The sequence below is a fragment of the Phodopus roborovskii genome, unplaced genomic scaffold (genome assembly GCF_943737965.1).
Source record: "Phodopus roborovskii unplaced genomic scaffold, PHOROB, whole genome shotgun sequence".
NCBI lineage: Eukaryota > Metazoa > Chordata > Mammalia > Rodentia > Cricetidae > Phodopus > Phodopus roborovskii.
In genome coordinates, this window is record NW_026125391.1 from 13,825,736 (window position 1) to 13,969,914 (window position 144,179).

Here is a 144,179-nt window from a genome sequence, read left to right on the forward strand (position 1 = left end):
AGAAAAACATTTTATTTTAAAAACTTTCATGTAAACTAATGTTTGATAGGAAGTTTCACTTTTTCTCTTTCCTCTCAAGATACAATTTAGTAAGGACTCAAAGTATGTAGATTCTTAGTTGTGTGTACAGCATATTAGCAGGGAGGTTACAGGCATACCCTGATATTCTACATGAAGCCAGTGGCCAACTTTATCCAAGAAAAAATTATTAAATATTTTGATGTCCCTGTTCTAGGAAGTTTACCTCAGTCCTTGTGTACAGCACATCTTATAATAGGTAACCCATAGAAGTTTAAGTGAGACTTCTCTACTTGGGATGACTGTCAGCCACAGCTTGTTCTCTGAATCCTTATTCCTATCAACTCTTACAAGGGCTTCAAAGTGATTTTGAAATAGAAATGTGACCAGCTTGCTCCTTTGCATAAAGCTCCTAGCACAGGCCACAAGGCTTGTCTTCATCTGCCTCTCCTCAGCTTCAATTCACATGGGGCATTATTCACCCTACTCACTTCACTCTAGCCATGTGCTCTTTCTGTCCTTGGTCCTCCACATTGGGATCTTTATAAATATTCTTGTTGTTTCTTGGATGTTCTCCTTCCCTTATTTCCTTGAAGCCTAACCTAACTAGGAAGGTCTTATTTCTTTAAGCTCTGTTTTTTTCTGTCTTAGATTCTTTATTCCATTGGCACTGTTTACTTGCTTATATTATGGGAGACTCCAATGCCCCTATTAAGAGTCTTCAAAGAATTTAGAAAGAAGTACAAAAAATAGTAACACACACTATTTTTTTTTTTTTTTTTTTTTACTAAGGCAATAACAAGTCCTGGCTAAGAAATCACAGGCTCTCTATGTGGTTGCTAGTATTCTGTCTACTCTACATTTTTGTGTGAAGTACTGAAATGATAGTAATATGTTGTAGCAGAAAAAGTGTATTTCCCCCCAGGGACACACAGAGAATGTAAGTATATTCCCAACGTTTAGCAGCAACTCCAAAGTCCTACATTAGGTGTGATAAACCTGGTATGAGACACAGATACAATATTACATCATCTTGCTATTTTTCTTGTACAACTTACATGAACATAACCCTAATTTAAGAAACATTGTATCTTCTGGAGAGAAGGCTTCCTACAAATGATAGCTGTGGAAAGGCTTCAACTTATTTTGTTTTCATTGCCAATGACAATAGCCTACATTTGAGTTTATTGCCTTACTACAAATGTCTATGTACATAGCCAATGAACTGTTCAGGATCTTTGCCCTTGATTCCCATCACCAAGAGAATAAAACAGATATACATAAGTCTTGGCTGTAGCTGACTGCTTTACCCATATCATAGCATAAATAAATATATTTTATTATTCCTCTAATACATGATAACAGTCATCAAGTTTTATGTTTAAAGATTTCTGGTATCATGTTCCTAAAGTCTTCAAAGTTGTATTTAAGGGACACAGCTTATATCTTAATAATTTATTTTCGCATACTTTTAGTATAGCAAGACATAGTTTCTACATTTTGAACTGTTGGATTTCCTCATAATGCATTTTCATGTATCTATATTTCAAATTCTTCCAATAGATTTTTAAATTGTATTTTGAATATATTCCCAAATAGTTTTTGAGGTTAGGTGTAGTGGTATATACTCCTATACTATCAATGTTTCAAAGGCAGAAAAAGAAAAATCATGAAATTAAATCCAGCCTGGGATATTTAGTTAGTTTGTGTCTCAAAAATATTAAATTCATACTGGAGATGTGGTTTATGTTTAAGAACATATATGCCAACAGTGAGACATACATATGCACATATACATAAGTAAAATCATTTGAAAATTATAGAATAGTATTTCTAATATTTAAAAAATCTGTATATATTTACCAAGGAGTAACAATGTTTTTTATTAAATTTACCTTTACTGTTTGTTTTTGTCTGTAAAGCATTTACATTGGAATGATCCTGCAAGATCACCATTTGTGTCTTTTTTGACTATCGTCACAGTAAGGAAGGTTTGTTGAGTGTCTCATGCATGTTGTGCCCCTTTAAGAACTTTCACTTACAGAAAGGGAACATTGTGAATGATGGAACTTTACACTAGAAAAATTTGAATACTGTGAGACGAGATGGCAGTAATGTATTGTGAATGCATGCTACCACGTTTCTTTTAATAATACACATCAATGACCTTAATTTACTAGAAATTCTCTCAAAGTTGTTTAAATGGAAGGGAAATAAACCATGAGTGTTATTAGATTTCAACATAGGTCCAAGAGTGACCCATCCAGTTCAACAAAGTTCTTGCTGTCTTCAGAACACTGGAGAACTACAAGCCGTGATTTGGTCTTTGAAATCATCATGACACTATTGCCTCCAATGAGAGAGTTTATAAATAACTCATTGCCTATGTCCTTTCTCTTTGAAGCAGCAGGTTTTCTAAGAGTTGGTGATATAATTTCAAGGACTGTCAAGCCTCTGTCAAAGTTTAGTGGTCCCCTGGGGGACCCTGTTTTTCAACATTCTCTTCCTATGACAAGACTTCTCCAGAAAGTGCTGAGCATAGTGATAGTTTCAAGCACAGGAGATTTTGTAATTTGAAGTGGCAGTTAATCTGAAAAATAACATTAGCAAATCTGCATATAGTTGTCCTTTCATCTTCTCCCCACTACCCTCTTTCTTTGCCTCTTCTTTAGTTAAATGAGGAAAGAAAACTCATGGAGGCATGGGGGGTATGAACATTTAGTAAATAAATATTTAATCTAAGTAAGTCAGTATCTAGAATTTGAGTGAATAAATAATAATTAACTAATACATAAAACACCAATCTTGTAAGTTCACTGATGAATCCAGCATCTACAGATGAAATTACTATGTCTCCTTAATCAATATCAGGAGACAAAATCAAAGAAAATATTCCATGCTCCTTCCATAAGGCCAGAATTAGTCTAATGCCCAAGCAAAGATATTATAAGAACTGAAAACCACAAATCAGTATTTCTTGTAAACATAGATATTACAGTTCTACAAAACAACAAACAAGCAGAAAACTATTCATCCAAGGTATTCAGGACTTTCTCAATATTAGAAAATTAATTAATATTATCTCTGTTATCAACAGATTGTAAAAGAAATTTTCCAGGATTGTATCATTAGATGCAGTAAACATATTGGACCAAAATACAATTTGAGAAATCATGAGTCATTCTTGACAAAATTCTCAATAAACTAGAAATAAAGAGAAACTTCAGTTTGATAAAGAAGTGTATTTAAAACACACACACACGTGTGTGTGTGTGCATGTATATAATTATTATGAATAATCAGAAATGGTAGCCTTCTTGATGAACTATGTGAGTCAATAGAAAAGGGAGATAAAAAATTCTGTGAAGAGTTTAAATTTTAAGTATATGTGTATGATATGTCTGCATTAGTTTAAGTGATACGTCTGTGTAGATGTGTGAGTGTCATGTGCACATACGGAGACCAAAAGAGGATGATGGGGACACTACGCTGTCACTCTCTGCCTTATTCCCTTGGGACAAAGTCTCCCACTGAACATGGAGCTAAGCTGGTGACCACCAAGGCCCCCCAGTCCACCTATCTCAACCGTTCATGGCTGGTTTGATGCAGTGGTGTTCATCTGCATACATGGATGCAGGCTTTCAAATTCAGGCTCTCATGCTTGCTTGGCAAGCTCTTTGTAAAAAGTGCTTTATTATCTCCCTAGCCACAAGAATTTAAATGTTGATTATACAGGAAAATAACATGTCCCTTTGTCCCTTTAATATGTTAAAAAAAAAAAAAAAAAAAGACAAATTTAAAACCGGTCTGGGGATTTAAGTAATTATCTTTCAAATTTATCTGTCCTAATCTCTTGTTTTCTCTTTCTTTCTGTTTATGTTCTGGCTGGCTGGCTGTAGTTCTGGTTTTTTCTGACTTTTCATTTAGCCATAGATCACACATTTTTTTTTACACTTGAATATTTAGATTTTAAGAGCAAATGTTAATACAAAAGAACATTAGAGTCTTTCAGGTCATAACCTCTGTTAATCTTCTGCACACATAAGGTTTTCCTCTAGAGAAAGTGGAGCTTACAATTATCTCCAACCAGTACTTTGTGTTCTAATGCATGATGTGCACATTACAATTGTCCACCCTTCCAGCAACTCTACCTTGTGGTACTCTACATCGAAGTCCTTTGTAAAGTGTCAACTTGGTAACGCTGAACCGCACTTTCCCAGAATATCCCTTTTTATTTGTTTCTACTTAGCACTGGCCACATAAGGCCATGTTGTCCCCTTGGTTTTGGTTGACAAGCTACCAATCTTTAGACCACTAAGTGAAGCTTGCCTGGGTCATCAAGGCTACAGCCAACAGCTTGAGAAGCTCCCAGAGAATAGCAGGAGTCTCCAAGCAACTGGCAGTGTCATGCCCGAGCTAAGTAAATGACTTTGGAGCCAAAAAGTATACAATGTCTGTTTTATAGATATAAAAAGAATGCACCGAAATAAAGGGAGAGGATGAACAGAGCTATTGATTGGGATTCTACTATTTGGCAAAAATAGTTATTAAATTCCTTAGTCTCTGGATATATATATATATATATATATATATATATATATATATATATATTGACTTTGGGCCAAACTGCATAGTGCCAAATGAAATTCCAAGGGTAAAGAAAGGGTCTATGGAAGGAAATCTGATATAAAATGGTTTTATACTGTTTCTTAATTAGCTTAGTGATCATGTGTTTTCGTGTGAAATGTTTCTCCGCATGAAAAGTCACACTCAAATTTTTTTCAAAGATGCTATAAAATTCAATTTGTGATTTACCTATGATAAGAAATATTTATGTTTAATTGGTAAATGTGTAATATTCAAACATAACACATTTGGTCAAATCACTTACAAACTTAGCAAGGCACCATCCTGCAGTCTCTGCTATTGAACATTCTCTTGATATCTATGCTTCAATTTCTTTATATTTCCCCTGTGCTGTCATGTGGATTAGGCTCTCCATGGTGTGCCCCATCAGCTTGCTGCAGCACGTGAGCTGGAGCATCTGTTCTGTGATAGAAGCTTTAGGAATATGGTTGACTGAAAGCAGAACTACTCTGACCTGAGGGGCCAGCGCTTCTACCCAGAGCCAAAATGTCATCCTAGCCCAAGCTGCTTCTAGAGCCATGTCAGGGTCCATGGTCCAGCTACAGCTAGGGACTGGGTTGAATCTGTGGTCTGTGTCATCTCTGAGAACCATGCTGAGTAGGCTCTGTTCTTTGCTGGCCCAGAGAAAGCTGACCTTGACTCTCACTGAACACTTTGGCAAGAGAGCTGGCCCTGACCCTCACAGGAGAGCTGGCTCGTGCTCTCAGGAGACTTGGCCCCACCCCTCACCACAGACTAGGGAGAACTGACCCTGATGGCATAGGCATAGGGGAGCTGACTCTTCCTCTCACCTGAGGCAGGTGGCCCCATGTGCCTGGACTGATCAGATAAGTTACCACTTAGGCCCATAGCTGGGGCTTGAGTTCGCCCACCCTAAAATCCTCCCCTTCTAGGTCCTTCTGGAGCTCTTGAAGAAACTGGCCCTGTGGAGAAATACCCATGGAATTTCAGAGCCTTGACAGGATATCCTAGAGGAGTTTCAGCAAGATGAAGTGATCCTTGAGCCAGATCAGTGACATTTTGCAATGAACATTTGCTAGTTAAACTGATTAGACAAAGGGGTTATACTATATGACACATCGAGTACCCCAATGCCACCAGGACAAACGAAGAGGTGTTGAAGAGGCAGGGAGATGGAGAGCCAAAGAGAATTTTTGTTTTCTTTTGTTTTATTCTTATTTGTGGAGGGCACTGTGAGGATGAGGGGAGGATATGGGGAAATAGAGAAGGGAGAGCAATTGGAGTTCATGATGTGAAAATCCCAAAGAATCAATAAAGAAGTTAAATTTAAATATATATATATATATATATATATATATAATTGAAACAGAGGAAAATAAATGAAAAGACACATTTAGAAATTGTCTTGATATATTTTTATTTTTTTTATACAACCACAGTTTTAGAGTTCTCACTATGGACATGGCATAATAGATGCTAAAATATTTTCTAATGTGTTGAAACTTGATGACAAACAGGAATGCATGTGCTTAACTGAAACTCCAATTTTACATGGGAAATTTATGTCTAAATTTTACAAAGCATCAGTTCATACTAGTATTACCAAATAAAGCAGTTGCTTAATATGTGTTATATTGAATTAGTATTTTTTTCACGTCATGAATGCATGGACTGAAGAGATGTCATTAAAGTGCTAGCTGTGAAAGCATGAGAACATGGATTCAGATCCCAGCAATGACCCGTTACAGAAGTGATTGTTTTCACCCCAGTGCAGGGCATGGACAGCAAGGTCTCTGAAACTCAAAGGACAGCCAGTGTAACCAATCAGTGAGCTCCAGATTCAGTGAAAGACCCTACCTAAAAACACAAGGTGCAGAGTGATAGAAAAAGCCTCCTGACACTAACTTGTGACCTCTACACATGTGTACATACATGTGCACAAGCACCCATAAATACACATGTATACCCCACACACACACTGAATACTGTGAAGACACACCCTGAATACTGTGAAGCAATTGCATTTGTCTAGCTGATTTGACATAGTGTAAGTTGTTGTTGTTGTTTTAAGAATTTGGCATAACTCTGTAGTGGTGAAGTGCTTTTAAAGACTCAATACTCATTGCAATACCACAGAGTACTCATTAGGATGGATCTGATATAGTTAGCAAATTACCCCAATGACTCTCAGGGTTGAAATTAAAATGAGAAAAGCAGAATGTCTTATAAAAATGAAAAGAAATTTGAAGAATGATATTTTCTTTAATTTATGGCAGATGTGTATGTTAACTATATAAAATAAAACTTAATAAGTGTAGACCCAAGTCCTTAACAAATTTTTGTATGATCACATATACTTTTGCAAAAAGCTTTAAGACAGACATCATTGTCATGTTTAAGTCTCAAAGGAGTAACTGTCAACAGTAACAAATAAATTGAGCATAGATGTTAGTTTTGAAAATATAATAGTAGACTTGATTTGAAGGACATCTGAGAAGCGTGATTAAAATTAGTCTTGTGTGGTCTAGAGGAAAGAAAGTCTCTGAAGAATCTAGTCATTTGTCAGGGGTGAACCTTGAATTTCATAAATACCTCATTAATTTCTTCTTAACACAGTATCACACTGAAGTGTAAAGGAACCATATGATAAGATTTAAATATCTGGACTCTGAGTTCCTGCGGGCAAGATCCTGGACCCCCAAATCCGAGCCTCTGCTAAAGAAAGAGGCCTCAGCTGGAGAGTTCCAGTTTCCAGGGAGATACAACTATCCTGCAAAACCGTCTCAAGTCCCAGTTCAGCCCTTGTCCTCTTCTGCCAGCTATTGGCCAGAGGTGAGTCTGGGCCCAATTGGGGATGCCTATCCCCTACAACCTATTTCCCCCCTTCCTCCGAAGGAACTCCCTGAGTTGGCCCCTGATCCTGCTGCTCCTGTCTCCGGTCCACATCAAGAGCACCCTTGGAGCTCTGATACACCCCCACCCATCCTTACCACCAGCCTACCCCTCCTACCCTGTGCCCTACCCTACCCAGGGTCCTGCTGCTCTGGTTGAGCACTGGGACAGAGGGTGGAGCCAAAGGTCCAGCCTACATCGGAAACATCTCAGAGCAACTCTGAACAAAGGAGACCTGCCTACCCACACGGGACCACCCGAAATTTCCATCTGCTTGGTCTCTGACCCCACCTCCAGTCCTCTGCTGGAGTCCTGGGCCGCTCCCAGAGGTCCGCCTATCTCTGCGAGACCACTGTGAGTACCTGCTGGCATCTTCTACTGGATCCTCATCCTTGACCCCATCCCTGGGTCCATGTCTGCAGAGAAACATCCTAGAGAGCTTGGACCACACAGAGCTACAGATATTGAATCTCAGACCCACATAAGCCCATCGGGGAAGTACCATAGAGAGAGGGGGAGACCCCACCAACACCTACTGGAAGAAGCTATGGGAAGACAGCAATACAAGAGAACACCTAACAACAGAAAGACAAGCATGACACCACCAGAATCTAGGGAATTTACACCAACTAGAATGGAAGACAAAAACAAAGCAGAGGAAGCAGAAGGGTGAGACTTAAAAATTACCATCATAAAAATGATAGAGGCCCTCAAAGAAGATGTGAGAAAATCCCTTAAAGAAATGGAGGAAAAAACAAACAAAAAAGTGGAAAAAATGAACAAATTCCTTAAGGAAAGCACAGAAAGACAAGAAAAAATAATTAAGCAGGTGAAGGAAACAGTTCAAGACTTGAAAACTGAAAAAGAGAAAATAAAGGCAAACAAACTGAAGGAATGCTGGAAATAGAAAAGCTGGGTGAAAAGTGGGCAACTACAGGCACAAGCATAACCAATAGAATTCAAGAGATGGAAGAGAGAATTTCAGGCACAGAAGATAAACTAGAAGAAATAGATTCATCAACCAAATAAAATCATAAATCCAACAAATCCTTAACACAAAACATCCAGGAAATGTGGGACACCATGAAAAGGCCAAACCAAAGAATAATAGACATAGAGGAAGGTGAGGAAGCCCAGCTCAAAGGTGCCGAAACACATTCAACAAAATCATCGAGGAAAACTTCCCAAATCTGAAGAAGGACATGCCCATGAAAGTACAAGAAGCATACCGAACCCCAAATAGGCTGGACCAAAGAAAAAAGATCCTCGACATATAATAATCAACATACCTAGTATAGAGAATAAAGAAAGAATATTAAGAGAAGCAAAGGAAAAGGGACAGGTAATATATAAACTCGGACATATTAAAATTACACCTGACTTCTCCATGGAAACCCTCAAGGCCAAAAGGTCCTGGATAGATGTTCTAAAAGTATTAAGAGAACATGGATGCCAGCCTAGGCTACTATTACCATCAAAACCCTCAATCACTATAGATGGAGAGAACAAGATATTTAATGACAAAACAAGATTTCCCCAATGCGTATCTACAAATCCAGCTCTACAGAAAGTATTGGAAGGAAAACTCCAACACAAGGAAGGACACTATGCCCACAAAAATGTAGGCAAGAGATAATCCAACTACACCAGAAACCAAGGGTAAAGCAGAACTAATATATTCACAATACCACTGCCAACAACAAACCTAAATCAAACAAGCATCAACAATCAATGATCCTTACTCACCCTCAACATTAATGGTCTTAACTCACCTATAAAAAGACACAGGCTAACAGAATGGATATGAAGACAGAATCCATCCTTCTGCTGCACACAAGAAACACATCTAAGCTTCAAAGATAGACATTATCTCAGCTAAAGGGTTGGGAAAAGATTTTCCGAACAAATGGAAATAAGAAGCAACAAGGCGTAGCTATCCTAATATCTAACAAGTTAGACTTCAAACCAAAATTAATCAAAAGAGATGAAGACGGTCATTTCATATTCATCGCAGGAGAAATCCATCAACACAAAGTCTCAGTTCTGAACATCTATGCCCCTAATACAAAGGCACCCACATTTGTAAAAGAAATGCTACTAAAACTGAAAGCTCATATAAAACCTCACACATTTATAGTGGGAGACTTCAACACACCACTCTCAACACTAGACAGGACCACAAATCAGAAACTCAACAAAGAAACAAAAGAATTAACAGAAGTTATGTCTCAACTGGGGATAACAGACATCTATAGAACATTCCATCCAAAGACAAAAGAATATACCTTCTTCTCAGCTCCACGTGGAACCTTCTCTAAAATCAACCACATTCTAGGTGACATAACAAACCTCAACAGATTCAAGAGAATAGGAATAGTCCCCTGTATCTTATCAGTCCACCAGGCTTTAAAATTGGAATTCAACAACAACACAAATAGCAGAAAACCGGCAAACTCATGGAAACTGAACAATGTGCAATTGCACCACTCCTGGGTCAAAGAAGAAATAAAGAAAGAAATTAAGGACTTTCTAATATTCAACGAGAATGAGGATACAACATACCCTTGCTTATGGGACACCTTAAAATCAGTGCTACAAGGGAAGTTCATTGCACTAAGTGCTCATATGAAGAAAATAGAGGATAGTCACATAAGAGAATTAACAGACCAACTGAAAGCCTTAGAACAGAGAGAAGCAAACTTACCCCTTAGGAGTAGACGCCAGGAAATAATCAACTTGAGGGCTGAAATCAACAAAATAGAAACAAGGAAAACAATACAAAAAATCAAGGCAACGAAGAGTTGGTTTTTTGAGAAAATCAACAAGATAGAAAAACCTTTATCCAAATTAACGCAAAAGCACAGAGAGTACATGCAAATTAACAAAATCAGAAACAAAAAGGGGAACATAACAACAGGAATAGAGGAAATCCAGACAATTTTCAGGTCATACTTTGAAAATCTATATTCCACAAAAAATGAAAATTCAAAGGAAATGGACAAATTTCTGGATAACTATCACTTACCAAAATTAAATCAAGAACAGACAAACAACTTAAATAGATCTATAACCTGCAATGAAATAGAAGCAGTCATCAAAAGCCTTCCAATCAAAAAAAGTCCAGGGCCAGATGGATTCAGCACTGATTTCTACCAGACATTCAAGGAAGAATTAATACCACTACTCCTCAAACTGTTCCACAAGATAGAAACAGAAGGTTCATTGCCAAACTCTTTTTATGAGGCCACAAAAACTCTGGTACCCAAGCCTCACAAAGACACTACTAAGAAAGAAAACTACAGACCAATATCCCTGATGTACATCGATGCAAAAATACTCACTAAAATACTGGCAAACCGAATTCAAGAAAACATCAGAGAAATCATCCACCATGACCAAGTAGGTAGGCTTCAATACCTGGATTGCAGGGATGGTTTAACATACAAAAATCTATCAACGTGATCCACCATATAAACCATATAGATGCAGAAAAAGCCTTCAACAAAGTTCAACACCCTTTCATGATAAAGGTCTTGTAGAGGTCAGGGATAACAGGAACATACCTAAACATAATAAGAGCAATATACAGCAAACCAACTGCCAACATCAAACTGAATGGAGAGAAACTTAAGACAATTCCTCTAAAATCAGGAACAAGACAAGGCTGCCCTCTCTCTCCATAGCTCTTCAATATTGTACTAGAAGTGCTAGCTAATGCTATAAGACAACAAAAGGAGATCAAGGGGATCCAAATTGGAAAGGAAGAAGTCAAACTGTCTCTATTTGCAGATGATATGATAGTTTACATAAGAGCCCCAATAAACTCTACCAGGGAACTCCTACAGCTGCTAAACACCTTCAGCAAACTAGCAGGATACAAGATAAACTCAAAAAAATCAGTAGCCCAACTTTTTTCAGACAACAAAGAGACAGAGAAAGAAATCAGAGAAATATCACCCTTACAATAGCCACAAGCAACATAAAGTATCTTGGTGTAATGCTTACCAAACAAGTAAAAGACCTATATAATAAGAACTTTGTGGCTCTAAATAAAGAAATTAAAGAAGATACCAGAAAATGGAAAGATCTCCCATGCTCTTGGATAGGTAGTATAAACATAGTAAAAATGGCAATCTTGCCAAAAGCAATCTACAGATTCAATGCAATCCCCATTAAAATTCCACCACAATTCTTCACCGACCTTGAAAGGACAATAATCAAGTTTATATGGAAAAACAAAAGACCCAGGATAGCCAAAACAACCCTATTCAATAAAACAACTTCAGGAGGCATCACCATTCCTGACTTTAAGCTCTACTACAGAGCTACAGTTCTGAAAACAGCCTGGTATTGGCATAAAAATAGACAGGTAGACCAATGGAATCGAATTGAAAATCCTGATATTAACCCACACTCCTATGAACACCTGATTTTAGACAAAACTGCTAAAATTATACAATGGGACAATGATGGCATCTTCAACAAATGGTGCTGGCATAATTGGATGAGGGTGTGTAGAAGAGTGCAGATAGAACCATGTCTGTAGCCATACACAAAACTGAAGTCCAAATGGGTCAAAGATCTCAACATCAATCCAACCACAATGAACCTCTTAGAAGAGAAAGTAGGAGGTACCCTTGAAGAAATTGGTATAGGAGACTGCTTCCTGAACATAACTCCAGGGGCACAGACACTGAGAGAAACAATTAATAAATGGGACCTCTTCAAACTTAGAAGTTTCTGTAAGGCAAAGGACACAGTGGACAAGACCCAACGGCAGCCCACAGACTGGGAAAAGATATTCACCAATCCTATATCCGACAAAGGGTGGATCTCCAAAATATACAAATAACTCAAGAAACTAGTCAACAAAACACCAAATAATGCTATTAAAAATGGGGTACAGAACTGAAGAATTCTCAATAGAGGAAATCAAAAAGGCTGAAAGACACTTAAGAAAATGCTCCACATGCTTAGCTATTAGGGAAATGCAAATCTAAACAACTTTGAGACACCATCTTACCCCTGCCAGAATGGCTAAAATTAGAAACACCAATGATGACTTATGTTGGAGAGGATGTGGAGAAAGGGGAACACTCCTCCACTGCTGGTGGGAGTGCAAACTCATACAGCCATGTTGAAGATCAGTATGGCGGCTCCTCAGGAAAATGGGAATTAGTTTACCACAGGACTCGACAATCCCCCTCTTAGGCATATACCCAAAGGATTCACATCCATACAACAAAGACATCTGTTCAGCTATGTTCATAGCAGCATTATTTGTAATAGCAAGAACCTCGAAGCAACCTAGATGCCCCTCAATTGAAGAATGGTTAATGAAGATGTGGCACATCTACACAATGGAATACTACTCTGCAGAAAAAAATAATGGTATCTTGAAATTCGCAGCAAGTGGATGGCACTTGAAGAAACCATCCTGAATGAGGTAACCCAGTCACAAAAAGAGGAACACAGTATGTACTCACTCATATAGGGATTTTAGACATAGATCAAAGGATCACCAGCCTATAATTCACACCAGCAGACAAACTAGGATACAAATTGTGTTCTAAGAGATTCATATAAAGTCCCTCCCAGAACTGGGAAGGGACAAGTCCCCCAGAGCTCAGGGGCAGCAAAGGAGAGAGAAGTAGAAGAAAATGAGGAGGAGGAAAGGAAAACATGTGCAACCAGGAAGATTGAGCCTGATTAGGAATAGAAGACAGGAAAGAGAGAGAGAGACAGAAACAGAGAGAGAGAGAGAACATAAAAGAAGGAGCCAATTTTCGTTTGGAGATAAAATTGAACACAAAGAAAGGTCTAGAGAACTACAAGACTGTTCCCAACTAACAATTTGAGCTTCTGTGGAAATGCTATCATAAATCCCTTCCCGGAGAGTGAGATCAACAACTAAGTTATCCATGGAGCCCTCAAATAATGCCTGTTAGAAACAGGAGCAAACACCCATATATAAACACTGAGTGGAACTAGAATCCATATGCAGATGGAGAGGACAAGACCATGTGGCAGAAACACATAGAGACAGCTTACCTGAACAAGGAGGAGCTAAGGGCCACTACACTGATAGCTGGGAAGCCAGCATGGGACTGACTCAGGCCCCCCTGAATATGGGTCTCAGCCAGAAGGACTGAGCAGTCTAAGAGACCTCAGACAGTGGAGCCAGGATGTATCCCTTGTGCACAAAATGACTTGGCAAACACATCCCCCATGGAGGGATAATTGCCTTAATCTAGAGACAGGAGACAAGCCCTAGTCCCTACTTCACATGACCTGTCAGATCTACATGACCCCAACTGGATGGCATTCCCCTACATATGGAATTGGGTTTGGGTGATGGGAAGGGAGGGTGGTTAGAGTGCATATGAGAGGGCAGAGAGGGTAAAAGGGAGGGAAGGAGTGAGGGAGAGAAGGAGGGAGGAAGGGAGGAAAGGAGGGAGGAAGGGAGGAAAGGAGGGAGGGAGAGGGAACTGGGGTTGACATATAAAATAATAAATTAAATTAAAAAAAAATGCTTTGACTCCAAAATTTAAGTTGAAGAACAAGTTACTGGGGAAAAGGATTTCTATTTTTGTTTCCACAGAAAATGAAAAGATGTGGATTCCTTCCAGACTAATGTAGTTTGATCAAGCCAGACTGCCTGAAACAGAGTACGAGGTGATCCTACATTCAAAACAGCTGGACAAAGCAGCCTTACAGACTACAGCCAGGATTTCTGCATCTTCTTCGAATCCCCCATGACAGCGCTCCTTACCAGCCGGAAGTAGTTTGGAAAGAACAACGCCCAAATTTCCAAATATTGTCTATAAATGTTTGTTTTCATTTAAATGGACTTTGTTATATAAAATAAATTAAAAAAAAGAAGAAAAAAAAGATGTAAATATCTGTAAGAGTATCACTTAGAATTTAGCAGACCATTAATACTCCAATGCAGTTTCCTAAGTCTGCCCAACCATTATTTTATCCCTTATGTACTCAAGAAGGGAAAAAGCACTTGGGTCTTTCTTGTCTGCATTCAGTCCAAAATTAAATGGTTAAATATGGGAAAGGGCATTTTCTGTATATCTGTAGATGAGCTAACCTCTATGATGAATCAAATGTAATTTCTGAATCACACACACATTTATTGTAGAGAATGCTGAATTAGACATAATTGTGCCTACTCTATGTACAAGGTAGAACTAGAGTGTGTCCAGGTAACAGACTGAGCATATCTCTGCTTTTCTTTTTGTCTGGAATATTATTCTTAGTCCCAAAACTTCCACAGAGAATGTTTGTTATCTAGAGTTGAAATATACTGTCCTTGTATGATTTACATGTTTCTCAGGATTCCTTTTAATCCTTTTAATTTTATTAACTGAAGTGAATATACCTTGGTATCAGAATTTTTGCAGGTTTTTTCATATCCCAACTCCCCAATAATAATTAAATACCTAGGAGGTCAGGCCACATTGTCACCTAATAAATAAGAAAAGCTTCTGAAGTCCTTAGCATCTGAAGGCATTAGTTGCCATTAAATCAGGACTAATTACGTTATCCCTGGAAAAACAAATTAAAACCCAAGGTTATTCTACTTTCCCATTATAAACATAGCTTCCCAGGGCTGCTAAAGAAGTCTACTCGCCAAAAATGTTGAATCTTTCATTTGTTTAGAAAAGTTGTTTGTTGTTTTTTTTTTTCAGACAAATAAGCTCAATGGCAGAAAAAAGAGACAATGCCAGAATATGAAGCACTGGCAAGACTTAGGTCTTTGTCTCTGCAGTAAATTAATGTCTCTGCTAAGGAAAGAGTTAGGGGCTAAGAAGCTCAGCAAACCGCAGAGAGAATAAGCACTCCTGTTTCACATACAGCCCTCAACAAAACTTTAACTTGTAAAAAATAACTGTAAAACATACTCTGGAACACTAAGAACTAGGGAAATTTAAATATGTGGTGGGAAGGAATTAGATGATGCTAAGAAAAATTAATACTAATTTTGTTGTATTTTATAAAACTATTGTGATACTTTACTTTATCTACCAGCTTTTCTGGCTCTGGGCTACCAGGTTAGCTGAAAATTGTTAGTTCTGAGTATTCCTGTGAAGCTGTTTCCAGAAGAGAGTAGCATTTGACTCTAGGGATCCTTTTCATAAGGATGTGTCAAATCTGATTTAATGAAAGCCTGACTGGATGACAAAGGGAGTAGAAGTCAGCTTTAGTCTATCTAGTTGGCACCTATCTAACCCTGTCTTTGAACATAAACATTCTTGATTTTGAGGCTTTCAGACTTCATTGCTGTGTATCTTGACTCAGTCTTGGACTTAGGAAGGCCTCTGGTTGAATGAGAATAGGCTTTACATAACATCTAGAAAGTACACATTTACTATCACTTGCTTTATGGTTTGCAAATCTGCTTTCCAACAAAAGAGAAGTGAGGTCCTGAACGAAATCACTTTCTCACCCTCAGCTCAGGGTTTAGTCAGGGCTTTCCAATCCTAGTTAAAATAAGAGCAGCAATCCCTGTTGCCCTACCATGTCAAGGGCGCGTTACGATGATGAATGTGCTTCAGAAATAGATTCGGCCTGCTGATGTATTTGTAGCCCATATGGCTGCATCACCCTTTGACTTCTCTAAGAAAAATGGAAAATAGCTACATTTAGTATGCCACAAATTAAATTTCTGTCAAGTTTAGCTTTAAAACTTACTCTCTAAGAAATGCAGGTTTTCATTGGCTCGAACAGAATAGTCATAAACTCCAAAGTGGAGAAGTCAGCTGTTACACTTGCAGTAGTGATGTTATGAAAGCTGAAATAAAACTTTAAGAAAATTTATTTAAAGCGTAATAGATATTAAACTGTACATGTTGAACATACACAAGTTGACACATGTGAACACATATCTATGTATTCAGAACCATATTATTGGTCAAATTATTAAACAACCCCACTTCCTGAGGCTTCCTTTGCTCCTTTTCAAATGCATTTTACTTGAATAATCTTTAAGAGTTGGTGTTGTGTATATTGCAACAACAAAAATATTTAGTATAGAACAAGTATTTTTAATATTGGTAATATCAAAGTAGCCTTACATGAACAGGTAAAATGTTATAATATATTATGACTTGGTTGTTATACTTTTTTGGTTCCCATATGAGAAAGGTTTTGAAAACTTTGTGTTATAGTAGTTAGTTATATGGCTATTCTTGGTTGTCAACACACACACACACACACACACACACACACACACACACACTTATTCTGTAACTTCTGTTTCTCTAGAAAACCCTGAATAATACAATAGTGAAGATTTATTCAGAATGTTTGAATAACAAATATGTCACATTCTTCATGCATGGTATATTTCTTCTGTGCATCAGGTGGCATTGTTTATATGAGTCCATATTGTTTGACTTTTGGAATTCATATGTTTTTCTGTTATAGACAAATGATTCTCATGTTACTTACTGTCATTATAAGGAAAAATCTAGGATGCCTATTTAGACTCATGAGACAAGACTGTCTAAACTTAAAATTTAGATACAAGTTTGGAGTACATCAAAGTTGGGGATAGCATCCAGAATAAAATGTAACATAGGAACTGGAAAAAGTAACTTTGGTATACAAAGAAAATTAATAAAAAAGATAGATTTTGTTTTGTGCAAAAAAATGAAGAGTTTACAACTGAGATCAAATCACCAACGTTAGTTAGAAAACAAATCTAGAAGAGACAGGACTTTACAGACAGTTGTGGCCATACCCATTGTCAAGAAGAGAGAAGTTTAGAGGCTAATAGTGCCCAGATACCAGGACAGAACATTGTCTTCACTGAACTTGGCTATAGCACAATTGGTAAATTCCCCAAGGCCTTGAAGATAGTCTTAAGGAAAGGCAGAGTGGCACATTCCTTTAATCACAATATTATGGACACAGAGGCTGGGGAGGTCAGTTTGATGTAAAGAATGAGTTCAGGCCAGCCAGCAATACATAGTGAGATATTCTCTCTCTCTCTCTCTCTCTCTCTCTCTCTCTCTCTCTCTCTCTCTCTCTCTCTCTCTCTCTCTCCCTCCCTCTCTCTCTCTCTTTTTCTCTCTCTCTGTCTCTAAATTAATTTTTATAAATCTATTTTACACACCAATACACACCAATCCCAGTTCCCTCTCCCTCCCATCTTCCCCTCTCCTTCCATCAAAACCTCATCTCTTCTCCCATCTACTCAAGGAGAGTGAGGCCTTAAATGGGGAATCATCAAAGTCTGTCACATCATTTGGGGCAGGACCTAGGTCCTACCCCATGTATCTAGACTGACCATAGGGAATGAACTCCCAGAGCCCATTCATGAACTAGGGTTAAATACTGATTTCACTGCCAGAGGCCCCATAGTCTGCCCAGAACTCCTTCCAACTGACATCAATGTTCAGGGGGCCTAGTTTTGTCTTATGCTGTCAGACTGGGGTCCATGAGCTTCCACTTGCTTAGGTCAGCTGTTTCTGTGAGTTACCCCAGCATGGTTTTGACCCCTTTGCTCATCAAATCTGCCTCTCTAAAACTGGATTTCAGGTGTTTATCACATTGCTTAGCTGAGAATCTCTGCTCCTCTTTCCACCAGCTACTGGATGAAGGCTCTATGAAGACATTTAAGGTAGTCATCAATTTCACTATAGGAGAAGTGCACTGAAGATATCCTCTCCACTATTGCTTAGATTCTTAGTTGGAGTCATCCTTGTGGACCCCTGGAGATTTCTCTAGTGCCAGATTCCCCTAGTGCCAGATTTCTTGTTAAGCCCATAGTAGCTCCCTCAATTAAGTTATCTCTTTCCTTGTTCTCCTTCTCTGTTCTCCCAACTTACCCTTCCTGATCCCTCATTTTCTCTTCTTGCCTCCCTCTCTCCCCTCCTCTTTCTCTTTTTACCCTCTCCTTCCCACTATGTACCCAATTTACACATTGTCCCTTTCTTGGGGGACCATGTATGTATCTCTTAGGGTTCTCCATATTTTCTAGCTTCTCTGGGGTTGTGGATTGTAGGCTGGTTATCCTTTGCGCTATATCTAATATCGACTTATGAGTGAATAATACATACCATGTTTTTCTTTCTGTGTCTGTGTTACCTCATTCATCAGGATTTTTTGTTTGTTTTTTTCTAGTTCCATCCATTTGCCTTCAAATTTCAAGATATCATTGTTTTTCTTTCTGCTGAGTAGTACTCAATTGTGTAAATGTACCACATTTTCTTTATCCATTTTTCGGGTGAGGGGTATCTAGGTTGCTTCCAGGTTCTGGCTATTACAAATAATTCTAAGAGAGGAATTGCTGGATCTTGAGGTAAACTGATTCCCATTTTCCTGAGAAACTGTCATAGTGATTTCCAAAGTGGATGTACAAGTTTTCATTCCCACCAGCAATGGAGGAATGTTCCCCTTTCTCCACATCCTCTCCAGCATAAACTGTTATTGGTATTTTTTATTTTAGCCATTCATTCTGACAGGAGTAAGATGGTATCTCAGAGTTGTTTTAATTTGCATTTCCCTGATGGCTAAAGATGTTGAGCACTTTCTTAAGTGCCTTTCAGCCATTTGAGATTCCTCTATTGAGAATTCTCTTAGTTCTGTACCCAATTTTTTTGAATTGGTGACTAGCATCTTGAGTTCCTGTATCAACCCTCTGTCAGATGGGTGATTGGTGAAGACCTTTTCCCATTCTGTGGGCTGCCATTTTGTCTTATTGACTGTGTCCTTTGCCTTACAGAAGCTTCTCGGGAGATCTCACTTGTTAATTGTTGATCTCAGTATCTGTGGTACTGGTGTTATTATGTTCAGGAAGCGGTCTCTGGTACCAGCTTGTTCAAGGGTACATTCCACTTTGTCTTCTAAAAGGTTCAGTGTGGCTGCATTTATGTTGTCTTTGATCCATTTGGACTCGATTTTTGTGCATGGTGATAGATATGGATCTATCTGCAATATTCTACATGTCAGCATCCAATTATGTCAGCACTATTTGTTGAAGATGATTTCTTTATTCCATTGCATGATTTTGCTTCTTTGTCAAAAACCAGTTGTTCATTGCTGTGTGGATTAAGATCAAGATCTTCTATTAGATTCCATTGGTTTACCTGTCTGTATTGAGGCCAATACCAAGCCTTTTTCAGGACTAGAGCTCTATAGTAGAGCTTGAATTCAGGAAGGGTGATGCCTCTGGAAGTTCCTTTATTGTACAGGGTTGTTTTCGCATCCTGAGTTGTTTGTTTTTCCATATGAAGTTGAGTATTGTTCTTTCAAGGTCTGTGAAGAATTGTGCTGGGATTTTGATGGTGATTGTATTGAATCTGTAGATTACTTTTGGTAAGATTGCCATTTTTACCATGTTGATCCTACCTAACCAAGAGCATGGGAAACTGTAAGAGGAAACTATCAATCTATCATCTAGTTTATCTGGCCCTATACACATACACACATTCATACATACACACACACACACACTGTGTTTCTATTGCTCTGAAGAGATTTGTCTACAGCAGTTCTTATGAAGGAAAACATTTAATTGAGGTGGTAGCTTACAGTTTCAGTGGTTTAGTCCATTATCATCATGGCAGAGAGCAGGCAGACATGGTGCTAGAGAAGGAGATGCTACCTGTTGATAAGCAGGCAACAGGAAGTAGGATGTCTCACTGGGCATGACTTGAGCAAATATGAAACCTCAAAGTCAACCTGCACAGTGACACACTATTAAATAAGACCACACCCACTTCAACAAGGCTACACCACCTAATAGTGCCATTCATTTTGGGGACATTTTCATTCAAACGAACACATTCCACTATCTGGCCCCCAAAAGGCTTGCAGTCATACTATAGTAGAAAAATTCATTCACTTCAACTTCAAAAGTCTCCATAGCCTATAACAGCTGTAAACTTATTTAAAAGTCTAAAGTTCAAAGTCTCTTCTGAGATTAATTCAACCTCTTAATTGCAATCACCTATAAAATCAAATTAAAAAACCTGATCACATACTTCTAACATGTAATGGCATAGGATATACATTATCATTCCAAACTGTGAAGAAGAGAATGTAGTGAGGAAATACTGTGCAAAAAACAAGACCAAAGACCGGCAGGGCAAACTCCAAACTCTGCATCCCCATGTCTGGTGTCAAAATGCTCTTCTGACTTCTAACTCCTTTCATCTCTGTTGACTGAAACACACTTCCCTCTCTTGTGCTGGTTCCTCTCCCTATTGTTAGCAGCTCTGCATGGCAGGTATTCTATACTTCTGGTATCTTCAACATCTTGGGGTCTCCAAGGCAATCAGGCTTCAACTTCACATGTTAATGCAATAGCCTCTTTAGGCCTCCATTCAGGTACACCCCTGACATATGCCTAACCTTAGAAGTTTTCCTTGGTCATAAAGGGAAATTCCATAACCCCTTTTTTCTATCTTTAACTCTAAAACCAGAACCACATGACCAAACTTGCCAAGTTCTGCTACTTACTGTGACTGGAACATGACCACATCATTCAATTACATCTTCACCAGCTTTCTTTTTTCTGTTGTTTTATTTATGGCCTGAGCTTGACTGTCCTGGAACATGATCTGTAGACCAGGCTGGCCCAATTTTCGGTGCTGGTATTAATGTATGCACTACCACAATTGGCCATAAACTTTCTTTCATTCATTTTCACAAGTTGGAAACTTAGCTGGTGGCATATTCCTCTGAGGTCACCACTTCGTTTATTACAATTCTTAATCTGTTTATTCCTTTGAACAGAGTATTTAGCTCAATTCCACTTCCTAGTGCTCTTGTTTTCTTTAAGTTGTTCTACATCTTGTATTGTTTTCTTATTCAACCTGCTTCTTTCATTATTAATCTTCATTATTGCTACCACTAATAAGCACATGACAGGGTTTATAATAAGATGCTTTGAGATTTCTTCTGTCAATGGAGTTAATTCAAAGCTCCCCACTTTATATTCAGGCAAACTCTTCAGACATGGGCTAAAAATTGTCACATTCTTCACTAAAATATTACACAACCTATCTCTAGGCCATGTGCTTACATTCTTCTCCATTGGAACTTCTTGATCTAAGCATTAACAGTTCAAATCCATTCACCACCACTGTCTTCCATGCTCCTACTAGTATGGCCCAAGAAGCAGTACTTAAAGCATCCTACTGCTTTTCTAATCCATAGTGCCAAGGTCCATATTCCTTGAAACAAAAGCATCATAGGAACTATCACGGCAATAGCCCACTCCAGTTCTGTCTTAGTCAGACTTTCTATTACTTTGAAGAATTTAATTGAGTTAGTAGCTTACAGTATCAGAGATTTAGTCCATTATCATAATGGCAGAGAACATAGCAGAGTGTAGGCAGATGTGGAGAAGGAGATGCTACATGTGGATATTCGGGCAACATGAAGTAGACTGCTTCACTGGGCATGGCTTGAGCATATATGAGACCTCAAAGCCCATCTTCACAGTGACACACCTTCGCCAACAAAACCACAGGTATTCAACCAAAGCCACACCTCTTAACAGAGCCATTCCCTTTGGGGGACATTTTCTTTCAAAGTACCCCCCACATACACAATATAGCAGGAGACTATATTATCTTGCTTGATATAAGATAAGAAGCTTTACTAAATATCTGACATCATAATGCTCTGTTCTTCATACTTGCAATGATATTTGAACAACCAGAGTTTAAAAGGCACCTACATTCACACCCTTACACCATGCCACAGTGGTTTGAGTAGATTATCCCATGTACCCACAGTTTCAGAAAAGGAAAAATCAACATGTACAAAGCTAAAAATGATCAAATTCACAACAATAATAATAATTTCTATTGATAGCTATACATAAGAGAAATCAAAAAATTGATTATTTATGCAATTCCTAAATATACTATAGTGGCTTAATCTTGATTGGAACAAGTGTTTTTATGAAAATATACTGAATTATTTGAACATCTCCTAGTACAAAGAAACATATCAATAATAACCCTTAAATATACAATAGTGCTTACATTTTCATATACAAACAACAAGGATGAACTCAGATTAAAGCAATGAAAATCCAGTATTAAGTTGCTGTAAACAGGGGAGAATTTATTACATAACATTTAAATCTGGCTGTAAGCGCTCTAATGTTTGTTCATATGCACACCATTAGAAACTTTAATCCCACACTTTTCTTGATCTTTCACATATATTGACAAAATAGGATGGTGGAGTACTGAGATTTATGACCTACTTAAAATGTAAAGAAGTAATACAGGTGTTGTTCCAGCCATGCCCATTATGTAAATGTCAAAGGCTTCAAGAAGCAATGTCAGCAAACTTTGATTTATGTCTTCTGGGTTACAATGGAGTCACTAGGTCATTTATAGCTATTCAAGATAAGCTGGGTAACCAAACATATGACTGTGGGAAGAGAGACTCATACTTCTCTGCTAAGGGTTGAATATACCATTATTATTATGATTATAATCACATTCTGATATCCATGAAGGACAATGGGATGGAAAATATTTAATGGACAAGTGTGACCCCATCACAATATGTTCCAATATTTACGGATAGATAATAGATAGGTAGATAGCTATAGATTATAGATGATAGATAGATAGATGATAAATGATAAAAGGAATTAAAATGCTTTGGATAGTTTGTATAGTTTGAAAAATTAAAATGTATCATGTTTTTTGGATTTCTAAAACAAAAAAAAATAGTGTTTACTTGTATAACTACTGTCTCATGTAAAGAAGGATATGTGAAAACTACAAACAACCTTGAATTTGCCATGCTAGCAAAACAAAACAAACAAAAGGCAGAGAGGATTGCATACATGGCTTTGTGATTAAGGACTCTGGTTGTTCTTCCAGAGTATCCATATGTAACTCCAGTTACAGGGAATAAAATATACTTTTCTTGCCTCCATAGGCACCAGGCATGTCTATACACATATGCAGGCAAAACACTCATACATATAAAATACAAGAACAAAAAAAATCCTTTTTTAAAATCCCAATAAAGTACAATTAAAGAAACAACGGAGCAGTAATGAAAATACATGGAATTTTATCTACCATCTGCCACTAAGGGCATACATAGATGGCTCTGTGATTTGACAATTTCTGTCATCTCTTTATCCTTTGTTCTTTTAAAAAAAAAACTAAGACAGATACTTTATTATACAGTTCATATAAGTCCTCAAATAAGCAAAAACAACAAAACAAACAAACAAAAATACCCCCACATCATTCTCCATCACCTCTTCATGTGTCTGAGTGGCACTGGGTGGGGCTGTGTATCATGCAGTTTACCCTTTTGATCAAACAGCTTTTCTTGCAAATGTTCACTGTGTAGTGTATTGTTGGTCAGGTTCAAGGCCTCTGGTTTCTGCTACTCCATCATTGCTGGACTCCTACCAACATTCCTCTAGATATCCTGCTGTTGTCCTGATTCATGCCGATTCTGTGTCAATGGTTACACAGAGTCAGTCCCTTCATGCACTCTAGCAAGTCATAGGTTGGATAGATGTTAGGGAGTGCCAACTCAAAGGCCTGGATGTATACCTGGGTGGATGCTTGGTCGGTCAGTTCAGACTGCTGGGATCATTTCCCTTGGGTCAGGAATGGGGCCAGCTTTCCCAAGTGGAAAAGGGGTAGAAAGAGGTAGCTCTCCTATGAAGGACAGGACCAATGTGGGGGTGGCAGGGTGGGTCAGCTTTCCAGTGTGTGGAAGGCTGTACCAGTGAGGGTTGGGACCAATCAGCATGGCTCTCATATTTCAACACTTGGTTCAACACAGTTCAAATGGACTCCTGTGGCAACATAGGCACTGGACATCAACACAGACTTCAACTGCATCTGAACCATGGACCCAGACATGGCCAACAGTAGCATCTTGGGTCCAGTTGTTACCGTGGCTCTGGGTGGCAGTGCAGGTCTCTCATATTGACTTAGGCCCAGAAGTAGCATGGTCCTGGAATCTAACAATACCCCAGGTAGCAGCCTAGACCACTGTATCTGTACAGCTTTCAATGGTAACAGGAGCACAGTATCAACACAGACCCTGGCTACAGTAGAGCCATGGACATAGACATGCCCCCCTGGCTCCAGCTTGGGCCCAAACATCACTATGGCCCCGAAAGACAGTGCAGGCCACCCAAATCTATACAGCTCTGACAACATCCTGATCCTCAGGCACCAACATGGTCTCAGGTGGCAGCTCAGACTCTGGGTATCTGCATAGCCTTCTATGGCAACAAGAGTCACAGACATTGATGTAGTCCCTGGATGCAGTAGAGCCATGGACATAGATAGACATGGCATTTGGAAGAAGCTCAGGCCCAAATGACACCATTACCTTGGTATGTAGGCCACCCAGATCAGCATAACCACTTAGTGACACATCCCTTGAATACCAAAATGGCCGCAGGAGGCAGCACATAACCTGAGCATTCTGTGGCCTTTGGTGGGAGCACAGACCATGGACATCAACACAGACCCCAGCTGTGGAAGAACAATGGGCCCAGAAGTGACCCCAGACTGTGGCTCAGGCCTAGATGATACCATGGACCTGGGTGGCAGCACAGGGCACTAAGATTTAGATGGCCTGGGTAACAACATGACCCTCAGACACCAGCATCACCCCAGGTGTCACTCCAGAATCCTGGCATCTGCATGACCTATGTTGTTAACAGGAGCCATAGTCACCAACTCTGATCCTAGCTGTTTTAGGACCATGGACCCAGACATGGCCCTTGGCTGCAGCCCAGACTCAGATACCTCTTCAGGTGGTAGTCAGGCTATTAAAACTGGGATGGCCCCTGCAGTTGGTATTTGTTCTTAGTGATGCTTAATCTCTCAAGTCTGAATTAGCTTTTTAAAACTAATGATGCTGGTTCAACCATATTTATATGACATAAGCATTTTAAGTCAGGTGGTACATTGATCATTTATAACTAAGCTGGTTAAAACTAGAGAATGAACCAGAATTTTATGTTTATAATGTAAATGAAAAGAGACTACATTCAAATTATTATGGAACTTCAGCATATGGCTTTGAAATCATTTAAATAAGCTACACTGCATTTAGATTTTGGAAACATTCTTAAGTATAGCAAATTAGGAACTCTCAACTGAAATGGGAGAAGGTATTCTATATATATGCTAAGTACTGTTTGTTGTAAAATGCATTTATATTTGATGTTATGTTATGAAATACCTTTTGTGAAAGTAGAACTCAGATGAATATTAAGTATTTAGTTTGTGAAATATGGCCATATGATGGAAATATTAAATGATTGTCTTTCTAAACTATAAACTGAAAATATAGTAAATTTATGTTTAATAATATTCTTAGGTCTTACATATTCTTATAATGGTGTTTATAGCAACAAGTAAAAGAGATTATGTGAAATTATTTATTCATTAATTTTTATGATGTATTATTCTCCTCTTGTCTAACTAGCTTCCTATTGTTGAAAATAGTTAATTACATATTAAGAATAAAACTTCCCCAACTTCCCTCTCCCATTTTTCTATTCCTTTTGTGTATGTATCATATCTCTGTTTGTAGTGTGGGTCATAGTTAGGCATTTTTGACAGATAAATTACCAATATTCTCTGATATAAATTGAAAACAAAACAAAATAAGGAATAAACATAGGAGTTAGAAGACTGCACTTTTAAGACTCAAGGTAAAATCTGTGCCAATTTTATGAGTATTACTTTGTAGTTGTTTTACACAGTATATTCAAGTTCACTTCTTGAAGTTTTTAAGTTACTTTTAATCAAATTGGTAGTGAAAACAACCCTTTAGCAAAATCAAATGCAGCTTTTCAAATTATGGCTTTAAAATCATACAGTATAGCAACCAACTACAATCTTTAAAATACATCAACATTTTTGAGAAATATTTGGCACCTGGGAAGTTTTTTCTTTATTAAGCTTGCAGGTATAGTCAAGGTATTCATGTCAGAAAGATGTTTTCAATGAATGCTCCAGATGTTCAACAAGTGTGCTGTTTTTAGTCCTCTTTCTACAAATGCCTGTGTCTATTCTATTCTAGAATTTCTTTTAAGGAGAATAGGTAAGCATCACTGACAACTTCCATATAAATAATGTTGGATATAGGTCATTTATTTCTTTGTTTGTTTTCTCTATTCTTGATAGACACAGAAGTAGACATTTGAACTTCTTCCCTTCTTTCTTCATCCCATTCTTCCTTCTTCAAAAGATTATTTATATGGCTTGTTTTCATTATTCATATTTCTCAGCCTCCTCAGTTCTGGGATTGCAGACATGTACCACTGAATCTGGGTAGTATTCTTTTTTCCCAATATTATCCACCATTGAATCTGGATGGGAAGGAATGTTCCTACCTTAATTAAGTAGAAATTTTCTTTTGCTTGACTCCCCAGGTTCCATGGTTGTTATGAAAAAAATAAGTTTTTCCCCATCAAATTCATTGGCACCAGACCGAATAAGAAGTTGGTGATGAAGGGATTTCCAGGAGCTCCCCTCTGGGGTATTTTCAGAAGATATAGTTCCTAGAGGTCAAGCTTATGTTGTTGATGCTGGTAATTGAGACTCTGACTTCTACTATTAGTAATTCAAGCTGACTTAGGCAGCACTTGAAGGTAATTTCAGCTGGGATTTCACAAGACAGTTTTGAAAGGTCGTTGTCAGAGCTGCTACTGGTTTAATAACCTTGGGTTTGTAGGTCTTTTAAGTACTTGTGACTTTGAGAATATACTGTAAATAATGTTAATTGACTGCTTAACTTACCAAGATTCTATTTGCTATGATCAGTAATCTCCAAGTGTGCACTCCAGGCATGGTTTCTACTGGCTTCATGTAACACATGCAACACTGATGACAGACAGCTTCACAGGAAGGCAAGAGGCTCTGTTGGCCAACTGATGAACTTTAGACTTCATTTAAAAGCTTACAACAGACCACCACGCTCCTCCTGCACCAGATATCAGATTGATGTGTAGCCTAATATTTCTCAATCTTAACTAGATGACTCTTCTTTTTCTTTTAGGAAGTGTTTTCTTCATTGTGCCTTTATTATGTACTTTAATAATACTGTAATGGTCACTATCTTAAACCTAATGGCACCTGAAAGTCACCAAGGAGTTAAGACTGGGCATGTGCTAAGGAATTATCTAGATTAAGTTAATTGAGTTGGGAAGTCCTACCTTAATTATTGCTGACACCATTCCACAGGCTGATGACTAACGGAATGTGAACTGAGTATCAGCATCCATCTCTTTCCTTCTGCTGACTGTGGATGCAATGTGATCAGCTGCCTCAGGATCTTTCCACTAAGATCCTTTTGTGATTGACTATACCCTGAACTGTGAGTCAAAAGAATCTGCTTCTTCTGTAGGTACATTTTGTCTTAGCACTTAGCATCAAGACAAGAAATGGTCTTGTTTGGACAAGAAATTATGTTATTTATAATGTAATGATATTCTTGGGGTGAGGCTAATCATGAAACAATGTATGAAATGAAGTGTTTAAATATAAAAACTTAATCAATAGTTATCCATAAGGACTCTATTGACAATTTAATTTCTGCTTATATGATTAGTATTTATTTTTGAATGATTATATTTGCTTATATGTTTTCTGATTACAAAAGATTGTATAGTTTATAGTTTCACAGATTATGATTTAAATTGCTGTGGACATTCCTGAACAAGGAATCTCATGAATATGTCCTCATTTTCTTGGGTAAATACCTAGGATGTGCTTTATGATAAATGAGTTGGTGTAACTTGGAGTAAATGTGTATTAAAAGTCACATCAGAAACTGTTGACTTCTCCAAAGGAATTATGCAGCTTTTTATCTCTGTTAGCAATGCATTTACTTTACATCTGTTTTATCTTTTTTGTGCCTCCATTTGCATTGTTTGTTCTGTTGCATTTTGTTTTCTTAAAGGTATCCTTTCTTAGGTTAGTTTTAACTATGATTCTAGAAATTAGGATATAAATTCTTACCAAGTACCTTAAAATTACCTGATGACATTATCTAGTTTACAAGGTAAGAATCTCACTGGGTTGGATTACATTTGAACACTTTCTTATTTTGCTAATGTTTCCATATATTTGTTTCTTTGTGTCTCACAAGTCTTATAATATATTGCTATTATTTTTGTCTTACCTTAGGATGGAAATTTAGTGGTATCTAAGAAGTGGTGAAACCAGTCTTTAGATCAGCATGCCTAACCCCAAAAGTAGTCTACCACCATTTCCATTGGTTCTGATTTCCACCTGGCATCATTCTGTCTTAAGATTTATGTGAAAATATCATTAACCTTTTATGCAGATGGTGCCATTAATTTTTCTATATTTTTGTAGATGAAACACACACAGAAGAAGATGCACAACCTTAAGTGTATAACTTTGAGTCTAAAAATGGAAACATTCATATGAACAATTGCCTTTTCAAAGTATAGATTTCAAAACTTTCCCAAATTCATAAAATGTATCATTTGTTTTGTCCCTCTAACTCATCATGTTCCTAAGAGCCAGAGATTAGAGCTATCTTTTCCATCGTTGTTCAATATCTACCCCTGAGGGGACACTCAAGTTCATGTAGGGCTCACCTGGAGAGGTTTATCATTTTCAAGGTTGGTTTCTCTCTGGCTTATTCCTTATTTTCATTACTTTATGTACTTCAAAGAGTTTTTAATCTCAGCATTGTAGATAGAGCTCTGACAGTAGAATGCCTGCATACCATGGTGCAGTAGAATGAGCCCCAGAACCATACAAACCCAACATAGGAGTATTCCTCTTCATTTCCAACTGGAGGTAGAGACAGGAGGATCAGAACTTCTACCATTCTCATGCTACCCAGCAAGTGTAAAATCACCCTGAGATAATACAACTTGGCTTAAAGGGAAAAAACTATATTTAATAGACTGTTCATGGCTTACAATTATTATCTATTGAAGGATAAATTTGTTGCATTAGCAAAAACTATCAATCTTGAGCAATGGTTTTTATCTATATAGCTAAAAGATAAAATAAATGTATTGTAAGTAGGTATATTTGCATATCCTCAGGAATTGTTTTGAGGAATGAAAATATGCTATCAACACCATAGATTAGATGGCTAAAATCCAATCAGAACACACAGCCAGCAGATGTTTCTTAAGCTTTCCTTAAACAATTATTTTTAACACTTATAGACTTCTTTTTACTACTGACTATCCCTATAGTAATTGGTGTGTATACAAATCCTCAAATCTGAAGAAAATTGTTAATGTTGCAGAAAAACAAAAACACAAAACCAATCAGCTTTTCTCCTACTACCTTCTTCAACTTCTTTTTAGAGCATTTGGAATCGAGGACAAGGAAGCAGCTCTCAAAAAGCTCAGAAGGAATCCGGCACAGAAGAGTATGGCAAAGCAGAACTGCACACCTCTGAGAATTGTCTTCATGGTCACATCGGCCCCTGTTTAAGAACATTGGTTCATCCAACACATCTTCAAATTATCATTCTTCTATTTTCTTGTAGAATTTAAGTGTACAGAGAAGAAACTGAATCTATTTTGGCATCTCCCCCTCTTAGATTATTTTTCTTTTCTAAAGACTCCATAGACTGTCCTTGGTCCTGGTGTTAGTCACTGTTGCTGTGAAAAGACACCATGACAGAGGCAACTCCTCTTATAAAAGAAAGAATTTAATTGGGTGCTTGCACACAGTTTAGAAGAATAATCTGCTATCATCATGGCAGGGAATGTGGCAGCAATCGGCAGGCTTGGTGCTGGAGCAGTAGCTGAGAGCTTACATCATGATCTCTGCAGACAGCAAACCAACACACTGAGCCTGACACACACTGAACTTCTGAAACCTCAAAGCCCATTCATCCCCAGTGACACACCCTCCTCCAAAAGGCCACACCTGTAATATGAATTCTCTTTGGTCTTAATAACAAAAACTCAAGAGTCAGCTATCAGGGCATGAAAACTTAAAGATATAGAAGTAAAGTGGCCAGTCACTAGAGAGTTCATACCTCTACAATGCTCAGACCAAATGGGTGATTCTGTCCTCAGGCTGCCTTCTCAGACTGTGTCCTGAGATTGACTGCCTCAGACTGCACTGCTCCTCAGAATGCTGCCTTAGAGCGACTGCTTCAGAATGACTGCTGTTCAGACTGCCCTGAGCTCTGGTTTCCTCCACCTGATTTATATTCTTCTGTCTGCCTAGTCATATCACTCCTAACTCCACCTCCCTAGTGCTGGAATGAAATGTATGTTTCTCAAAGTGCTGGAATCATCTTTGTGTGAGCTGTTTCTCTTTTAGACTGCTCAATTTCGTGTAGCCTAGGGTGGCCTTAAAATAACAAGTCTGTCTGCCTCTGTCTCCTAAATGCAATGCTGGGATTAAAGGTGTGTACAGCCACTGCCTGGCCTCTATGGCCAACTAGTGTGCCTAGCTTTGCACTCTGATCTGGATCAGGTAAGCTTTATTTGTTAGATCATAAACAAATTATTACCACAGATATCTCTCAATCTTTCCAAACAGTTCATCAACTGGGGACTAAGCATAAACATATATGAGCTGTGGAAGTGGGATGTATTCTCATTCAAACGATTGCAGCCCTATTATTTATTATTTAAATATTGCTAAGTTGTGCTCATATGTTGATTACATATATATATATATATATATATATATATATATGGAAATGAAGGAAGAAAAGAATTAAGGCAGGGAAGAAGGAAGGAAAGATGGAAGGAAGGGAAGAAGGAAGGAAAGAAGGAAGGAAGGGAACCTGTCTGAATGCCCAATTTTTTTTTCATAATTTATTTATACTTTTAAATTTCATTTTACATTTCAACTGCAGCTCTCCCACTCCTCCTCCCACCCCCCTCGAATATCCCTCACCCCACCGTCCAGTCCATTCCACCTCAAGGACAAGGACTTCCATGGGGAGTCAACAAAGTCTGGCACAATGGGTTGGGCTAGGGTCAAACCCCTTTCCCATGCATTAAGGCTGAGCATGGCATTCCATTTTAAAAATCCAAATAGTTTTTTTTTTTTTTTTAAGATGGGAATTGAAGCTCAGTCCTCATACTTCTTAGACAAGGACTCTACTGCTGAGTCCTAGCACAGCTCTTCTTTGATTTGATTTTTAGGAACGGTCTAATTAAGTCGCCCTGGCTTGACTTGAACTTGCCTACGGCTTGAAACTTCAAGTTTAAATCTTCCCATCTTATCCTCTGGAATAGCTATCCTGTTGTTCAGCTAAAAATTATTTTAAGTTGGGTCTAAAATAATTTTACAAGTAAAACTAATTTCTCTAAAACTATCTCTGACTCTAGTCTTTGTCAACCTCTTGCAAACACTGTGGTATTCTTCTGTTGCTGTTTTTCTATGGAAATTTTATCATTTGTTCCATACTTTGTTGACTCAATATTTTCCTATTGATTGAAGCAATTTGGAGATTTTTGTTCAATTCACATGCCAGTTTTGTCCTTCAAATTTTAGTTTCTGAAATGATTAATCATTCATTGAGCCGCCACATGTTGTGGTATGTCAAGATGCTCTTAGCCATATTACTATTATTATGTGAGGTTCCTAGCCACTTTATTCTTTTATACACCATCGTTGAGAACAACAATCACCTCAAGAAAATGCGATATTTATTAGCTTTAAACAACCCTTAGAAACCAAGATTTGGGTATGAGTTAGTTTCTAATTGCATGTTTTATAATTTAAGTTCTTCACAAAAGCTCACACTCATAACTAATTATTCAAGCTCACTTATTGACTAATAGTGTTGATTTTGAGAACATTTTCATTTGTAAAAAAAGTTAATACAACACAACTGTTGAAAAGTTGTAATTTGGCCTTTGAAAATAGTATTTTCAAGAAATAGATTTGTTAATTTTAATTAAAAATTGTTTCATGGCGGGGCAGTGGTGGCCCATAACTTTAATCCCAGCAGTAGAGGTAGAGGTAGGTGGATCTCAGTGAGTTTCAGGCCAGCCTGATATACGAAGCAAGTTTCAGGACAGCAAGGACAGTCTCTCTCTCTCTCACACACACACAAAAAGACAGAACAACAACAACAAACAGTTTCATGATTGTTGGGAATGTGGGTGCAGGTGCACATGGGCACTGTGGAACATATTTGCAGATCAGAGAACAACCTTCCATCTTTACATTGGCTCCTGGTGTTGAACTCAGTCAGATCATCAAGCTTGTATTACCAGGTGAAAATGCCTTCATCTAGTGAGCAATCTTGCCAGCCCTAGATTAGATTCCAAATAACATTTTCTTTTATGTTATTTTCTTTTATGCATCTGTTTTCTGAGTCTCTAATTTCTATGTTCACCTTCATTTGCATTTTCTTTGAGTTGATCATATTGGTCTTTGATATATTTTAACATTTAATAGTTATCTTAAGTTCTTATTTTTTAGAGATTATTCTAAAAAACATAATCAAATATATATGACATTTATAAAGCATGTATAAAGCAATAGTCTTCATTTTGACAAGCTAAGGTGGTTTAACATTATTGTTGTATGGATGAGTACCATATGGATTGACTATTCCTGTCTTCTCATAGTAAGTACTTTAAACCAGAGTATAGAGGACATTTTAAGGTCTGAAGTCATTCCTACACACAGTGGTTTCAGAACCACCAAAATAAATAAATAAATAAATAAATACCATGTTGTACATTACATGATTATCTTTCTTAAATATAAGAGCAAAATGCCATTTGCGTTGTTTCTTAAATAGTGGTTCCTACATGCTGAGGTTTATTCTTCCATTCAAAATGTAGAGATTTCGAAAGCTGAGCAATTTACTCATGTTTTTGTTATGAAGGAGAGTATTATAAAACAGGGTGTCTATGAGGCAAGGAGACCTCAGTTAAAACTAAGACATAAACAGAATAAGGAAGAAAAAGAGATTCAAAGTAATAATTTGTAAGTTGAGAAGAACAATCTTTAGAGAAGACACTCAGGGCTCCCGTGTCCTGTCCCCATCGAGAGCACCCTTGGAGCTCTGATACACCCCCACCCAACCCCATTGCGAGCCTGCCCCCCCTTCCCTGTGCCCTAACCTGCCCACTGTACTGCCTATCTTGTTGAGCACTGGGACAGAGGGTGGAGTCAACAGTCCACCCTAATTCAGAGACTTCTCAGGGCAACTCTAAACAAAGGAGACCTGCTTATCCACTCAGGACCACCCATAATTTCCACCTGTTTGGTCTCTGACCCTACTACCTCCAGGCCCCTCCCATAGATCCGCCTATCTCTACAGGTTCACTCTGAGTTCCTGCCAGCAAGATCCTTGAAGACACACAACGCAGGGCCTCTGCTAAAGAAAGAGGCCTCAGCTGGAGGGTCCCAGTTTCCAGTGAGATCACACTATCCTGCAGAAACTTCCTAAATTTCAGCTAAGCCTTTCTCCTCTTCTGCCAGCCATTGACTAGAGCCACTGGCTAGTGGCATCTTCTACTGGATCCTCAGCCCTGACCCCATTCCTGGGTCCCTGTCAGCGGCGAGACCTCCCATAGAGCTTGTACCACCCAGAGCTACTGATATTGAATCTCGGACCCACATAAGCCCACTGGAGAAGTACCATAGAGAGAGGGGGAGACTCCACCAACACCTACTGGAAGAAGGTATGGGAAGACAGCAATACGAGAAAACACCTAACAACAGAAAGACAAGCATGACACCACCAGAATCTAGGGAATCTACACCAACTAGAATGGAACATAACAACAAAGCAGAGGAAGCAGAAGGGAACGACTTAAAAATTACTATCATAAAAATGATAGAGGCCCTCAAAGAAGATGTGAGAAAATCCCTTAAAGAAATGGAGAAAAAAAAACAAACAAAAAAGTGGAAGAAATGAACAAATTACTTAAGGAAAGCAAAGAAAGTAGAGAAAGCCAAGAAAAAAACATTTAAGCAGGTGAAAGAAACTGTTCAAGACTTGAAAACTGAAATAGAGAAGATAAAGGCAACACACACTGAGGGAATGCTGGAAATAGAAAAACTGGGCAAAAAATCGGTAACTACAGACACTAGCATAACCAACAGAATTCAAGAGATGGAAGAGAGAATTTCAGGCGCAGAAGATAAACTAGAAGAAATAGATTCATCGACCAAAGAAAACCATAAATCCAACAAATTCTTAACACAAAACATCCAGGAAATGAGGGATACCATGAAAAGGCCAAAACTAAGAATAATAGGCATAGAGGAAGGTGAGGAAGCCCAGTTCAAAGGTGCCGAAAACATATTCAACAAAATCATTGAGGAAAACTTTCCAAATCTGAAGAAGGACATGCCCATGAAGTACAAGAAGCATACCGAACCCCAAATAGGATGGACCAAAGAAAAAAGACCCCTCGACATATAATAATCAAAACACCTAGCATACAGAATAAAGAAAGAATATTAAGAGCAGCAAAGGAAAAAGGACAGGTAACATATAAAGGCAGAGCTATCAAAATTACACCTGACTTCTCCATGGAAACCCTCAAGGCCAAAAGGTCCTGGATAGATGTTCTAAAAGTATTAAGAAAACACTGATGCCAGCCTAGGCTACTATATCCATCAAAACTCTCAATCACTATAGACGGAGAGAGCAAGATATTTAATGACAAAACAAGATTTCCCCAATACATATCTACAAATCCAGCCCTACAGAAAGTATTGGAAGGAAAACTCCAACACAAGGAAGGTAACTACGCCCCAAAATATGTAGGCAACAGATAATCCAACTACACCAGAAACCAAGGGTACAACAGAAATAATTTATTCACAATACCACTGCCATCAACAAACCTAAATCAAACAAGCATCAACAATCAATGGTCCTTACTCACCCTCAACATTAATGGTCTTAACTCACCTATAAAAAGACACAGGCTAACAGAATGGAAACAAAGACAGAATCCATCCTTCAGCTGCATACAAGAAACACATCTAAGCTTCAAAGATAGACATTACCTCAGGGTAAAGGGTTGGGAAAGATTTCCCAAACAAATGGAAATAAGAAGCAACAAGGCGTAGCTATCCTAATATCTAACAAGTTAGACTTCAAACCAAAATTAATCAAAAGAGATGAAGACGGGCATTTCATTTTCATCGCAGGAGAAATCCATCAACACAAAGTCTCAGTTCTGAACATCTATGCCCCTAATACAAAGTCACCCACATTCGTAAAAGAAATGCTACTAAAACTGAAAGCTCATATAAAAACTCTCACACTTATAGTGGGAGACTTCAAAACACTAGTCTTAACACTAGACAGGACCACAAATCAGAAACTCAACAAAGAAACAAAAGAATTAACAGTTATGTCTCAACTGGGGTTAACAGACATCTATAGAACATTCCATCCAAAGACAAAAGAATATACTTTCTTCTTTGCTCCTCATGGAATCTTCTCTAAAATCAAACACCTACTAGGTGGCAGAACAACCCTCAACACATACAAGAGAATAGGAATAGCCCCCTGTATCTTATCAGTCCACCAGGCTTTAAAATTGGAATTCAACAACAACACAAATAGCAGAAAACCTGCAAACTCATGGAAACTGAACAATGTGCAATTGCATCATTCCTGGGTCAAAGAAGAAAAAAAGAAAGAAATTAAGGACTTTCTAATATTCATCTAGAGTGAGGACACAACATACCCAAACTATTGGGACACCTTGAAAGCAGTGCTACAAGGGAAGTTCATTGCACTAAGTACCCATATGAAGAAAATAGAGGATAGTCACATAAGAGAATTAACAGCCCAACTGAAAGCCTTAGAACAGAGAGAAGCAAACTCACCCCGTAGGAATAGAACACAGGAAATAATCAAATTGATGGCTGAAATCAACAAAATATAAACCAGGAAAACAATACAAAAAATCAAGGCAACGAAGAGTTGGTTTTTTGAGAAAATCAACAAGATAGACAAACCTTCATCCAAATTAATGAAAAAGCACAGAGAGAACATGCAAATTAACAAAATCAGAAACAAAAAGGGGAACATAACAATGGACACAGAGGAAATCCAGACAATTTTCAGGTCATACTTTGAAAATCTGTATTCCAAAAAAATTGAAAATTCAAAGGAAATGGACAAATTTCTGGATAACTATCACTTACCAAAATTAAATTAAGAACACACAAACAACTTAAAAGACCGATAACATGCAATGAAATAGAAGCAGTCAATGAAAGCCTTCCAACCAAAAAAAAAAAGTCCAGGATCAGATGGATTCAGTGCAGAATTCTACCAGACATTCAAGGATGAACTAATACCACTACTCCTCAATCTGTTCTACAAAATAGAAACACAAGGTTCATTGCCAAACTCTTTATATGAGTCCACAATAACCCTGGTACCCAACCTCACAAAGACACAACTAAAAAAGAAAACTACAGACCAATATCCCTGATGTACATCGATGCAAAAATACTCACTAAAATACTGGCAAACCAAATTCAAGAATACATCAGAGAAATCATCCACCATGTCCAAGTAGGCTTCATACCTGGAATGCAGGGATGGTTTAACATATGAAAATCAATCAACGTGATCCACCATATAAACAAACAGAAAAAAGAAAAACCATATGATTATCTCCCTAGATGCAGAAAAAGCCTTCAACAAAATTCAACACCGTTTCATGATAAAGGTCTTGGAGAGGTGAGGGATAACAGGAACATACCTAAACATAATCAGAGCAATATACAGCAAACCAACTGCCAACATCAAACTGAATGGAGAGAAACTTAAGACAATTCCTCTAAAATTAGGAACAAGACAAGGCTGCCCTCTCTCTCCATAGCTCTTCAATATTGTACTAGAAGTTCTAGCTAATGCTATAAGACAACAAAAGGAGATCAAGGGGATCCAAATTGGAAAGGAAGAAGTCAAACTGTCTCTATTTGCAGATATGATAGTTTACATAAGCAACCCAATAAACTCTACCAGGGAACTCCTACAGCTGATAAACACCTTCAGCAAACTAGCAGGATACAAGATAAACTCAAAAAAATCAGTAGCCCAACATTTTTCAGACGACAAAGAGACAGAGAAAGAAATCAGAGAAGCATCACCCTTTAGAATAGCCACAAGCAACATAAAGTATCTTGGTGTAACGCTTACCAAACAAATAAAAGACCTACATAACAAGAACTTTGTGACTCTAAAGAAAGAAATTAAAGAAGATACCAGAAAATGGAAAGATCTCCATGCTCTTGAATAGGTAGTATAAACATAGTAAAAATGGCAATCTTACCAAAAGCAATCTACCGATTCAATGCAATCCCCATTAAAATTCCACCACAATTCTTCACTGACCTTGAAAGTATAATAATCAAGTTTATATGGAAAAACAAAAGACCCAGGATAGCCAAAACAACCCTACACAATAAAACAACTTCAGGAGGCATTACCATTCCTGACTTTAAGCTCTACTACAGAGATATAGTTCTAAAAACAGCCTGGTTTTGGCATAAAAATAGACAGGTATACCAATGGAATTGAATTGAAAATCTTGATATTAACCCACACACATATGAACACCTGATTTTCGACAAAACAGCTAAAATTAAACAATGGGGCGAGGAGAGCATCTTCAACAAATGGTGCTGGCACAATTGTTGAGGATGTGTAGAAGACTGCAGATGGATCCATGTCTGTTGCCATGCACAAAACTCAAGTCCAAATGGATCAAAGACCTCAACATCAACCCAGCCACATTGAACCTCTTAGAAGGCAATGTATGAGGTACCGCTTCCTGAACATAACTCCAGGGGCACAGACACTGAGAGAAACAATAAATGGGACCTCTTCAAACTTAGCAGCTTCTGTAAGGCAAAAGACACAGTCGACAAGACCAAATGGCAGCCTACAGACTGGGAAAAGATTTTCACCAATCCTATATCCGACAAAGGGCTGATCTCCAAAATATACAAAGAACTCAAGAAACTAGTCAACAAAACACCAAATAACCCTATTAAAAAATGGGATACAGAACTGAAGAATTCTCAATAGAGGATATCAAAAAAGCTGAAAGAGGCTCAAGAAATTGTTCCACATCCTTAGCTATCAGGGAAATGCAAATCAAAACAACTTTGAGATACCATCTTACTCCTGCCAGAATGGCTAAAATTAGAAACACCAATGATGACTCATGTTGGAGAGGATGTGGAGAAATGGGAACACTCCTCCACTGCTGGTGGGAGTGCAAACTCATACAGCCATTTTGGAGATCAGTATGGCGGTTCCTCAGGAAAATGGGAATTAGTTTACCACAGGACTCGACAATTCCCCTCTTAGGCATATACCCAAAGGATCCATACCCATGCAACAAAGACATCTGTTCAGCTATGTTCATAGCAGCATTATTTGTAATAGCAAGAACCTGGAAGCAACCTAGATGCCCCTCAATTGAAGAATGGTTAATGAAGATGAGGCACATCTACACAATGTAATACTACTGTGCAGAAAAAAAATAATGGCATCTTGAAATTCGCAGGCAAGTGGATGGCACTTGAAGAAACCATCCTGAATGAGGTAACCCAGTCACAAAAAGAGGAACACAGTATGTACTCACTCATGTATGGATTTTAGATCTAGATCAAAGGATCACCTGCCTATAATTCACACCACCAGAGGAACTAGGATACAAGTTGTATTCTAAGAGATTCATATAAATTCCCTCACAAACCAGGAAGGGACAAGTCCCCCAGAGGGGGGGCAGCGAATGGAGAGAGAAATAGAAGAATACAAGGGGGAGGAAAGGAAAACATGTGCGACCAGGAAGATTTAGCCCGGTTAGGAATAGAAGATAGGAGAGAGAGAGAGAGAGAGAGAGAGAGAGAGAGAGAGAGAGAGAGAGAGAGAGAGAGGGGGGGGGGACATAAAAGAGGGAGCCAATATTAGTTTGAAGATAAAATTGAACACAAAGAAAGGTCTAGAGAACTACAAGACTGCTGCCAACTAACAATTTGAGCTTCCGTTGAAAGGCTACCATAAATGCCCTTCCCGGAGAGTGAGATCAAACACTAACTTATCCATGGAGCCCTCAACTAATGCCTGTTGGAAACAGGAGCAAACACCCATTCATAAACACTGAGTGGAACTAGAACCCATATGCAGATGGAGAGGACAAGACCAGGTGGCAGAAACACATAGAGACAGCTGACCTGAACATAGAGGAGCTAACGGGCCACCAGACTGATAGCTGGGAAGCCAGCATGGGACTGATTCAGGCCCTCCTGAATATGGGTCTCAGCCAGAAGGACTGAGCAGTCTAAGGGACCTCAGACAGTGGAGCTAGGATGTATCCCTGGTGCACAAAGGGGCCTAGCAAACACACCCGCCATGGAGGGATAACTGCCTTTACCTAGAGACAGGTGACAAGCCCGATTCCCTACTTCACATAACCTGTCAGATCTCCATGACCCCAACTGGATGGCATTCCCCTACATATGGAATTGGGTTGGGAGGATGGGTGGGGAGGGTTGTCAGGGTTCATGTGAGATGGCAGAGAGGGTAAAAAGGAGTGAAGGAGGGAGCGAGGAAGGGAGGGAGGGAGGGAGGGAGGGAGAGAGGAAGAGGGAACTGGGATCGACATGTAAAATAATAAATTAAATTAAAAAAATGCTTTGACTCCAAAATTTAAGTTCAAGGAAAAGTTACTGGGGAAAAGGATTTCTATTTTTGTTTCCACAGAAAATGAAAAGATGTGGATTTCTTCCAGACTAATGTGGTTTGATCAAACCAGATCACCTGAAACAGAGTAAGAGGTGATCCTACATTCAAAACAGCTGGACAAAGCAGCCTTACAGACTACAGCCAGGATTTCTGCATCTTCTTCAAATCCCCCATGACAGTACCCCTTACCAGCAGGAAGTAGTTTGGAATTCCTAAATATTGTCTATAAATGTTTGTTTTCATTTAAATATAATAAAAAAAATAAAAAAAGATGTCACTCAGATGACAACAGGGCTATACTTCCATGAAGGAAGCCTTAGTTTGACAAGGGAGAGAAAGAGGTATTTGTTGTAAAATAGGTACTTTAGATAATGAGAAATCACGAGTTAAATAATTAAGACCCTACACCAACTTCTTCCTTCTGGGTCTTTTCTGTAGGCACCCTTCTTCTCTCCCACAATCTCTTGCTCCCCATCCTTATTTCATTATACACACAAATTCTTGCCATTTGGAACAGTTTGTATGATGCTTGAGAGGTGAAAGGCACTCACAGCTGACTGGAATCCATTGATTGAGTTCTTGACAGCCCTGACTAGCTGATCCCAGCTTTATTCTGGATGTGGCTGTTCTGCCATGGTCTCAGCAGTGTAGATTCCGTCATGGTAACTGGTTGCAGATGAGAGCAGTGTATACTGTTGTCGGCTGTTAAGGAGTTAAGGCTCTAATATCACAACCACACTCCTACTTCCAATCTCCTCACTGCCCCAGGGTATCACTGCTGTCTCCACTCAGTGACAAGACGGTATCACAGCCAACTATCACCCTCAGAGAGTACTATCAGAGAGTATTAATGTTCTGGTGTTGATTACCAATTTTCTTATAAAACAAAAACACAAACCAACCAAACTCACAATATTTATTTAATTTCTGTGTTGTAAAATCCCCTTGTGTGGTTGGTTTCATGCCTGAACAGAATGTCTCTAATCAGGGAACACCAAGCATTGCTTGATTCAGGAGTATAAACTGGTTTTAACCTACTGCTAGATATCATCCAAAGTTAAAAGAAAATTCTGATTTTTTTCCAGACATGAGAACATATCCTGGAAATCTGAAGTTATGTTATGTCTCATTGATCAGGCTTACATCTCTTTAATACTTCTAGTCATTTTACCGTTAGGGGGATGGGAATGACCAAGACTTCTTATAAAGACTGACTTATATTTACCCTTCAAGGAATGGTTGCCCTTCATAAAAGCACAGAAGAATAAATATCTGGAAAAACTCAAATACTCCCACAAATAGGAAGTAAGTGGGAGTATCCAATGAGTGTGCAAATAATGGGCCCTGCCTAAGGGACAAACCAGGAACAATTATATTCCTATATACAAATAAGAGGGAAGGGATGTAGAAATGCAAGCATATCAATTTTTAGTCTATCTTCATTACTTTTTTATGAGTCAGCCAAAAAACCTATACACATCTGTTAGATATATCCTCTTTTTGTTTAAGCAGCTTCTAGAGACTGGACTAAGTGAAACAGCAAACTGGAAAGACATAATTAACTGAATTAGATGAGTGGGTTCAAAAAGAACTTCAGTGTGAATGGCAAGGAACGGCTAAGATTCTAAGGGAAGAAAAACACCATTGTTTTTATGAAACACCATAATTTTTATGGGTTTCCAAAGTATTTGTATGTGTGTGTGTCTGTATATGTGTCTCAGTGTGTATACTTCTGTGTGTGTGTGTCCATGTGTGTGTATGTCTGCATCTGTGTATGTGTCTATATTTGTGTGTATATCTGTGTCTGCATTAGTCTGTGTATGTCTATCAGTGTGAATTTAAGTTTAAGTGTATATGTCTGAATCTGTGTGTATGTGTCTGTATTTCTGTGTATATCTGTGTCTGTGTGAGTCTGCCTGCATGTATCTATCTGTGTGAGTTTGAGTGAGTGTGTGTGTCTGTATCTGTTTGTGTGTATGTGTCTCTGTGTGTGTATTTTTATGTATATCTGTGTCTGTGTGAGTCTCTCTCTGTGTGTGTGTGTGTGTGAGAGAGAGAGAGACAGAGAGACAGAGAGACACAGAGAGAGAGAATTTGCAGAGCTGGGATTAAGGTTACATCCCTGAACATGCTTGGAAGCTCTACCTGAGCTACCTCCAAGTCAATATAATTTCTCTGTGTATGGTACATGTATGGTGTATGTACAGGCAACAACCAGTTAGTATACTTTCTCTCTGTTTGGTATGTATATAATATATGTGCAGGTAAATTTAAGAAGGTCAGAGAAGAATATACATCCTGCTCTAGAACTCTATGATTTATTCCCTTCAGATAAGGGTTTTTAATGAATCTGGGACCAGACTGCTAGGCAGTGAACTCCAGTGATTCCCTTTCTCAGCTGTTCTCACAACATTGGGGTTACAGGTATAAAGTTTTACATGGATTATTAAGATTTTAATTCAGTCCCTGGCTCTTGCACAGAATATGGTGTGACCCACTGGGTTACCTCCCCAGCTCAGTTGGCATAAGTTTTAACACAAGCACTTTCTTATCAGATGTCCTAGAGTACCTTTCAGACAATGTCCAGCATTTTTATCAATCAAGAAATGTCATAACCTAGTAGTCTTACCTATAGACATATGCAGAACAAATTAATGACAGTAGCCAGAGATAGTTAAAAAAAAAAAAAGGACAAGGACCTAGCAAGACAAAAATAAGTGCCAATTTTTCCTAATGTATCATAAAGTATGTTTGTTCATTTAATTAATGGGAGGAAAACCAGTTCTTCCTATTGTACCTCTTTTTGTTTCCTTTTATGTGTTTTATATATCAATTCTTTTATAGTTAAAATTTTCATTTCCCATTGGTCACTTTTTCCTCTACATTTCTATGTACTCTACCTTCAAACACATACACGCCAGTTTGTGTGGATCTACAGGTAATGAGAAACTCCATTGACCTCACATACTCCCTGTCCTATGGCTCGGTCCTGGCTGATTAGTGATGCTGAGATGACAGAGCATCAGGGTTCTATGCTTCTCATGAGAACAGGACAGTAACCTGTTGTGGCCATGATCAAGGTAGTCAATCCAAGCTTTAGGAGGACCTCAGCAAGCAGATTCATCCTTAAAATGCATTAATGCAGCAAGCTCCCAATTCAGGAAGAAGTGTGTGACCACTGAAACAGGGAAGAGTCATGTTGCCAGGCAGATTAATTTAGTGACATGGGTGTCCTATGGGGTTTTAACAGTTGAACTTGTGCTGTGATTTGTAACTTAAGGTTAAAAATTCAGGCATTTAACTAGATTTTAATATAAGTTCTCTTTAATTTTGTCCTGTTAGTGGAAAACTACAAAAGTGAAGTAGACTTGGACTCCAAATGAAATCATGTTATCCATCCCCTGGGTCCAGGAACCAATTGCTTGAATGACAATAACAATTCATGAGTATTTACGGGGTTTCTTAAAGTTCTGATGCTATATGGCTGTGACAACTCAACACAAATTTGAGTCAGCCAGTACTAAGAAACTTCAGCTAAGGAAACCTCTCCATCAGACTGGCTTGTAGGCATGTCTATGAGGCATCATCTTGATTAATGACTGATGTAGAAGGGTCCATCTCACTGTGGGTTGTGCCACCCCTGGGCTGGTGGGTCTGGATTATTTAAGAACAAGCCAGTCAGTAGCATCCCTCCATGGTCTTCCATTTTTACTTCAATCTTCTGCCTTTGCTTCCCTCAGTGATGGACTATTAGTTTGAAATGTAATCTAAAACAAATCCCTCCACCACCAAGTTGCTTTTGCCTGTAGTGATTTATAGTAACAGTAAGCTAATGAGAGCAATCACCATTTTGAAAGATACCACTGTCTCTTACTGATCAATTGGTTGAGATTTCCATGTACATTTGTGTGAATTAAGTATTTATTCTTTACAGGTATAGATAATTTACCTGGTACCAAATTTAAAGAAATATGTTTTAAATATTTTGTCTATGCATCAGATCTGATCTTATTATATACTACTAAAAGCTATGGCTGTTCTATTCTTAAATATCAATTTAAAAAATCCAAGTTGATTTCCCTCAGTCGTTAAGACCCATGTTAATAAATGCAGATGATTATGCCATATGTTACTAGATGAGAGTGACCTTAGGGTTTAACTGCATGGTTGCCTTTTTCTACATTAACAGGTAAAATAAGTCAGCAAATGATTTAATCACCTCTTCAAAACATGAATATGTCTTGTTCTCTTTACAAGAACTATGGTTAGGGCCAGGGAAGATGGCTTAGTGAATAGTTTTGCCAGGAAAGAATGAAGACAGGTTCTTCTCATAATTCTCATGAGAATTAGCCAGGCAATATGGTGCAATATCTGCAACTCCAGCACTACTATAGAGGGGCTGGTAGAGAGACCCGTGATCCCTGAAACTCATGGGCAAGCCTCTGGCCAAACTGATGATGTCTAGGCTTGGTGAGAGACCTATTCAAAAAACAAGGTGGAGCACAGTTGGGAATAAAATTGATTTTGACCTCTGTCCTCTGAATGCACATACATACACAGGGTCATGTGCACCCATTACTACTTCCCTACAGCCACACATGCTTAAGCTTTACCTTTACCTGGAGCCTCATTGTGTCCTTCAGTCTTTACATTCCCCCACTGTCCTTCCAACTTAAATCTTTCCACCCACAGCAGACTCCTTCTAAACTTTCATTTCGCCTATGTCATACTGTCTCCCTACTCCTTTAAGGCATATTCCCTTGCAATGGCCATTTTCTAGTTTCCCAGCTTCTTCAACATATACTTAAACACAAATAACTGGAGATTCAAGCCAGGGCCTTTATTTGAGAGGAAACATGAAGTGTTTCTCTTTCTGGGCCTTGACAAGACTGGCCCTGTCAATAATGACATAGATGGTGGAGGATTCTGTGGGGTCCTATCCTCCTTCTTGACTACTGATTGATTTTCCAGAGGGAGAGTTGTGTTTGGTTGTGTGTCCACTGGTCGACACTAGTAGATTTGTAGAGGAAGGAGGATTGACAAGGGTGGGAGGGAGCTTAGAGACGGCATTGGGAGTAATCAGAATTCATTCTATACATGTATGAAATTTTCCAAGAACAAATTTAATCAACACAAATACCATAAAATGTTTAAAAAATTGTTTCTAGTATAGAAAAGTTCTACAGTTATGGGAAAATCACCAGCATAGTAAAGTTTACAGATAGCAAACTGTGTAAGAACTCTCTTGTTTGATGAATTTTCCCCATGAAATGCACCATATATTTAGGAAAGGAAGCCAAATATGTTTGAAATGGAAGTGTTTTATGCTGTTTTCCATCTTTACACTGAAAATATTGCTTATGTGCATGAAGTAATAGGTTAAAAGCTTTGCAGAAACATGGATATTAGAATTATTGCTTATCTACAGTTGTAAGTAGATATAATTAATTTAAAATTTCTAAGACATGATATTTATAACTTTAGCAAGGATGAACCCCCAAGAATATAAGTAAATATGATAAATTCCCACTAAATATTCTCTAATTTTTAAGGATTAAAAGAGACAAACTCTGGGTGCTAAGGAAACTGTGGTATAAAAGTCTTCTGTGGTCACATTAACAAACAGATAACAATAAAAGTCTCCTGAAAGAAGGACTCCAGAAGGATGCATACAGAGGATGACTGTCCCTTTGCCATCTGAGCAGATTGGCAGCACCAATGGGAAATGGAAATACCTGTTTCCCACAGCTGGGGATGCTACAGAGATACAGGAAACATATAGTACTTTGAATTTATTGAGAATAGTCACTCAAGAAACATCAGATCCCTTCTTCTCAAATTTAACAAAGCATCTGTATTGTATTGGAACATACATTGCATGTTAGTGCACATAATTATATATAGTATATATATCATATACTTAAGTAAACTATATATGTGCAGTTCTGGCATGAGGTAATCTTTAATAAAAATTTTTTATTGTGAAGTGAACATAATGCTACAGATTAATATCTTATGTGGGGAACTTTGGAACTTTAGGGAGGGTAGTAATACGATACAGGTGATATGAAGGAGAATCAGAAAAAGCTTTCATATTTCTTGCAATGAAATTGTTTATTAACTAGCTAAAGAAATAAAACTAAGAATAAGTTAAATAAGAGTTTGTAACATGTAAAACTGCACAGCAAAGAAAAAATGAGCAGGCTGAAGAGAGAACTTATAGAATGGTATAGAGTCTGTGCTAGCTGTTCATCTAGTAGAAAACTGACATTATAAATGAAGAAAGAACTCAAAATAGAAAACATCAAGGAATAAGAAAGCTAATCATTAAATGGGTAATGATCTAAAGGGTTTTTAAATTTTATATAAGGGCAATTTTCTGTAAATAAATAATGCTCTTTGAACACACTCCATATCAAGCCCTATAACTTCCCTTTTCTTCTTCCCATCTGCTCATTAGCTCCCTTTGTTATTCTAGACAGTTTCATTTTTATGATCTTGTCATATATTCATGATTCCATGTGTCTATGTAACATCAAGGAACTGCAAATGAACATGTGTGACGTTTGCCTTTCATAGACAAACTTTATCTACATAAGATGATGGTATGTACACTTCTCTTCATTTCCCTATAAACCACATACTTTTTTGTATAGCTGAAAACCATTCCACTGTGCATATATGCCACATTACCCATAATAAATAGCCACATGTATATTACATATTCCTGGGTTGATTCCATTACTTGGCTACTGTGAATAGTGCTGTGATTAGTATAGTGAAGAAGAACAGATGACTAGTGAATACATAAAAAATGTTTAACTTCACTGGTAACCAGGGAAATGCAAATAATATGTCAAAATATCACTTCATCCTAGACAAAATGGCTTTATAAAAACAAACAAACAGAACAAGCCAGGTGTTGATGGTGCACACCTTTAGTCCCAGCACTTGGTAGGCAGAGGCAGGCAGAACTCTGTGAGTTCAAGGCCAGCCTGGTCTACAAAGATAGCTCCAGAACAGGACAGGCTCCAAAATAATACAGAGAAACCCTGTCTCAAAAAACAAACAAACAAACAGAGCAAAATGCACACCACAATAATAACTACAGGAGAGTATATAGGTAAATATTAGTGAAACCACTATAGAAAACCATATGAAGTGTCAAAAAAGCCAAAAAAATGCTTTCATCCAGCTAGCCTACTTGAGAGTATCAGTTGAAATAATGTAATTTATAGAAAAAATGGGTGGGAGTGAAAGACATCCTATTAGATGAAATTATTCAGATATTTAAAGAAAAACATCATGCATTGTCTCTCATTTGTGAAAACTGAAAGAAAAAAAGCCTAAAATTGGGAACTTACTTTGAGCTTGAAGAGAAAAGGACTTCAGGGAGGAAGAGGTGGTGCACAAGGAGGGAGGATATAGTCAAAGCCATAAAATCATTTCTTTGCACAGTTAATATATTGAATAATTAGAATAAAAAGTGTGGTATGTACTATGTTGTAAGTCTCATGACATTCCAGCATTACAATGCAGTCAGTAACAATGCAAAGGGTAGAGGTATCTTACAGTACAGTGTACGATCTGATCAAGGTCTAACATCACAGGTGAGAAAAGAGGCAAATGTCATTAAACCTGTTATATAGAAATTTCAGAAGACATTGTTGCATCTGTTTGGCAAGAATTACATTAAATTAATTTATTAAAATTAAATGTAAAAAATTTTGTAATTTTTATAATAGTTTTTATTTGGTATTTAACAAATGTGGTATATATAAATATAACAAAAAATGTAAAAGTATTACATTTGACAATGGATAAGTTAATAATAATTTTAACCTTCTCTACCATTTTCTATTATTGTAATTACTTGGTGTTTTAAAAAGTATGTCCATGGTATTATAGTAAATTGTTTTAGAATGTCTTCACACATAATGGCTTATAACACTGCTTTTCTAGTTTAAATATGAATATAAAAGAACCATCAGTGAAACACACTAGGATTCAATAAAGGAACCACATGTTCTAAATCTCTGTTTATTTTTCTGTAAAAAGGAAGAAAGGGAGAAAGAAAGAAAGAAAGAAAGAAAGAAAGAAAGAAAGAAAGAAGGGAGGGATGGAGAAAGGGAAGGAAGGAAGGGAAGAAGGAAGAAAGAAAGCAAGCAAGAAAGAAAACCATTGAGCCAGAGGCCTGTCTAGCAGATAAAGGTGTTTGCAAGCTATGATGCTCACTACAATACACATATACACAGCTCAGAAAATTAATAAATGTAAGGCATCATTTAAAATATATGCTTAGTTTTTATATTCCTGTTTTAGCTTTACTTGAAAGAGCATTTCTTTCTAGTCTGTTTTGTTTTCTTTTCTATATTTAAATATTCCAAGTGGTTTAAGAAAGATGAAATAGGCCATGTGATAGTTGGATGAATTAAAGAGTCACACCAGAGGCTACCTATAGTTTTGTGCCCCATCCACCACATGGCCCCAGCTCTGTGCCCTACTTTTTCTGAATTTGTCATCAGTAATGGTCATCAGCTGCTTAAATCTTTAGTTTATAGAAATAAGGGAAGAGGCAGAAAAGTCACCACTACCAACATTTGCATTTAAAGATAAGAGAGTTGCTGGATGCATTGCGTGTTTTATTAATAAATCCAGCATGTATTGAGAGTTTGGTGCTTCTTAGACCACTATAGGCATTGAGAGAACATTAGCAAAACTAATCTGTCCTATGTGATGGTAATGATAAATGAGAAAAATTGCATTGTTTTACATTAGTTTAATTCAACAAATGTAAACACATGATGTTGAGGCTGTGGCTTGGTTCTGAAACAACCTCCAAATGCCCATTCCTTACCAGCCTGGAATAAGTGGTGCTACTGGGAGGTGAGGGAACATTTTAAAAGTGGCATCCAGTGAAAAGGAAGTATAACTGATGTTGTTCCCTCAAAATGTATGTACTCCTTCATTGGACACCTGTCTCTCACCCTCCCCATTGCTCTGTTTGCCTCCTGGCTGCCAGGGAGTCAGGAAGCTTGCTCCATTGTGCATTGCACAATGCATGATGTGCTCCCTCAGCACAAGTTCAAAGGCACTGTGGCCAAGTGACCATGGCCTGCAATCTTTAAGAGCGACCCCAAGTAAAACCCTCCTGCTTCTAAGAGTGATTATCTCAGCAATGATGTCACAGTGGTGAAAATCTGATGGAATTGGTATTAGCAGACTCTTCTGGACTCTTAGAAGCCATCTAAAAATCTATTTTATTCATTAAAAAAAGGCCACAGCAAGAGAGATAAAGATGTATATTCTGCAAGTTCATTTACTGTTTCATATAATCTAAATTTTCTCTAAATGAGCAGATCCTGCCTCCTGCATGGGATCCAGGAACCAGGACTCTCTGACTCTTCTTAAATTGGCTGTGCTGAGCTGAACGGTCTTCACTATGGGATGCCTCATGTGGCCTCGACTCTTTCGCCACCAGTCATCCCTCTGCTCATTTCATCCTATTTTAATGGGATGGGAGTTATTCACAGTTATCATGGGATGTGTCGTAAAAAAGACCGTGATGTTCTGGCATACTTTATTGACTCTCCTGTCTGTGAGTCTTTCCTGCTGCCTCTGAAGTCCTGTGTCTCACTCTTAAATGTATTTTGTTTTATGTGTTATGCTCTTGTGTTGTGCCCTCTGCAAGCACAGGTTCCAGTAAAATGGCAAGGGCAGTCAGTCATTCACCTCTTTCCAGTCCAGGGAAAGTCTAGAGCGAAGTGCACTGGAGAGGGTCAATAAACTTTCAGACTCCCCCAGAGTGTTATCTCAGGAAAAACTACAACTTTTGATTAATATCTCTATGTATCTAGAGATACATGTTTGAATGCTACTAAAAGTATGCAACTGAGTTCTCAGAGCAAACTGCATAGACAAGCAGCTCAGAGGCTGCATGCCTTCTGTATGTAGTGTAGATTGTACTTTGGTTTTCCTTCCAGGGTTTTTTGGAAGTCCAAAGTAATTTCTAAGTATTTTAAACATTGAGTCATTGCTAGCTTTCTTGGTGTTTACAAAAAGCTATTTTCTACTTAAATTTAATCTGTTTCATTTATTTTTTAAATGTAGCTTTCTCCCACTTTTTAATGGTCTAGATATGGCTTAGTGACTACATGATGCTTAAGGTGTTTGATGCCAATGGAGACTTCATAAAAAGAGGTCACTTAGAGTTCAAAGATGTTTAGAAAAGAGAATGAAACCTTCGCAAGTTTCTCATCAGGTTTAGCAATTTAGGTCTGTGGGCTGCTTGTAGTCAAGATGTTCTATGCCATGCTACTATTGTAAGGCGATGTGAGAAAAGGACAAAGGGAGCAAAGATGGATGGGGCACAGGGTTCAGATCCATGGGCTCTGGGCTATTTACAAAAGTGTATGTTTAAGGTCATGGCGTTTTAAACTGATGTACTTACTGAATTGGAAATGGAATGTTTTAAACTCCGTAGCTCTGCTTAAGGAGATTGTTTCCAATTGTGGGGCATTTGCAATAAAATACAAGTCAGAGAGTGAAGGTAATGAATCTCTATTCCCTTTTAGTTTGCCTTGCAGGGAAAACAGAATTTAAGATTGTTATTTACACATATAGCTGTTCTACTTCAAATATAGCCAGCTAGAGCAGGCATCGAGAGACAGAGACCTGCAGAAGTGACCGACAAGCAGCTCCTGGCCGGAGGAAACATTTACACAGAGCCCCTGGCTTCCCTTCAAGTGCAGCTTTTGGGAGGGATGCATAGGTCAGATAGCTGAGCAGCCTCAGCTTGTTGCCCACCATACCTCAACAAAGCTCGCTGTGTTTGTACAGCTGGTCTGGTAGCTGTGGGAGTCCCGAGAATCCCAGAAGCTTCCATCCCTTTACCTCCCCTTCACCATTTACCAGCACACAAATGCACACAGAGCAAAACTGTCCGACCAGCCCCTTACAGGCCACAGTTCCAGCCGTTTGTTTTCTTTCCTTGATTTCCTGCTGCTACAGTGAGTGAATGATATTTTCCCCCTTTCTTGCTTTCTTTCTTTCCTTTTCTTTTTTGTTTGTTTTTAAAAACCAATTTGTCTATCAGTGTCTGATAGACAATGAAGGAAATGCTAACATTTGACCATAGTTTGTGGAATTCACGTTGGTGATATTATTTTGTGTGCCTCTCCTCTTACCTAACCTTCCTAACTCCAGCTTATTTCTTTCTATTCCCATTCTTTTTCATATTTGGACTTGGGGGGATTTACCCAAAGGAAGGGAAGAAAAACATCCCAGGACTCTTCGAGTGTAACTTCACCCGGAGGAAGGGTGTTATTTTAATTACTACTGAACCCATTCTGAGGGGGAGGGAGGCTGTAAATGCTTGATGCAGCTTGGAGAGCACCAGTTAATATGCCTTTTGAATCAGGGCCACAAAGTACAAAGACTACCATCTGGGGAGGTATTACATTTGTAAGTAAAAAACAGTGGAGACTTTTCGTCAAATGAGCTTGTAAATTCCATTCAATCTTAGGTTCATTTCATTTTTTTCCCCAAATAAATCTTTCTGTGTTTATTTAAAATCATATTAATTAGCCAGACAAAGAAATGACAACTGTGGCACTCAAAGATTTCATTGAGGTGTTTACATATTGACCTCCTTCACCATCACTAAATTTCTTGAATTGGAAAACCACTGAACTTAGGAAGAATATTTTTTTCTACATAAATAATCCAGAATTTTTCTTCTTCAAAACAGCTTTAATTAGAATGCAAAAAAAATATATTATTTAATTTCTAGTGTTGGAAAGAACTGGCCACCCTCCTTTTCTTGTGCTTAGATGCTTTGGCAGATGGCACAGGAGAGACCATTGGAATTAAACAAAACAAAATTCAGGTCTCACAGTTTAAGTAGCACATTGTTCAAAGGCAAGGCATGCAAGCATTTGGACCCTTGGACTCTTCCATCTGGGGAATGGGGGGGGGAGCATTTCTTTGCCAGCCAGGGTTGTTGAGAGAGTCAAATGATATAATAGCCGTCAAAGTACTTTATACATTTTATATTGACATAAATCTTCAGTCATCTTATGTTGTCAAAGTTTTTAATTATTCTTGATATTTGGACTCTTTACTTCTTAAGGTCATATATTCATAGCCTTTAATTGCAAGGAAGTACAATTCCAAAATTTGAGGAGAATCCGAATTAGTAATAAGAAATTCCTCTGTGTGAAAGTTGTATTTACACTTGCCCTTAACCAAATATACAAATACTATTGTTGTCGATTCATTCTGATATTAAAAAAAGAGCACTCAAGATCTTATTTCAGAGCTCCCCAGGATGCTTACACATCACATTCTGTAGACACTTTAATCACTCTGCAGAAAACCTTCTAATGTTTATGTTTTCCTTTGTTGAAGCTCCCAGTTCAAAGATCCCAGGGAACTGCAAATCTACAGGCTCTGACTTGGCATAGAAAATATACAGTAGATTTCGAGTTACATCCTACTTCATACAACCCCCATACCACTAAAGACATTAGTTTTAAAATGCACTGAAAAGCAATTAAGGATAATCTGAAAGAATTTACCCAGGAATTTATCATTAAATACTTGGGTTTCCATGAGGAACATTTTTTTCAGTTGCTTCTCTCAGTGTTTTGTTCCTTCAATCATGAAACAATCCCTGCCAGTGGCATTTAGGAATGAGACATCCCTGTGGTAATGTGTTATTTCAGTGTCCATTTGTCCCATAAATACAGGCATCTATAACCACACCCCAGCTTTTATCTCTTAGTTCTTAGTAATGATATGTTCCTCACCTGATGCGTTTTACACACAAAATTATATTTTGATAATATCATTATTCTTTAGATAAAGACAAACAATGGCAAAGTAAGTCTGTTTTATCTTTTTTTGAAAATGTATTTGTGGTTTTATGTTTTCATTCTTTCTATTCTTTTCTACTCAGAAAGAGAAAAAGAATTAATACGAAGTCCTTACTAAAGAAATAAAACAGATCTATTTAAGTCTTTGTATTGTCTGTGCTGCAGTACTTCCTGGAGATAGAGTTGTTTTGAGCTTGGTAACCCCACACTATTGTACTGCTGTTCTTATGGGCACCTGCACAGTGGGAAAAACAACAGAGAACTAAGCAATCTCTGTTGGCTGGAATTACATGGATATTTTTTCATACTAGGCTTGTTTCCTTAAGTGCCCAGCAAGCATTGCCCATCAGCGGTCCTCTTTCTCTAATGGCACTAGAAAACTTATGAGTTTTCTAGCATAGGTGGGAAGAAGATACAACCAAGATGAACTTCCTTAGTGAAAAGTAGTTGACTATTGCATGGTATTAGAAGTTGAACAGCTGGCCACTGTTTAGGAAAACAGCCGGGGCTCGTATCCATAAGGCAGGAAAGAGAGTGGAAAGCCAAAGCCTCCTTTCAAGACACAGCTGGAAGACTTTCAGAGTTCAGAAAAAGATTTAACATCTCTTTTTTTTTTTTCTTACAGACATGGAAAGAAGAGACCATCTCAGAAATTTAAAAAAATACCTTTATTGATTCTTTAATTATTTTATAAACACATGTATAACTTTTGGAAATGAACTCTATCATATGAGAAGTTATCAGGAAACAGGTCAATGATTAAGCCACTAAATAAAAATAAGAAACAAATTAATATAAATGGAGAAAAAGAACAAAAACAAAACCAAGGATTATTTTCAGTTCTTCCATGTTTTATTGACTTTAAAAAATAATTTTTCAAGAAATAATATATTGAAGTTACAGTGAGCATCTTGCTAAGCCAATTATTTGGTAAGCATTTTCTTTATTATCTAATATATTCAGTGAGTATTATGTCCCAAAGTAATTACTCAAAAAAAGTTCTTTGGATTGGAAAGTTAGGAGAAAATAGACTGTGCTCTTTATTATTCTTATTCCTTTTTATTTCATTTTTCACTGACAAAATATGTTTTATTAAAAACCATGAATAATATCCAGAGTTACAAGATAACCAAGAAACAAATCGAGATTGGATACAACTTCACAGATGAACTTGCTTCCAGTGGGCAGTTGTGTGCAGGAAGTATCAAGTTACATTATTTTAACAGGTGACATAGTTCTTAAGAAAGAAAAATACTTGGCCCCTAGCAATGAATAAGAATTATTGTATTAATTATTTGTGATCTTTGTGACATTTGTAAGAGTTCCTAACTTCTAAATTACAACAACTCATATTTGTTTGGGGCAAAGGAGTTTAAATTTTTATACATTTTAAAATAATATTCCATATGTTACATGACGAAATGAAACTGTATGCTTAGCTCATTATTTTTTTAGGTAAGTTATACAAAAGAAATGATCAATTTGAAGAGAGCATGAGGTACCATGGATTTTAGCATTTCCATATGAGTTTAGATTTTCAAATATGTCAGATTATATTACCTGTTTTTAAATTTTAAGTTTTTCTTAAGTTGCTTATTTACACAGCAGTATTTGTCATTTGGCTTTAAACTAAAGTGCAGCTTTTTTTTTTAAGCTCTTATCTTTGAAAGATAGAAGTTTAAAAAAATTACTTACTTTTAAAAACAGAATTTCAGCAACCATGACTATTCTCATTTAATCAAGAACCAATAAAATCTGAACTAAGTAAAAACAAATGTGAGAACTCCATTTAACGTTAACAATATTTGATGAAGGTGTATGTCAGTACACACATGCTTTTATTTTTCTTGCCTTGAAAATCTACAACTTCGTCTTCTGTCCTTTCATCCCATTGTTGATAAAGGTCATGCCATCCACCTGATATGAAGAATTATATGTAGGAATTATGATACTAGTTGTAAATAGATTTTTTTTGTAATTCTGGGAAGTAGAATCCAGGGCCTTTTGTACACATACTATGCAAACACCCTTCCAGTGAGGTTGACTCTATTCTACAATCTACCCTAAGAAATTTACAGTTTTTCTTCATACTATTATTAAAGGTCATTGCATGAGGATGTAAATTCAAACTTACTAATGACAATGGAACTTTTTAATGTTCTGATAATAAAGAAAACTAAATATTACATACTTACAAAAATGCTTCCTAAAATACACATAAATTCTTTCAAAAATTAAGAATTTATCACATTTTAGTGTTGTTTGTATGTGTATGCACATACATAGGTATCTTCTGAACATAGTGTGAGTAAGAAGAGAGGGTTTGTAGCAGTATTTTTCAGTAATATATAGGTAAGGTGTCTTTTATTATAAAATTTTTGGAAATGATAAAGGTATATTGTGATTTCTATTCTTTGGGCAACTTATCTGTATCTGTAATTAACTAAACCCAAAAATGGAGGGCAAACCGGTGAGGAGTTTTTTTCTTAACTGAAGTAAAAAGACCTTGTTCTAATCCAGGTTTTGAGGTGTGAAGACATTAACCTGGGCCACACCTCCTGGAAGCCTGCACAAGTCTGTGGACAATGGAATATGGGATAGGGAAAATGGAAGCTTTTGCTCTTTGCCTGCTTGCTGTCTCCTTGCTGGCAACTTTATTCCTTAACGAGCATTCCTTCTGTGGAATTCCAGTGAATACCGAAGACCAGCTGAGACCCCCAGCAACTGCTGGATTCTTAGACTTTCTGTTAATAACCAGCCATTTCTGGACTAGCTCGACCACCGCATGTAAGTCATATGTGTGTGTGTGTGTGTGTGTGTGTGTGTGTGTGAATGTATATTGATATTGGTTATTGGTTAAGATAACAGGATAATTCATATTATCCAAAAGATATACTTAGAATATAGGAGAATATAGGGAGAGAAAGGAAGGGAAGGGGTGATAATAAGACAGATTTAGAGACAGAGGCAGACTAAGAGTCAGCTATTTTTCCAGTAATGAGTTGCATTTTCAGCCATTGTTCCTCTGCCACTTTCTTGCTTGGAATGAGACTGCTGACCGCTTTATGTGAGAATGTAAGCTGACTACAACGGTCCACACTTGAAAATAGACCTTATCTCGACAAAGAAAACTAGTCTTTCTAATTTTGCCACACTATTTCCAGGACCGGAATTTCCAGAGGCCGGAAGTCACTCGCTGTGACTAACATTATTTGATCTTTAAAAGCGCAGCACCACAAAGCTGAAAATAATCAGGTAGAATTCACATTGATTTCTTTTTTCTTTCCTTTTTTTTTTATTCCTTCAATGAAATTCATTGTGTGGTAGCATATGTTTAAGAGAATGTGTGAGTTTTATTGCAGGTCAGAGAGGCTGCAGTTCTAATCTGCAGTTTGCACAGAAAACAGCATAGAAAGGCCACTAAAAGACTGCTGGGTTGGAAGTGCAAGACTTCAGTGTGCAACTCATATTCCAGCATGCTATGTGCATAACAATAGAGTAGTAAAAGTGAAAACATTCCATTTGGATAGACACAACTCTCCTTACAGGGCCCTTACTGTTTTATTTAGAGGCTGTTGGTCACATTCTCACTAGGCCAGAATGACTGAGTAATGGCACTTTGTGAAGTGCATAAACCATTTGTAAACTCAAGGGGAATATCAAATATTTTTCACTTGCCAAGAAGTTAATCAGTCAGCCACAGCTCCTTACTCCATGCAGTTTATTGAACACCTGCCACATTAGAAGTGCCGTAACCAGCCAGGTGGTGAACTGAAATGGTTCCACTGCCCTTGAGCTGCATGTGACCAGAAGAGAGGAAAGAGGACCTCGGCTAAATGTCAGGAAACCCCCCACTTTATGGCAGTTCATGTATGTTTGCACAGGATGATGGGAGCATGCTTTGCACACAATGAGTTGTTTATATATGTGATTAATTATAAGCACTTGGTATAGATGAGAAGATCAGTTAGAATTATATGTGGAGTGTGAGGGTGGGGGTGGGGGTGGGGAAGGGGATAGGAGTGAGTCGGGGGTATGGGAGAGAGGAACTGAGAGGGAACTGGGATCGATATGTAAAATAAGAAAACATGATAATAATAAAAAAATTAAATAAAAAGAATTATATATGCATACACTAGAGAGTGTGTGAGCATCTGGAAGCAAGACACCTTTTCTTACTGAAATAGTTTAGGGAAGATATAAGATTTCTAAAGGAATGGGTCACAAACAAGTAGGAACCTTTATAAATAGTATAGTATAAATAGTATAGAATGCTGAAAGGTGTGCTTATGAAATGAGTGCTATGTCAAATTATAATAATCAAACAATGACTTTTTAAACTTTCATTTCAAAGTACCAACTTGGGGTGAGAGGTGGCTCAGTAGTTAAGAGTAATATTCTTTCAGAGGACTGGGGCTCAATTTTCAGCATTCACATGGTGGCTCACAAACATCTATAACTCCAATTCTAATGGATGTCTTCTAACCACCACAAGCATACATGGTACACCTATATACATACTTATAGTAAGGCATTCATATGCACAGAAATTAAATTTTATATTTTGAAATATCAACTTGGTTGTAAAGTAAACCAGAATAATTAGTTTGAAGAACTTGAGCAGGCAGTTATATTAGTAGCTATTTATTTGAAAAAGTCTCTTTGCCTTCTGCCTATGGGACACGTGCCTAGCAAGTAGACTAGTCTTGAGCTGGGAGATATGAGAATAAAACTTTCTTGTTGCAGAAAGAGGTCTACATATGTTGGTAGGAATAGATTCAGGTAGCACTGGGTTTCATCATAGTTAATGGTGCAAGGTATAAGTTGTGATAGCTTAGATAAGAGCAGGGCTCTTACCATTATACACTGTTGTTAGCAGTGTGGGAACTAAATTTAAAAACAAATGAGATTATAACATAATTACATCATTACTCCTTCCTTTCCTCCATTCAAACCCTCCCATGACCCCCAGTTCCGTTGCTCACTTTGAAACTCCTGTCCTGGTTTGCTTTAATAGTTATGGGATATGTGTGAGCACTCATATTCTTCAATTGTTATATAATTCCTAAATACATAAACAGAATCTGCCCAGTCTGTATAATATTACCTGTTTGTATATGTTTTCAGGCTGACCATTTGGACAGCCAGGTGTTTTGTGTCTTCCTTCAGGGAAGACTGTTTCTCCCGTTCTTAGCATTCCTTATTTGCCTGTAGTCCTTTATCTAACACTGAGGTCATGTGAGGAAAGGACCTATGCAAATGGAAAACTCATTATAGGAGGCTAAGTATTGAGAAATAAAATAAGCCAATGCTTGTCTTAAATGTCAAGTCAGATTGTGAGATTTTAATATAACACTGAAGTGTTTGCATACTAACATGTTACTTTCCCTAGGAAGAAATAAAGGAGTACCTGTTACCCGGGTAGAGAGGATACTGAAAGACTGAAGGATTCTCTGAAAGTCCAGTTTAGTGGATGATGAATTGAGGTTGCTGATAGGATCATGATGACACAAAATCAGTCACAGTACCAGGGAATCCCTGGGGAAATGATATGCATCTATACCATGGAAGAGTCTTTCTTGCTTCATAGGTGACTGATTCTAGATAGTAATGATCATCCTCAATATGAAAAAACAACTACATGACACTCTACACTCTATACCCTTCCCTCCAACTCTTAGATCTATTTTTTTCCTTACCACATCTTCAATGTGCTCTGAACCAAGAAAATAGTCATAAGTTTTATGCCTTTTTTTTTTAACCTCATTTAGGGTTCGTTAGTACCATAGCAACAGTATAGGTCACATTACCCGGTGATTATTCTAAGCAGTTTGACTAGTTGTATATCTTTGTAGTAAAGACGCTATAAAAATTTTTTCTTCCTTTATGGCCGATGACAGCCATAATTCATTAGTGTAAACACAAATGCTTAAAAAGACATTTGGCAAACATATCGAGTCCATTTAACAAAGTAATAAAAGAAGCTTCCCTGCTGGAACCTATACTTTCCCTAGCCACAGATTTCAGCTCAAACTTACAGTACCAAACATTGGATTTCTCCTATGGAGTTGCCCTTAAATCCAGTCATAAAATAGCTGGTTGCACACAAGACATTCACCTCCCTGTTACACTCACAAGAGCAACTTGTCTGGGATGCTTATAACCAAGTAGGAATATTAGTAATATTCCCTAGCGGGCTGCATAGTACTGTGAGTCAGCAGGAAGGCATTTTCCATCTCAGTCTCAGTTTGATTTCTCAGTATTATGCAACCAAAAAAGTGGTATCTTCAGTAAAGGATTTACTATCTTATCTTCTACATAATCAACAGTAGTACCAAAGTAGTACCAGAAGTCTTCCAAACTAACTAAATACCTCATAGGAAGTTAGCCCACCACTAGGGATTTATATCCTTGCACCAACTGGGTGACTTTATTCAAGCTCCTTAACTGATGCTTGCATTGTTCTAGATAATTTTACAAACCCACAAAAGACTCAAGGGTTGCGTTTTTATAATATTATCTTTTTGTATATGGTTGCCAGGATGTTTAAACATTCACTACCATTCCAAATAAATGTGAAATAGTTTAAGGACTTAGTAATCAAGGAACTAAAAAATACTGAACAAGTTAGTACAGCATAAAGTCTTATTTCCTGCATCATTTTTTCCCATCAAAAAGCAATATTGGATGCAGTGTCATGGATGGGAATTATCTTCCTATATAGCCCTCCAAATGTTATCAATTCACTTCATAAACTATCATCCTCATTTACTATCTGCAACAAGCTATTGGAAGGACCTTGGACAGAACAACTAAGCTTGCAAGCTTACAGGTTCCCATTTTGACAAACCATACATGACCAGCCCTAGAGTTTGTAAAATATCCATTTGGGATGAACTCTTGCAGAGAAGAAATATACAGAGTATACTGTCTGGACACATAATTGTCCATTGATGGGATGACCTTAGTCTTTTCATTCATACTGCTCTTTCTTTATATCCACACACTGCTGCCCATTGCCCCAGCATTTATTTTTTTAATTCAAAGTAATTTCAACCACAGTACCCAAAGCCCAAGAGTTATGCATGCTAGCTGGGGACCAACAGATGAAATTCAGTTTCAAAATTAATCCCCCTGGTTGCCCTGAATAGAGCATACCTTATCTCCAGGCCAACTTAGCCATCCTGCTAGGGGAGTGGCTGGAATAGTTCCACACTACAAGCTCTCTTTCTCCGCATTAGGACACAGTGGTAATCATCTGCATCTTGCTAAACACTATGCCTCTGATTAACATTTGCTCAGGCTTTAAAATCTTTCCCATTTGGTTTTATGTTTTTGTTTCTATTTTCTTTTTCTAGGAAACCCAGCTTGGTGCAAATTGTATCACAAAAAAATTTACCCTAGCCTCCCCAATTCTGTCTTTCCTCATTATCTGGTTTTCCACAGGTTTGGGTATCCTACAATTTGTTAACTATCCTACAATTTGTTAACTATCCTACAATTTGTTAACTAGCATAGATATAATTTGTACTCTTTTTTTTTTCTTGAACCCTCCATACCCCAACTAAAGTAAATGGCAAGTCAGCACCTCTACCTCCTCTAATGTTTTGTTCAGTTTACCTATTAAGTCAAAGGCTAACATGAAAATTGGTGTGTATGTGTCTGTTTCTCATTGTAATTTCTTCGTTACTTGGGCTAGTTCCCTGGTCCAGACACTTCAGCATTAATTATAGTTAATGAAGTCTTATTAACTATAAATGGGCCATTGTACTGCTATCACAGGCTAGAAATATACCACCATAAAGGAAAGTATAGTACACTAGGTTTCCCCTATGGATTCTTGTGACATACACATCTTTGATTCTGTCAATCCCTATTTGGGTTTCATTGGTCATGTCTCATGTCCCTAGGAGGCATGAAGCAATGTTTGTTTGTCTCAGACAGAGGACAGCATCAAATGAAAAAAAAAAATTCACCAAGTTCAACTTGTGATCCAAAGTATTTGTTGAGGTTGTTTTCTGTCACCTACATAGCTAAAAGCACTTGTAGAACTGGGAACCTGGGGATCTTATCTGCACAGAATCTACTGGGCATTCACTCCCCCACTCGGTTGTCTCACCTATTTAATAACACATTAGGGAGGGAAGGCTTGTGAAGACATCTTCAGTCTCATGAGCCTCCCTGAGCTCTCTGTCAGGAAATGCTAAGAAGAACCAACCCCCAGAGTGATTGTACACGAAATCTGACTCAAGATGGTAAAAATAAAGTCAAACCTGGAGATATAAGCTCCACAGAAGGGGAATACAGAATTAGGAACAAACTACAATACACTAAGGGTTCAGAAGTTTTTAACTGAATAGTAATCTTAGAACTTGCACATTGACTGAAATGTCATTATGATGCACAAAATATGTACATTCACAGTAGGTTTTAGTAACTCTAGAATATGGCTAGGCAGAATGAAAGTCTAAACAAGGCCAGTTAAGAAGGGAAGGTCACAGGCAGCCATGAGCCCAGGCACAGGCACAGGATGCTCATGAGCAGATGTAGCAAAGGCTAAGCACAACATGATGGGAACAGGCAGAAACTTCATTTATTTTTCTGTCAAGGAAATATCAATGCTGCTTGTATGGCTTCTACTGGACTGAGAGTGAGGTCCTGTTACTTTAAGTCAACTGACTGGGAGTTTCATTGCATCTACTGAAAACCTTTCTTTGGCTCAGGAAAAGATGACACAACAAATAAAGCTAACATGCCCCCATAAGGCAAACATTGACTTGTGTGTTGGAGTTTCTCAGGTTGACCATGAAAAGTATGCTAGCTATGTAGGTTATAAAAATGCTAATGTAGTCTAGTGTTTACACTGTGCCCTTAGTCAACCTATATGATACTTTATTCTAAGTGACATCCAGTTTAGCTAACACAGCTTACATAAGAAATTTCTCTTCTAGTGATAAAATTACAACTTCTAAAAATAGAATCTTAGAGGAATTTGTTGTTAGTCTCCTGATATTTTGTTGTTTCAAATTGTTTATTTTTGCATGCACTGTTACCTGACCCTTCCAATTACTATTGTATTTGAACATGGTCTGAAAATAGATAAACTAATACACTATTTTATTTTGCTTCTGTCTTTACTTTTACACATGAATTTAAAAATCAGCTTGTCTAATTAGAAACAACATTATTAAAGTCTTATAGGCCTAAGTAAAAGAAAAAATGAAAACATTAATGTTTTAGGAAAATGTTATTTCATTTTTTCAAGGCTCTGTTATATAAAAGCATGATCCAGATATACCACTCTTGGGATACATACAAAGGGTTCGGTTCTTGCCTATCTGCATTCACTGGTACTGTATTCATAATAGCCACAAATATAAACAGCCAAAATGTTCACCAACTATTGAGTGGATAGTGAAAATGGTATTTATTTACACAATGGAATATTACTCAACTGTTAAGAAAATCAAAATTAGTCAATTCACAGGTAAATGGATAGAGCTGGGAAAAAAGAAGTCTTAGTGAAGTAATCCAAATCCAAAAGGACAAATATTATATGTTTTTCTTTTTTGAATATTAGCTTTGAATCTTCCTGACCATAGAGGTCAGGAGATTAGTAAGAGGATGTAGGGCAGGGATTGTCAGGAAAGTAGATGGATTGAAGAGAAAACTGAATCTAAAGAAATGTCCAGAGAACCTACAAGACTGACCCCAACTAACAATTTGAGCAACGGTGGAAAGGCTACCATAAATGCCCTTCCCTGATGATAAGATCAACGACTAACTTATCCACCTTCATGAAACCCTCATCTAGTACCTGTTGGAAACAGAAGCAAACACCCACTACTAAACACTGGTCTGAACTAGAATCCAGATGCAAAGAGGGAGGACAAGACCATGCTGCAGAAACACATAGAGATAGCAGACCTAAACAAGGAGGAGCTAACGGGTCCCCAGACTGATATCTGGGAATCCAGCATGGGACTGACTCAGGCCCCCCTGAATATGGGTCTCAGCTAGAAGGCCTGAGTAGTCTAAAGGGACCTCAGATAGTAGAACCAGGATGTATTCCTGGTGCACAAAAGGACTTTGCAGGCACATCCCCCATGGAGGGATACTCCCTTATCCTAGAGACAGTAGAGAAGTCCTAGTCCCTCCTTCAAATGATTTGACAGATTTAGATGACCCCTCCTGGAGAGCATCATCCTACATGTGGAATGGCAGTGGGTGGGAAGGGAGGGGGGAGGGGTGCATGTGAGGGGGGAGAGTGGGAAAGAGGGAGGGAGAGGGAACTGGGATCAATATATAAAATAAAAAAAATAAAATAAAAATTTAAAAAGCTAACTAATAGAACTAATAGTTACACGTAATGTAAAATGTGAAGATGCCAATTTAGCCTATAAAATTTAGAAAACAGAATTAAATAGAACAAGGTTGTTGGCATAAAAAAATTGACACCATGAGCTCATAAAGAGTGGCATTATTAGGAGGTCCCTTTGTTATAGTGGGTATGGCCTTGTTGGAGGAAGTGTGTCATTGTCAGGATGGGCTTGGAGGTGTCTTATTCTCAGGATACTACCCCATGTCTCAGTCTACTTCCTGTTTCCTGCAGGATGCAGGACTCATGGCTACTACCCCAGCATCACATCTGACTGCATGTTGCCAAGCTCACTATCATAATGATAATGGACTGACCTTCTGAACTGTAAATGAGCCACCCCAATTAAGTATTTTCCTTTATAAGAATCGCCATGGTCATGATGCCTCTTCATAGCAATAGACACTGTCTACAAAACCTTTGCACAACTGCTTGAATTAGTTTACCACAAAATGTCTGGACAACCATCCTGGACTATATGAACAGTATATTATCACATATATATATATATATATATATATATATATATATATATATATAGTCTTCTTTTGTTTGTTTTTCACCATTCATATTTGAGTTTCTAGTGTGTGTTATTTTTTTTTTTTTTTTTTTACAACCTGTCCACTGGTTCCTCACAGTCCATACCCTTATCTCCCCTTTGACCCCTCCTCCATTTCTGTCCAGAGGAGGACAGGCTTCCCACCGATATCAATCAAATGTGGCATAACAAGTTGAAGGCTGGAAGAGACAAGCCAGCATGGGGAACAACAGGGTCCCAAAAGCTGACATGAGAGTCAGAGACAGTGCCTACTCCCACTGTTAGGAGTCCCACAAGAAGACCAAGCTACACAACTGTCACATATGCAGAGGGCCTAGGTCACTTCCATGCAGATCCCTTTGTTGCTGGTTTTGTCTCTGTGAGCTCCAGTGAGCCCAAGTTAGTTGATTCTGTGGGTTTTCTTGTGGTGTCCTTAACACCTTTGTTTCCTATAATCCTGCCTCCCTCTCTTCAGTAGGATTCCCCAAGGTCCACCTGACATTTGGCTGTGGGTCTCTGTATCTGTTTCCATCAGTAGCTGTATGAAGTCTCTCTAATGACAATTGAGATAGGCACCAATCTATCAGTATAGCAGAATATCATTAGGAATCATTTCACTGATTTTCTTTTTTTGCCAGTTGTGTTTGGTTCTATCCTTGTTCTCTGGGCTATACAGCCACTTAGTTCTGGCCCTCCAGGCGATATCAGGGGTGGAATGCCTCTCATGGCATGTGCCTCAAGCTGGCCAGTCCCACAATTACTGTGCCACTTTTACACCACCTGATCTTGTATGCAGGGCAAATTAGTAAGTTGAAAATACATCCTTCCACTGGTAGTCTTGCCGCATTACAGGAGATTACCAATTAAGGCTCAATATCTATCATTGCTAGGAGTCTTAAGTAGGGTCACCTTCATAGATTTCTGAAAATTTCCCTTGCACTAGGTTTCTAGATTGTCCCTGAGATGCCCCTCCAATTATGGCCTCTACATCCCTCCCCTACCCAATCTCTACTGTCCCCATATCCCTAAGCCCTTTTCCTCCTGCATTTCTATTTGTACTAGCTAAGGAGATTCATAAATCCCCACCTCCTTGAGCCCTTTTTGTTACCTAGCCTCTCTAGATCTGTGAACTGTAGCATGCTTTATAGCTAATATCCACTAATAAGTGAGTAAATTCCTATTTGTCTTTCTGGGTCTGGGTTACCTTGCTTGAGATGATTTCTCTCTAGGTGTATCTATTTACCAGTAAATTTCATGATTTTTTAAACATCTGATTAATATTCATTATATAAATTACCACATTTTCTTTATCCATTCTTTGGTTGAGGAGCGTGTATGTTGTTTACAGTTTCTGGATATTACTAATGAAGCTGCTGTGAACATAGTTGAACAAGTGTCATTGTGGTATGGTAGAACATTCTTTGGGTATATACCTAGGAATTTTATGGCTGGGTCTTGAAGGAGAATGATTCCCAGTATTCTGGAAAATAGCCATATTGGTTTCCAAAGTGGCTGTATGAGTTTGCACTTCCACAAAAAAAAAAAAAAAAAAAAAAAAAGGAGAAGTATTGAAGTATTCTCCTTGCTCCATATCCTTACCAGAATGAGCTGTCACGTGTGTTTTTTTATTTTAGTCATTCTGGCAGGTGTAATACGAAATCTCATAGTCATTTTTATTTGCATTTCCTTGATGAATGAGGATGCTGAACATTTCTTTAAGTTCCTCTCTGCCATTTGAGATTCCTTGTTGAAAATTCTGTTTAGATTGCTACCCCATTTTTAATTGGATTGTTTAGCTTGTTGATACCTAGTTTCTTGAATTCTTCATACATTTTGTCCCTCTGTTGTAGAATATTATTTTAACTGGGAAAATGTGTTACATTTGTTTATGCTGTGAAATATTACTCTAACTGTGTAAAGGTGTGTTACATTTGCTTATTCTGCATTTGTTTAACAATATAAGGATGCGTGTAATTATGTAAAGTTGTGTTTCCTTTGTTTCACCTTACCTGCCCAAGACACACCTGATTGGTATAATAAAGAGCTGAATGTGCAATAGCTAAGAATAGGACAGACAGAGAGAAAAGAACAAAGAGATAAAAGAGGAAAGAATGAGGGAGAAAGAAACAGACATGTCTTGGGCAAGAAGCCCAGAAGCTGCCAGACAGACAGACATGAAAAGCAGCAAAAGTAATATATACCTAAGGAAAGAAAAGTAAAAAGCCCCAAGGCAAAAGGTACATAAAGAGAAACAGGCTAATTTAAGATGAAAGAGCTAGCCAGAATAGAGCTAAGACTGAACATTCAAAATTCTTATGAAGTACCTATGTTTGAATTTGGGAGCTGGTTGTTGGCCCAAAGGACAAAGCCGGGTACAGCCCTCAGTTTGATATGAGGTGGGTGAATATCTTTTCCCATTCTTTAGGATGTTATTTTGTCCTAATGATGATGTCCTTTGCACTACAAAAGGTTTTCAGTTTATAAGGTTCAATTTATTAATTGTTGATCTTAACACCTCTGCTATTGGTCATCTATACAGGAAGTAATCTTCTTTGCCAGTGCATTCAAGGCTATCCCCTACTTTCTTGTCTATCAGATTCAGTGTAACAGAATTTATGTTGAGGTCTTTGATCCATGTGTTCAGAGTGATAGATATGGATCTATTTGCATTCTTCTACATGCCAACATCCAGTTAGACCAGCACTATTTGTTGAAGATGCTTTCTTTTGTCCATTGTATAATTTTGATTGCTTTGTCAAAATATGCATGCATAGATGTACTGATTTTCTTCCAGGTCTTCAATTTGATTCCACTGATATATCTGTCTTTTAAAAGCAAAATCCATGCTATTTTTATTACTAAAATGCTATAGAAGTGTTTGAAATTGGAAATGGTGACACTTCCAGAAATTATTTTATTGTACAAGATTGTTTTAGCTATCCTGGAATTTTTTTCCATATGAAATTGAATATTGGTCTTTCGAGGTCTGTAAAGAATTGTATTGAGATTTTGATAGGGATTGCATTGAATCTACAGATCGCTTTTGTTAAGATGGCCATTTATAATATGTTGATCTGACCAATCAGTGAGCATAAGAGATCATTTCTTTTTTCCAATATCTTCTCCAATTTCTTCATTCAAAGACTTGAAGATTTTTTTTTTTTCATGCAGGTCTTTCACTTGCTTTGTTAGAGTTATCCCAAATATTTCATATTATTTGTGGCTATTATGGAGGGTAGTGTTTCCCTGATTTCTTTCTCAGCCCACTTATCATTTGTTTATAAGAGGGTTACTGATTTTTTTTTTTAGTCAGTCTTATATCTGAACACTTTACTAAAGGTTTTGATCAATTGTAGGAGTTCCCTAATAGAAAATTTGGGGGTGCTTATGTATACTATCATATCATCTTCTAATGATGATACTTTGATTCTTCCTTTCCAATTTGTATCCTCTTTGTCTCCTTTAGTTGTCTTATTACTCTAGCTAAAAATTCAAGTACTTTATTGAGCAGATATGGAGAGAATGGATGATAACCTTGAATTGTTCCTGAATTTAGTAGAATTGTTTTGAGTTTCTCACCATTTAATTTGATGTTCGTTATTGACTTGCTATAAATGCTAATATTATATTTAGGTATGTCCTTTTTATCCCTTATCTCTCCAAGAAAATTGTCATGAAGGGGTGTTCGGTTTTGTCAAACACTTTTCAGCATATACTGAGATGATCCTATGTTCTTTTTTTTTCCCTTCATTTTGTTTATATAGTGGATTACAGTGATGGATTTTCAAATGTGAAGCCATTTCTGCATCTTTAGAATGAAGCCTACTTGGTGATGGTGAATGATTTTTTTTTAAAATATTCTGAAGTTCCATTTGCTAGTATTTTATTGATTACAAAGTTCATGAGGGAAATTTGCCTGTAATTCTCTTTATTTGTTAAATCTTTCTATGATTTGGGTATCAGGATGAGTGTGGCCTCATAAAATGATTTTGACAGTATTCCATATGATCCCATTTTGTGAAATAATTAAAGGAGTATTGGTACTAGCTCTTCTTTTAAATCTGGTAGAATTCTGCACTAAAACTGTCTAGTCCTAGGCTTTTTTGGTTGGGAGACTGTTATGACTACTATTTTTTTAGAGGATATAGTCCTATTTAAATTTTTCATCTGATAATGATTTAATTTTGGTATGTGGTCCCTACCAAGAAAATTGTCCATTTTTATTACATTTTCCAATTTAGTGGAGTACAGATTTTGGAAGTAGGTCCTAATGATTCTCTAGGTTTCCTCAGTATCTGTTGTTATTTCCCCCTTTTCATTTCTGGTTGTGTTAATTTGGATATACCCTCTTTGTCTTTTGGTTTGTTTGGACACGTGTTTCTCTATCTTGTTGATATTAAAAAAAAAAAAACAACTATTTCTTTCAATAATTCTTGTATTTTCTTTTTTATTTTTTTTATATAACCAAGTCCATTTAAATGAAAACAAACATTTATAGACAATATTTTGGAATTTGGGCGTTGTTCTTTCCAAACTACATCCTGCTGGTAAGGGGCGCTGTCATGGGGGATTCGAAGAAGATTCAGAAATCCAGGCTATAGTCTGTAAGGCTGCTTTGTCCAGCTGTTTTGAATGTAGGATAACCTCATACTGTTTCAGGTGGTCTGGCTTGATAAAACCACATTAGTCTTGAAGGAATCCACATCTTTTCATTTTCTGTGGAAACAAAAATAGAAATCCTTTTCCCCAGTAACTTGTCCTTAAACTTAAATTTTGGAGTGAAAGCATTTTTTTTTAATTTAATTCATTATTTTACATGTCGATGATCATAGTTCCCTCTCCCTCCCTCCCTCTGTCCCCCCTTCCCTCCTTCCCCCCCTTTTACACTCTCTGCCCTCTCACCTGCACTCTAACCACCCTCCCCTCCCATCTCCCCAACCCAATTTCATATGAAATGGAATGCCATCCAGTTGGGGTCATGTAGGTGTGACAGGTCATGGGGAGGGATGACTAGGGCTTCTCTCCTGCCTCTAGATTAAGGCAGTTATCCGTCCATGGGGGATGTGTACACAAAGTCCTTTTGGGCACAAGGGATACATCCTGGCACCACTGTCTGAAGTCCTTTAGACTGCTCAGCCCTTCTGGCTGAGACCCATAATCAGGGGGGCCTGAGTCAGTCCCATGATGGCTTCCCAGCTATCAGTCTGGTGGCCCATTAGCTCCTCCTTGTTCAGGTACGCTGTCTCTATGTGTTTCTGCCACCTGGTCTTGTCCTCTCCATCTGCATCTGGGTTCTAGTTCGACTCAGTGTTTATGTATGGGTGTTTGCTCCTGTTTCCAACAGGTATTAGTTGAGGGCTCCATGGATAAGTTAGTGTTTGATCTCACTCTCCGGGAAGGGCATTTATGGTAGCCTTTCAACGGAAGCTCAAATTGTTAGTTGGCAGCAGTCTTGTAGTTCTCTAGACCTTTCTTTGTGTTCAATTTTATCTTCAAACTAATATTGGCTCCCTCTTTTATGTCCCCCCTCTCTGTCTCTCTCTCTTTCTCTTTCCTGTCTTCTATTCCTAACCAGACTCAATCTTCCTGGTCCCACATGTTTCCTTTCCTCCCCCTCGTTTTCTCCTACTTTTCTCTCCATTCACTGCCCCCCTCACTTCCCCTAAGCTCTGGGGTACTTGTCCCTTCCCAGTTCTGTGAGGGACTTTATATGAATCTCTTAGAATACACCTTGTATCCTAGTTCCTCTGCTGGTGTGAATTATAGGCTGGTGATCCTTTGATCTATGTCTAAAATCCATATATGAGTGAGTACATACTGTGTTCCTCTTTTTGTGACTGGGTTACCTCATTCAGGATGGTTTCTTCAAGTGCCATCCACTTGCTGCGAATTTCAAGATACCATTATTTTTTTTCTGCAGAGTAGTATTCCATTGTGTAGATGTGCCACGTCTTCATTAACCATTCTTCAATTGAGGGGCATCTAGGTTGCTTCCAGGTTCTTGCTATTACAAATAATGCTGCTATGAACATAGTTAAACGGATGTCTTTGTTGCATGAATGTGAATCCTTTGGGTATATGCCTAAGAGGGGGATTGCCAGGTCCTGTGGTAAACTAACTCCCATTTTCCTGAGGAACGGACATACTGATCTCCAAAATGGCTTTATGAGTTTGCACTCCCACCAGCAGTGGAGGAGTGTTCCCTTTCTCCACATCCTCTCCAGCATGAGTCCTCAGTGGTGTTTCTAATTTTAGCCATTCTGGCAGGAGTAAGACGGTATCTCAAAGTTGTTTTGATTTGCATTTCCCTGATAGCTAAGGATGTGGAGCATTTTCTTAAGTGTCTTTCAGCCTTTTTGATTTCCTCTATTGAAAATTCTTCAGTTCTGTACCCCATTTTTTAATAGGGTTATTTGGTGTTTTGTTGACTAGTTTCTTGAGTTCTTTGTATATTTTGGAGATCATCCCTTTGTCAGATATAGGATTGGTAAAAATCTTTTCCCAGTCTGTGGGCCATTTGGACTTGTCGACTGTGTCCTTTGCCTTACAGAAACTTCTAAGTTTGAAGAGGTCCCATTTATTAATTGTTTCTCTCAGTGTCTGTGCCCCTGGAGTTATGTTCAGGAAGCAGTCTCCTATACCAATTTGTTCAAGGGTACCTCCTACTTTCTCTTCTAAGAGGTTCAATGTGGCTGGATTGATGTTGAGGTCTTTGATCCATTTGGACTTGAGTTTTGTGCATGGCTACAGACATGGGTCTATCTGCAGTCTTCTACACACCCTCATCCAATTGTGCCAGCACTATTTGTTGAAGATGCTGTCCTTGTCCATTGTATAAATTTAGCTGTTTTGTCAAAAATCAGATGTTCATAGGTGTGTGGGTTAATATCAAGATTTTCAATTAAATTCCATTGGTCTACCTGTCTATTTTTATGCCAATACCAGGCTGTTTTCAGAACTATAGCTCTGTAGTAGAGCTTAAAGTCAGGAATGGTGTTGCCTCCTGAAGTTCGTTTATTTTATAGGGTTATTTTGGCGATCCTGGGTCTTTTCTTTTTCCATATAAAGTTGATTATTATCCTATCAAGGTCAATGAAGAATTGTGGTGGGATTTTAATGGGGATTGCATTGAATCTGTAGATTGCTTTTGGTAAGATTGCCATTTTTACTATGTTTATCCTACCTATACAAGAGCATGGAGATCTTTCCATTTTCTGGCATCTTCTTTAATTTCTTTCATTAGAGCCACAAAGTTCTTATTATATAGGTCTTTTACTTGTTTGGTAAGCGTTACACCAAAATACTTTATGTTGCTTGTGGCTATTCTAAAGGGTGATGCTTCTCTGATTTCTTTCTCTGTCTCTTTGTCATCTGAAAAAAGTTGGGCTACTGATTTTTTTGAGTTTATCTTGTATCCTGCTAGTTTGCTGAAGGTGTTTATCAGTTGTAGGAGTTCCCTGGTAGAGGTTATTAAGTCACTTATGTAAACTATCATATCATCTGCAAATAGAGACAGTTTGATTTCTTCCTTTCCAATTTGGATGCCCTTGATCTCCTTTTGTTGTCTTATAGCATTAGCTAGAACTTCTGGTACGATATTGAAGAGATATGGAGAGAGAGGACAGCCTTGTCTTGTTCCTGATTTTAGAGGAATTGTCTTAAGTTTCTCTCCATTCAGTTTGATGTTGGCAGTTGGTTTGCTGTATATTGCTCTTATTATGTTTAGGTATGTTCCTGTTATTCCTGACCTCTCCAAGACTTTTATCATGAAATGGTGTTGAATTTTTTCAAAGGCTTTCTCCGCATCTAAGCAGATAATCATATGGTTTTTCTTTTTCAGTTTGTTTATATGGTGGATCATGTTGATAGATTTTCATATGTTAAACCATCCCTGCATTCCGGTATGAAGCCTACTTGGTCATGGTGGATGATTTCTCTGATGTATTCTTGAATTCGGTTTGCCAGTATTTTAGTGAGTATTTTTGCATCGATGTTCATCAGGGATATTGGTCTGTAGTTTTCTTTCTTAGTTGTGTCTTTGTGAAGCTTGGGTACCAAGGTTATTGTGGCCTCATAAAAAGAGTTTGCCAATGAATCTTCTGTTTCTGTTTTGTGGAACAGTTTGAGGAGTAGTGGTATTAGTTCTTCCTTGAATGTCTCGTAGAATTCTGCATTGAATCCATCTGGCCCTGCACTTTTTTTGGTTGAAAGGTTTTCGATGACTGCTTCTATTTCATTGTGGGTTATAGGTATATTTAAGTTGTTTGTCTGTTCTTGATTTAATTTTGGTAAGTGATAGTTATCCAGAAATTTGTTCATTTCCTTTGAATTTTCAATTTTTGTGGAATACATATTTTCAAAGTATGTCCTGAAAATTTCCTGGATTTCCTCTCTGTCCATTGTTATGTTCATTTCTGATTTTGTCAATTTTCATGTTCTCTCTCTGCTTTTTCATTAATTTGGATAAAGGTTTGTCTATCTTGTTGATTTTCTCAAAAAATCAACTCTTCGCTGCATTGATTTTTTGTATTGTTTTCCTGGTTTCTGTTTTGTTGATTTCAGCCCTCAAGTTGATTATTTCCTGGCATCTACTCCTATAGGGTGAGTTCGCTTCTCTCTGCTCTAAGGCTTTCATTTGGGCTGTTAATTCTCTTATGTGACTATCCTCTATTTTCTTCATTTGGGCACTTAGTGCAATGAACTTCCCTCGTAGCACTGTTTTCAAGGTGTCCCATAAGTTCAGGTATGTTGTGTCCTCATTCTTGTTGAATAATAGAAATTCCTTAATTTCTTTCTTTATTTCTTCTTTGACCCAGGAGTGGTGCAATTGCACATTGTTCAGTTTCCATGAGTTTGCAGGTTTTCTGCTATTTGTGTTGTTGTTGAATTCCAATTTTAAAGCATGGTAGTCCGATAAGATACAGGGGACTATTCCTATTTTCTTGTATCTGTTTAGGTTTGTTATGCCACCGAGTATGTGATCAATTTTAGAGAAGGTTTCATGTGGAGCAGAGAAGAAGCCATATTCTTTTGTCTTTGGATGGAATGTTCTATAGACTTCTGTTAACCCCTTCTGTTAGTTCTTTTGTTTCTTTGTTGAGTTTCTGATTTGTGGTCCTGTCTACTGTTGAGAGTGGTGTATTGAAGTCTCCCACTGAAGGATGCAGCTGAAGGATGGATTTTGTCTTTGTATCCATTCTGTTAGCCTGTGTCTTTTTATAGGTGAGTTAAGACCATTAATGTTGAGGGTGAGTAAGGACCATTGATTGTTGATGCTTGTTTGATTTAGGTTTGTTGTTGGCAGTGGTACTGTGAATATATTTGTTCTGCTTTACCTTTGGTTTCTGGTGTAGTTGGATTATCTGTTGCCTACATTTTTGTGGGCATAGTTCCCTTCCTTGGTTGGAGTTTTCCTTCCAATACTTTCTGTAGGGCTGGATTTATAGATACGTATTGGGGAAACTGGTTTTGTCATTAAATATCTTGTTTTCTCCATTTATAGTGATTGATAGTTTTTCTGGGTATAGTAGCCTGGGCTAGCATCCATGGTCTCTTAATACTTGTAGACCTTCTGGCTTTGAGGGTTTCCATGGAGAAGTCAGGTGTAATTTTGATATGTCCGAGTTATATGTTACCTGTCCTTTTTTTTTTTTTCGCTGCTCTTAATATTCTTTCTTTATTCTGTATGCTAGGTGTTTTGATTATTATATGTCGAGGAGTCTTTTTTCTTTGGTCCAGCCTATTTCTTGTTTGGTATACTTCTTGTACTTTCATGGGCATGTCCTTCTTCAGATTTGGAAAATTTTCCTCGATGATTTTGTTGAATGTGTTTTCGGCACCTTTGAGCTGGGCTTCCTCACCTTCCTCTATGCCTATTATTCTTAGGTTTGGCCTTTTCATGGTATCCCTCGTTTCCTGGATGTTTTGTGTTAAGGATTTGTTGGATTTATGATTTTCTTTGGTCGATGAATCTATTTCTTCTAGTTTATCTTCTGCGCCTGAGATTCTCTCTTCGATCTCTTGAATTCTGTTGGTTATGCTTGTGTCTGTAGTTCCCGATTTTTTGCCCAGTTTTTTTTTATTTGCAGAATTCTTTCGGTTTGTGTTGCCTTAATTTTCTCTATTTCAGTTTTCATGTCTTGAGCCATTTTCTTCACCTGCTTAATTGTTTTTTCTTGGCTTTCTTTAATTTCCTTAAGTAATTTGTTCATTTCTTCCACTGTTTTGTTTTTTTCCTCCATTTCTTTAAAGGATTTTCTCACATCTTCTTTGAGGGCCTCTATCAATTTTATGATGGTAATTTTTAAGTCGTTCCCTTATGCTTCCTCTGCTTTGTTGTTGTGTTCCTTTCTAGTTGGTGTAGATTCCCTAGATTCTGGTGGTGTCATGCTTGTCTTTCTGTTGTTAGGTGTTTTCTCGTATTGCTGTCTTCCCATAGCTTCTTCCAGTAGGTGTTGGTGGAGTCTCCCCCTCTCTCTATGGTACTTCTCCAGTGGTTTTATGTGGGTCCGAGATTCAATATCAGTAGCTCTGGGTGATACAAGCTCTATAGCAGGTCTCTCTGCAGACAGGGACCCAGGGATGGGGTCAGGGCTGAGGATCTAGTAGAAGATGCCACTAGCCAACGGCTCTCTCCAATGGCTGGCATAAGAATACAAAGGGTCAGCTGAAACTTGGAAAGTTTTTGCAGGATAGTGGGATCTCACTGGAAACTGGGACCCTCCAGCTGAGGCCTCTTTCTTTAGCAGAGGCCCTGCTTTGGGGGTCAAAGATCTTGCTGGTCGGAACTCAGAGTGGACCTGCAGAGATAGGCTGATCTCTGGGAGGGGCCTGGGACTCCAGCAGAGGACTGGAGCTGGGGTCAGAGACCAAGCAGGTGGAAATTAAAGGTGGTCCTGCGTGGATAGGCAGGCTCATGGTGGGGATGGGTAGGGGTGTATCAGAGTTCCAAGGGTGCTCTCGGTGGGGACAGGACACAGGAGCAGCAGGATCAGGGGCCAACCCAATGAGTTCGGGGTTGGGGGAGAGGTTGTAGGGGAGAGGCTGCCCCAATTGGGCCCAGACTCACCTCTAGCCAATGGCTGGTGGAAGAGGACAAAGGCTGACCTGAAGCTTGGGAAGTTTTTGCAGGATAGTGGGATCTCACTGGAAACAGGGACTCTCCAGCTGAGGCCTCTTTCTTTAGCAGAGGCCCTGCTTTGGGGGTCAAGGATCATGCTGGTCGGAACTCAGAGTGGACTGGCAGAGATAGGCAGATCTCTGGGAGGGGCCACATTAGAAATAATCTTATTTTACACATCAATCCCAGTTCCCTGTCACTCACATCCTCCTTTGCCCCCTACTGATCCCCTCCTTTCTACACTCACTATCCACTCCCTAGGGAGAATGAGACCTTCCATGGGTGATCACCAAAGTCTGTCACATCATTTGTGGCATGGCCTAAGCCCCCCAACCCTGTGGATTTAGGCTGAAAGAGTATCCCTCCATGGAGAAATTGGGCTTCCAAAACAAAGCCCATTTGTGCATTAGGGATAAACACTCGTTCCACTGCAAGATGCACAATAGACTGCCAAGGTCCTCTCTCTGTTACTCAAGTTCAGGAGGCTTGGCTGGGTCCTATGCTAGTTCCCCAGGTGTTGGACTGGGGTCCTTGAACATCTACTTGCTCAGATAAGCTGTTTGTGGGTTTCCCCAGCATAGTCTTGCAGTCTAGACTGCAAGAGTACCCCTCAGTGCTTAGCTGTGAATTGTCTGTTTCTGCTTCCATCAGCTCTAGAATGGGATTTAAGGTAGTTATTAATCCCCTACTAATTATAGTGGAAGGGCAGCTATGGTACTCTCTCCACTATTACTTAAATTCTTAGTTGGGGTCATTCTTGTGGATTTCTAGTCATTTCCCTAGTGCCCAATTTCTCGTAAACCTATAATGGCTCCCTCTATTAAGGTATTTCTTTTCTTGTTCTCCTCTATTCATGCCTCAACTCAATCTTCCTCATCCCTAATGTTCTCCTCTCCCCTCCTCTTTCTCCTCCCTCTCTTCCTCCCTCCTTTTCCCTCCCTAATGCTTCCAATTTGTTCAGGAAATCTTGTCCCTTTCCCCTTCTCCAGGGGGCCATGCATGCCTCTCTTAGGGTCCTCCTTGTTTCTTAGCTTCTCTGGCAGTGTGGATTGTAGGCTGGTAATTCCTTGCTCTATGTCTAATATCCATATATGGGTGAGTACATATCATGTTTGTCTTTCTGTGACTGGGTTATCTCACTACGGATGGTTTCTTCTAGTTCTGTCTACTTGCCTGCAAATTTTAAGATTCCATTGTGTCTTTTTCTGCTGAATAGTACTCCATTGTATAAATGTACTACATTTTCTTTATCCATTCTTTAGTTGAGGGGTATCTAGGTTGTTTCCAGGAAGCTAAAATTATACAATCGAAAAAAGAAAACATCTTCAACAAATGGTGCTGGCATAACTGGATGCTGATGTGCAGAAGACAGCAGATAAAACCATATCTATCACCTCATAAATCCAAATGGATCAAAGACCTCAACTTAAATCCAGCTAAACTAAACTGCCTAGAAGACAAAGTGGGAGCTACCCTTGAAAGAATTGGTACAGGAGACCACTTGTGAACATAACACCATTAGCACAAACACTAAAATCAACAATTAATAAATGGGACCTCCTGAAACTGAGAAACTTCTGTAAGGCAAAGTACACAGTCAACAAGATAAAACTACAGCCCACAGAATGGGAAAATATCTTCACCAACCTGACATCTGAAAGAGGGCCAATTTCCAAAATATACAAAGAATTCAAGAAGCTAGTTACCAAAACACCAAATAATCCAATTAAAAAGTGGTGTACAGAACTAAATAGAGAATTCTCAATAGAGGAATCTAAAATGACTGAAAGACACTTAAGAAAGTGCTCAACATCCTTATCTATAAGAGAAATGCAAATCAAAACAACTCTGAGATACCATCTTACACCTGTAAGAATGGCTAAAATAAAAATCACCAAAGACAGTTTATGATAGGAAGGATGTGGAAAAAGAGAAACACTACCCCATTGATGGTGGGAATGCAAACTTGTACAGCCACTTTGGAAAGCAGTATGGTGGTTTCTTTGGAAAATGGGAATCAATTTACCTCAAGATTCAGCGATTCTTGTATTTCTTCTTTGTTTCTATTTTGCTGATGTATAACATCAGTCTGATCATTTTCTGCCACCTACTCTTCTTGAGTGTGATTACTTCTTTTTGTTCAAGAGCTTTCAGGTGTGCTATTAAGTTGTTAATGTGAGATCTCTCTAATTTCTTTACACAGGTACTGAGAGCTATGAACTTTCCTCTTAGGATTGTTTTCACGGTGTCCCATAAGTTTCGGTATGTTGCATTTTTATTTTAACTGAATTCGTCTTCCTATATTTCTTCCTTGACCCAATGATAATTCATTAAAGTGTTATTCAGTTTCCATTAATTTAGAGGCTTTCTATTGTTAAAATCCAGCTTTAATCCATAGTAATCAGATAGAATACAGGAGGTTGTTTCAGTTTTCTTGTATCTGTTAAGACTTGCTTTGTGATTAAATATCTTGACCAGTTATGTGGACAGTTTAGAGAAGGTTCCATGAGGTACTGAGAATAAGGTATATTCTTTTGTTTTGGGTGAAATTGTTCTGTAGATATTTCTTAGGTCTATTCGAGCCATTACATCTGTTTGTCCCCTTATTTCTCTGTTTAGTTTCTGTCTGGATGACTTATCCATTGGTGAGAGTTGGGTGGAGAAGTATCCCACTGTTAAAATGCACTTTTAATTTTAATAATGTTACCTTTACAAATGTGGGTGCCCTTACATTTAGGGCATATTTGTTTAGAATTCAAATGTCATCTTGATGGATCTTTCCTTTGAGTATGAAGTATCCTTCCTAATTTCTTTTGATTAATTTTGGTTGAAAGTCTATTTTGTTAGCTTGCTTCTTGTATGAATTTGCTTAGAAAATCTTTTTTTCAACCATTTATTCTGAGTTAATGTCTATCTTTGCTGTTGACATGTGTTTCTTGGATGCAGCAGAAGATGTATTCTGTTTTTGTATCCATTTTGTATGCCTCTATTTTTTATTACAGAATTGAGGCCATTCATATGGAAGAGTATTAGTGACCAATGATTGTTACTCCTTAATATTTTACTGTTGTTCTTGTTGGTGGTGGTGATGGTGGTAGCGTGCTTGTATGTGTGCGGAGAGAGGGAGAGTATCCTTTTTATTTTGCTGGTATGAGATTATTTCCTGTGTTTTCATTGGTTTGGTTACCTCCTTCATTGGAATTTTCCCTCTAGTACCTTCTACAGGGTTGAATTTGTAGACAAATACTGCTTAAATTTGACTTTGTCATAGAATATCTTGGTTTGTTTTCCATCTATGGTCATTGAAAGATTTTATGGGTATAGTAATCTGGGCTGGCATCTGTTGCCGCCTGCAGTCTGCAATATTTCTGTCCAAACTTTGTTGATATTAGAATCTCCATTGTAAAATCAGTTGTCATTCTCATAGGGCTGCTTTCATGTTACTGGGCCTTTGAGCTGGGAATCTTTTCCTTCTTTTATTCTTAGGTTGAGTTTTTCATAGTGTTACAAATTTCCTGGATATTGTCTAAAATTGTTTAGATTCATAATTTTCTTTAACTGATTAATATATTTCTTCTATTGTATATTTGGTGTCTGAGATTCTTTCTTCCATCTCTTGTATTCTGTTGATAATGCTTGCATCTACATTTTTCATTTCCAGAATTCCCTCACTTTGTGTTTTCTTTGTTGCTTATATTTCCATGTTCAGGTTTTGAACAACTTTATTCATTGCCTTCAAGTGTTCATTTGTTTTTTCTTGGCTTTCTTAAGTTATTTATTTCCTCCAATTGTTTGCATTTTCCTGAATTTCTATAAGGGATTTATTCATTTCCTCCATAAGGACCTCGAATACCTTATAAAATTAGTTAAAAGATCTTTTTCTTGTGCTTCTGTTCTGTTGGAATATTCAGGGTTTGGTGTAGGGATAGCTGGGTTCTGGTAGTGGCATGTTTTCTTGGTTGTTGTTTTCTTCTGTTCTTATGTTGGCCTCTAGGCATCTGGATTTGGGGTATTTAAAGATCTGGGTACCTATTTCTGAGTTTGTCTTTGTCAGATGGGTATTTGTTCCTTGGTTTCTGTTTCCTCTGTGGTCTTCTGGTCTATGTGGCCTGAGATTTTCCAAGTCTGTTTGGTCTCTGGGGAGACTCCACCCAATTAGGAGCTGGGTTTAGTTAGCTTGGGATGGTTTCTGGTAGAGCATGCCCTAGAAGGGGGTTGGGATATATAGACTAGGCTGGCATAAGGTACTGGAGATAGGGTGAGCAGAGGCTTAGAGAGTGGGGTGTTTGGTGTGCAGGCAGCCTACTTGGACTTCTTAGTCTCCTTGGTCTCTGGCAGAGCAGGGAGTCTCTTCCCCTGTTGGAGGCTGGGATACAGAAAGTAGATGGGAACATGGCTGAGGATAGGGTGGGGGAGATGCTAAGATGATGAGGAAATGATGGAGATTTGGGAAAAGGCAGCCTGCTTGAACTTCTTCCAGCTTGAAAGTAAGTTCTCTAGTAGATCAGAGAGTCTCCACCCAAGAATGGCCTCTGGTAGATCAGAGAGTCTCTACCCAGTTAGAGGGTGGGGTATGGCCATTAAGAGGGTGAAAGCTGGGAGAAGGATGGACAGAGGACTAGAGAGTGGGGCATTTTGGTAGTCAGGCAGCCTACATGGGCTTCTGTAGGTCTCACTTTTTCTTTTTTATGTTGATTTTTCATTATGAGAGAATTTGAGTGAAAACTTTCTTCCCTGCATTTTTCTTACTGAGTTCTCAACCTCTTTTCTAAGAAAATCTTAAGTTAACCAAATTTCATAGGATATGTTTAATGGGAGACCAAATTATTAGTTTGCTTTAATGCCCGTGGGTCTTGAGTTGGCCCAGCTTCTGAGGTTACTGCATGTGTCTCTCAGCATTGCTTGAGAGTAAGGCTACTTTTCTTCTCTGTGAGAGAACAATTCTGTGGGAGCCAAAGGCCTTATTCACATGACCTCATTTTGGAACTGAACACTCAGTGTTAAGATGGAGGGTTGGGATCACTGAGGCTACTTAATAGCATGGTAGATCATGAAGTTTCTCTTTTTGGATGTGGCACATAAAAGTTGTGGTAACATTTTTGCTGATTTTATATGGTGAACCAACATGACTCAATAAGTGGATTTTTATAATTTACTTATACATTTGTATAATAATAAGAGGGTCCAAAGGGCAGGTTGAAGAAACCACATCCTGCCTTTTCAAAAACAAAATATCTGAGGATGGATGTTGCCAGTTGAATCTTGTTTGTGGAGTATATTAAAGTCAGGGCTCTTTGGAACCTAAATGTATAAAATGTCAAAGGAGAAGAAACAAATGAAGTTTGAAAAGATGGGGTTTAATACAAAAATATAACAAAGTACTGGCTATATAGTTATGTGTCTGATGGCTTTAAGAAGAGTAGCATACAAGAGCCTCCTAGAAGAATCAATATAAATAATGAATAATTTCTGTGCCTAAACTTTGACAGTTTGATATGACAGGGTAGCAATTATGCAAGGGAGAGCAGCTTGGCTCTGCCATTGACAGCCTTGTTTGTATAAAGGATTTTCCTTGTGCTTAAAGGCTATTTAGGTCAAAGAACAGGTGAGTGACATAACTGAGGAGTTTCTGAAAATTACTTATGATGGTAGCATAATTGAAATCTTAAGCATAATTTACTATGATTATTTTAATACCATTTGTTTTGTGTACATATATCCATGCATGTTTTGAACACATATGTCATGGTGCATATGGGGAAGTCAAAGAACAGTTCTTTCCTCCTTGTTGATACAATGTCTATTGCTGAGCAGTTCCCAGCAGCCAGCCAATAGGTGAGAGGAATGCTGGGAGTCTGCACCACAATCACAACACCCACTGGTTTCTATAGCATCTACAACACACTCCACCACGCCTTGGCCAACCATCCCCTACAAAATTATCAACCCCTATATAAGCACCAGCTACTCCAGCTGGAAGAACAGCAGCCCCTATAGGCGCAAACACCACCTATACCAGTTGGAAGGACAGCTAACTCTATAGGTACACCCACACCAATTGGAATAACAGTAGCTCCTCTAGGCACGAACAACAACTTACTTAGTGTGGCTAGCTTTGCACTCTGATCTTCAGGCAAGCTTTATTTTATTTGTTAGATCATAAACAAAATATCACAACACACCCCTCCAATAATGCTACTCCCTGTGAGTCTATGGGGCCATTTTCATGCAAACCGCCACACTTAGTGAGTCATTTTTCTTGCCTATCAACATAATTTTAAATTATATAAATGCTGAAAATATACTAGAGTCTCATTCACGTAATTCAAAATAATCTACCAAGTGTGTTCAAATGCTGAAATAAAAATAATATATATCTCAAATGTCATAATTATTACAACTACTTTCCAAATATTCTAATTACAACACCATGGATGAATGAATTTCATGTAAGCTTTCTCACATTTTGCATTGTGAACATTTTCCAGAAACTAAGATTATGACTGCATGGACCTCTGGGCATACTTAATAAGGATTTGAAATGAAGTAAATTCAATTGAGATTAATGACTAGCAGAATATTCTGGAAGACAGGGCTGAAAGAAGTTGATGTTGTCAAGAGAAGGGGGGGGGTGGATTTCAAAGTCTCTAGCATAAGGTATCTTATAAGCACAGTAGATAATAAGCAGTCTTATAAAAGTCCCCTGCTGTGAATCATGGGCAGGCTCAAATAAATGCATGTGAGGAAAAGCAAACATCTAGAAGCAGTAACACAATTGAAGAAGAAGTTCATTTTAGCCATCACTTGTGGACTTTCTTCTAAAGTCTTAGAGGCTGGAGTACTGTTGCTAAATTTATGTGTACTCTGGTTATGTTCTTTAAAAGTAAAGCTCCTGTTCTTTCCAGAAATTAACATAAGCTTGAGACTAAGAATCAAATTTTTGTTCTCACCATATAGAAGCATTTTGTAAGGGAGTTTACTTATAAAAATTATTTTACATTATGCATATGTGTGTGTGAAAGATTGTCCGCCATGTGAATGCAAGCCCCCTTAGAGGTCAGAAGAGGGCACTAGATCTCCTAAAGTTGAAGATGCGGGTGGTTGTATGCTGCATGAAGTTGGTGTTGTAAATTAACCCTGGTTTGGTTTGGAGAGTAGAAAATGCTCTAACTGTAGAACCATCTCTTCAGACCACAGAGGGCACAGTTTTGAAACCCTTGCCTCAAACAGAAGATTGCTCCTGTGCCCCAGCCCTGAGGTACACAATACATCTGTCTGTGGTATGCCTTGCAACCTAGAAACTTCTTTTTTGAGACAGGTCTCATTCTTTACCTCTGGCTGTCATGGAACTCACTGTGTAGACCAGACTGGCCTGGAACTCAGAAATCCTCCTGCTTCTGCCTCTTGAGTACTAGAATTAAAGGTTTGCATAAGACTATGTTCAGCCAATCTAGACACAGATGTTGTAGTTATTTGGAGGAACTCTATCGTACATACCAAATTGCATACCTGCCAGTTAAAGCATGCGATGAATGAAAGAATGAAATATTTCATTCATAAGTACATTCATAAAGAATGTATTTATGATACACAATTGTGTAACCACTTTCATTCTTTAAACTGACAAATGTTTCTTAGACACTGAAGAACCCACAGCTCTGTTCCTCCTCTGCTATGGCATGTGGAAAACATGTAATCCATTCCTAGCAGACTAGTGTTTATAGAGCCTGAAGTTACATTGTAAAATGCTGGTACTCAATGACAATTTTTTATCTTAAGGATCATAGTACATGTTACAATGTCTGTTACTAGTTTACCAAAAGAGCACATTCAGACTGATGTAGGATAGGATAATTTTCTCTCTTCCTGGTGTCCTTTGGATATCAGATGTGAAAATAAAAAGATGACAAATTTAATTCATTTATCAAATTCTTATAATTGGCCAGATACCTGCTCACATTATCTTCCCACCCCCATTGGGGGAACATATTAGCATGAGGATAGGTGACCTTATGCACTTGTTTTAGAAGATGAAGGTAAAAAGACAGATTTTGTTGTTGTTTTGTTTTCTGAATGGGATAAATTATCCCATGGAGGAAAATAGTATCAGTGTTCTAGTTTCTGTTTTTCTAAATAGCCCAATAAGGACTAAAAAGCAGAAGGAACTGCAATGTGAGAGAGCATATGATTACTCTGAGGATTAGAGCTGTTGCCCTGGTGAAATCTGTAAACACTGTTCCTAAGCAATGGGTTGAAAGTCTCTAGAGTGAAATGAATTACAACTGAGGGATTAGAAGAAAATCTTAACAAAGGACTACCTGAAGGATAGCTATTCATTATTATATTGTGATTTTAATAAGAATGAATATTTTTTACTCATTAACCATGCTGTCAGATAAGTATTATTTTTAAAGATGAGAACTATACTATTTTTGAAACAGTTCAAATCCCTGACATTTCTTTATAAGCTTAGCTACTTAATGAAAGTAAAACCATCAAAGCTGTTCTTTTAATGAAAAAAAAATGCATTCTTTTTGGTCTACTTGGTAATGTCCAAATAGAAATTTTTAAGCATTCAATTTAAACCCCTGAACAGTGGTTATGAGCAGCTTTGCAAGACTCTTATTGGTATGTTTTTATTTAAAAAAAAAAAAAGTAATCAAAAACACATTGTGAGTTCAAGAGCTGTGCTATATGCTTCAGGTTAACATAGTAATAGGTCTGACCTTTAACCCTGATGTAGCCATGCTATCCTAACAGCCCTTTGTGAAAGGATACCAAATACTGACAATACTGCAAAGGTTAACAAAGTTAGTGGGCAAAATAAACTTGATACTAAGAATGAACTTTCACATGTAGCAAAAAAATAAACACTATTCCCTTAGGCTGACCATCAAAGGATGTTTAAGACACCCATATGCCCTTCAGTGCTCAGTTCCTACTCTTTTGGGGGGAAGAGTTGTTTATACAAAGGGTTACCGAATTCATAGTGAGACATTTCGTGCACATACATAACTAATATATATGGGATCATATTAAACAGTTGAAATCTCAGCACCACTGTGGTGGCAATCATATCTAGGAAGTGCCACTTCTCACTTCTCATGCCCTCTTTGTGATATTAAGTGTGAGACACACTCTTATCCGTTTTATATATACCTGAGTACGTTTGGGTTTTCTACATTGTTTGGAAAGTTCCTGTGCAATATATGACCTAAATTCACGGCTACAATGAAGTGATGCAAAGCCATGCTTCTGACACATTTTAGAAGTAGCAAATTTTGCTTTGTGTTTGGTATTTCAAGACAGGATCTTTCTGTGTATTATTGCTTGTTCTGGAGCTCACCATGAAGAACAACAGCCTGGCCTTGAACTCACAGAATTCTGTCTCTGCCTCCCAAGTACTGGGATTACAGGGTGTGTACTACCATGCCTGGTAGAAGTAGGAATTTTGTATTAGGACATTTTTCCATTTTAGAAGTTGGAAGAAGCAAGTATATAGCTATTCCCCTCCACTCTCATAACGTCTCTTCAAAGAAATTGTCAGGCCTGTAAAATCCCAGACCTAGAAAGAAATCCCAGATCTTAAAAGCAGGTTTAACTTTTATCTGTTTGTTTATTTAATTAGATGTGGTTTTGTTTGTTTTTGTTTTTGATTTTGGTTTTTTTTTGTTTGTTTGTTTTTATTTTGTTTTGTTTTGTTTAGTATGTTGCCTGAATTCATGTGCCTGGTGCCTGTGGATGTCAGAGGAGATGCCAGATCACTTGGAACTGTAGTTGCAAGCAGTGGAAGCTGAGAACTGAGCCCTGATCCTCTGTAGGAACCATAGCTCTTTTTATCACCAAAATACCTCTCCTGTTCCTCGTTACTATTTTTTACAATGAGTAGTATAAATTTGGTTCTTTTTACCCACCCCCATACAAAGGAAATAGCACATAAATGGAAAAGCCAAGGATAGACAAGCATGGTCATATCTGCTTTTGTACTTAACAATCCAGTCCTTGATAACTTAAAAAAAAAATAGTTTCAGGTGGCCTTACTTCTTAATAGAGTTCCAGTTGTTAATAACTCTTCATACTAATTTATTGTTGACTTTGAAATTTTTACTTCATTTTGCTAGTCTTCTAAAATATTGGTTGATGTGACTAACAGTCTCACAGACAACACCAGGATTAACAGGGTATTTGTACACCTGCAAAGCTCATTTAGTGACAGAAATTGCAAATGCTGCATAAGTAAGGAAAAAAATATATATTTTAAGTTATTTAGTGACCACAGCTATATAACACTGTTAAGACAACTAGGAATGTATGCCTATATATTATATATTACAAAGCCTAGTTTTGATTGGTTGTTATTCCATGTCAAATATTTGATTTTCTGGAAGAAATGACAAAAATCCATCAGAGAAATGGTTAGCTTTATAAGAAAATACCTGAACAAGAAATGCATTAAGCAAAGACTAGTTGTGATCCTGAAAGGCTTAAGTCAAGGGATAAAGAACAATATGGGGTCTTTTTCTAATGATTTAAATTCTAATGCTCAATTGTGCATGCATACTAAACAAGTTAATATTTTCTTACTGCTCACTCTCATGTGTAATTTTTTTTCATGAACTGCACCATTTTCAAGTGAATATTATATTGATGAATTCTAGATTTTAAAAAAAATATTCTTTTGTCTCTTTTAATTGAGAGTTGAGCACTCAACCTGAGTACCCTGAGTACATTTTTCCAAGAAGGTAACTTTCTGATAGGCTCACTGAGGTAGAGAAAGCTATCTATGGTTTGATTTACCATACCATTACCAAGAAAATGATACTAAACAGGAATTCTCCCACTGCCAATTCCTAAGGGCCATGCCAAATGAAAGCAGAAGATGTATCTCCAGAGCCTTCGACAAGCCTCTGTATTAAACAGCACAAATAAGATTTAAACTCATTCAATAGAGAAATCTGCTCACCACCTCAATTCAGAATATTATCTAAAGTTTTCTTACTATCTACTCCTCAATGGAGATAGTACCAGAACTCTGTTTCTTTAGTCCCAGAGAACACTACAGAGAGACACAATTCAAAATTGCTTTCTAACACTGGGATTGCTACCCATGATAAACCCATTTATCATGCTTGAAAGAAACTTTCATCAAAAGCATCCTTTCAACTTATAATCTATTTTCTTGAAATTCTTTTGCTTTCCCAGAGTTCAATCATAGTTTATTGACTTAATCAAACACGGAATCCTTTAAGAAGTTAGGTTTTATTTGTGATAAAGATTGCACTTTAAACTGTTAATATTTTATAATTTCTGTGTACTGGTAGGCAAAGATGCTGTGTGGAGTGTTTGTGTACACTGTGTGGAAATATGTCACTGTGACTGGGAACTAGATAAGCAGGAGAGAACAGGTAGGATTCCCGGGGGAGTGAGAGAACCCCGAGAAGAGAGGCAGAAACACCAGAAAGATATGAAACACACTGGACACACAATACAGATGATCAGTAAACAGGTCACATGAGAAGAAGGTTAATTTAAGTTATAAGAGCTAATTGGAGAAAAGCCTAAGCTAAGGCCAAGCTTTCATAATTAATAATAGGTCTCTATGTCACTACTTGGGGGCTGCCAATCTAAATGTAGTTCAACAAGAAAGCTTGTACATATTGTGCTAAACATCCTGAGAAAACTAGGAAAAAAAAGTTAGGAACAGGTGGCTTCTTAGGTGTCTCAGGTAGGTTCTGTATACACAGCTGAGAACTCGAGGAGGCAGCAATGGGTATAAATGTCTGCCACAGGCAGACACAACAAAGTCTCAGAACTGGGATGAGTAAATGTGACTCTAGGCTGATATCCACCAACATGATACCCACCTGTAGCACAAATAATAAAAACTCAAAGATAGATATTAGGTTAATTAGATAAGGGTTAAGGCTAAAGATCAGAGAAGCAAAGTAATCAGATATTTGAGAGTTCTCACCTCTAGCAATGCTCATATCTAAGGAGTGATTCCATCCTCAGATTGCATCTTCAGACTACACAGCTCTTCAGACTACACTGCTCTCCACTAAACCTCAGACTGCAGTGAGCTCCTCATCTCATACCACCTTATATTCCTCTCTAATGCTAGGATTTAAGATGTGGGATCCCATGGGCTGGGATTGCCTTTGTGTGAGCTGTCTCTTTTAGACTGGATCAATTTTGTGATGCTCAAGGTGGCAGACATCTGTCTGCCCCTGTCTCACCAGTGCTGGGATTAAAGTTGTGTACCACCAGCACCTGGCCTTTATGGCTAACTAGTGTGGCTAGCTTTGCACTCTGATCTTCAGGAAAGCTTTATTTGTTAAATCATAAATAATATATCACCATACCCATCCCTCACATGGAATCAATGGGGTGGTGCCCTCTATTAGTGTGCCATATGCTAAGTGAAGCCAGTAGCCTATCAGTTGAAGGTTTGCCTCCCTAGTCAAAGAGTACTGTGGTTATATAGTAAAGACAGATCCAGAAACAGAAAACACCCATACAGGTAAGGTATGCTTAAAAATGTGCTTAAATACCAAAGAAAGGAAAGGAAATGGTTAGAGACAATCATAAAAAAATAAAGAGTTTAAAAATCTTTAAAGAGATAGTAATGTAAAGAGAATAAAACATGTAAGGTTGGAAAATAAACAGGGAGTCTGGATCCTAAATGGTGTTTTGTTGACTTTGAATTTTTCAAGTGTTAATAAAGAAAAAAATGACAGCTGCCGAGAAATATTGGATTGTGGGAAAACTATTGAATTAAACTAGCCTATATGTTTTGAGTATGTCTTAACTTTAAAGTGGAAGTCAGAAATTATGTTGCATTGGAGGACAGGTTATGCCTTTGTTTCCACAGGAAATAAAAAGCTATGGATCTATTCAAAATTAATGAAAATCATATTTGACTAGAAAAGACCTCCTGAGGATTTTAGCTATAGATATGACAGGAAAAAGCCAGGGAAGACTGAAGAACAGTTGACCTTTATGATTACCCCTTAGCTATTGGAAAGAAAGTCACAAAAGAGAAGTAAATTGCATAAGTTTGGGAAATAAAAGCTTAAGTTGTTTATATAAAAATGTGTTTAGGTTTAAAAAGATATTTTTAGATTGGTAATACAACTTAAGATAGAAAGTGGTTTAGGTATAACATTTGGGCTGACCAAGACAGGATAGATAATGGAATATTTTCTCCAAATAGGCCAAATACAAATGGACTAGACATTGTGAATGTAATTCTCACCTGATAATTGTTCTTATTGGTACATTGTTCTACAATGTTAGAGCTTCTATAAGACAAAGGACAATGTCAACAAGACAAAATGGCAGGCCACAGAATGGGAAAAAATATTCACAAACTCCACATCTGACAGAAGGCTAATTTCCAAAATAAACAAAGAACTCAAGAAGCTAGTTACCAAAACACCAAATACCCAATTAAAAAGTAAGATATAGAACTAAATAGAGAATTCTCAATAGAGGAATCTAATATGGCTGAAAAGCACTTAAGAAAGTGCTCAACATCCTTGGCCATTAGGGGAATGCAAATCAAAACAACTCTGATATGCCATCTTACTCCTGTCAAAATGGCTAAAATCAAAAACACCAATAATAGCTTATGCTGGAGAGGATGTGGAGAAAGGGGCACACTCCTCCACTGCTGGTGGGAAAGCAAACTCATACAGCCACTAAGGAAATCAGTATAACACTTTTCAGGAAAATGGGAGTCTACCTCAAAATCCAGTAATTCCACTCTTAGGCATATACACAAAAGATGCACATTCATACAATAAGGACATCTGTTCAACTACGTTCATAGCAGCATTATTTGTAATGGCCAGAACCTGGAGTCAACCTACATGCCCCTCAACTGAAGAATAGATACACAATGGAGTACTACTCAGTGGGAAAAAACAAAACAAATCAATGGAGTCTTGAAATTCACAGGCAAATGGATGGAACTAGAAACCACCCTGAGATAGGTAACCCAGTTACAAAAAGACAAACATGGTATGTACTCACTCACATATGGATTTTATACATAGAGCAAAGAATTGCCAAACTACAATCCACACTGCCAGAAAAGCTAAGAAACAAGGAGAACCCTATGAGAGACATACATGGTCCCCCAGAGAATGGGAAAGGGATAAGATATCCAGAGCAAATTGGGAGCATGGTGGGGGGGGAGTTAAGAGAAAGAGAAGGGGAGAGGAGGAGGGGAGAGAAGAGTATGAGGAAACAGGAAGATTGAGTCATGGAAAGAATAGAGGAGAGCAAGAAAAGAGATACCATAACAAAGGGAGCCATTATAAGTTTTAAGAGAAATCTGGCATGAGGGAAATTTCCAGAGATCTACAAGGATGACCCCAACTAACAATCTAAGCAATAGTGAGGGGGCTATCTTAAATACCCTCCCCAGATAATGTGATTGATGACTACTTTATATTCCATCCTAGAGCCTTCATCTAGTAGGTGATGGAGATAGAAGCAGACACCCACAACTAAACATTGAGCCAAACTCCTGGAATCCTGTTGCAGATAGGGGAGAGTGATGAGCAAAGACATCAAGACCAGGCTAAAGAAACTCACAGAAACAGCTGACCTGAACAAAGGGGGGGCTCATGGACTCCAGTAGGATAGCTGGGAAATAAGCATAGGACCAACCCAGACCTCCTGAATGTAGGTGTTAGTTATAGGACTGGGCAGTCTATGGGGCCTCTGGTAGTAGATCAGCATTTATTCCAAGTATCTGAATGGACTTTGGGAGTCTATTCCACATAAAGGGATACTTTCTCAGCCTAGACATATGGGGGGAGGGCCTGGACCCTGCTCCAAATGATATGACAGACTTTGCAGATCTCCCATGGAAGGCCTACTCTCCCTGGGGAGCAGAAAGAGAATGGGGGGACAGGGGAGTAGGGGAGGGTGAGAGAATGGGGATTGACATGTAAAACAAGCTTGCTTCAATTTAAATTAAAAAATTCTCAAAAAATAAAAATGTTTCTAAAATTAAAACAAAAAATTTCCTTTTACTTAGACAAAAGGGGGAAATGTTATGGAATATTTATATATACTCTGTGAAGATATGTCACTGTGATTGGTTTAATAAACAGCTGAATGTTAAATAGCTAGCCCGGAGAGAATTAGTAGAATTTCACTGGGAAAAAGAAAGACAGAGACATCAGGAATATACAAAACAAGTCAGACATGCAGTACAAAGAAGTATCAAAGCCACATGATAGAAGGTAGGCTAATATAAACAGGTTAATTTTAGTTATAAAATCTAGTTTTGGAAAAGCCTACGATAAAATCAAACTTTTATAATTAATAATAAGTCATTATTTGGTGGCTGGCAATGCAAAGATAGAATAACAAGAATTGTTGCTTGACAAAGAGGAGATATATTTGCATAGTATTGAAATCAATGGAGCACAATTGAAAATATCAGTGGCCAGAGATGGAGGCAGGAGGATGATACAGGGAATGCCAGCATAAGTCACAGCAAAACACTGGCATCCCCTCAAATTATCACATCTATGATTAATGGCATCAAGATGCCAAAGTCAAAGACACATCTTGATACTGAGGTTACTTGTAGTCTATTCATGATAGTCATAATATGGAATCAATTCCAGGCTCAATGAACATTTTAATACTTTTTTAATATGTTAAACATCACCCATAAGAAAGAATAAACTCCTGTTATTTCCAATAATATGGATGTGCATGGGGGATATTATGCTAAGTGAAATAATCTTGACACAAAATGCACAAAAAGTGGAATCTAAAAAAATGGATATTGTACAAGTTGAGAATAAAATAGTGATTTATAAAATATGGGCAGGGAGGCAGAGGTAGAGTTTGGTCAACAGTTGCAGTGTAACAATAAGATAGAAGAGGTATGTTTTATTGTCCGATTAGGCAACAAGAATAGCTATAATTAACAATAAAATACATATTTAAAATAGTTACTAAGGGAAATTTTTAAATGCTTTATTTTTAGGCATAGTGGCACATGCCTTTCATCACAAAACCAGGAGACAGAGGCAGACAGATTTATATGAGTTTGAGGCCAACTTCATCTACATAGTGAGTCCCTGCCCAGCTAGTGCTACATAGTGTCCTGTCTCTCTAATGTTTCTCATCACAAAGATATAATAATTGTTTAAAGTTATAGACATGCTAATTAACATGATTTGATGATTATACAATGTGCACATGTTTCAAAGCATCACATTGTACTCCAATACTGTGTATGGTAATCATGTATCAATCAAAAGAAAAATTAAAAACAAGAATTTGATGCTACCAACTTGAGGGAAATGATCCTTGAAAACCTTATAATCACAGCCTGCTAGGTCTCAGCTTCTAAAGTATTCAATGTTCTGTTTATTTTTTTATATCTGTAACCCCTTTGCTACTTAAAAATTGAGCTTTACTTAAGATGGTTTTCAACTCAGAAAGCCCATGAACTTTGTCAGAGAAGGGTACTGAGTTGTAGTCAGAGGCCATACAGTTAGACTACCCCTGTTGAGTGGGAGGGAGACACATCTGTAGATTGCAGACAATCTTCCACTTCAGTCTGTTTTCCCCAGTGTGACTCATTTGGCCATCAAAGAGCTCTATGATTACTGCTTCCCAGCTATGTGAAACACTCAAACATTTAGGATTCCTTTTAGAACATATACAAACAACCAGGTCTTCCAATTCTGGTTATGTGGTTGAGTCTTAGGCTGTTATGGAGATGGAGAGGAAAGCCTGAAGGCAGTCTGTGGCTTCGGATGTGGGGTTTTGGTGTTGGTAGTGAGGATATGGGGTGTCAGTTAATATAGGGCAGTACTCATGCTGTATCCAGAGTAAGCTCCCTCTCTCCTTCTCTCTCTCCACTTTTCCCCTTCCCCCTCTCCCTCTTCTCTTCTCCATGCATTTTTTCTCTCCCTTCAGCTCTATCCCTTTCATTTTTCTGCTTTCTTAACCTCTTTTCCTTCTCCCTATTTCTTCTCTTCCTTTCTCTCCTTAGTAGCTGCCAGTTAACCTTCCTGCCAACCTAACTCAAAATAGGTTACTTTAGGTGAACCAGAAAATCAATTTTGCTGCAGTTTTTCATCCTTGTAATTAAACCCACCTTGAGGGCTAATGGAAAGCTCTGTATATTTGTGTCCTTAAGGAAGCTGAAATATCGCTCAACCCTTCTTGCTCCACAACATGAACTCTTTAAAAGTAATCACCACATACTGCTACAGAGGGAAGCCTCTCATCACACATCCCTTCATTGCTCTCGTTTTCCAACGCTTCAGACTATGAAAGTTGGACTTTGATTCACATGCCCTAAAACTCACCAGCTTAAATGTATAATTGGGTTTTTTTTTTTTTTTTTTTTTTTTGGTTAGTAGATTTACAGTGGTGTAGACACTGACATTTTCTAATACCAGAATGTTTACCTTGCAAAACCCCAGCCAACTCTAGCCACTCCCCTTTCTCAATTACCCTAGCCTCTGACAACTACAAGTCTACTTTCTGATTCTATTGATTTGCTTTTTCTGCATGTTTTACATAGTTTCAATTGTATACTCTGTTCCTATTTGTGACTAAATCTATTGTTTAGGCATAATGCTTTCAAAGTTCATAGATGGGTAAAAAAGTACTCTCCTTCATGGATACACATTTTAGCCATGGATTCATCCTGGATGCTTGCTTGCCCCTTTTCCATTTATTCTTTTCTTCTTTTTAGCTTCACATTATTCTGGGTTTTGCTGGCATAAAGCTATTACTTACAGCTTATTTGACTCTATACCTTCTAAATGAAACTGTCTCAAATGCCACTGTGCTTGTACAAACACACAGAGCTCATTTTAAAGGTATAGCCTGACTTAAAAGGTCAGGATACAATGCCTATAGCCTACATACCCTGACAAATTCAGAGTAGTACTGATGTTGCTCTGCTCATCACCCTTGGGTATCATTGACATCCCACTGAGAAGCAATGTTCCAAATTGGTTTCATATGTACAGCACATGGTAATAGTTTCACAAATTTTAATTAAATCTAAATATTTAATGAATATATATTGAATGCATGCCCAGCTGCTCCAAAATAACATGTAATCAAGGAATATTATACAATGCTTTGAACAAGCATTGGGCAATCTAAGCCCTATGATTTTTGCTTACATCTGTTTGTGTAAATGAAGCTTTATTAGAATCTAGCCACATGGACTCATTTGCATCTAGTCTCTAGTTGCTTTAGACTATAACAGTGGAGTTGGTAATTGCTACCCAAACCTATGCAACCAAAACCTGAGTTTTTCAGAGACAATATGTATATACAGCCTAACATATGAACTGTTGGCCTTTAAAAAAAATAAAGATGCCCTTTGTTTTCACATGTACTTCATTTTGAAACAATCTAAGACTAGTAACCTACACAATTCTTTTTCTTGACTACACAACTGAAAATGAAAATATGAAAGTGTCAATATGTATCAATATTTTTGGGAAACATTTGAAATATGATTTAAGTCCAACTCTGACAGTTCTATGCTGGGCTCAAGCACTCATTTAAGATGTCTGAAAATCAGCTCCATGATAATCTCAGACAAGTACACTCATCTGAGCCCTCATTGAATGATAGTATTTATTTCCCTAATTGGTTGTATTCCCACAGTGTATGCTCTTCTCCTCTGCAGATACCAGTAAAATTTTCTTCCATTCTCCCTCAGACTAGAATCACTTCACTCTACCACGAAAATAAGGTGTAAAAATAACTTTACTGGGCCCACTTTCCTACTACTTCATTCTTATTTCTTTGAATTATAATCTTGGCTTACTTCCATTTTCTGTCTACACTCACTTCCCTGGAGAATTACTGCTATAACTTTAAGATTTTATTTCCAGCTCATTCTGGAATCCTTTTTATTATTATTATTTTAAAACAATCTTTTCTCATTTTACATACCAATTCCAGTTTCCATGCCCTCCCCTCCTCCTGCTCTCCCCATCTTCCCCCATCCTAGCCCCTGTCATCCACTCTTCAGAGAGGGCAAGGCTTCCCGTGGGAAGTCAACAAAGTCTGGCAGATCACTTTGAGGCAGGACCAAGGCTGAGCAAGGTATCCTTCCAAAGAGAATTGGCTCCAAAAAGCCAGTTCAAACACTAGGGGTAAATCCAGGTCCCACTGCCAATGGGACTACAGACTACCCAAGCCACACAACTGCCACACACATTCAGAGGTCCTAGTTTGGTCCTATGCAGTTTCCCCCACTGTCAGTCTGGGATCAGTAAGCTCCTACTAGATCAGGTTGGCTGTCTCTGTAGATATCCCCAAAATGGTCTCAACCCCTTTCCTCATATTATCACTCCTCCCTCTCTTCGACTGGACTTTGGGAGCTCAGCCCAGAGCTTAATGGTGGATCTCTGCATCTGCTTCCTTGAGTTGTTGGATATGGTTCTATCATGACAATTCAGGTAGTCATCATTCTGGATTCTTAACTCTAGCTTCCCTTCTGACTGTTCAACAAGTATCTATCTCTTAGGCTTGATGTTCCCTCCACAGCATTCCTGACTTTTCTATCACCTAATATCTTCCTTTCCTTCTGCCTTGATCATCTCAGTGATGGGCATCAAATTCACAGCTACTCAGGTCAAAAGGGTTAGAATCATTTCTGAGTCTTTCACACCTCAAACCCAACCCATCTAAACCTTTTTAAAACACATATGGATTCATCTACTTTCTTCATTTCAGTACCCATGATCTTTCTGCAGTCTCCTGTCTCTCTCATGTGAATTCTTCCTTCAGTGTGTCTTGGTTAATTCAAGATAACTACATTCACCCTGGAATGAAAATTATTATTTCCTTATTCTATGCATACTCCCAAGGTCATGGGCACACTTTTCTCTTCCTTATCATTGGTCTCCTTTCTGTTCTTGTATCATTCATTTAATTCAAAATAGCAACTAGAAATTCAATTAGACCAGCACATATAACTCCTTACATTCTTTAATAACTCTTTTGTCCACAAGGAACTACACATTATTTCTCTGAACTTTATTTCACAATGTGCTCATTTTCTTGCTTTTCCAGCAGCCTGGCCTCTTCGTTTTCTCATGAATCTGACAACAGATTCATGTCTTAGCCTCTCAATACTTCCTGGAGTACTGAAAAGATTTTCCCAAAGTTCTTTCCTTCATTTTTTTCAGGTCTTAATTATTTTCTGGTACCCATGCTTCCTTGTTCCTCATTTCTGATTTCATAACACAAACCACAAATTTCATGTTCTGCATAATGCATAACCAAATACTGGTTTATTCTGATTACGAGATCTGTCCTTTGACTTCAGTGACATCAGAAGGTTTGCCTTTCCTTTATCTGCTGTGCCAGGTGTGACGTGTGACAGGTGCTGATACAATGTGTTGAATGATTCTCAAGTGACCATTGGTTTTATTCATCCGATGTTGCAAACAAAGACTTAAAAGCTTACACTTCTGGAGCACAGCTCCTTCTGCTACTACAGTTTCTTCTGTTTTTACCCTTTCTTGGTGAGAGTAATGTCTTCCTTGCAATTAGAAAGACATGGTGTTGACTTTGTCATCATTTAAAAACCAGTCAGAGATTGTCACAGTTCTTTCTGAACAAAGTCTCTTCTTATATCTTAGAGTTATGGTTGCCTGGCAACTCTGTGCCTGCCTTGGCAGTCCATTATCCAGGACAAACTCTGTCAGATCTCAAGTACTTCAATTTGAAAGAAGGAATCCCTCATCCCATAAAAAAAGTCAATTTTCAAAGGAATTTAACTATTACAAAGATAGCTATGGATTTAAAATGTTATTTTTAGAAAACAATGACCTTTTGCAATGTTCTTGAGAGCTACAGTGTACTATAATGTTTTTTTGTGAGCCTAGCCTTTAAGGCAACACCAAAGAATGCCACAGAAACCACCTGGGCTCACACTCACTGCTGCCTATTACCAACCAAACTCACGACTGCATGCTCTGAGTCACAGTGGGCTTTTCTGTACATGCAGATTTTCTGAGATTTTAGAAATAAAACAGCTTAATTATGAAAAAAGAGAGAAAGCTACAAAGTCTTTATTCTAAATGTTTTGTTTTTGTTTTTGTTTGTTTGTTTTTTAGATCCTACTTCTATCTTATGTGGTATCAATTCTTTCATCCATATCTATTTATAGATGCTGGGTCTTCAGATTCCAAACAAGTGGTTGTAAATATTTTGCTAACTTGTGTGTTTGAAAATTTCAGAAATATATCTTCTTAGTAGTAAACTCAATACCTAAACATAATTTGTACTAATTTGTACATCAATAAAATTAATTTATGTTTCCCTTTGAAATTATTGATAAGTTCACACAAAAATCATTCTAAACATTGAGACAAATAAATAAGATTTCCTATTCAGTGACTCTCTTGATTTATAAGCTATATGGGATAAAGAACCTTCCTGAGCACCTCAAGCTGATGGATTCTGGGTATGCATCAAATGATTGACATCATTCATATTTACCTCAAATGACAAAAGCTGGCCACAATGTATACCTATATAAAACTGTATTGAATTAACTATAGATTATAATGAATCAAAAGATATAAGGACTTCTTTGGCTGGTGTATCTATTTCACTAAGATCAACTACTAATAATGGAACTTAATAAAACTGAAAAGCTTTTGTAAAGCAAAGGATACCATTATTTGGATAGAGAAGCAGCACACAGAATTGGGGAAAGATTTTCACCAACTCTACATCTGATAGAAGAGTAATATTTGAAATATATAAAGAACCCCAGACACTACATATCAAAAAACCAAATAATCAAATTTAAAAATGTGTCACAGATCTAAACAGAGAATTCTCAATAGAGGAAACTCAAGTGAATGTTCAATATCCTTAGCCATCAGGGAGATGCAAATCAAAATGACTTTGAGATTCTGTCTTGACCTATCAGAATGGCTAAGATTAATAACAGAAGTGACAGCTCATGCTGGAAAGGATTTGGAGCAAGAGCAACATTCAGCAACACTGGTTGGAATGCAAACGTGTATAGTTACTATGGAAATAAATATGGTAGTTTCTAAGAAAGATGGTAATCCATCTACCTCCAGACCTAGCTATACCACTATTATTGTCCTATTATTAGGACACTTGCTCAACCATGTGCATTGCTGCTCTGTTCATATTAGCCAGAAACTGTAAACTACATGCATGTTCTTCAACAGATGAAGTGATAAAGAAAATGTGTACATTAACACAATGGAGTATTATACAGTTGTTTAAAAAATGACATAATGAAATTTTTAGGCAAATGAATGGAATTAGAAAAAGTCAAAGCCCAGACCCAGAAACATAAATATGGTGTGTATTCACTTATGTGTGGATATAGCCACTAGATAAGTAACTAGGCTAAAATCCACAGACACAGAGAGGTTAGGTATCACGGTTAAATAAGGATCAGGATAAACAAATAGGCCGAATAGATGTTTATTCAGGGAGAAATAACTTACAACCTAGACAGATGAACACCAGGAAATTCTGCCCAATCCTCTCCTGTCCGAGTCACGCCAGCAAGAGAGCTTTTTCTGGCTCTCCCTCCGACTTCCTTCCACAGGTCACTTCCGCCCATGGCTCCACCCCCCCAATGGGCGTGGTCAGTGCCACAGAAGGACTATCTCACTACAATTCCCCTTTTAGTCTCAAGAAAAGATTTAGGCTTAATACAAAACTATATACAAAACAGTGAATAACAAGTGTGCTCTAAGAAAAGGAAAATCGAGAACAAAATGACCTACATATCTAGTCCTAGGGTGAGGGCATAATGGAGTTTACAATAGAGTTGTCCTAAGCTGGAAAACTTAAGTCTAGTACCTAATATATCTAACTAGGAAGAGAGAATAATAGTTGTGACAGTTTAATCTTCACCCTCATCAAGACCTGAGATGGAAAATAACAATACTAGAGTAGACAGGAAGTGTGGATGGACAACTTCCAAAAGGTGCAGCAAGGACAGAAACAGCAAGCCACCTGAACAGTCACCCTAGGTCTAACAGCAAAGTTGGTACACCCAGTTTTGGCTAAGGCCAAGAGAACTTGACAGACCACAACAACAGCAGGGAGGTAGAAAGGCTGTCTTACCCTGACTTGGCAAGGTCAAGCATTCTTCTATATTTGTCTCCTGCAAGCACATAGAACTGCATCAGTGGTCAAGGTGGGGGCAAGTCTTTGCCCAACAGGCCATTAGCTGAGGCGAGATTGAACTCCAGAAGGATCAACAACAGTGTCCAACATATTTTCGGGAAAGTGCACAGTGCTGTCAGGAGCAACAGTGTCTCATGTCAATGGAGTACTAATATTAAAACATTTAAATGCCATGTTCTGCATGTCTATGAAGTGATTAAAGATTAAGCATCTATATCTGACTAATCTCATAGGTACAGGAAATATGAGTGAAGATAATCTGTAATACTCAGGAACTTAGCTAAAAAGACTGATTAAAACTTCCCTGAGTAAAGCAGGAATAAATACTTAAACAATATAACTATTTACATATACATACATGTAAATCCCTAAAATAGAGGTACAGTATAAGTGTCAAGACAAGAGGTAGAACTATAAAGGGCAGCAAAATAAATATCCCAAATTGTATCAATATACAAAATGTCTTGAAAACAAGAAAAGTATACATACATAGAATATGGTAAAAAATAATGTGCATAAAACATTGTAAGTGGAAAGATTTAACACAATATAACAAAATATAAACTTAATTTTACATAGCTTACCACATAAGAATACATAACAATGTAAGCTATAAAATACTATCTCATTCTTACTCAAATTCTCAAGAAAATAGGCTAATCTACCTATATCCCATCTAAACCATACCTTTCGCAACCATTCCCTATTCCTGTCTAAAAGATAAACCCAAGTGTAAGCATCACCTTCCATACCCAACCCTAAATGACTAAAACCAACCCAAAGACGATGACTATTATCCCAAAATTCCAAGGGTAGGGAAAGGGGGCATCGTTATCTTAAGGTTACTTCCTGCTGAAATGGGATGATGATTGCTCCAATGGATCCTGTAGGAAGAAAATTTTTAGCAACCAAATTTCTCAACAGAACTGGCTGTGACATATGTAGCTAGTCACTGTGTGGCAGAAAATTCTTGACTGTAGTTCTATTTGAAACTCTGGCCAGGGTGTAATAAAAAGGTAGACCATTACAGCTAGCTAGTCATGAGTTGTCTCGAGCAAAACAGTCTCAAACCGGTTTTAGGGTGATGTTTGTAGTTCAGATGCATCAGGTTGAGTCAAGTGGAAACGATGGTGAGGGGCCCCATCTTCTTTCCGGAGAGTTCAAAGACTGCTGTTAGGAATCGTTATTATTCCTTGTGGAAAAGTTACACATCAATATTAAAGTAAAATTTTCAAGTTTTAATGTATGCATTAGGGAACGACAACAATAAGCATTAAAAGTATGTGAGAAAATTAGGATTTCAGAGAGAAAATTGCATATAAGAAATGAGTCCCCAGATTTTGTTTTCTTCTACCTTACACCAATTGGCTTCTTGATTTAAGGCAGAAACCATGAATTTAATCTTAACAACGTGCTTGAATTTAGAGAAGGAAAGCCAAATCCAACTCCAAAGCCAGTATTGGTTTACATAAATTGGGACTTCAGGAATACTAGATAGTAGAGAGAAATAGATTTATGTATAGAAATAGTTTACTACAATTAATTTTTTTTTTACCATATATCAGATTCTGCTTCCTTAAGTGATTGTTTCTGAAGAGCTGTCTTCTCTTCTGTATGCACCTACATGTTCAGTGTTTTTTGACTGTTTGATGATAGGTTTTCTATGTTTTCCTGTAAAAACAAGAACAGAACACTTCCCCTACCTTTGAGAGGCCTCCGCACACCTCATGGGACCTAATTTGTTGGATGACTTGTCATTTCTCTTCATTAAGATGTTTCTCTTGTTCAACTTGGATCTTGATTAACTTAGATGGTATCCATAGTTTTTCTTCTCCTGTAGATACAAATGCAAAACCCCTACCCCAACGTAACACATATCCTGCTTTCCATTCTGAGGTCAGTACATCCTTGAAGTACACTGGCTGATTTAGTTCAGAAGTTTTTTCTATTGTCCAGTGTCTTTCTGCAGCTGTTTTTCCTTTTTCATCAGCATTAAGAAAGTTTAATGTTAATAAAGCATTATGTAATCTGTGTTTGGGTGTTTTCGTTCCTCCTGCCTGTTTATGGAGCATTTCTTTTAAAGTACAATTGGATCTCTCAACCACTGCTTGTCCTGTAGGATTGTGTGGTATACCAGTTATGTGCTTTATCATGTAATACTCAAAAAACTGTTTCAATTTGCTGGAAACATATGCTGGAGCATTGTCAGTTTTTATTTGTGCAGGTATGCCCATAATAGCCATTACCTCTAATAGGTGTGTTATAACAGAATCAGCCTTTTCAGAGCTCAGAGCAGTAGCCCATTGAAACCCTGAAAATGTATCTATAGTGTGATGTACATATTTTAATTTTCCAAATTCTGCAAAATGAAACACATCCATTTGCCTTATTTCATTCCTATTTATACCTTTAGGGTTAATGCCTGGTGGTAAAGGGGTTTGGTTATAGAATGAGCAAGTAGGACATTTCATTACTATTTCCTTGGCTTGTTCCCAAGTGATAGAAAAATCATTTTTTAAACCTTTGCTGTTCACGTGGTGTTTCTTATGAAACTCTGAGGCTTCTAGCACACTTCCTATCAATAAACGATCAATTTCATCATTGCCTTGTGCTAGAGTACCTGGCAGACCCGTATGGGATCTGATGTGTGTTATACATATAGGATGAGTCCTCTTACTGATAGTATCTTGTAACTGTATAAACAATGAAGTTAATTCTGTATTGTCAGGAATAAATTCTGCAGTCTCAATGTGTAAAACGACTCTCTCTGTGTATTGAGAGTCAGTAACTATATTGAGGGGTTCTTTAAATAAGTACCATGAGAATGGCATACAATTCTGCCTTTTGTACAGAATTGTAAGGGATTTGAACCACTTTGCTAATTTTTCCTGATTTATATCCTGCCTTACCTGATTTGTTTGCATCAGTGTAGAATGTATGAACTCCAGAAATAGGTGTTTTTCTTACAATGCGTGGAAGAATCCAAATCGTTTTCTTTATGAATTTGATTCTCTCGGTTTTGGGATAGTTGTTGCTAATTGTTCCCAAAAAGTTACTGCAAGCTCTCTGCCAATATTCGTTATCTTTCCATAAGGAAGAAATTTCCTTATTAGTTAAAGGTACTATAATTTCTGCTGGGTCCCTTCCTATTAGCTGACAAAGTCTTAATTTACCATTTATAATCAAGTCAGAGATCTTTTCTATATATGTTTTTAGTTTTTTATTCTGTTTATGTGGTAGGAATATCCATTCTAATATGATATCTTCTCTCTGCATCAAAATCCCTGAAGGATATTCTCTAGATGGTAATATAACCAGAATACAGTCTAGGTTTGGATCCACACGGTCCACATGTGCTTCTAGTATCCTCTTTTCTACCCATTCTAATTCCTTCTCAGCTTCAGCTGATAGTATTCGTGGACTATTCAAGTCCTTATCTCCTTTTAGGGCCATTTTCAAGTTTTTCAAATCATGCCCTTCTACTCCAATTATGGTTTGCAGTTGAGAAATCTCTCCTAGTAATTTTTGAAGATCATTAAGAGTCTGGTAGCGATCTCTTCTGATCTGTACTTTTTGTGGTCTAATTTTCTGTAGACCTATTTTATATCCTAAGTAGTTGATAGACTCTCCTTTTTGTATTTTTTCACGTGCAATTTGTAATCCCCAGCGAGGTAAAACTTCCTTTACTTTCTCAAACATTTTTTCTAGTATTTCTCCTTTAGAGTCAGCTAACAATATATCATCCATGTAATGATAGATTATGGATTGTGGAAACTGTTTACAAATTATTTCTAACGGTTTTTGTATGAAATATTGGCACAGGGTGGGGCTATTTAGCATTCCCTGTGGCAAAACCTTCCATTGATATCTCTTCACCGGTTGAGAATTATTGTAATTAGGTAGCATGAAGGCAAATTTCTCTTTATCTTGTTCTTGTAAAGGTATAGTAAAGAAGCAATCCTTTAAATCAATAACTATAATAGGCCATTCTTTGGGTATCAAAGAAGGCAAGGGCATTCCAGGCTGTAGAGATCCCATTGGCTGGATAACTTTATTGATGGCTCTCAGGTCTGTAAGCATTCTCCATTTACCAGATTTCATTTTGATCACAAATACGGGAGAATTCCAAGGGCTGGTTGATTCCTCAATATGTCCAGCATTTAGCTGTTCCTGAACCAGGCTTTCTAAAGCTTCTAACTTCTCAGAGGTCATCGGCCATTGTCCTACCCAGACAGGTTCCTCTGTTAGCCATTTTAAAGGTAGGGCTTTTGGTTCCTCTGTTTGTTCAGCACTTGTATTCTGTTTTTGTACTGCCTGGATATTTGGTATCTGTCTTGTATAGTACTTAGCAGTATTTTTTCCACAATCATGAGGTCGTCTTTGGTTCTGATCTAATACTGGAGGAATGTTAATCTGTGTATTCCATTGCTGTAATAGATCACGACCCCATAAATTTATCACTACATCAGCCACATATGGTCTAAACTTCCCTCTCTGTCCTTCTGGTCCTATACATTCGATCCATCTCGTGCTTTGTTTTACCTGAGACAGGGTTCCAATCCCTAAGAATTGAACATTTACCTCATGCAGGGGCCATCTTCGAGGCCAAGATTTATTAGATATGATAGTTACATCCTCCCCTGTGTCCAGGAGACCGTCAAACAGTCTATTATTCATCTTAACTATCAATCTAGGCCTATGACTATTTATACCCGTTTGCCAAAATATACGTTTTTTATTTCCTTCTGTCATGTTTGATTCAACTAGTTTGTCATCCAGAGCAGTATGAGTTTTTATAATAGGCACAGAATTTTCTAATTGTCCTGTGGGAGATTGTCTTCCACTGTGACTGGGAATGTTTGGACCACCTGTGACGTGGGGGCTTTGAGAGGCCCTCCAAGGAGTTTCCCGATGGTAAAGGGTTTCCTTGCTTGTGTCTGGTCGATCGACACTCATTTGTCCAGTGTCTGCCTTTGCCACACCTTCTACATAACCCAGGAGGCTGAGGCCTTCTGTTTGATTCATTCCTGGGAGTGTTATTTCTAGGAAAGCTTTGCCTACAATTTCTTTTTAGATGTCCTATCTTAGCACAGTTATAACATCTGACACGTTGATATCTCTTCAAACCTTTGGAGATGGCTTCTCCTACCCAAGCTTCGAAGTCACCATAGTAAGGAACTCTGTTATCTTGATGTCTTCTCTGACCTTTAGATATGGCTTCTCCTACCCATGCTTCAGTCTTATTGTCATTATACTCAATGTTGCCTGTATATAGGACCCATTCATCCAAGGGTGCTGATCGCATTTTTAAAGGCCAAAGCACCTGTTTGCATTGAGGATTCGCATTCTCATAAGCTAAAGATTCTATGAGTATTCACCTAGCATCTATGTCTGCTACCTCTAATTGTACTGCCCTAGATAATCTTTCTAGAACACTAAAGCATTCTCTAGGTCCTTGCCTTATCTTGGTATAGGGTTCTATCCTCTCTCCTAATTCATGAACCTTATCCCAAGCATTCAAAGCTGCTGTACTGCATAGAGACAAGATATGTTCATCATAGGCAGCTTGGGTTTCTGGGTCAGCATAGAGACCCTCACCAAGAATTTTATCTTGGGGAGCTTTATAACCTTTCTTTAAGCCCTGAAGTTTAAGAGCTTTTGCTTCCTCTCTCCATAAAGCCATCCATTCTAATTGAGAGGAGTTTTCAAGGACAGCTGATATTAATTGATCCCAATCCTTAGGAGTTACCTTGTTATTCCTTGCCCATGATTCTACTAATTGCTTCACATAAGGTGAGTGCGTGCCATAATAGACTACTGCTTCCTTTATACCTTTTAAATATTTCATACGTATTGGTTCCCACTGATATGCAACGACACCTTTTGGATGTTTCTTCGTTGCTGGTTTTTCATGAATAGATACAGGGAAAGCTCCCCTAACCCTAAATGGTGTGGAAAATTTTAAGTCTTTTTCATGCCCTGTTACCTGTAGTTCTTCTTCTGATGTATCAGACTGAAGGTCTTCTAAAGCCTGAAATCTATTCACCATTGTTTCTTTGAGTGTCTGAACTTCTTGAATCAAATAACTTTCTAGAGACTTCATTGCATCAGTCAGTTTCTTACTTTCTCTAACTACAAATGATTCCATGTTTTTAATCTTCTCATCCTTAGATATTATCTGAATGGCATGTAAACTGCCTTCCAGAAACAATGTTCTATCTGCTAGCTTGCCATTATCCTCAGACATGGAAGAGATTCTATCATCTAGTCTTTCTATCTGATGTTCCAGTTTTTTAAACTTATTAGTAGCTTCCTCCGACCAGGAACGAGCTGTTTCTGCTAGTGTGTTAATGCATTGCATTGTTTCTGTTCTGGTTATTGAAGTATCTGACATGAAACAAATTCTACCTGTCAGCTCGCCAATGCCATCTTCAATATCCTGAACATTTCTTTCTATACTTTCTATACTTTGAATTCTATCATTTTCAATGTTTCAAATCCTTGTTACTAAGTCTCCTATGGTTTGTACAAGTTCCTTATTGTTTGCTGTAATCTCAAACCATTTCTTTAAGAATATCATGTTAATGATGAAACCCATTGCTATTACAAAATAAAAGTACATATTGGTCCAGTCATGTTTCTTCTGCTAAAATCCCTTCTACATATGAAGTAAAATAATTCCTAAAGTTCTGCATTGTAAAATTATCTGCCATCTCAGATTTTATATCAGCTTAAAGTGCAAAGGATGTTACAATTACCTTAGGTGTAATTCTGCTGTCCTGGAACTTTGATGCTTTTAGTTGTAGATCTCAGCTTGTGGTAGTTACGCCTGGAGGTATACCACAAATGGCGCCTAGCCGCTAAGGCCAGTCTGATCCCAGTTCTGCCTGGAAGTGTACCGCCAAATATTGTCCGGCAGCAGACGATCCTTCTGATTCTGGTCCCTGTAGAATAGCTCTTAACAAACTATGGCAAGCAAAATTTTGTTAAAAGGAGACTTGTGGAATTACTGGGAACACAAGACTAAACGTGCAAGCAGGGAGGGTGCCTCTGAGAGGCTCTGGGCGAATGCAAAGTCCTGTGCAGAAATGGGCAAAAAATGAGAAGCGGTGAGTGCCTTATCAGGTCCGCTTTGCCTTAAGGAAAAGGCAAATGTCCCAAAGCTGTGGTGAGTCCACCTGGTTAAACCCTGCCCTTTGGGGAATGTGGGGGAGGGGAGCGGCGTCTGCTGCCTGGGTGAAACCCAGGTCCCGTGAAAATCCTAATCCCGCTTCTGACACCAGATATCGCGGTTAAATAAGGATCAGGATAAACAAATAGGCCGAATAGATGTTTATTCAGGGAGAAATAACTTAAAACCTAGACAGATGAACACCAGGAAATTCTGCCCAATCCTCTCCTGTCCGAGTCACGCCAGCAAGAGAGCTTTTACTGGCTCTCCCTCCGACTTCCTTCCATAGGTCACTTCCGCCCATGGCTCCACCCCCCCCAATGGGCGTGGTCAGTGCCACAGAAGGACTATCTCACTACAGTTAGGTATAGAGGAAGTGATGAGGATGGATACGTGGATCTCCTTGGCGGGGATGGGGGGGGGGAACTAAAATAGATTTTATGGGTGGAATGTGGGTGAGGAGATAGGAACGGGAAGATTAGTTAGGAAAGGGAGATGTAGTTGAGGAAGTGAGTGCTGGGAGAGCTAGATTTGAAAGGCATTTAAGGGTAGTATGGAAACCTGGTACAGTCGGAATGTCTTAAAATATATTAAGGCAATCCTAACAAAGTCTCCAAATAATGAGGAAGACAGGGTCCCAACTGATCATCTTTTGTCACCAAATGAAGCTCAATACTGGGGCTCAGGATATATCCAATCGAGTTATTGGCCAAAGGGGTCACTGGAAATCTCCAAACAACCCAGGCTGTTGTCAAGGTTATAGGTTACACTCCACAATCTAACAGTAAGGCCTCATTGCTGAAGACAACACCCACACAACTCATTGAACATGAAGAGGTCGAAATAATGCCTATATAGAACCTTCGCCCGTACACTCTAGTGTCTGTAGTACAAGAAGGTACTATGCAGGCTACAAAAAGAGAGAGGTAAACACCAACCCAGCCTCAAAACCATACATCTACAATCTGCCCTGCCTTCAAAATATGCTAGGGCAATGATGGTACAATACCATGGAAGTAACAAGCCATTGACTGATTTAACTTAAGGCCTACCCAATGAGATAGAACCCATAACTGATGCTGTTTGGGTGACTAAGAACCAGAAACTAAATAGCCCAGAGACATAGGGTAAAACCAAGTACTACTGGTCAAAAAAGTATTCTTCTATATTCAAGTATTCTGATATATACTAATAGGTCAAAACCTTTTACAGCCACAATCCAAGAAGCTTCCTCCTGCAGCAGATGTGAACAAACCTCCGCCATATGTTATACTGCTCTAAATGGGTTGTCTCCATCAAATTCCCTCCCCTCAGAGCTCAGTGAATCATGCGGAAGGAAAGGTGAAAAGAGGGTAAGAGCCAAAGGGGATGGAGAGCAAGGCCCTCTAAATCAGCTAAGCAAGGCTCATATGAATTCACAGAGACTGCAGCACCAAGCACAGAGCCTACATGGGTCTGCACCAGATCCTACGCACATATATTACAGCTTTCAGCTTAGCATTTTTTACAGGACTCCTGAGTATGTGAATGAGTAGGTCTCCGATTCTTATGCCTGCACTTGAGCCTGTATTTTTCTGTTGGGTTGCTTTGTACAACCTCAATGGGGTGGTTTTTTTTTTTTTTTTTTTTTTACATTTATCTTATTATATTTTATTGTTTGGTTATCTCTTAGAATTCTGTTCTTTTCTAATGAGAAACAGAGAGGGAGTGGATTTGGATGGAAGAGGAGGTGGGGAGGAAATGGGAGGGGCAGAAGGATGGGAAACTATAATTAGGATATGTTGTAAAGAAAAACTATAAGAATAAAAAGCAAAAATACTATTTTCTTTCTTTTGGGGGGACATGACAAGGGTGGGGGTAGACATGGGAGGATGAGGAAGTAAGTATGATTGGGTGCATTATATGAAATTCCCAAATAATAAAATATTTTGTTGGAAGAAAAAGCAATTTAGAAATGCCACTGTGCAACAAAATTACCTGAAGCTATATTTGAGTGGGATTAAAATTATTATAGCCAAGAAATGAAACACAAAGAGGGTGATTTTACTGGCTCTGTGAAAGTTGCAAGCTTGAGACCTTGCCCATGCAGCCAACATATGGTAAGTTGCCTCTTAGCTACTGCCAGCCATTGGGAGCAACTCCTCTTCCAGTACCGAAGACATCAAGAAAACCCTAGATGTCATGGGCATCCAGGTGGGTGATGGCCAGATCAACAAGGTCATCAGTGAGCTGCATGGGAAAAAAGAAAAACAAAAAACACTGAGGACGTCTGTAGTGAGATGTTCACTCTGTCTGCACCTGTGGCACTGACCATGCCCATTGGGGTGGGTACATGGGCTGACATGACCTGGGGGAACTAGGTCTGGAGAAGGGGTTCAGGGAGTGCTCTAGCTTACACTTGCTGGATGGGTACAGAGAGCATCTGGAGGCATCCCTGGGACCAGGAACCTGCTGGAGTTCATCTGTCTCTGTTGTAAGTTATTTCTCCCTGAATAAACATCTATTCAGCCTGTTTAATCCTTGATATCTGGTGTCAGAAGTGGGATATGAACCCATGCCTCCATATGGACATCAATGTACCTGCTAATGGATCTGTGGCTGTTTCTGCTGCTCTTGGCAGCTTCTGTACTGCCCCCACAACCACTCCCTGCTGCAACAGAGAAGCAAGACAAGAAGAAGGAAAAATGCAAGGAGTTGGATGAGGACATGGGATTGTGCATGTTTGATCAAATTACTGTTCCCTGCTAACAAAACCTTTGTATGTAAAATACATACATAATAAATAAATAAAAATAAACAAACAAATTAATAAAGGGACTTGATTTCTTAAGTAAATATGCAATGGATTTCTTAATTTTGCATATAACTTATTTTGAAGCATAAAACTCCCTCTCATGTGAATATATAGTTGTTTAAGTTCTCTAGCTTTTTATAAATTTTCTATAAGTTTCTTCAATATTTCACCAATGGAAACAATAGATCCTTCTCCATATGTGAGACTTCAGACAATGCACTCTTTTCTCATATCTAAGAAACTTCAACAGTGATCTATCAGGGCCTCTTAAACTTACTTCTCTATATTCCTCCTCTACATAAGGTCTTTTTGTATGATCCTGGGTATATGGTATATGGATATATATATATATATATATATATATAGAGAGAGAGAGAGAGAGAGAGAGAGAGAGAGAGAGAGATCATACAAATCAAATATATTGTAATAATAAATCATGAAAATATTTATGAAAAGAAATTCCTGGCGGTAAATACCCCTATGTATAAATACAAACACAATTTTGCACACTGTTATGAGACAAATGTACTAATATACTTTTACATAAAGAATTAAATTTTGACTGAATACTGATATTTTTAGATATAAAGTAGGTTCAGTGTTTTCAGAGTTGATTAGTACTTTTATTTAATAATTATTAAAGCCAATAATATTGTTTCACATAAATATGTAATACAAAACAGCAGAAGTATATTTAGACCAGCTCAGAAATTCTTGGAAATCTTGTCTTAATCCAAAGCCAAAATTCATTTAATCACTTTCATGAAACTAAAATTAGCTACTCAAACATCATTTTTTTAAAATCAAACATTTTAACACACTGCAATAAAAAATATACTAACGTGTAACTTAGATGCTGAAGAATAATGTTAGTAAAATATAAAAAGTCTTTCTTTTCTGTGATTAAGCCATCATGTTTCTGAAAAGGCATGAAGCTGAAATATGTTAAAAACGCTAATCCATACTACACAATAATCTTGAATTTGAGCCAATAAGATTCAGACATTTTTGTTGGCACTGTGTGAAGTGGTATTAAGTGCAGTGTAGAGTAGGCACACTATGTACAGAAGCAAGGCTGCTATGAAGTCATGTGATATAGCACAGGTGAGAACTTATAGAAACCTCTGATTCATCCATTAACACAAAGTACAACATATACCTTTCAATTAAAGAAGATACACATTTTCTGTGCCTTAGTCTTCTTTTATGTTTAGACAGTCATTTTCTAATTTCTTTACATTTTATTTGATTCATCCCTGAGTTGCCTTCATCAAACCTTGCCTAAAGAAGCTACTGTTATGAGGCCCTTATTCAACTTTGAAAGGAGAAAACAGCCACTTTCTGGATCACACTGTTATATGGTGATGACAATAAGATCTTACAGGTATACTTGTGTTTCATAATTTAAAATCTTCATTGCAGACATTAGCAAACAATATGCCATTGCTGGTGTTGGTTAAAATGGGAAAGGGTCTTCCTGGTGCTTCCTGTCTGTAATTGTATGCATCTTTCATTAGATTTCTGAACTCCAGCATGATAATATGGTATTTCTCTGTGACTTGCTTTCCCTGTTACATAAGTTCGACAAATTGTGCTATATACTCAGTGAATATATTTCAGGTCTACTAACCTTGCCATCTTCTACAGGACATATCCTGGTGCTTTACATATCATGATTCTTATTGGGTGGACAAATAAATATATTAAATATGTATTGCATTTACATAATGATTGCGTTGCATCTCATTGTAAGCCCTATTACCCTGTATTTTTGAATGCTAATTCGGGATAATATGTAGATATGAGTCAACCAATACACTCATAATTTTGTAATCAAAATGTAGTTTCTTGATATTATATTTCATACAAGTTTCTATAAATTCTAGAAAGGGAAGAAGTCTTGATGGTAACATATAGAGAAAAAGCATTACCTTCATAGTTTTTCAAAAAAAAAATCACAGAGCAATAGTTTGGATTTGTTAACATAAAGCATTGCTTGCTCTTCCCCCAACTATCATTGCCAAGAAAAGATCTTGCTCCTGAAATTTAATAAATCCCATTTGGATATTACAGAAGTTTATCCGACTATTCAGGAAGAAGATAATAGTGTGCATTTTGAATTCCAGTGCTGTTTACTGCATGGCATTTCTACTACATGTTAACTTCCAAGATTTACACATTATACATTCATGGGAATTATCTTACTATGCTTAGGTTTTAATATTTCATTGTAAACCACAAGATGCCTCCATAAACTACATTATAAAGAATGCAACTTTGGACATAAACTGAGGCAAAATTAATTAGAAGCTGTTAAAACTCTAGAGAATGAGTACTAATATTAAATAAGCTCCATGTGATGTTTGATTTCATGACTGACAAAATTATAGTGCCTTCATTTACTGTTCCGAGAATGTTCATTAGTTCTGCAATGTGTCACACACATCTCCTTTCTTCCCAACCTATTTTTTTATTCTCTGCATTTCTATTTTAACGTTAGAAAAATATACAACCCAAATCTATAAGACTTTGATTAAATGTTGATACAGCTGATTTCAACACAGCCAAAACCAGTGACCATACATAGAATCTAAACAACAGCTAGCAATTACAATGTCAAACGCATGTATACACTGTGTGTTATGTTTCATTGTATGGCATGCAAACAGTCTCCATTTCCTTTGCACTATGTCCAAAGTATAAAGAAAGCCAACCAAAGAGTTCTGTTTCGTTTACACAAAAGAACAAGGTTCAATCATGTTTGATAAGTTGCAAATTACTGGTAATAACCACAAGTGTTGTTACAGCTGCTAAGAATGGTCAGGAGGATGTGCAAAATGCAGCAAAAGCATGAATCAAAAGAAAGAATCTAAACAAGTTTGAATGATGATGTACAGTATGGCTAGCTTTAACTTCATTTGGGGCCGAGAAGTGCCATATTGGATGCAGAATGAGGTGCCTTACATGGAAGCTGGCCTTGTTTGATCTGTTAGACTTTTAGTTCTTCATACAATGGTGTGATCTTTATTCAACTGGATGTGAATTATACTTACAAATCAAAATTATGGCAGCCTTTTCATTTACCAGTAATGTTGGGATTTTGTACAATGTGCATTTATAAAATCTTATTTTGAGACCTCTTTCCATTCAGTCTGATTTCTGCTTCTCCTGTGCACTATCATCCAGCAGCTGGATAAAAAGTCTAATTAGAACTATCATTTGAATCTGGTTAAAATACTTAAAACTCAGGACATTCTATGTAAAATCATAGCTCTCCAGCTTCCCTTGAAAACATGTAAACTCTGGCAGGTGTGAGTCTGCATTTCACATTCCAATGGTTGCGTATCAGTTGCCCTTATTTCTACACAATACTGCTCTTGGGGTCAGACCATTCAAGGTGACTGCTGCTAAATGCTCACTCTTAATGGATCCTTTCATTGTCTCTGAAATTTGTGATACTGCCCTCATCTTTTATTTTCCTGCATCATCCAATAAGCATATTATTTGCAGTAGTATTAGTAACAATAAACACTTAGTGCTTCTGTTTATATATGGAAGGGTTCTAAGTGCTTATGTATGTACTAACTGCAAAATGTTCACGCAAGTGTATTTAAAAATCACTTCCAGCAGGACAAGATCTTCAGAGCTAAGCCAGTGGATCTCAGACTTTAGTTTGCATCAAAACCATCTGGAGAACTTGTCAGAACAAGTTGGCAACTGCTTTTCTTTGGACCAGCCTGGGATTATTCCCAAGGATGACTTTCTCTGATAAGTTCCATGTGGTGTTGATGCTACTGGGCCAGTGGCCACACTTTGAAATTGCCAATTTTAGTATTGCTCTATCCCCAGTGTCTAACAGTATGATGAATATTTAATAAATCATTGAAAAAATAATAGAAGCTGTGTTAGGTACTCTATTAAATGGTAAGAAAATTATATTGGGTAAAATCATATATCTGATAAACATCAATAATAGGCTACTAAAGCTTGGCCTGTAGCACAGAGTTACGGTGCAACTTTAAAAAGAAGGTACACATGAGGTTGCTTGATGACTTGAGTGTGCCATACATCTCAGCTGTTTTTATTCTATGGTGGAAAACTATCTCCCTGACCATATAACAAACATAAAGTTCTTGGAATAGTGTCAAAACAATCCTATATCTGCTTTCTGAAGAAACCTTTGCTTAATGGCTCTTTCTAGAACACACTTAGAATGGCCAGAGCAGAAATTTCACCCACTGCTAGAAGGCTAATGCTGCCCCAGTGTGCTTTCATGGATGAATTGGTACATTGCAGAAGACAATATGTTTGTTTCCTACCTGTTTCTTTTTGCTTTGGTTGTTATTTTAATTTGGCTGTTTATTAGTCAATACTGTAAAATCTGAGATCAACAAAGAACAAAGCTGTTTCTAGGAAAATGAAGGTTCTAGAAAGGCTGAGCACAGCTTATGATAAACACAACGATCTGAGAAATGGACACAGAAACAAAAACATCAGGAAAAAAAAAATTAGATGCTGAAAGATTCGTCGTTCCCAATGCTTTGCTTTTGGATGACTTACTTAAAGGAAAGTAAATCGGAATGCACACTTGACCCAATACTTGCATGATTTGTACAAGGAAGAAATGGAGCATCAAGAGTAACCAATATGATGGGAGCTGGCACTAGTACCAACCTAAAGGTTCGTATCTGAAACTCCCACGGCCTGTACTAGTATTTTATGTGACTTAGAGCAGAAAGTGGCTTTAAAACGTTTAAAGAGTTATAAATATGAAGGGGAAAAAAGCAAACGAAAAGGAGGCACAAATTGTTGAGCAAGAGGAATCTGTAGCAGCCTGCCAGCTGTCAGAAGCCAGCTATGGTCTTGGGAGAGGGGCCTTACTATCTAATGTTTCACAGAAAAAGTTAGAGACCCATATAACAATTTCTGTTGTTCCGCGTTATCACTTTTCAGTGAAATGTGTACTTATTATGTTTTATAATTCCAACTATGCTTTTGAAAATTAAAATTAGTTGTAGAAGAGTTTTAAAAATTGCTTCTAAAAGACTATGTTGGCCGGGGAAGGCAGCTTAATTGTTAAAGTGCTTGCGACTGAAGCATGAAGACCTGAAGTCAATCTTTCAGAATCCACACAGAAGGGCTGACACAGCAGTACCTGCTTGGAACCTCAGCACCAGGCAGACACTCAGAATGTTCCCAGGGGCCACTTGCCAACCAATCTACCTAGATCATAAACTCCAGGTTCAGTGAGAGAATACACAGTAAGATACACATATGCATACCATATACACCTTATACTCAACTCAATTGGAATGAAGCTTTTCCAGTCCAAAGTAGCCATTCATTTGTGTTCTTGACTCCACCTCTTTCTATCTCTCTTCACCTCCTTTTAGCAGCAAGATTTTAGCCAAGGAACTAAAATTTTTCATCACCATGGTATCTGAACAGTTTGGTCTCAGTGGATTTGAAAAGTGTTGCAAAGAATTGCAACCTTATCATGCTGCACTGCTGACATTTTTTTTTTTAAATCCATAGATTGAGACATCTATCATCTTGGAGTGTCAACTTGGTGGCATGCAACATGCTGACCAGTATTCCAGATGAGCTTCAAGTAATCTTATCTGAGAGACTTCATTTTCATATCAAGATGAACTAAAATGATCCTGCAACTGATCTCTCTTTGCATAGCCCTTTCAACAATCTGTGTCTCTGTGTACATTAGTTTGAGCGGCAGAATTTTATTCACTTTTGAGTGATTTTACTTGATTAAGTATGACTTCATTCATAGGAATATCGTTAAGTAAGATAGTAGGAAAAGGTAAGGGTGTAAATTGTAATGTAACGAGTACGGTTTTTCCGCCCGCCGCCTGGTCTTCTCCCGCCGCTGCGCCAGCCCCAATTAACACACTGAGACTCTGTATTAGATATAATTATGTTGGCCAGGTACTTGTTTCTTATCGGCTAGCTCTGTCTTAAGTATTAACCCATTTCTGCTGATCTATGTATTTTCTCTTACCGGGGAGCCGGCCGGCATACTGCTTTCTCCTGACTCTCCATCTTGGTTCCTCCTTGTCTCCTAGTCCCTCCTATCTTCATTTCCTATTGGCCAACAGTGCTTTATTCATTAACCAGTATAAGAAACATATATAGAATGACATCTCCCATCATTGTAATCTCCCTAACTTCCCTCAAAAATGTGCAGATGTTTTCCTATAACACAGAACACCCTTTGGAGCCAGTGTTTTTTTTTTTTTTTATTTTAAAAATATTTTATTTTTATTTTTTTTAAGATTTATTTTTTTTATGCATATAGAGTATTTTTTATTTAATTTTATATAACAAAGTCCAATTAAATGAAAACAAACATTTATACACAATATTTGGGAATTTGGGCGTCATTCTTTCCAAACTACTTCCTGCTGGTAAGGGGCGCTGTCTTGGGGGATTCGAAGAAGATTCAGATATCCTAGCTGTAGTCTGTAGGGCTGTTTTGTCCAGCTGTTTGGAATGTAGGATCAGCTTGTACTCTGTTTCAGGCGGTCTGGTGTGATCAAACCACATTAGTCTGGAAGGAATCCACATCTTTTCATTTTCTGTGGAAACAAAAATAGAAATACTTTTCCCCAGTAACTTGTTCTTCAACTTAAATTTTGGAGTCAAAACGTTTTTTTTTTTTTTTTTTTTTTTTTTTTATTATTTTACATGTCGATCCCAGTTCCCTCTCCCTCCCTCCCTCCCTCCCCCCTAGCCCTCCCTCCCTCCTTCCCTCCCTTTTGCCCTCTCTACCCTCTCCCATGCACTCTAAACACCCTCCCCCTCCCAACCCCCCACCACAATACAATATGTAGGGGAATGCCATCCAGTTGGGGTCATGTAGATCTGACAGGTCCTGTGAAGTAGGGACTAGGGCTTCTCTCCTATCTCTAGAATAAGGCAGTTATCCCTCCATGGGGGATATGTTTGCAAAGTCCTTTTGTGCACCAGGGATACATCCTGGCTCCACTGTCTGAGGTCTCTTAGACTGCTCAGACCTTCTGGCTGAGACCCATATTCAGGGGGGTCCGAGTCAGACCCCTGTTGACTTCCCAGCTATCAGTCTAGTGGAGCCAGTGTTTTTAAGCCTTTTTCATCTCTAAGGTAAAATAAAAGTATACTGTAAAGCCAGGTGGTGACACTTCATACCAGAGAGGCTGAGACAACCTACTGTTAATTTGCATAGGTCCTTCATGTAGGCTAAATATCTTGCTTTTATAAGTGTGGCTCTAAAGACAAGGGGATTACTACTTGCTAACACTGTCCTCTGGTATTCTGACACTCACCACTAATTGTATAATGGTACTCTGGCTCACACAGAACCACTTGCCCTTTCTGCCTTGATAATGTTTGCTCGGTAGCACTTCTGGAACAAGTTGTTCGAGGCTGGCCCCTTGGAAAGTTTTAATTTACAAGATCCTTACTAAAAAAGCTAATCTGTTTCAAAGAGACTGCATTATAAATGTAAACACCCTAATGAACATGAGGGAAATGCTGTAGGCTACCACTGGTGAACTTTGGAAGTTTTACCCTTTTCCTCTTCCTATATATATTTTATGCAATCCATATTCTGAGCCCTATAAAGAAACCAGCTGTTTCTCACAGAGAACTGAAGCTTGTAGCCAAATTCTACATATTCTGGGTTATAGGCCTCCATTTCCTTTTTACCCTTTTCAGAAAAAAAATAATAATAAAGAGGCAACACTGCCAATTGCATGCCGGATGCCAGTCCTTTACATAAAATAACTTATTTCATCTTCCCCACTTGTTAAGTAACTTGCACATTAATTAGGCTATGGGATTTGGATTTTCTAGAATTCAAGCATTAAAAGAAACATTAAAAATATAAGGAAATCCCGTATGTGATTCCTTGAGATTTTCAGTGTACCCAATGTCCATCCTTTATACACCAGGACAGGAAATAATAGTATCCCTCTGCCTTATTTTAATTGCTTTGCAATATGAAGCACATAAATTCCATGTCACAATAATGTTATTTGCATTTTTTTAATTTATTCTCATTTTGTAACATATATCTAAAAATCATATTTGAATAATTTAGAGATGTTGATAAGCACAGTACAAATGCACAATGACTAACAAATGTGCAGTCTGTGGATGTAACCTCAAGTAGGATGGGTTTCATGTTTGTATTTAGCACTAAGATCTTTGCAAAAGCCTTTCCATCTCACTTTCAGGCAAATTAGCTTGAAGGTCCAAATGTGATCTATTATTAGGTGTTTAGGGAAATCTGTTCATCTGTGTGGGTTCTGATTTCTTTATAAAACAGAACAAAGAAACAGTTCTATTTTACCCTCATTAAGGTAGTTTTTAACTTATATATAAAAAAAAAGCTACACAGTTTTTAACTTAAAATTTTGAAAAGCATAGTTTCCAGGCACAAACTTTTAAATCTAGTGTTTAGTTCAATGCTTATTTGCTTCTTGCTATCTGTTTTTCCTTACTTTATTCAATTTAGATACTTGATCCTAGATGCTATTCTTTTCTGAAATAACAGTGACTGCATAGAGATGTTTCTAGCATTGTGGTCCAACTTCCTGACATTGTAACATGATATTGTCATCTACAAAATTCATCGTCCATAGTCAGTTACAAAACTAGATAAATATAAATCAATTTATAAATCTTGGGATAGGACAGAGCTATTAGTTGAATGTTTGTCCTTACCATTAGATAAATGAGCATGGTAAATAGACTGTAATCTCAGCAAAGAGTGCATAGAAGCAAGAAGATCAGAAGTTCAAGTTCATTCTAAGCTGCATGAGTAGTTCAAGGACAGCCCGGCTGGCTAAAAGAACGAAATCTCATAATGTTTTAAGAAAATCTACATTTTGTAGTGAGCCATATTCACAGTTGTCCTCTGTAACATGTGGCCAGGAACCTTGGGTTGGAGATACCTGCCTGAATCTAAATGCATGCTCTTCACGCTTGGTAGAATAAATTCATAGATGTTTCTTATTAGTTTGTAGCTATGGAGAATATTTTTGCAAGCATCTTTTGATGGCTGCCCAGTGTCTTCTCATTTCCTCTTTGGTTCCTTCAATAATTAATCAAGCCAGAAAGAATGAACTTCCTTCTCCTTCTTGGTCCAAATCCAAAAGGGTTCTTCAACTTTTTCATGTTCTCATCACCCTTATATGGATGGGGAAACACGACACAAAGGACTCTCATAGACCTCATCTGATGTGCCCGTTCAAGACCAGGAGACTAGAAACAGAGAATCATCCCCATTTTCAAAGGAGCAGCACTCCACTTCACTGAAGGGAATGAAAAATGTGAGAAAAGACAAACAAACGACCAAATTTATGAAGTTTCAAGGAAAATCAACATTTAGAAATTGGAAGTGGAGCTCTCACAAATACATTAATTATGAATGGAAGTTAATGCTATCCCTGACACAAATAAGATGGGTGAAATTTAGAGTAAGGGAGAAACAGCGTAAGTTAGGAGTGGAAATATGAGCATATGTGCCCTGAAGCATTTGCCAGGGGATAACTTGTGGTAGTGTTTCTCTCTTAACATCTGTTAAGGGATCTCCCTGCCCCAACAGATAAAAATAGTATTCACTATTCTTCACTATTGGTAACTCACCCCAAAATACCCATATTTATTTTCTGAATATATAAATGGTTTCTACAAGGCTTCAAATTAGACAAATTCTCATTTAAGTGTACATATCTCTTTGGAGTGAAGAAATGATAATTTATGGGAATGATGTGTGCACCTGAAATATATGCATGGGAACCACAAACCTCAGAACAGAAAGCCACAAATATACTTGGGCTTAAATAGCTGTTGCCCCTGATTTCTCTTTATTTCATTTTGTAGTTTTGTTTCTTGAAACAGAGTCTTACTATAGTCCAAGGTGGCCTTGGGTTTTCAATCCTGCCTCAGTCTCCTGAACATTGAGACTACAGGCCTGTGGCAGACCCAGATCACTGGGTATCTTCAACACTCAGATACCATTAGCAGAAAATGGAGCAAGAAAATCAGACTAGCCTGTCATTTATGAGATATTTACTGGTTTGACCTTGGATTCACCTACTCCAGAGTATTTCATCTTCTCTCTTTTAAAATAGCATTATCTGCTTCATTCACAGTCCTGAAGTGAGGACTTTCTCTTTCTCTCTCTTTCTCTCCCTTTTCCTTTTCCTCCTTCTCTTTCTTTAGAGGACATTATTCTGTTTCTTTGTGGAGCAAGCTGAGTTTGGCTGAGAACATATTTTGAAAATCTGTAGCTGCTAGACTAATATTTGAACCCAGATTTGTAAAATAGATAGATCCCTTCAGAGAAGACTAGTAGAGAAAGGATGGGTACTAGGGTTGGAGCAGTGGCAAATGGTGGGTGCTAGGGCTGGAGCAGCGGCTTGGGGGTTAAAAACAGGCACTGCTTTTGCAGGGGCCTGAGTATGCTTCCCTGAATTCCCTGAATCATCTGCATCTCACAACTGTCTTTAACTCCAGCTCAAGGAGTTGGAGTTAATACCCTGTTCTCAACTCTCATACATGTACATACATGCACACATGTACACACTCACACAAGGAGGGGATGGTGAGAGGAAAAAGGGAATGGAGGGAGGGAAATAGAGAATTTTAAAAATAATACAATTCATCTAAGAAAAGGCTCTAATCACTGTATGGAAAGAATGGCCCGAATTATGGGATCTTGTGGCTTGGCAGAGAGACATCTCTTTTAAAGTGATCTGCCAGAGAGTAGCAGGCTGTGACCTACCTACTCTGGCCTGGAATTCCATGAAAATTTAAAGACTGTATGCTGCATATGTGGATTTCCTACAAAGGATAGTGAAGGGAGTACTATTTCAGATCAAGAGTAACATTGCCAGAAACATAGTCAGTGGAAGGAAAGTTGATGCTCCAGTCTGTTGTTATTCTAAAGATGAACTTCTTAGTGAATTCCAGGTGGAAACATCCTCTGCCCATCTTTAAACATCTTTGAGCTCAGGTTATATATATTCTAGGAAAAAAAAGCCTTAGATAAGGAGAGTGACTAGGAAGATGGCTCAGCTGGTAAAGGATTTGCCTTGCAAACATGATGACCAGAGTTCAGATCCCCAACCACCGGGTAAATGTCCAGTGGGCTTGGGGATCACCTATGATCCCAGTATTCTGGGGCTAGGACAAAATGTCTCCAGAGAATCTCACTAGCTATATTAGCTAAATTGACAAACTCAGGTTCAACAAAGGAGCCCTATGTCTAAGCCAGTTAAAAAAGTGCAGAGTAATCAAAGAAGTCACCCATTGCTAAACTATGGGCAGGCACACACACACATGTAAATTCTCAATCAACAGTCCTCACATGAGCCTACACATACACATACACATAGCATATAACATCCACACACATGAACAAAAGAGTATCGGAGGCACAGCAAAGATGTAGGCAGAGATTGATATTAAGGAGTGTTTATTACATTGTGTTAATTTTTCTAATATCTATACATGTAATGGTTGCATATTGTTAACTCCACATACAAGCTCTGAGTCTTCCTGTAAGTATACCAACTATAGAGTTTTGGTCAGAAAAATGAAAAATTCTACATTGTTCAAAGTTTGCCAAGAAATCCTTATTTGATGAAAGATCACTTCAGTTAGCCTGGTTTTCACTAACTTCAGAAACTATTCTGCTAAACTGGGTTGCAGACACAAAGGAAAACCATTCCCAAACCCTCTTGTCAGGTGAAAAAAGCCTTTGGCACTTTGTCCAGGATCTACAGCAATGTTCCTGGAGGCAGGGACTCATGCATTCTCCTGCCTGCCTCTCTGCTGGAAGCTAGGGCCTCTAGTTGGAAATAATCATTTTTAATAATGGAGATCATCACAAGGGCTAGTGGGAAATCACTCCAAATATTACCCTTGGACTTTGTGTAGAAATAATACAATGAAGGGAAATTGTCCCGATGATACTCAAAGGTTAGAATAATATGGAAAAACCAACTCAGTTCAAATAATTTATTGTCTCTGCCATGCTTTCTGCATAGCACAGCTTAAGCTGTCATTCACTGAAAGGCTATTTATACAGTCTGAATTTCCAAAGGAGTCCTGGATTTGTGTTCTTCTACTCTTTCTAAATGATGCATAATAAGGTACTCTACAGAGGTCTTTTGTAATGAATGTGGGACTGTTTTGTTTGGGCCCCTTCAAAGGGATGGAAGAACAGTAACTGACTGTTTGAAATTTCATCTTATAGAAACTATACCCTGCCACTACGTGAATTTGTTAGCATCTTTAAAACAAATGTTTCCCTGAACAAAACCAAATCAATCTTTGTATTCCTGGCATTTCATTATAAATGGCAATAAAAGGTATAAATAGAAACTTCAAGAAATATAGAGCAGTTTCTCTACAGGGGCATTCTGGAGATCTGCTGACTGGTGGTGGTGGTGGTGTTTTCTCTTAAAAGTGGCCAAGTTTTCCTTGGCGTCTTTGATCTGATGATAATGTGGATTTCTAGTGAGGCATGCCAGTGTGGAGATGTCAGTTGCATTTATGCAGGCTTATCTCTCACCATGTGTCCTGAAGAACCCCAGTTCTATATTCTCTAACTTCCGTCCAAGGCCACCTTGACAGGAAGGACAGGAGTCTGTCATTTCTTCTACATCCCTTGTCTCATGATTTGCAGAAGCATTCACCACAGAATGTAGGAATTGAGTGTGAGAGACACATTGCTGGGAGGGTTATGCTTAGTTCAAACGGTGCATGTTTACCAGATATGAAAATATAGCTTTAACAAAAATGAGGAAATTGTATCTATGTTAACATCTTGACTATAATTTTTCCTTTTACTGAAAATAGATTCTTTTTTCATATATTTATTATAGTTTCTATACCTCTACTCCTCCCAGTTCCTCCCCACCTCCAGTACCATCCAGACCCACTCCCTTTCTGTATCTTATTAGAAAGGAACAGAATTCTAATAAATGACAACCAAACATGACAAAATAAATACAATAAGATAAATTTAAAAAAAAAACATCACATTGAAGTTGCACAGGGAAACCAAACAGAAGGAAAAGAGGCACAAGAATTAGTGATCCACTTGCTCACACACTCAGGAGTACCATAAAAACATTAATCTGAAAATAATAATATACTCACAGGGGACCTGGTGTAGACCCATGTAGGCCCTGTGTTTTCTGCTTCCATCGTGGTGAGTTCATGAAAGCCTTGCTTAGTTAATTCAGAGGGCCTTGCTCTCCTAGTGTCCTCCATCCCCTCTGCATCCCCTACTGTGAGGTTCCCTAGGCCCTAATTTGGGGGTGTTGTAGAGACATCCCATTCTGAGATATATGTTTCAAACTCTCTCTCAATTCTCTCTCTCTCTCTCTCTCTCTCTTGCTTTCTCTCTCCAAATAATGTTTGGTTTTGTGTCTTTATATTTGTTCCTGTCTGATACAAAAGGAAGCTTTTCTATTGATGACTGAAAAGCCTCTAATCTTTGAATATAGCAGAGTATCAATAGGAGTCATTCACTGATACATTTTTTTTTAAGACCAGTATTGTTTGGTTTTACCCTAGGTCTCTGGGATGTCTAGTCTCTAGTCTTGGTTACTCAAGCAATGAAGGGTATGAGTTCTGATTCACAGAGTGGGCCTTAAATCAAATCAGACACTGGTTGGCTACACCCACAAGTTCTGTGCCACCATTGTAATAGCATATCTTTTGGGAAGAAAGATTGTAGGTCAAAGGGATTGTGGCTGGTTGGTGTTTACATTTCTCCTGTGGTAGCCCACAGAGTATTTCCTGCAGCAAAGGCACTAGAATGTAGTGGTGAAGGCCCTGTATAGTCACCAGCTCATTGTCTCAATATTCAATGGTTGGGGGTGTTGTTCTTGGCAATGCGGCCTTCACTGTCCATTTGTAGCAACAGCCTGCATTTTGGAGGAATTTCCATGGCTAACAACACAATTGAATGCAAGCCAGTCTCAATACTGGAAGCCTTGTTTGGTGACAAGAGATGGCCAGTTGGGGCACCATAGCCATCATTGTTAGGAGACCTCATTAGGATAGCCTTCATACATTTTAGGAAGTGTCCACTACTGTAGGTTTCCATTACATCCCTCAGATGCTCCTTTATGCTAGCTGTCCCTCTCCACATTCCCTCCCCCCAACCCTTTCTCCACTGCCCCTCCCTACCTGATCCTCCTGCCCCCAGTCTACCTATAAAATCTACTCTATTTCCCCTCCCAAAGAGATCATTTGTCTGATGTCCCTTCCTCTATACCTAACCACTCTGGGTCTACAGATGGTAGCTTGGTTATATTTATTTTATGGCTAGCATCCACATATAAATGAAAATATACCATATTTATCTTTCTGGGTCTGGAATTTTTTTTCTAATTTCATCCATTTGCCTGAAAACTTTATGACATAATTTTTAACAAGTGAGTAATATTCTATTCTGTTAATGTGTCACATTTTCTTTATCCACTCTCCTGTAGAGGGATGCCTAGGCTGCTGGTTTCTGGCTATTATAAACAGAGCAGCAGTAACCATGGCTTAGCAAGTCCTTTGTTTGTATACCCAAGCTGGATCTTGAGGTAGATTGATTCACATCTTTCTGAGGAAGCACAATACTGATTTCCAGAGTAGTTGTACAAGTTTGCACTCCCACCAGAATGAATGAGTATTCCCTTATTTCATATCCTTGTCAGCATGAGCTGTCACTTGTGTTATTGACCTTAGCCATTCTGACAGGTGTTAGATGGAATCTCAAAGTAGTTTTGTATTTCCAATAGAGCTAAGAATGTTAAACATTTCTAAAAGTGTTCCTTACCCATTTGGGTTTCCTCTTTTGAGAATTCCCTGTTTAAATCAATATCCATTTTTTTTATTCAGATTATTTATTTACTTGATATCCAGTTTCTTGAGTTCTGTGTATATTTTGGAAATTAGTCCTATATGAGATGTGGAGTTGGTAAAAATCCTTTTCCCATTCTGTAGGTTGTTGCTATCCAAATGATGTTATACTTTGCCTTATAGAAGCTTTTCAGTTTCATGAGGTCCCATTTATTAATTATTGCTCAGAATGCCTAAGTTATTGGAGTTCTGTTCCATGATCATGGGGAATATCTTGGAATTTTCTGATATTTTTTTGAATTTCTTTCTTCAGACACTTAAAATTTTGCCATACAATTCTTTCACTTGCTTGGTCAGAGTTACCATATTGTTAGAGGCTACTGTGAAAGATATGATGTTCTAGATTTCATTCTCAGTCTGTCATTTGTATATAGGAAGGATACTGATTTTTTTTTAGTTAATCTTCTATCCAATAACTTTGCTGAAGGTGTTTATCAGCTGTGGAAGTTCCCTGGTAGAATTCTTAGAGACTTTTATCATCCACAAATAAAAATATTTTAATATCTTCCTTTGCAATTTCCTCACCCCAGACTCATTCAGGTGTCTCAGTACTCAAGCTAAGACTTTAAGAAGATATAGAGAGAGTAAACAACCCTGCCTTGTTCCTTATTTTAGTAGTTATTTAGAGTTTATCTCCCTTTCATTTCATATTTTTATGGGCTTTCTGGAAATTGATTTTATTGTATTTAGGTATGTCTCTTGTATCCCTTTTTCTTCAGGACTTTTATCATGAAGCGGCATTGGAATTTGTCAAAGATTTTTCTGCATGTAATGAACTATTATGTAATTGTTATCTGTTTATATGGTAGATTATATTTACTGATTTTCATATGTTGAATCCTTCCTGAGTCTCTATGATGAAATCTATTTGATCATGCTAGATGATCTCTTGGATGTGTTCTTGGATTTGGTTTGCAAAAAATTTATTGAGTTTCTTTATTCTTCAATGTTCATAAGGGATATTGGTGTATAACTATCTTTCTTAATTGGTCTCTATGTGATGTGGTTATCAGGGTAATTGTGGCTTAATAAAGTGAATTGGGTAATGTTCCTTCTCTGTCCATTTTGTGTAATAATTTGAGAAGTATTGGCATTAAATATCTTTAAAGACTGGTAGGATTTTATACTAAAACCATTTGTTCCTGAATATTTTTTTGGTTAAGAGAATTTAATAATTGTATTACACCAGAGGTTATATGTCTATTTAAATTGTTTTTATCATCATGGTTTCTCTTTTGTAAGTGGAAATTATTGAAAAAGTTATCTATTTCCTTAGATTTTCTAATTCTGTGGATTTTTAAAATATGTCCTTGTGATACTCTGGATTGGTGTCTGTTGTTATGCCCTCCCTCTTTGTTTCCAATTTTGTTAATTTGGATATTCTTTCTGACTTTTAGTTATTTTAGACACAGGTTTGTCTATTTTATTAATTTTCTCAAAGAATCAACTCTTTGCTTCACTGATTCTTTATATTGTTCTCTGTTTCTATTTTATTTATTTAAGCCCTCATTTTGATAATTTCTTGCCATCTTCTCCTTTTGAGTGTGCTTAATTCTTTTTGTCTTAGAGTTTTCAGATGTTATTTAAGCTGTGGTAGTTTTTCCTTTACAAACATGGCTGCCCTTGTGTTTTCACATCCATTTTGTTATTTTGTGTCTTCTTACTGGAGAATTGAGTCCATTGATATTGAGATATATCAATGACCAATGGTTGTTTACTCCTGTTATTTTCTTATTGTTGTGGTGGCGGTGGCAGTGGTGTAGACAGGTTGCAGAAATTCTCTGGAGCCAGGGTGGATTTTTTTCACTGGCTCTGGTTCCAGGACCAAAGTGTGTTTCTTTGGCTCTGTCTTCAATGCCAGGGTGCATTTCTTTGGTTCTTTGGTTTAGGGCGAAATAAAGTGCTTCTTTCATTGCTTTGGGTTTCAGAGCCATAGTGGGTTTCTTTCACTAGCTCTTATTTCAGGGCCAGGGTGAGTTTCTTTGGCTGAGCCTTATACCCTAAGTGGGTGCTATTGATTTTGATTTTATGCCAGAGTCTAGGCATCTGTGATTAGGATGATTATGGGTATAGGTACTGATTTCTGGATTTGTCTTTGCTGGGTGGGTGTTTCGTTTCTTTGCTTTTGTTCCTCACTGATTTTTGAGAGTATGGTGGCTGTGTATTTCCTGGTAGGAAATTTTCTTTAGACCTAATAGTTGTAGCCACTTGGGGTTGCAGGTAACATGTATTTCTGTGTATTCGAAACTTCCATTTAAAATGTGGGTAGGCTAGGTTTCTGAAGGGGTTCCCAGGAGGGAGGAAAGCAGAGTCTTCATCCAGGAAGCTTATTTTGTCTCCTTGGAATAGAGGGGAGGCCATGAATAGAGGTCACCCCAGAAACTCTTCTAGAGAGCTAGAAATGAAACTGGGGTATCAAATCCAGAGGAACAGAAGGAGAGAGGAAGATCTACAAACAACAGACCTGCTTCCCTCACAGGAGTGGTCTGCTGCAATTGGGAGCTGGGATAAAGCAACAAGTGAGGGGTGGGAGGCTATGAGGAGGTGGTCTGTGGGGTCAGTAAGAGATGTGGGCAGGGGAAGATGGGCTCAAGATGGAGTTCTTCGCAGAGCTAGGAATGAGACTGGGGGATTGGATTGGGAGAAGAGGAGGAAGTAGTGAGGGTCTTCAGCTGGCCTATTGGTTTTGCCATCTTGTTCTCAGGGAATGTCTGCTGGTGTTGGAGAATGGCATGATAGGATAAGTTGGAAGGAAGGAAAGGTGGGAGAGATGATCTCTGTAATCCATTGGGGACGGGGTCATAGAAGAAAGGGGGACTGCATCAGCTTTTCTACTATAGAGCTGTGGGTAGCATAGGGGTGGATTTGGATGAGAAGATGAAGGAGTGAGATCTGCTGCATTCAGTGTATTTTTTTATCTTAGGAGAAGCAGCCCTGGGGTTAGCAGGGTCTGCATTCTGTTATAGGGGCTGAGACAAAGCAACAAGCTGGAGAAGAGGAAGGTCTTTGGGATCTTCAGAGTATAGGAAATGGGGCAGTAAAGGCTTCCACGGGTGTTCTGTTGCAGAGTTCATGATGAGACTAAGGGATTGGATCTGGGGAAAACAGAGAGAAGAGAAACTTGCTTAGAATATTTTACTTCTACAGAATCTGTTTTCTCAGTGAACATGAGCAAAACAGACACAGAAACGCTCTGAATATTTTCTGGTTTTAGCATTTTATTTTAAGGCAGAGACTACATTTCCAAGGCCAGTCTTAAACACCATTGATCCTTCTGACTCAGCTTCTCACTGAGGCTACGAGCATGTCACCGTATCTATTCTGGGCATTTATTTTAACTGTGTAAGTCTGCAGTTGTTTCATATTTAAAAACACATAAAAAGCAAAAGAAGCCTCATATTAGGTATAGAAGTGTAGGTCAGCAGAGTTCATTAAGCATAAATTTTATTTTTATCTTACTCTAGCTGCGTGCATAAAATGGTACAGCTAGACTTAAAAATGATTTTTCTTCTAAATGCTTGTCCTTGTGTTTCATTGAGGATTTCAGCAGCTAAACTGAAAGCAGATTCATTAGTTAATTATGATGTATAGTTCTAGGCTCTTGATACCATGTGTGAGCACACACACACACACACACACACACACACACACACACACACACTGATAGGATGACAAAGTAATTACTTTCTTACTGTTAAACTGGCCCAGTATGCTGATGTGGTTCATCACTTTTCTATGAAGCTTTATCATTGTTGAGACCTTCACCCTTGTCTCTGAAATGCAGAATTATTTTGTAAAATTATTTGTGATTTACTTTGTGTCCTAGATTTCTCTCATCTAGTAGCTGATGGAAACAGAAGCAGACACCAACAGCTAAGCACTGAGCCAAACTCCAGTTGCAGAGAGGGAGGAGTGATAAGAAAATGGGGACAAGGGGCTGGAGAGATGGCTCAGCCATTAAAGGCTAGGCTCACAACCAAAAACATAAGAGAAAATGGGGACAAGACCAGGCTACAGGAACTCACAGAGACAGCTGACCTGAAAAAGGAGGAGCTAATGGCCCCCCAGACAGATACCTGGGAATCCAGCATTGGAACAACTCAGACTTCCTGAAGGTGGGTCTCAGTTAGAAGGCCTGAGCAGTCTAAAGGACCTCAGAGAGTGGAACCAGGATGTATCCCTGGTACACAAAAGGACTTTGGGAGAACATTCCCCATGGAGGGATACTCCCTTAGCCTAGAAGCAGGAGGGAGGGCCTAGTCCATACTCCAAATGACTTGACAGATTTTGATGATCCCTCCTGGAAGGCATCACCCTCTCTGTGGAGTGGATGGGGAATGGAACAGAAAGGGGAGTTGGGGAGCATGCAAGGGAGGGAGAGGGAACTGGGATTGATAAGTAAAATAAGAAAAAATAATGAATACACACACACACACACACACACACACACACACACACACACACATATATATATATATATATATATATATTAGGATAGTTAAACAATGTCTGTCAATTATTGCTAAACAACACCATAATTATAAGTTTAAGTAACATGTGGGATCAACCATCCTTGGTGTATACAAGCAAATTGTGATCAAACAATGCATTAAATTCTGTATGACTGGAAAAAAATTATTTGTGACTTACTTTACATCCTAGATTTATCAAGGGGCAGTAGAAATTAATAAACCCTCCATTTATGGATTCTGCAATATGATTAATGGCTTAGCTGTCAATTGCTTTGAATAGTCAGTGTCTGCTGAGTGTTGTGATCTCCAAAGCCATTTGAGTATCTCAAAGTGACAGTAAACAGTGGAAAACAGCATGATTCCTTTTATTAATGCTTGTGGGTGTGGTTCGTTAAAAACAAATGAAGAAGTTGGGATGGAAGTTAAATTTACAAAGAAAATAAACTAAGCTTAATAAAGTTCTCTCCTCCAGAATAATACTTTCTCCTTCCATAATTTCCCAAATAATCACTTAGTTAAAGAAAACATACAAACACAGAGAGGGCTTAGTTTTGAAGGTAGATGGTTTGGGCTAACTGTAGGCTCAGGAGTTTGTCAATTGTTGCTAGGTGAATACCAAAACTGTTTTCAAATACATGTTTTAAATAGTTTTTCATATAAAAACCTGGCCCAATCATAGATAAAATATAAGAAAAAGTTGCTCCTCTTGTTCTTGTGAGTATTTAGGTTTTCCTGAATTAGATGGTCAAATTTTTCCATCTGTTCATTTTACATGAGAGGAGATATTTATTCCTAGAAAGCATGATCTGTAATCAATTACATTTAATAAGTTAACTCAATTGTGAATGATATGCTACAAATGAAGATTAAAGCTAATTTAGGGCAGCATTTTTACTCGTGTATAAATTAGCATTGAAAGCACTAGTAGGAGCTGTGTTTTTGATTAAGATTTGGTTTACACTGGAGGGTTTTAGAAAGATCAATTTTATAAAACCAAACTGTAGCCATAACTCCTGAGAGATAACAGAATATATTAGAGCAAGAGAAGATGAAAAACAATGTCCCTGGGAGACTTTAATCAGGAGACCGTGTGTGTGTGTGTGTGTGTGTGTGTGTGTGTGTGTGTGTGTGTGTGTGTGCTCTACTACCAGGCCATTGTATTGTATTGTGTTGTGTTGTGTTGTGTTCTGTTCTGTTCTGTTCTATTCTGCTCTATTCTACTACTATTGTGGTAGTAGTAGTAAAACGCCCCTGATTTCCTGAATAGACTCCCTCTTAATAACTAAATTTTTTTCATGTTAAAATCAAAATGATTTTTCAGGTTATCATACTGTATGTGCCAGTTTTCTGACTAACATCCACTAGTAGTTAGCTCACTGTGGCTACAAGGATGAATGGTGGTATGCACATTCTTGTCATGATGTAAAATGTACCACAATATCTGCTCCCACTCAATTGTCCCTCAGCATGCTTTCTTTCCAACCCCATTATACACATACTATTTAAAGGTATTGGGGCCTTTTCTTTCTTTCTTTTTGTTTGTTTTTTGTTTTGGTTTTTGAGACAGGGTTTCCTCTGTATTGCTTAGGAGCCTGACCTGGAACTAGCTCTGTAGATCAGGCTGGCCTCAAATTCATAGAGATCTGCCTGCCTTTGCCTCCTGGAGTGCTGGGATTAAAGGCGTGCACTACCAATGCCCAGCTAGGTGTTCAGCCTTTTCTTATCTCAGTCTTTGGATATATTTAAACTATTCTCATAATCCTTTCCTACTGCCTCCCATAATGTTGTCTACTTTTTAAGAATACTTCAAATCATGACTTGGAGGAGTTGCCTTTGTTTTGTACCTTCACAAGAATTATGGCAGCTCAATATTTTGCTCACTCACTGATAGATATAGATAGATAGATATAGATATGCCCCTGCTTTTATAAGATTTAATAATTATTTTTGATGGTGAGAAAATACATTGGTACTCAGGTTAAAAAGTAAAAATTCATTTCTTTCTGGTCCAAAGGAGAGGGAGCTATTTGGTACCTGGGACATAATAAAAGCATGTGATGTGGCTTCATGGGGAACCTTTAAGAACAAGTGGTTGGCTCAGCTAGGTATCCAGAACACATTACCTGTTGACTAATATGAGTGGTTTAGCTGTCTCCACAGCATGGGAGCTACCTCTGGTTGTTGATATATGGCTCTGCAGCAATTGGCCAGGAGAGTTTCTGCTTTAAGTAGATGAATCCCTTAAAGGAAGTAGCTAGAGAATGAACTAATCAAAACTAGGTCAAGACAAAGTTTCAAAGGCTGAAAAACAAACTATATTGTGCTATAGTTTAGTATCTAAATTGTGTGTTTAAAAAATGTTCACTGACACAGTAGCTGAAAATCTGAGATGTATGTATGGACATATGTACCATTTATTTCTATGACAACTATTCTGATTTTTTTTGTTTTTTTAGTATGATCTTCCAATTGTCTAAACATCATCTACCAGCCATCATGTGATACTTGAGTTTTCACATTTTTAAAAATAGTTTTCAGGCTATTTTTTTTTTTATAGCGAACAGACGTAGAAGTGCATTTGATAATTAAAATATAAATATTTTCAGAAATATAAATTGTGTAGTTGTATTTATTCAAGATAAAATACTATCTGACCAGACATAGTTTGATAAATCTGGCAAAAAGCAATTTGAAGAGCAGACAGACAAAATATGCTCCCTTTTTTAAAATGTTCTCAAAATTTCATCTTTACTAAACATTAGTCAATGTACAAAAGAACCAGCACTTTAAACTAGAACACTAACTAAAAAGTAATTAGGCTTTAAATTATCTTTTTAAATATTGAGAAAAATTTGGGTAATTGCCCTGTTCTTTCAGTTGCATTTTGAGAGACATAATAAATAAGAGCATTTGCAGAGAATGTGTAGACTAAACTGTATTTGAGAACTTTCTGGTGACAAATGCGAGTTTTTAGCCAAGGGCAAAGCATGAATGAGTTACTGAAGCATACTTTTCCCCTTGAGATAACAGCATTTATAATTTCTAGATTGCTTTGCATTGTTAATATAATTTATAATATGATTTAGAACAAAGAGCTAGTACATACCATTCTTTTCCAGCTATAAATCAGAGATCCGGTATTATAAGACATGAATATATTATATACTTAAAAGTCCTCCAGTTTCCCTCTCATACTATCAAATTGCAGGTATCTACTCAGATTCCAAGTCTTCAAGGAGGTTGAAGAACAATGTGGGTACAGGAAGCTCAGCATGGAGGGCAGACAGGGAGATGTCAAGCACCAACCAGCAAGGAAAAAGAAACACATTGAGAGTGCTTTCAGAAGCTTTGTCTTTCGTCCTCTGTCAGAAATAGCTTTACATTTTGTTGTTAATTTTGAAATAATCACAAAATTCTTGAGAACATTTTGCTTATTTTTTGAAAGAAACTTGACAACCTGATATTTAACTTATAAACTCTGTGGGTATTTTTGCATAAGATTTACTAAAAGCAAGTTCTGTATCTCGTATAACCACAACACAAGCATCAAGGTACAGGAACTAGTACTGATCTGTCACTACCAGTTCATCCTTGCCCCACTCGGCTTTCACCAATTTTACAGATACTGTTGCTTCAGTCAATGACTTAGCACCTAAGAGTGAGTAATACAGGTGTCACACATCTTTAATTTCCTGGTCTGGAATTGTTCTGTATTCATCCATTGGCTTTAGTAATCTTGGTGCTTTTGTGTAGCAATCATTAGTTTGCCTCTTTTCCATGGAATTTGATTAAATTCAGGATGTTCAAAGGCAAAAGCCATCAAAAGAAGAATGAACACAAACCCTTTTACCTTCATAAATATGATATACCTATAATATTTAATGATATACAAAGCAATATATCAATCCCAGTTTCTGATCCTGTATATGAAGGTCACTACAACCCTGTAACACTAAAATCAAACAAACAAAGTGAGAAAACTTTTCAACTAAACAAAGAACTAATGTTACCCTGTCAGTTAAAAGTCCAACACTGGAGAGTTCAGCAATGTGAGGGAATCCCAGCAGAAGATGCCGGTGGAGGTGGTCCCAGTCCATAAGAGCAAATAGGGCAAAGATGGCTCCCTGGAACTAAGAGAACTAGTGTAGAGGTGACAATAAAGAACATAACTACACACTTTAAAACAAGATAAAAGTAGCTTCCCTGAAGACACACATTTCCAAACTGAGAGGACACACATCTTAGGAAGTTACGAGTTGTTCAGACCTATGCCAATTACAAAATTTCAATAAACAGCTACTTGCTGTCCCCATCAGAAATCCCTAGGCCCAGCTATCTCACTGGAAACATCCACCAAAGAAAAGAAATACTGATTTTCTACAATACTTTACAGAATGTAGAAGAAATTGATCACTATTGAGTCATTCTATGAGGCCAAAATCAAAGGACAGAAAGTAAAGTTAAAGACAAATATACAAACAAATTCTTGAATATACAAACAAAAATTCTCAAGAAAGTATTCGCCAAACAAATCCAAGAATTGACCTTAAAAATGTCATGACCACATTCAGGTATGCAAGACTGGTTCAGATTTTGAAGATTCATCAATCACAGATACCACAACAGAAATAGTACAAAGTCATGGAAACTGAACAACTCTCTGCTAAATAAGAAATGGATCAAACAGATTTTTTTGCCAGTAGGGATTTGTTCTTCCCTAAATCTCTGGACTATCCAGTCTCCCATTCCTGGCCATCTAGGCCATGCCAAGCATGGTATCCTTCTCAAATCATGGGTCTCAAGTTAAACCAGACATTGGCTGGCCACTCCCACAAATTCTGCAACACCATCCTCTAGCATATATTGAAGGCGGGACAGATTGCAGATCAATGGTTTCTCTTTCCATAGCTTGCAGAGGATCTTCCAAAAGACAAGAACCTATGTTGAAGTCTCCAGTCAGGCACCAGCTCTACCTCTCTACATCAAAGAGGTGTGTGGATATTGTCCTAAACAATAGGGTCCCAATGAAAGTTTTCAGAGAACTACCTTCTTTCCTAGCATCACCCTGGGTTTGTTATGGATCTCTATGGGACCGCTTCTACCAACAACTAAACCAAATGCCACCCAGCCACATACCAGCATTTTTCTTTTAGGCCATCATCCTACTCCCAGATCATATTATTTATGGATGTTTAGGCTCACTTAGGCTAATTTCTATTAATTTAAATTAACCTGTTTCTCTTTCCATGACTTTTGCCTCAGGGCTTTTTAACCTTTCTTACTTTCTTGCTGTCTCTATGACTGGCTGGCTGACAGCTGCCTAGCTTCTTGCTCTTGGCAATGTCCCTCATTCTATCCTACTATTCTCATTCTGCCTCCTTTGCCTAAATTTCTCCTCCTATTTATTCCCTCTGCCTATTAGCCCCTACTATCCATTTTATTGGCCATTCATCTCTTTTATTTACTTATTTATTTTTATTTTATATATCGATCACAGTTCCCTCTCCCTACTTCCCTATGTCCCTCCGTCTTTCACTTTCTCCCCCTCACATGCACCCCAACCACTATCCTCTCATAACGCCCACCCACTTCACATGTAGAGTAATGCCATTTAGGAGAGGTCATCTAAATCTATCAAGATATTTGAAGTAGGGACTAGGACTTCTCTACTGTCTCTAAATTAAGGAAATATCCCTCAATGGGGGATGGGCCCGCAATGTGCACCAGGATTACATTCTGGTTCCACTATCTGAGGTCCCTTAAACTGCTCAGTCCTTCTGGCTGAGACCCATGTTCACGGGGTGCGAGTCAGTCCCATACTGGATTCCCAGCTATCAGTCTGGGGGCCCGATAGCTCCTCCTTGTTCAGGCCAGCTATCTCTATGTGTTTCTGCAACCTGGTCTTGTCCTCTCTCTCTGCGTCTGGATTCTAGTTCGAATCAGTGTATAGTTGTGAGTGTTTGCTTCTGTTTCCAACAGGTACTAGATGAGGGTTCCATGATGGTGGATAAGTTAGTTGTTGATCTCACTATCAGGGAAGGGCATTTATGGTAGCATTTCCACTGTTGCTCAAATTGTTAGTTGAAGTCAGTCTTGTAGGTCTCTAGACCTTTCTTTAGGTTCAATTTTCCCTTCAAACCAATAATGGCTTCCTCTTTTATGTTCTCTCTCTCTCTCTCTCTCTCTCTCTCTCTCTCTCTCTCTCTCTCTCTCTCTCTCTCTCCCTCTCTCTCTCTCTCTCTCTCTCTCCTGTCTTCTATTCCTCCCCTGGCTCAATCTTCCTACTCTCACATGCTTTCCTCTCCTCCCCTTCTATTTCTCCTAGTTCCCACTCCACTCCCTGTGCCCCCACTTCCCATGTGCTCTGGAGAACTTGCCCCTTCCCCCTTCTGTGAGGCAACTTTTATGAATCTCTTAGAATCTACCTTGTATCCTAGTTCCTCTGGTGGTGTGAATTATAGGCTGGTGTCTGTCCATTGTTATGTCCCCCTTTTCATTTCTGATTTTGGTAATTTTTATGTTCTCTCTCTGCTTTTTCATTAGTTTGGATAAAGGTTTGTCTATCCTGTTGATTTTCTCAAAAAACCAACTCTTTGTTGCATTGATTTTTTTGAATTGTTTTTCCTGATTTCTACTTTATTGATTTCAGGCCTCAATTTGATTATTTCCTGGCATCTACTCCTCCAGGGTGAGTTTGCTTCTCTCTGTTCTAAGGCTTTCAGTTGTGCTTTTAATTCTCTAATGTGACTATCCTCTGTTTTTTTCATGTGGGCACTTAGTGCAATGAACTTACCACGTAACACTTCTTTCAAGGTGTCCCATAAGTTCGGGTATGTTGTGTCCTTATTCTCATTGAATATTAGAAAGTCCTTAATTTCTTTTCTTTATTTTTTCTTTGACCAAGGTGTGGTATAGTTGTGCATTGTTCAGTCCTATGAGTTTGTAGGTTTTCTGCGATTTGTGTTGTTGTTGAATTCCAATTTTAAAGCATGGTAAGATACAGGGGACTATTCCAATTCTCTTGTATTTGTTGAGGTTTGTTATGCCACCTAGTATGTGGTCAATTTTAGAGAAGGTTCCATGTGGAGCAGAGAAGAAGGTATATTCTTTTGTGTTTAGATGGAATGTTCTATAGACGTCTGTTAAAACCAATTGAGACTTCTGTTAGTTCTTTTGTTTCTTTGTTAAGTTTCTGACTGTCTAGTGGTGAGAGTGGCATGTTGAAATCTCCCACTATAAGTGTGTGAGGTTTTATGAGAGGTTTGAGTTTTAGTAGCATTTCTTCTACAAATGTGGCTGCCTTTGTATTAGGGGCATAAATGTTCAGAACTGAGACTTTGTGTTGATGGATTTCTCCTGTGATGAATATGAAATTACCATCTTCATCTCTTTTGATTAATTTTGGTTTGAAGTCTAACTTGTTAGATATTAGGATAGCCACACCTGCTTGCTTCTTGGGCCCATTTGATTGAAAGATCTTTCCCCAGCCCTTTATGTGAGGTAATGTCTAGCTTTGAAGTTTAAACATGTTTCTTGTATGCAGCAGAAGGATGGATTCTGTCTTCATATCCATTCTGTTAGCCTGTGTCTTTTTATAGGCGAGTTAAGACCATTAATGTTGAGGGAGAGTAAGGACCATTGATTGCTAATGCTTGTTTGTTTTAGATTTGTTGTTGGCAGTGTTATTGTGAATATATTTGTCCAGCTTTACTCTTGGGTTCTAGTGAAGTGGGTTTATCTGCTGCCTATGTCTTTGTGAGCGTAGTTAACTTCCTTGGGTTGGAGTTTTCCTTCGAGGACTTTCTGTAGGGCTGGATTTGTAGATAAACATTGTGAAAATCTGGCTTTGTCATTAAATATCTTGTTTTCTTTGTCTGTAGTGATTGAGAGTTTTTCTGGGTGTAGTAGCCTAGGCTGGCATTTGTGGACTCTTAGTACTTGTAGAACATCTATCCAGGATCTTCTGGCCTTGAGAATTTCCATGGAGAAATCAGGTGTACTTTTGATAGGTCTGCCTTTATATGTTACCTGGCCTTTTTTCTTCGCTGCTCTTTATTCTGTACGTTAGGTGTTTGATTATTATGTGTCGAGGGGTCTTTTTGCTTTGGTCCAATCTATTTGGTGTTTGGTATGCTTCTTGTACTTTCATGGGCATGTCCTTCAGATTGGGAAAGTTTTTCTCAGTGATTTTGTTGAATATGTTTCTGCACCTTTGAGCTGGGCTTCCTCTATGCCTATTATTCTTAGGTTTGGCTTTTTCATGGTGTCCCACATTTCCTGGATGTTTTATGTTAAGGATTTGTTGGATTTACGATTTTCTTTGGTCGATGAATATTTTCTCTAGTTTATTTTCCATGCCTGAGATTCTCTCTTCCATCTCTTGTATTCTGTTCATTATGCTTGCATCTGTAGTTCCTGACCATTTGCTCAGTTTTTCTATTTCCAGCATTCCTTCAGTTTGTGTTTTCTTTGTCTCTATTTCAGTTTTCAAGTCTTGAACCATGTCCTTCACTTGTTTAATTGTTTTTTTCTTGGCTTTCCCTACTTTATTTAAGAAATTTTTTCATTTCTTCCAATTTTTTGTTTGTTTTGTTTCTTCCATTTCTTTAAGGGATTTTCTCACATCGTCTTTGAGGACCTATATCATTTTTATGATGATAATTTTTAAGTCATTCTCTTCTGCTTCATTAGCTTTGGGGTGTTCAGGTCTAGTTGGTGTAGATTCCCTAGATTCTGGTGGTGTTATGCTTGTCTTTCTATTGTTAGGTGTTTTCTTTTATTGCCATATTCCCATTGCTTCTTCCAGGAGGTGGGATCTCTCTCTCTTTCACTCTTTGGTACTTCCCACGTTGGCTTAGTGTGGGTCAGAGGTTCGATGTCTGTAACTCTGGGTGGTCCAAGCTCTCTAGGTCTCTCCATAGACAGGGCCTGGCAATGGGGGTCAAAGATCAGGCTCCAGTAGAAGACTGTCGATGGGGGTCAAAGATCCTGAAAGTTGGGACTTAGTATGTTCCAAGTGCCTATAGGCAGATCTAGCCTGGGCCTGGCACTCTCCAGCTAAGGTCTCTCTAGCCGAGGCCTGGCAATGGGGCTCAAAGCCGATGGGGTTCAAAGACTGGACTGATACTCAGAATGTTTCTGTACCCATAGGCAGATCTAGTTGGGGCCTGGCACTCTCCAGCTGAGGCCTCTTTAGCAGAGGCCCAGTGATGGGGGTCAAGGATCCAGCCCACAGAACTCAGAGTGGCCCTGCAGGGATAGGCGGATATCTGGGAGGGGACCGAGGTGGGGGTCAGAGAACAGGAAGGTGGAAATTATGGGTGGTCTTGCATGTATAGTCAGGTCTAGTGTGCTCAGAGAAGCTCCAGGAAGTTCCCCAAAGGTGGCTGATTGTTGGATCCCCCCTCTGTTCCAGTGTTCAACCAGAGTGGTGGGTCAATGGGCAGGGTAGGGCATAGGGTAGGGGGAGGGCAGGTTCTTGGTGGGGGTGGGTGGGGTGGGTGGCTGTGTATCAGAGCTCCAAGAGCTCTCTCGATGGGGACAGGACACAGGGGTAAAGAGATCCGGGGCCAACCCAGGGAATTCCCAGGGAAGGGTATGCCGGGGTGGGGGGGCGGGATTCCACCCAAATTGGTCCCAGACTCACCTCTAGCGGAGACCTGGTAATGGGTGTTAAAGCCGATGGGGCTCCCATTTATCTCTTTATTAGACCAATCAGGTGCCTTATACAAGTAAGTTGAAACAGATGCAACACATCTTTACATAATTAAACACACATCCTTACATTGTTAAACAAATTCAGCATAAACAAAAGTAACACACCTTTACACAGTTAAAGTAATATTCTGCAACATAAACAAATGTAACATCTTTGCCCAGTTAAAATAACATTCTACAACACAGTCCAATCACCAGAATCCTTGCCTGGCTACAAAAGATGCTCAGTTCAGACTCCATATCTTCCATTACTAGGAGTCCTCATTAGGGTAACCCTGGTAGAGTTCAGGAAGTTTCCACTGCACTAGGTTTCCACAATGGGCCCCACTCTAGGCCTCTCATCCCATACTCTCTCCCTCCATTACAAACACTCACACCTGATCCTTCCCACTCCCGTCCCCATCTGTCCCAAGTCCACCTGCAAAATCTATTCTAGTTCCCATTCTCTGGGAGATCCATGACATTTATTTTAAAGTACACATTTCATTTGAATGAAATATAAAACTGAATTTAAAAAATGCTCAGGGATGTAAACTTTTGGTGTCAGAGTTTGGCTGTTAATAACTAGTGCCTCTTAGTTCAAGCAAATGCTAGGATGTCCTTACAACAGCCAGAAAAGTATCAAAATAATTCTTTAAAAAAGGAGCCATGTACTACAGGGGAAAAAATAGTCCTACCTTAGCTTTTTAATGCCTAATAAAAATCTATTATTTTCATTTTTCTTTTTAGTTGTCTTTTCCTTTTATTGATTCATTGTGGATTTCACATCATACATTCTGATTCCACTTACCTCCCGACTTCCTGCAATCTGCCCTTTGCTGTTGAATCCTCCCCCCCAAAAAAAAAACAAATTATAAACACACATGAAGAAGGAGGAGGAGAAGGAAGAGGAGGAGGAGAAGAAGGAGAAGAAGAAGAAGAAGAAGAAGAAGAAGAAGAAGAAGAAGAAGAAGAAGAAGAAGAAGAAGAAGAAGAAGAAACAACTAGTCATGGAAGCTGAATTGTGGCCAAATGAGTCACACAATTTACCCTTTAGTCCATTCATCTTTATTTTCAAGTGTTCGTTGCCAAGAGTCATTGGTCTGGTTCAAGGCTTCTGGATTATACTCTACCACTGATAATAGGCTCTCACTGTGGCTCTTCTTGGATATCCTATTGTCATCCATCCTGCTTTGGATTTGTAGGTTCATTCCTTTCATATGCTCCAACAGTTCACAGATTCAGTGGATATTGCGGTGGGCTACCCCATAGCCCTGGTTCTGGGCCTGAGTGGTAGCTGGGTTGGTCAGCTTGCTAGCTTTCCCTCATCAGCTCTTTTCCCCGGGAAGTTCTCCAGCACTGCCTTGGCTAGTTCACTCAATACAGCAAGGAGCAGGGCCAGTTCTCCTGCTCTTGGGCCCTTAAATCGGGGTCCTCCTCACTCATATCGCCAGGGCCACCTCTACTGGTTTGCCCAGGCAAGGTTCAGTACCCTCTCTCCTGATTGCTGTGGAGGTAATATGAGGGGGTGCTGGAGTCATCTCTCCTGCCCTCATGCCTTCAGAGCTGGCTCGCCTGCTGCCCCCAATGACAGGGTCAGCTCTATTGTTCTTCCTGGCAAGGTGCAGGGTCTGGCCTCTTATGTGTTACAACTGGCATGGGACAGGGCTATTTCTAGTGACCCTAGGGCCAGCTCTCTTACCCACCACAGATTACAAGGGGTGCAGGGGGTGGGAGTATCTTTCCACCATGTGACAGATGAGGGGAGGCAGGGGTTGGCTCTCCTGTTGTCATGCCCTTGGTGTCACCCCTAGTAGGCTTTGCAGGTGAGGTGCACTCATATGGTGAGGGGTGGGGTCATCTTTCCCAATTGTAAGGTCAAGCTCTCCTAAGGGATAGGGCTGCTGAAGTTTCCTGTGAGGGCCAGGGCCAGCCATCCCAGGGCTAGTGAAGGGCTGGGTCAGCACAGCATGTTTCCAAATGACCCCCATGCTAACATGGGCAAGGGACATCACCAGAGACCCCAACTGCAGCAGGATCATGGACCCAGACAAAAACCTGAGCAGCATCTTGGGCCGGATGTCACCACAGCCCTAGTGTCAGCACTGGCCACCCTGTCTACCTTGGCCCCAGGCACAGCATAGCTCTCAGATACCAATATGGCCCAAGGTGGCTGAAAAGGCTCTGGTCACCTGCATGGCCCTTGATGACAAAAGGAGCCCAGACATCAACCCAGATCCTGGCTGCTGTAGGGCCACAGACCCAGACATGACCCTCTGCAGCAGCCCTAGCCCAGATGACACCATGGCCCTGGGTGACAGTACAGGTCACTCAGATATGGATGTCCCTGGTGGCAACACAGCCTTTGAATACCTTCCTGGTCATAGATTATGATCCAGACCTCCAGGCATCTATGTGGCCTTTGGTGGCAACATGGGTAATAGACATCAATAGAGAACCTGTCTGTGGTAGGACCACAGATCCAGACATGGCCCTAGGTAGCACCAGTCAGTAGATATCACCATGGTCCTAGGTAGCAGTATAGGCCACTTGGACCTACATAGCCCCCATATCAACATGGCCCTTGACAACAACATGGCCCCAGATGGTGGCCCAGAACCCTCACCCCAGGCATTGGCACAATCTTAGATTGGTCTTTGGAGCCACAGACATCAGCACACACACTGAATGTGACAGGGCCACAAACCCATACAAACTCAGCACAGTCCTGGTATGGTTAATATCACTGCCTCGTTGATAGTTATAGCCATTCGAATTGGCCTGGCCCCAACATGGCCATGGCACAACCTTCAGACACCAGCACAGTCATAGGTTGTGGCTAAGACCACATTCCCCTGGACATCATGCAACCCCTGACACCATCATAGGCTGTCAGGAGCAGTCTATGTGGGCTGCAATAGGAGCCGGTAGAGCGGCCCCTGGTCCATACCTGAGTGGGGGAGTGTGGATGGGAGAAAGGCTAGCTGTAGGCAATAAAGAAAAGACAGAAACACAGAATAAAGGTCAGGAAAGCAGATCAGTCAATACTAAAATGCCACGAGTTTATTTTTCACCACTCTTACATATTTGCATTGTTCAACATGCCAACATCTAGTTTGACCAGCACCATTTGGTGAAGATGCTTTCTTTTCCCCATTGTGTCTTTCTGGCTTCTTTGTCAAAAATTAGGTGTTTTCAGGTATGTAGATTCATGTCTGTGTCTACAGTTTTGTTCCATTGATCAGCATGTGTTTTTATGCCAACACTATGTGTGTGTTATTACTATAGTTCTGTTGTACAACTTGAAATCATGGATGGTGATACCTCCAGCATATTTTTTTTATTGCTCAGAATTATTTTGGTTATCATGGTATTTTATTTTTCATATGAATTTAAGAATTATTCTTTCAAAGTCTATAAAGAATTGTATTTGCTTTGAATCTGTGGATTGTTTTTTGTAAGATGGCCATTTTCACTGTTATTCCTACTGATCCATGAGCAGGGGAGATCTTATCTTCTGATATCTTCTTCAAAGACTTGAAGTTTTATCATACAAGTCTTCACTTTCTTGGTTAAAGTTTCCCAGATTTCTTTAAGGAATTTATTCATTTTTTCCAATGTTTTGTTTGTTTGTTTCCTGGGTTTCTTTAAGGGATTTATTTCCTTTTTAAGGACCTCTATCATCTTCATATAGTTGGTTTTAAGGTCTTTTTTCTTGTGCTTCAGCTATGTTGAAATATTCAGGGCCTGCAATAGTAGGAAAGCTGGGCTCTGGTACTGTCTTATTGTCATGGCTGTCAATTGTGTCCTTATATTGGCATCTAGACATCTAGTTTGGGTATGATTATAGATCTAGGTGTTGATTTCTAGATTTGTCTTTATTACATGTGTGTTTTCCTGCCCTTGGTTTCTGGGCTCTCTGGATTTTCAGACAGTATGTTTGCTGTGTGTTGACTGTTTTACTGGCCTATTTAGCTCTTGTGTTCATGAGGGAATGCTTGGTGATATAGGAAGCTAGAGGAAGAGGAGGCCATGGAGGATAGTCTATTTCAGCACTAGTGGCTACTCTGCCTGGTTTAGGGTAATGTAGAAAGTGGACAAAATATGTGTGCAGCCTACCTTGTCTTCAAGTAGTTGTGGCCTGTGGTTGAACAGAGAGTGTTATCTGATTGGGAGCTGGGACACAGTAACATATCAGTGAGGGCAGGCCAGGGGGATGGTCTGTGGGGTATATGGGAAACATGGACAAGGGAGAGGGTAGGCTGCAACTAGTGTTCTACTCAAGCACTAGGGGGAAATCTGAGTTTTGGGTTTGGGGAAACAGAGAGAGTGGAGAAAGTTGTGGGCAGCCTACCTGGTCTTCTGGAAGGCATGGCCTGTCATTGCATAGGGATGGCAGACCAAGATGGGTGATAGGACACAGTGTCAAGTGGGTGCAGGGTGAATAGTGGATCTATGGGATCCACTATTCTGTTACAGCACTAAGGGGGACCCTGAGGATTGGATCTGAGAAACAGAGAGTCATCAAGACATGAAGTAAGGGACTAAAGACTTCAAGAATTGAATGAAAATCAAAACACAACATACACAGACTTATAAGACATGATGAAGGTAGTTCTAAGAAGTAAGTTTATACATAAAAAGCTGGAGACATCTCGTACTAGCAACTTAAAGGCACACTTGAAAGCTCTAGAACAAAAGAAGAAACCACACCCAAAATGAGTAAAGGGCAAGAAATAATCAAATTCAGAGCTGAAATCAATAAAACAGAAACAACAAAAAGAGAACATTACAAAAAAAAAAAATCAATGAAATAAAGAGTTGGTTCTTCAAAAAGAAAGTCAAAAAGTTTGATAAATACCCATATTTATGAAAAGGTGGAGAGAGAATAGAGAATATCCAAATTAACAAAATAAGAGATTAAAAGAGGGACATAGCAACAGACACTTAGGGAATCCATAGAATTGCAAAGACAACTTTAAAACTCTATTCTCCACTAAATCAGAAAATCTGAAATAAATAGATAATTTTCTTGATGTATATCACTTACCAAAATCAAACCAAGATCAGATAAGCAATTTAAATATGCATATTGCCCCAAGTAAAATAGAAACCATAAAAGAAGCCTAGGACCTGGTGGTTTTACAGCATAATTCTATGAGACTTTAAAAGAATAATTAATTCCAATACTTTCTCAATTTTTTCCACAGAGTAGAAACAGAAAAAGTATTGCCCAATTTTTTTTTTAAAAAAAGGCCATAATTACCCCAATCCCAAACCACATAATGACCTAACAAAGAAACGCAATTACAAATGAATTTCCCTTGTGAACATAGGTGCTAAAAATTCAATAGAATTCTTGCAAACTGAAAACAGGAGCACATCCCAAATATCATCATCTATAATCATATAGACTTCATCTCAGGGATGTAGGGATGATTCAATGTATGCTAATAGAATGGAAAAACATTAGATTCAGAAAAGAACTTTGACACACTCCAATACCACTTCATGACAAAAGTCCTGGAGAGAGTAGGGAGAGAAGAGACCTATCTAAATGTATTAAAGGCAGTTTTCCTCAAGCCTGTAGCCAACATCAGCAAATAGAAACTCAAAGGAATTCCACCAAAATCAGGAACAAGACAATATTGCTCACTCTCTACATATCTACTCAATATACTATCATCAAGGGCTGAAGGGTAACGAAGAGCAATTTATCATTCTATAAAATGGCAGAAATTCCTAGAAAGTGCACAAGAACTCTAATATCTAGCACTGAATGGAATAGTTTGAAAATCACTTTATATCTAAGTTACACACGTCTAAATACTATGTGAGCCACTGTATTATATTTCCGGACCTTTTGGTGTTTATTTCATTTTTATGTTTGAAAACTTTATATATGGACATAAAATAGTTCAGACCTAACTTCCATTCCTTTTCCTCCAATTTCTTCCCTATACCCCACCATTTTTTCCTTTCAAAATGTATGTAATTCCTATATTTTTCTAATGAACTGAATTCCCTTAACACAACTATGTCTATGGATGTAAAACTATCTATCTATAGTAGCTAGTAGCCATTCATGGGCTGCTTTTTTTGATGAAAACTTATAGCTTCTCAGTTAGGGGTGAGACTTTATGAGTTCATTTCCATCCATACTAAAATTCTGGCAAAGACACTGTGAGTTCATGTGTGCAAGCAGTCCTATCATGTCTAGAAAATACTGTCTCACTCTATACAAAAACTTCTCTGCCATTTCTTCTATTATGATCCCTGAGCCTTGGGTAAAGAATGAATGATACAGATGTTGCATTTAGAGCTGAGCAGTCTACTGCCTCTTATTCTCTGCATTTGACCAATTAATTATGTGTCTCAGGACTAATTACCATCTACCAGAAAAAGAAGCTTCTTTGATGGGGGTTGAAAGAACCATAACATGTGAATATAGTGATAAGAATTTAGGGGGCAATTTATTACTACATGCATTTGGCAGAACAATACCATAGGTTCTTCCTTGGATCCATGACACAGCCAGTCATGGAGGTTTGGTCCAGTAAGTTTTACAAGGAATTGGCTCTTTCTTAAGGAATAAACTTTAAATTCAATCATAACATAATCAGTTACTTGCATAAAATTTAGTCTGCAATTGTGCCAGTGTGTGTATATAGCCAGACTGGTTGTAATTGTAACACACATGGTTTACACCCATGGTTGATAAACTTTCTCCTCCCTCTAGTATCACAACTAGAACCTTTAAAACTATGGAT